The sequence below is a fragment of the Trifolium pratense genome, linkage group LG1, assembly GCF_020283565.1.
Source record: "Trifolium pratense cultivar HEN17-A07 linkage group LG1, ARS_RC_1.1, whole genome shotgun sequence".
NCBI classification, from domain to species: domain Eukaryota; kingdom Viridiplantae; phylum Streptophyta; class Magnoliopsida; order Fabales; family Fabaceae; genus Trifolium; species Trifolium pratense.
This window is the reverse complement of record NC_060059.1, coordinates 34,267,416-34,377,569: the sequence shown is the minus strand read 5'-3', so window position 1 is coordinate 34,377,569 and position 110,154 is coordinate 34,267,416. Positions and strand designations below refer to the sequence as shown.

Here is a 110,154-nt window from a genome sequence, read left to right as displayed (position 1 = left end):
AAATATATTTGATATAACTCTTCAACCCTTATAAATTATATCGAGCCAATAAGGGACTTGTTTATAGCCCAGAAGGCTAATTTTCAAGTGATGAATTAGTTTTCCCAATATTAGGGGGAGAAAATAAGCAGTTGAAATTGTGAACCAGAAGTTCCATTGAATCACTTGAAATAAATTATTATTATTTTTATCTCGTCTCGATCCTCTTACAAATTAGTATGAACCAGAAGTTCTAAAGATAATTCATTTGCATAATCTATGAAATTAATAAACAGCTGCTAATGCTCCAATCAAAATGGATGTCCTTGATGGGCAACCAAATGAAATTTAACCACCCTGAAGCGTGGTAAGCGAATCGGTTCCAAAGATGAAAATCATCAAATAAGAAAATGAGCTAAAAAGAAATATGACCAAGTGAGGATATGAATAATTGATTTTCCGAGTTCCAGAAGAACTTATCAGGTACCTGAAAGATATGAAAATAAAGAGATCTCAATAAATACGATGGAACTGAGATGAAGTCAACCTTGACAAGATTTTTGCATATAATAATAAAGCGATATATGTGACAAATGACAATGAGGATCATGAATCAAAGTCTATTAAAGATTATAGACAATAAAATTATTGACTAGATAGGTAGACGCGATTGAAACTATTAAACTAGCTTTGCAAAGCAAAAGGTTATTGGACCAACACTCCATACACCTGAAGATGAAAATAACTAGTACAAATTAGTTTTCGCGCGAAAATAAAATGATGATAAACGTCTACCATTAATTTTCAAGAGGCATATTCACCTGAAGTGAATTCAATACTTCTTTATAATTGATTAAGTTTTGTAGCACATGAAATGCTCGTTTTATTTGAAAGATGTGTTACAGCGTGTTTGAATGACTCGTTAGATAATGATTATGTGAAAATTCCCAAAAGGATTTAATTTTCGTGAGACACATATATCAAACTATTAGAAAGGTGACTTAATAAACATGAATAAGTCTCCTTATATACTCGAGCAATATATATGCATGTTGTATAATATTCTTGTTGAATATTTCCAAGTGAGAAATATGAAAATGACAATTTGTTCATTTTAAGAAAATATTTGGCAATGATTTTTTTTTATATCTATGTTGATGATAAAAAAAAAAAAAATCATCAAGAGACTCCTTAAGAGCTTGAAATATTGTCATTTCTTACAAAATAAGTATTTGAAGAATATTTTAGAGTTCGAGTAAATGATGAAGAACTAATTGGTCATGAAGTACCACATTTTAGTTCAATTAGGGCCAAATACATTATGGACCTATTATTTGTTGTCAATATATCATCAAGTATATATTTTGTTATTTTAGATATGCAGGTAATTTGTTTAATCCTCGTAAAGGTATAGATCACAAACAAACTATATGTTCACATGAAGAAGTACAATTACTCATGGAGATCTATGAAACAAACAACAATAACAATATCATGAAACAAAATTACGAGGAAAGTTGAGCACCATAGAAAATAAATCAAGAATGTGATTTGGTTGAAGTGTGTGATTCATCAGATACAAGAATTTGTGAGTTTTCTTCTAAAGGGTTCTTGCAACGATTCAACATGAAGATAATGTCGCATAAACTACATATTTGGAGAAGATTATATGATAAAGAAGATAAGACAGATCTTTCTACAAAGTCAACTTCAAGTAAAACTTTTGAGCAACTACTACAACTACATGAGATTATTTGAGTTTCTTCGTCTCATATATAATTGTCTTTATGAGGGGGAGATATAAATATGTTCTCCACTCTTTTTCCCTTAACCATGGTTTTGTCCCACTGGGTTTTCCTGGTAAGGTTTTTAATGAGGCAGTTCACATATAAATGATGATATGTACTCTTTTTTCCTTCACTAGGATTTTTTTTTTCTAATGGTTTTTTCTCTAGTATGGTTTTAACGAGGCATATCTTGAATGAACATTCAAGGGGGAGTGTTATGAATAATATGTAATGAATGTCCATTATTGTGTAGGTTTTCTTGTCCCCTAAATGTGTCCTATAAATAGGACCCCTTTGTTACAATGTAATGCACACCTTGAATAGAACAATACAAGAGTCTCTTCTCTCTTCTCTTTCTCTCCTTCATCTCTTCTTCTTTATTCTTGTTATTATCTGGGAATAGTTCATAACAAAAACTTTTTTTTTTGAAAAAAGACAAATAAAAAACTTTGGACATTGACACATCGTTCTCATGAACTTAACTAAGTTAACATTGCGATATATGATGACAGGAGTTTAAACGATTAAACTACTTTAAAAAAAACTTTTTTCCGCATGATTCTATTTAAAAAAAAAAAAAAAAACTTTGGCCATGAAAAATCATCATTTTCATAGCAGAATTTTTGTTTTAAAATAAAGTGAAAAAATGAGAAAATCGAGAATAAGACTGGAAAGGTCAATATGGAACACGCCAACACGTCTCTATTTTTTATCAACTGCAACACTTGTTTGTTTGTTCATCTTTTTCACTCCATAAATTTTCATTCTTTTTCACTTCCAAAACTTTTCCACTTTCATCAAATTCATCTTTTTCATATATTTGCTTGAACAAGAAGCAAAAGAATCGCCTTTGAGCTTGTTTTTTTGGGTTTCATGGGATATGAGCAAATCCAACAATTTCTTTCATAATCTCATAAAGCCCTTCAAATTTGGTTCAACCAGAGGTAAAAAACAAAACCCAATTCTTTGTTTTTTTTTGTTTTTTAATATATATTTTTTAATGATGTTGTGCTTGATTAGAGGGAAATAGTGAAGACGATATACAGAACATAGCTACACAAGAGCAGAGGACATTTTCCTATGAAACGTTGGTTGCTGCTACCAACAACTTTAATGTTCATAACAAACTTGGTGAGGGAGGCTTTGGACCTGTTTACAAGGTAAATATATAAAAATCAATGGACCTGTGTTTACATTAATGAAGTTTTTGTGTAAGATTACAAGGAAAAACTGATGATAGAAGATAGATATTGAATTTTCATATATGTTTGTTGAATATCTTAGAATTTGGGTCGAGCTTAAATCAACCATACCAATGTGTGAACTTATAGAATTTGACTCAACAAACACTAGGTTCTGTTTGGCAAAAAATAGCAGATAGTTGATAAGTTAGCTTATAGCGTGTGAACTTATAGCAAATACTAGCTTATAGCTTATAGTGGATATGGTAGCTAATTGAATTTGTAGTGTTTGATTAAAGTAGCGGTTGAACTAGCTTATAAAAATGAAATGACATAAAAAAGATATGTTTAATTAATATTTAATTTTTTTCAAGTAAGATGATTGGGGTAAAATTGAGAGAAAGAATGATAAGCTATAAGCTAATTGAATTAACTTATCAAAATAAGCTATAAGCTTGTGAGAAAAAAATGTTACCAAACGATTAATTTTTCTGTCATATGTCATATGAGTTTATAAGCTATAAGCTATAAACTCAAAATTTGGCATTGCCAAACTGAGCTTTAGATTTTGGATTTGGCCTAACTCAATCCTACAAAACCTACTTTCAAGCATATTCCATGTACAACTCTCAACCCACCCTTCATGCCTAGGATTCAACATTGACTCGAGGGGCCAATAGTGGACGGCCCAACGAAACTGGTACAACATCTAGTACTATCTTATAATTTTGGTTGGGTCTTACTCAATTCTATAAAACCAGATTTCAAGTCATATTGCATCCAATACAGGATTGTCAACAACTTGGAAAAGTGCCAACGATATTACGAAAGGTTCAACTGGCTCAAACAATCTTTTGAATCGTGATTAATTATAGTGGCACTTGCAACTCTTTACATATAGTTATTTTTAAGGAAAATCGTGAATAAGTAACAACCAAACTAAACCTGCTAGAGCTGCTATTATAATTGCAGACAGAAATTTGAAACTTTGATCCATAATTGTCTCTATTTTAGTTTTTATTTGTATCTTTTTTGGTTGAAGGGTAAATTGAATGATGGGAGAGAGATAGCAGTGAAGAAGTTATCACTTGGTTCAAATCAAGGGAAGACGCAGTTTGTTGCGGAGGCCAAGTTGCTGACACGCGTGCAACACCGTAATGTGGTGAATTTGTATGGTTATTGCATCCATGGCAGAGAGAAGCTTCTTGTGTATGAGTATATCTCTCATGAGAGCCTTGACAAGTTCCTATTCAGTGAGTCTTTCTTTTTCAATTCCTCCTGTTCTATTTTGTTGAACTCTATTATGTTGAATAAGATCACATACTACGTCAAAGCCATTAAAAAAAGCGTATAGATTTTAATAAAAAATCTATACAAGTACTATTTAAAATAAAAAATAAGGTACTATTTTAAAGCTAAACAAGTTATCCGGTGTGAACATTGAGATTACTTTTCCCTGGTTTTGAAATGCAAAATTCAATGAGATTACATATAGATATTTTCATGGATATTCTTTCTCGCAGAACTTTTCTATTTCATGTACGATGTATATATTTTGTAATCTTGTAAGCTAATTAACTGGTTGACTCAATATTGGGCTGACCACGAAGTGTGTGAACAGATATTTTTTCCATCACAGATTTCATTTTTGTCGACTAAATAGACCTTTTCCTACTTTAGTTGGTACCTCAGGGGATAGGTTTTTCTCGAGTCAGAGTGCTTTATTGAGTCCTTACAGCTAAAAAACCCACCCATCCTTATTTGGACATTTGGAGAGAAGATCTGTAGATTCTGTAAGAGAGTAGATCGTGGAGGGTAGTCGAATAACTAGAGGCAGAGAAAAACCTAGAAAAACTGTAAGAGAAACCATTAAAAAGACCTAGAGATTAATGAGTTGGATAAATATATGATATATGACAACACATTATAGTGTCGTTTGGTCCATGTAGCCGACCGTACTTAGTGAGATACAACTTGGCTGTTGTTGTTGTAGATGGTACACGAGCCTTTTATGTAAGTGCATCATTCATTGGTGCCGATTTGACAAAAACAAGGGAAAACAAATGTTTCTGCAAACTCAACTCATTTTGTTTTTTCATACTTTGTCAAAATGACGTTGATCAGACCACCATCTAAGCTGTAAGGCTGAGGATAACCGTAAACTCATACTTCCAAAAGGCTTTAATTCGACCATCATTAGAGTTTCGAGTAATTTTTAAGTAGTGGTCCACTGTGGATCGTGGGATCACATATGTAGAACCTGCCTTGATTATTAATTAGCTATTCCCTATGTGTTCTTTCTTAGCCGATATAAAACAATTTCCTACTGGAAACGGAAAAGGACTTTTTTCAAATTGACTTTGGCATTATATATTCTTGGTTTGTAGTTTGTGTCGATTACCTTTGCTCCAAATTCGCGTGTTTATCGATATATTCTTGGTTTGTAGCTTGTACCAGTATTAGAAACTGTGTCTGTCATTATTTTTATTTTTAACCTCAATTTTTTGAAATTTATTTTCTTTAAAAAAATTGTTTTATTAAAATCTAAATAAAAAAAGTTGAGACTTCCAATTTCTACACTTTTTTTTCTTTTCTATTTTCTTTTTTCATCAACTCTATTCCAAAAAGAATCTACTTTGTAATAGCACCCCACCACTTTGAAGGAAGAATCATAGAAACTAACTTCCACAAAACCAATTCTTCTAAACATGATTATGTGGAAATTGTCGCATGCAGGATCAAACAAGAAACATGAGCTAGATTGGAAACGCAGGTTTGACATAATCAATGGAGTGGCAAGAGGATTACTTTATCTTCATGAAGACTCTCACGACTGCATAATTCATCGTGACATAAAAGCAGCCAACATTTTACTTGATGAAAAATGGGTCCCTAAGATTGCTGACTTTGGCCTCGCTCGTCTCTTCCCTGGAGATGAAACTCATGTCAATACACGTGTGGCTGGAACACAGTAACTACTCTTTCTTCATTCAAATTTTCAACCAAATGCATTTATTTATATCCATTACACGTCAATGTCAATATCAATGTCAATGCATCTAAAAGACAACATGTGTTAATAGTCAACAACTTGTACCAAGTTTTCAATGGTGCATGTTTCAATCACAATCATGAAACATTAAATAAAATACACTTTGACATATTTGACCTGCTCTTAGGTATTGGCTGAAAGTTTTGAGAGACATTGGATCTTGACAACATACTTTGATAAATTGATATATTGGCAAAAAAGTATTTTTTCAGTAATCATGTTATTGATGGAAAATATTTATCACTTTTTTATCAATAACTTTGTCGAAGAACTTGACTAGTTTCCTTTACAATATATTGGATTTTGTTTGACAAAATTCATATGAAAATAAGTATTTAACGAGTTTTATACAAATAAAAATGTAACCCTTAAGAGTGCCTGATGCATGGATCTATGGTTGAATAATGATTATGAAGCTTGTGAAATATGCAGCGGATACATGGCTCCGGAGTACTTGATGCATGGACATCTATCTGTGAAGGCGGATGTGTACAGCTATGGAGTTTTGGTGTTGGAGTTGATCACCGGGCATCGAAACTCCTCCTCTAATTCATCCTTCAATGGAGACAATCTCCTGAATTGGGTAAATTTTTATTACTGTTTCATTTTTGACATCTTATTTCAATTCAGATATTTGGAAGCACAAACAAAGTAAAAACAAATTACAGTGAAAAGTAAAATAAGAAACAGAAAATAACCACTTAAGCACGTGACGTGCCTTATTCAAAGATGAATAAAATAGTAGTCTCTTTTTTCTGGCACCTTAAACACATGGTCATGAATTTGATATCTTATTTATACATATGAAAATTCGTCATCGAGAAAGACAACCTTAAATGTGCTCTAAATTTTTGAAGGGACTAGTCTCATAATTGCAAACAGAAGATACTCTAAAAAAAATGTGATCTCGATCAGATTCCTTGGTTCTTAATTTGTTTTCTATTGTTTTACAGGCATACAAGCTATACAAGAAAGGGAAGTGGGTAGAAATGGTGGACCCAACAGTAGTATCTTCTGTGACGGTAACAGAACAAGTGGAGACATGCATTCGAGTGAGTCTGCTATGCATGCAAGGCGATCCACAGATTCGTCCAACGATGGGGCGTGTGGTGTTAATGTTGTCAAAGAAACCACCAAGTCATATGGAAGAACCAACGAGACCAGGTGTACCTGGTTCCAGATACAGAAGAACAGTGCCTCGTAGTCGTACACTTTTCACTACTGATGACGAGAATGACTCATCTGCTTCACACATTGATTCAAGCAACTTTGACACTACTACTACCACCAATTCTAATTCTTCGGCAACAAGAACAAGTTCTGCTACTGCACAAGTAGACACGAAAGGGAAACGTCCAATGCTACATTGATGATATCATTCTTTTCTCTCGGTGGAGAGTTTTGAGGTTATATAGCATTCTTTTTGTACCATAGTTTTTTTTTTGTATGTTTAAGTTTGCATTAATTAAGGTTGTAAATGTTATTAGGAGTAGGTGAAGAATAATGGATTGAAATCATATGTTCCTTTCTTTTTTTATACAATGTTCCTTCTTTTGGTTGGAATACAAAAATATAAGGTTATCAAAGATTGAGGAACATGACACTAACATTAAGATACGATGGAGCTAGCGATATGTGTGGTGAGTGGAATAGATTACAGACATATGCATACTATATGTCTTGGCCATAAGCTGCAACTTGCTCTAATTGCAGCTGCTAAACCCGACGCGGGAGATGCGGGTACAGTCCACCCCAGAGGGGTTCAACCACCAAGACTACCTTCATAAAAAACGGCAGATCTGGAGGTAAGGTGGTGCGGAGTGCAAGGCGCCACTCATTGCACCACCGTCGGCGATTCTACATCTTGAATGGAAAAGGGTGAAGGCGGCGGCGGAGATGTTTGGTGTGACGGGGCAGTCAAATGCAGCTCCTTTCTTCCTTCCACGGTACACCGAACAAGGGTTTTAGAGGCTCTTTAAATAGGTAACAGGACATGCTTAAAAATTTAAAAAATTAAATAGTTTAAAACACACATTACCTGTTTGTTGATGCCAAATGAGTGTACAAACTCTTTATGAGTGATCAAATGTTGCTTTCATGCCTCAAAAACTTATAAATTTTTTTTTTTTTTTAAAAAAAAAACCTCAATTTTCGTAACAATGGAGATGGAGTAAGTGTGGGATAATGAAAGTACAGTTTCAGAATCTATGTTCCAAAACTAAGCAAGTTCAAAATTTAATTTCCTAAATTAAAAAATATTTTTAAAAAGAAGATATCACTTATATTTTAAGCTTGGTCCAAAAAGCAAGTTTTACCCTAATTTCATTTTCCCTCTCTTTGTCCATGTGGTCCTCTCACATATTCTTCTAATCTCAACCATTTAAACCGAATATATTTTGTCCATCCATTTTTAATTTATTATCTTCACCATTATTTGATTTTTACAACACATCAATATAAAACATATATAATAAAAATCTTTTATTATCTCTTTTTTTTACAACAAATATTATCTACTTCTCTTATATTCTAAGCTTATTCCGATAAGCTAACCTTAAACCTAATTATTTTCCCTCTCTTTTTATTACAGTTTTATATTTAAAAAATAATAATTTGCCTACCGTGGGAATCGAATCCGCATCCTTTGCTTACAATAAAATTTTTCAACCACTAGAGCATGTGCTTCAATCGTGATTTAAGTTAAAAATCCTAATAGGCAAAATTACACTGCAAGTTTTTTATCTTATTTTTTTGTAACATTTTGGTCTTTTATCTTTTTTTTAACACTTTGGTCTTTTATTTTTTTTTTGTAACATTTTGGTCCTTTATTATTTTTTATTTGTAACATTTAGGTCCCTTATTTTTCATAAATAAATAAGATAAGGACCAAAGTGTTACAAAAAAAGGACTAAAGTGTTACAAATAAAAAAGATAAAGGACCAAAGTGTTACAAATAAAAGATAAAGATAAATGATCAATATGTTACAAAAAAAAATAAAGGACCAAAGTGTTAAAAAAATAAGATAAAAGACCTGCAGTGTAATTTTGTCATCCTATATGTTAACCTAATCTTCTCTTATAAGTTATATATATTCTTATCTTATTCTGATACGCTAAATTTAAATCTAATCTTTTTCCTGCTCATTTTCCCTTTCTTTTTATTGCAGTTTTAAATTAAGAAAAAAATAAATTTGTCTACGGTGGGATTCAAATCCACATTATTTGCTTACAATAATTTTTTTTAAAATATCTTTTAATATTACAAGTTTTTTTATTACATATTAGGCTAATTAGACCTCTGCACCGCACAAGTCTAAATTCTAGTTATTTCGAAAGATACTTTACAAAATTATGCGTATTTGAAACCTACGTTTTGAAATACCTAAGAAAGAACCATTTTCATTTTTTTTTCCTTTCTAGATACATCCCAATTTTATCCGTATTTTCTATGATAAACAATCCAATCCGTAAACAATCAGACAAATAATTATGTTTTTAATTTTTTTGGTAATTTAATGATTATGTTTAAGTAGTTACTAAGTTTTTCTTTTATTTGTATGTTAAAATATGATTAATAATAATTTTTCTTTTTAGTAATTTTTTTTCCTATAATCAAATTTAAATTTTATTTTATAATTTGTGGAAACTCATTAATCACTTAAATTTTTTTTTTGTCAAGTAATATTATTTTTTTTCAAAGAACAATTATCAATTTTCGAGAGAATTCCAAATTCAAATCTTAACCAAAACAATTATCTATCATTCTCCAAAGATTGATCATTAATTCATTACTACAAGAAAAAAATCATTTTTAAAATTCATTAAAAAATTAATGTATCTAATCAATAATATAAATCATATACATTAATTTTTTGATGAATTAAATACTATTTTTGTAAAAAACAAACACAAACTCATCACTCTCTCTACCTACTACAGTGTCTTCTTCAAGAACAACAAGACTTGAAGAAACAAAAATGGCGAACACCACCACAATCTCCTTCACTCTCACAACACCAAAATCAACAACCACATTTCTCTCTTCTCTTCCCACTAAATCCAATCTCAATTTCAAACTCAACCCATTCACTTCCTCAACACATTTCAAATCCATTCCCAATTCTTCCATCCCCATTCTCAAATCCTTCCCCGACGACACCGTCATCACCACCACCACTCCCTCATACCGCAACCTCAAATCCCGTCTCCGTTCCGGCGAAACCCTCTACGGCATCTTCCTCCTCACCTTCTCTCCAACATTATCCGAAATCGCCGGTCTCGCCGGCTATGATTTCGTCGTCGTCGACATGGAACACGGCCACGGAAGCATCTCTGATGCTCTTCCATGTCTACACGCACTCGCCGCTTCACAAACCGCCGCAATAGTTCGTGTTCCAGAAACCACTGCTGCATGGGCTAAAAAGGCCCTAGATTTAGGTCCACAAGGGATCATGTTTCCGATGATAGAATCTGGGAAATCCGCAGCAAAAGCTGTTTCTTACTGCCGTTTTCCACCCGCCGGGCTTCGTGGCTCGGCCCATCCGATTGTTCGGGCTTCGAGCTATGGTATTGATGAAGGTTACTTGAATAATTACCTTGATGAGCTTTTGGTTATGGTTCAGGTTGAATCTGAAGAAGGAGTGAAGAATGTTGAAAAAATTGCAGCTGTTGATGGTGTTGACTGTGTGCAAATGGGACCGTTGGATTTGAGTGCTAGTATGGGGTATTTGTGGGATCCAGGGAATAAGAAAGTGAAAGAGACTTTGAGGGAAGCGGAGAGGAAGGTTTTGAAGAGGAAGAGTGAAAAAGATGATGTTTTTTTGTCTGGTTTTGCTTTGCCGTTTGATGGGCCGAAGGATCTTCGGTCGCGTGGTTATCATATGGTGTCGGGTGCTTCTGATGTTGGTTTGTTTAGGAATTCGGTTGTTGAGGATGTTTTGCGGTTTAAGGAGAGTTTGGTTGAGGATGGTTCGGATAGTGATAGGGAAGAATTGGGTAAAGATGCTGATGAGAAGTATTGGAGTGAATGAATGAGAGATTCTATTTTGTTCGGTGCCTTGTTTTATGTAAAATTATGTGATGCATTGTTGTTAGTTATGATATGCTTTTGATCTTCAATGAAAATAAATAACTCTTTGTGATCTGTTTTATGGTTTTATAGTCGAGGTTTCTAATTGCAGTTCCAATTATGTTATCATCTTTTGATATTGTTGAGAATTGCGGTCAAATGTTATTTCAATTGCTGAGATACAGGCGCATCTCCAAAACAATATGAAACAAGAAGAAATATGGCAGGCAATAGCTGATATTGAGACATGTTATGATATTTCTCATAATGTGTTACTTTAAAGTGATTGCTAGGGCATCTTCATGGATTTTTTTGCTGATGTGACTTACATTTTAACCTTTTCGCCCTTGATATTTATTTCTTCTTTTACATGAAAGTTGAAATATGGCCGGAATAGCTTATATTGAAATACATTGCTTTGTCCATGAGTATAATGAGGCCAATCCTAGAAGAAGCAATCAAATGGTGCTGCAACAGGGTGCCATTTCAAACCTGATTGATGAGACTATGCAGTCAATGTTTACTGATGCAGGCTGTTTCAACAATGGTCACACAGGATGAGGTTTAGTTTTGAAAAACCTGAAGCTATGGGAGTGAGATGGGCTCTCCAAACAGATATTGCGCAACATATTGATAATCTCATCATTTTCTCTGATGTCACGAATGTGAATTGCATTGCAAAGAGGACAGCTTTGGCATCCATAGAATTAATAGCTCAAGACCGCAGAGGTTTGTTAAGTAGTTTCTCTAATGTTTCTGTTAAGTTTGTCAGTACTAGTAGAGATTTAAATGTTGAAGCCCACAATGTAGCCTCTTTGGCAAAGGGCTGGTGTATGCTCCTTCTATTTCCAGTTTCTGTTCAGTTGTAACCCCTTTCTTTGGCTGTTTTCCAGCTTTGGTTGAATGAAATCATGTTTAACCTCAAACAAAAGAAATACATATATATCTCATAATTTGATAGGGCTATTATCTTCATGATTTTTTTTCTTTCTAATGTGACTTGCATTTTACTTTAGCTTATTCCAGTTTGGTTGCTTGGATCTTGAGAAAATACTATAACCTTATTGTCCTGTATTTGGAATTCTACTCTTCTGCTTGAGTTTATTTTAAGCTTTAACCAATTCAATTGTCATTTTGATCAACATAGATAAAGTTCAAGATTTGAAGAAAATCCTATTAGTAGTAGTTACTCTTAGAATTTGGCTTAGGGTCTAACTCATGTCAGAAAATCAGATTTGTAAGTGAGAGTTGCCTCCCACTTATAAGTTATAACCACTATGTTTTCACAGAGATGATTAATGTCTCTGGTCTATTACAAATTTGTGCAAGTTTAAACCATGTAATTGTAACATGAAAGAGCTTTGCTGCAGTGTCTTTTTTATGTGTATTATTAAACAATGGAAATGGAACTACCATATGTGATGGAACCGACTCATCTAAAGATCCTTTGCATGAGATAGGAGGTCCTATGACTAGGTCCAAGACTATGAGGATGAATCAAGCCTTACAAAGTCTAGTCATCAAGATCAAAGAAAAAGAAGATCGATATCCTTCGGAGGCTGAACCAACTTGGCTCAATTTCTTACAATTGGATGAAGATGCTTGAGCCCAACTTGAAGCCCAATTCACACCATGAGAAGCATCATTGGGCTGTTTTGTGGTCTAATAATATTGGACTAAATAAATAAACAATTAAGTCCAATTTTCTTTATTTTTATGGCAATTTTCGTTTTTGGTATTAGGAAGGTTTTTAGACGACCTTTAGCTTCCTTCTAGCCTCTCTAAATGCATCCTAGTGGTGCACCAAGTCATTATAGTGGCTAGTGGGAATTTATAAGCATGTTAGTGGGAATTTTCTAAGGTCTATGATGAATGTATGGTAGTGGACAATAAATCCTACTATGTAAGGATATGCTATAAATAGGACTATCATGTACTTCTCAAATCACAACTTGAAGTTTAATATAATTTGACAGTTTTCTTGTGAGAACTTTTCCTTTGTTCTTGAGATAAGAACTTTATAGTGTTGGTTCTACCGGCAGGTCGCGGTTAGGGTCGCACTTTCTTTGATAACTTTGGTTCTACCGGCAGGTCGCGGTTAGGGTCAAGTTCCTCTTTTCCTTGATAACTTTGGTTCTACCGGCAGGTCGCGGTTAGGGTCAAGTTCCTATTTTACCTGTTTTCAAGACGATCCTAAGCAGTCGCTTATCAATATGCTTCAACATTTTACACCATAGTTTGGGCGATTCTTATGCCATAATTTTGGTGTCAAGAAAAGCATATAAATTGCAAAACAAAGTAAACACATATGGTAAGAATCACTTGTACTTTTCTTTTTAGATAACAATAAGAAACAAAATATGCTTTCTTTTCGTGAAGGAAATGCTATGATAAGAGCTAAGAACATTACTTGATTTCTTTCGCATAATTGAATTCCACACATAACTAAATTGTGAGAGAGTGACTATACTTAATCAATTGATGGAGCAAGCATCTGATCTTTTTCTTTGGCCATGGTTTGCTTTTGTGTTGGACAAATTATTGGAATCCAATGAAGCTTTTTATCTGTTTATATATCATCCCAACTTTATTTTATCTTCTTCACCTGGTTCCTATAGTTCATTGTTCTGAATTTCTATAATATATATATAAACAACCACCCAGTTTAACCTAAACATTAGTAATTTCCTGTGCATATCAGCTGTCTAGGACTGCAGTTATCTTTCATTATAATCAGCTCAGCACCCATTATTACTCATTTCTCTTCAAGTGCTCCATCCGGTAAGATTTTCCTACATTCTTTATTTCTTTCTAAAAAAATCGATATAACATATTGCTCTGATGATAATTAGAGTTACTTTACTTCTCATGTTTTCTTATTTATATATTTATTTTCTACATGCTCACATATTGTTGTCAATTTCTTCAAGTATTAACCACTTTGGATCTTTACGTACAATTTATGTTCGTTAGCATTTTATTCTATTTTTATATATTGTAGATTGTGTAGTTGTGTTGATTAGCTTTGAATTTTATATTTTCATTCTTTTTTCCCCCTTTCCAAATACTGAGAAACTTTTTTTTTTTAAAAATTATAATTTTAGAAAAAAGGAAAGAAAAGGTTAAATTGAATACAATTTAAAGAACCATAAAATGTATTTTGCCTATACTAGCTATAGACACAAACTTATGTAAAAAGGAAAAAAAGTTAAATATGTTTTTCGTCCCTACACATATTGGGTTTTTTATTAGTCACTATAAACTTGTCATGCTTGCTTAAACTTTTTGCCCACCCTCATAACCGTGCCGACATTCGCTAGACGAGTATTTAGCTGATTTTGAGGTATCAGGGGGGTATTTGCTGATATCCACGAATATCAATTTTTTTCAAAAAAATGCTTGGCATAATTTTTTTATTTTTGTAATTATGTAGAATTTCGTCCTCCTTTGTTGACAGCACAAAAGTGTATTAATACATAATAATATTAATACACTACACTCTCACTTTGACAACAAAATTAAAAATCAAATAATAAACACAAATTAGGTTAGGGTTTCTTTTGTTAAAAAAAAAGGTTAGGATTTATTTCATGTGGGTGATTAATATTTTATATTACGTAGTATGATATTTTGTCAATTTTACTAATTTATTAACGGGTACAGTACAAATATCATTACCTCCACCTCTGTATCCATTAATTGACAGTTAGTTAAGATATCAGTTTATTTTATCTGAGGGTACGCGTCAAGCTACCCGCCCCATGGTGGATTTTAATTAACTGCGGGTAGGAATTATTTTGCCACCCACCCAGGTAACATGAGCAGGGCGAGCAAACTTAATCTTACAATGGGGGAGATGATTAGTACTTCTACCCATTATTTAATCTATTTATTTTACCATTTTATACCATACCATGACATTACTTCTACAAGTTTGCTGACATTTTGTTGATTCAATATAATATGATTATATATTTGTGTAGGACTTTTTTAGTAACAACAAATTAATATTATTGATAAATAGGGGTTCATGGCATACGTTAGGCCAATATATATGTTGAACAATCTACATAAAAAAACAATATGAAACCACCAGGACACAAACTTTATTAACAATATAAGCCACATTATTATTGTTTCAAGTTTTTCCAATAAAAATTAGAAATGATACCATCATTTTCAGCTATAGTTAACTGCTCCTTCCTTCTTCTCTCATTATTCTCTACTTTTCTTTAGCTTCTCCAAAACAACATATTTTACCATGCATACAATTTGCAGATCAGTTCCATACATACCTTATATCACCGTTTAACCATTCCCGCTGAATGTTGCTCTCCCTTACCATACAGGTGCAGACTCTAATCCCACCACCAGTCAAATACACTTTGCTCCACCAGTCAAATACAAACCATAGGATTTTCTCACCACTGTGCTATTGTGTAAGTTTTCTTACTTAACATATAACTAGCTAGTTACCAGTATTTTTATCTCCTCTGCCATTCTTTCACACACCGTTTTTTCTCGTTCTGAAACACAAACCTTATTGTTGACATTCAATATACCCAGATATGCAAGAATATTAAATTAACTAACATAATCCTCTCCTACATTATCTGTTGAATTGAAAATTATTATCACAAATGTCATATATGTCATTGTGATATGTTCAAATTAATGTATTTTTTCAATTTTATTTAACCTTACTCTTTAGCGTATTCCAATGAGATAACAAATTACTCGTATTTTAGATAAATGTAATTTGTTTATATAAAAGATCTATATGATGAAAACTTTTAATCAAAGAGTGAGTTTTATAATCTAGAAATCTAGTGAAAAGTAGTTGAATGGTGTAGATTAGGTTCTACTTTAATCATTTTGATTAGCTATACATTTTGTTAGAACCAATTCCTTTTAATTGTGTCTTGTTTGATATTATTTTACTTGCACAATGTGATAATTTAGGGACACCTCCACCATTTAAGGCAAAAAAAAAAATGGATTTTTGTACTGAACTGTCAAAAGGAGCTCTTTCGAAATTTGGAGAACTGGGAGTGGAGTATATCTTGAAGCAATTTAAATATATGATCCAACACAAAAAAATCATAGCCAATTTGGATAAAGAGCTCGAGACGTTAAAAGCTTTGAAACAAACTTTGCAAGGGTGGGTAGATGTAGAAAGCATGAAAGGAAACGAAATTCCACCTAACATGTCAAAATGGCTCTCCAACGAGGCAGAAATTGAGGCCGCATTACAAAATTTCTATGAAAACGAAGTTAAGAAGCACAAGAAATGCTTTTGGGGCCAATGTACAGATTTGACATTTAATTACTCACTAGGTAAGCAAGCCACTAAAAAAGCAGAAGATATTACAAGATTGAAGGAGGAAGGAAACAAACTTCCACTTATATCCTATCGTAAAGCTGCACCAGCACTTGGATCCACCTTCACAGAAGATTATAAGAGTTTGGAGTCCAGAAACAAAATTATAATAGGGTTCGTAGACAAGTTGAAGGATGATAAACTCAATCGGATAGGAATTTGTGGGATGGGTGGAGTGGGAAAAACCACACTTGTGAAAGAACTCATCAAAACTGTAGAACACAAGTTATTTGATAAGGTTGTGATGGCTGTAGTATCCCAAAGTCCTGATTATGAGAAGATCCAAAGACAAATCGCTGATGGTTTAGGTTTGGAGTTAAAGGGGCAGAGTGTAGTAGGAAGGGGCTGGGAAATACTTCAGAGGTTGAAGGAATTTGAAGATAAGAAGGCTAAGGTGCTAATAGTCTTAGATGATGTGTGGAAAGAGCTTAATTTTGAGTGGATAGGACTTTCTTCTCAAGACCATCAGAACTGTATAAAAATACTATTCACATCACGAGATGAAAAAGTGTGCCAAAAGAATAGAAGCCAAGAGAATGTACATGTCTCTGTGTTGCTAGAGGATGAAGCTTGGAGCCTATTTCGAGAAATGGCAGGAGATGTTGTAAACAAACCTGACATCAATCCAATAGCAAGAGAGGTTGCAAAGGAATGTGGTGGCTTGCCTCTTGCAATTGCGACAATTGCAAGAGCACTTGACAATGAAGAAAAGATTGCATGGGAGGTTGCCCTTCAACAACTGAGAGACTCTCAATCATCATCCTTCTCAGACATGCAGGAATGTGTATATTCACGCATTGAACTTAGCTTCAGTTTTTTGGGTAGTGTAGAACATAAGTCTTGCCTTTTCCTTTGTGGATTGTTTCCTGAGGACTTTGACATTCCTATTGAAAGTCTAGTGCGTCATGGGGTGGGCTTGGGGTTGTTTAAGGCAGCTGATAATGTTAGGAAAGCAAGAAATCATATAGATTATTTGGTCAAAAGTTTGAAAAAATGTTTCTTATTGCTTGACAGTGATCGTCCAGCGTGTGTAAAGATGCACGACGTTGTGGGTGACGTTGTCCTAAAAATTCATTTTAGAGAAGAACTTGGTATTTTGGTGCAGAGCAATACTGAATTGAATGAGGTGAAACAGAAACAAGAAAAATGCCTTAGATTGTCGCTTATTTTGAATGAGGAGATCGAGTTAGAAAGTGACCTAGAATGTCCAACACTAGAGATTTTACAAGTTCAATCACAAAGAAAAAATAGAGATAAGACATTATGGTCAGAGAACTTCATCTGTGGAATGACTAAACTCAAAGTTTTATATATTCAAAATGTGTGCATTCCAAAGACACCATCTCATTTTCACGCCTCGGTCAATCTTCACACATTGCAACTAGAAGGATGTGATGTTGGAGATATATCAATAATTGGTAAGGAGGTCATGAAACTACAAATCCTAAGCTTTGCCTACTCAAATATTGAAGAACTTCCGGCTGAAATTGGAAACCTGAGATTTCTCAAATTATTGGATTTAACAGGATGTGATTATCTTAATTTTATTTCTGCTAATGTCTTTGCAAGGCTATCACGGTTGGAAGAACTTTATTTTGGGATAAAAAATTTCCCTTGGTTGCTAAACAAAGAATTTCTCAAAGAGTTAAAAAATCTTTCTCCACAGTTGAAGGTTCTTGAGATCAAAGTAAGGAAAGTAGAAATATTTCCCAATGATCTTATTTTCAAAAACCTTGAAAAGTTTTGGGTTTATGTAGTATCTTATAATCCTTATAATCGCCATGGATATTTGGATTCAAATGTACTACAAATAAGAGATTTAGATTACAACTCTTTTAAGAGTAGTATGATGACCATGGAACTTGTCAAAAAATGTGAAATTCTCATATTAGAGAATGTGAAGAACTTGAAAAATGTCATTTCTGAATTAGATGACCGTGGACTCCAATGTGTGAAGGATTTAAGGCTTCATTCATGCTTCGACCTTGAGTGTGTCATAGATTGCAATATTCCTTTGATTCCTAATCACCATGAAACCGCAAAAACAGTGATCAAATTCTCAAATTTAAAGAAATTGGAGTTGAAGTTCCTCCCAAAGCTGATTGGCTTCAGCAATACACCAATTCATCATGTGAGTATATTATTTTTGGTGGTTATTATTCATGTTATCATTTTTTAATTAGCCATTCAAACTTGAACATGACATCTCATTTGATAAAAATATTAAAATGTTATTTTTAACTCCTCTTTTTTGCTCTCTATTATATGTCTAAATTTCAACTCATTTGTTTCATACCTTCATTAATAATAATTATGCATGTAAACATTTAAAAGAGTTCTAACACACATCTTATTACTTAATTTAATCTAAAATTTATAGATCAATTGCCATGTTTTGTTGGTTATTCTTAGATATTATATTCCATCATTTTTTTAACCAAGATATTATATTCCATCATTGAATTAGTTGATTCATACAATGCCAGGGTTTGAGTTCTACAACTAAATTAATTGATTCAACAAACATCAAGGATCCAGCTGGTCATAGACCCTCCTCATCAATTAATGCCATGTTGTTTTCATTTAATTGGATGGAACAATTCCCTGAATTGGAAACAATGTTGTTGCAAGGTTGTACTTCCATAGAGATGATATTTGACTTTGAAGGATGTTATCCGGAATCTAGCGACAATGAACTAAATTTCTCAGTGTTTCCTCAGCTAAGAAAACTTGAGATATTACATATCAATAATCTGTTGTATGTCTGGGGTAATGTTCCATGTTGCTTTCAAGGCTTTCATAATTTAAGATTTCTAACAATCTCAAACTGTGGCTCTTTAAAATATGTATTTACTTCTGCCATTGTTAGAGCAATGAAAAATCTTGAGATTTTGGATATAAGCTGTTGTGAAATGATTGAGAACATAGTGGTTTGGAGCAAGGATGATAAAGAGGATGAAAATGTGCCAACTATTGGGTTTGGTAAACTATATCATGTATCACTTTCAAAACTTCCAAAGCTTGTGAATATTTGTTCAGATTCTGTTGAGTTAGAATGTCAATCATTGAGGGAATTTAAGATTAGCGGTTGTCCTATGTTGGCGATATCTTTATTATCATCCCATATCCATGCAAATCAAGACAATCTCAATGTTACATCTCAAGATGATAATCTTGGCAGTTTCAAAGTAAATAACTCAAGCTCTTCTACTTCGGGACATGTAGGTTGTACTTCTTTTCTGCCGAAATTTATTCGTCAAAGAACCACAAATAAAAAAATTAATAAGGTATGAAATTTCATGGCATACACTTTTAACTGTTGTGCATGTAGTCTTTAATATTGAATTATAATTTTTAAAAAAAGAAAAAGAAAAAGAAAAGAAATTTTAAAAAATATGTTATTAATGATATTTTTTTATGTTGACAGGAAGCATCAATGACACAAGCACCAGAGGATCATATACCTTCCATTTTTGAAATGAAGACAAAGAAAGTAAAAACCGATATGCCTGCTCTAGAAGAAAAATTCAATTTCTTAGTATCACCACACTTGAAAACCATCACAATTGAAGAGTGTGACAAGTTAAAGACCATTACGGTTGGAAGAGAAAAGAGAGAAGAAATGATGAACATTTTTACTCAACTAGAGTCACTTCACTTGATATCGCTTCCAAATCTTGAGAGTTTTAACTTGTCTGGAACATATGACTCCTTCGATAAACAACAAGACAAGGTGAGTAATAATTTCATTGTCCACTATGTTTGGTATTTTTTTCTCTCAAACATATGGATGGAAAGTGGGATCAAGATCCTCTTGATTTCTCGTAAGAAATGGAGGGTTCCATTTGGAGAGAGATAGACACAAAGAGGATATTAGTGGATCCCTCCATTTTAATTAAGTGAATCTCTTAAATCTTTTTCGTTTATTTTAATCTAAGGGTCGTCATTTATTCCTACCATCTTTGAATAGTGAACTCTGTAATTAGTAATATTATTTTTCTTAATTTTGCAGGATGAATGTGTGGGAGATCACCAAAGGATAAGATGTCATCCATTTATGGATGAGCCCTTGTTTCCAAACTTAACTTCTTTGATTGTACTAGCTTGCAACAAAATTAGAATATTGTTCTCGCGTTCATCATTGGATAGTGTAGAAAATAATAAGTGAATACTGTTGTGTGTTATTCCTCAGCTCAAGCTGGTTTAAATAGGAAGAGTACAAACATAAAAGGAAATAATAGATAAGCTTAGAATCTCCTAGAAATAACAAACTAGGAAACTAAATATTTTCCAACACCCCCCCTCAAGTTGGTGCATAGATATCTATCATGCCCAACTTGCCGATCAAATGCTCAAAGGTGGGTCTTGCCAAGCTTTTGGTCAAGATATCTGCAGTTTGCTGACTCGAAGTTACAAAAGGTAGACATATGATTCCGGCATCTAACTTCTCTTTTATGAAATGTCGATCGATCTCAATATGCTTGGTTCTGTCATGTTGAACTGGGTTATGAGCTATGCTAATAGCGGCTTTAGTGTCAGAGTATAATTTCAATGGAAGCTCAATTTTCATCTTAAGCTCTTCTAGGACTCTGTGGATCCATAATCCTTCACAAATACCTTGAGCCATAGCTCTAAACTCAGCTTCTGCACTACTTCTTGCTACAACTCCTTGTTTCTTGCTCCTCCATGTCACAAGATTACCCCAAACATAGGTACAATATCCGGAGGTTGATCTTCTGTCAGTGACTGAACCTGCCCAATCAGCATCGGTAAAGATAGACACATTTCTTTCATTAGTCTTCTTAAAAAATAATCTCTTTCCAGGATTTGCTTTCAAATATCGCAGTATCCTATAGACTGCCTCAAGATGTTTCTCAAAAGGAGAATGCATAAACTGACTTACTACACTAACCGAGAAAGCAATGTCAGGTCTAGTGTGTGACAAATAAATCAGTTTCCCAACCAATCTCTGGTACCTTCCAGTATCAACAGGAACACTACCTTCTTCCCAAAGTTTTGCATTAGGATCCATGGGAGTATCTGCTGGTCGACATCCACTCATTCATGTTTCTTTCAATAAATCTAGAATGTATTTTTGCTGGGAAACTACAATACCATCTTTTGATCGAGCAACCTCCATACCAAGAAAATATCTCATGGATCCCAAGTCCTTGATTTCAAAGTCTAATGCTAATTTCTCTTTTACTCTTGCCATTTCAACGATATCATCTCCAGTAAGGACGATATCATCAACATAAACAATTAGGACAGCAATTTTTCCATCTTGGGAGAACTTTGTGAACAAGGTGTGGTCAGCTTGTCCTTGAATGTACCCTTGTTTCTTCATGGAATAAGTGAACTTTTCAAACCAAGCTCTAGGAGACTGCTTTAATCCATACAAAGACTTATTTAGTTTGCATACATTTGATCCAAACTTGTCTTCAAAGCCAGGAGGAATGTCCATATATACTTCTTCTTCTAAATCACCATTGAGAAAAGCATTCTTAACATCCAACTGATGTAGGGGCCAATCTAAGTTAGCAGCAACAGACAAGAGAATTCTGACAGTGTTCAATTTTGCAACAGGAGCAAAAGTCTCTGAGTAGTCTATATCATAGGTTTGAGTAAAACCCTTAGCCACCAATCGAGCCTTGTACCTTTCGATTGACCCATCTGAATTATACTTCATAGTAAACACCCATTTGCATCCAACCGTCTTCTTGCCATCCGGTAGTGTCATAACACTCCAGGTTTTGTTCTTTTCAATAGCTTTCATCTCCTCAAGTACAGCTTCCCTCCACTTTGGAACTTCTAGAGCAACCTGTACATTTTTTGGAATCTCTACACTAGACAATTTTGAGGTAAAGGCAGAAAAAGACGAAGACAAATTTGAATATGATATAAAATTGGACAATGGGTATTTAGTGCAAGATCTAACAGGTTTTCTAACAGCCACAGGATCATCGATATCAGGATACAAAATACGACTCTCAGAAACAGAGATAGACTTACCTTTTCTTTTTTTAGGAAGTTGATCATCCCCCGGTTCAGATTCATGACAGTGTTGAGATGTGGACTCATCACTTTCTTTGTGATTCTTTCTCACAAAAACCTTTCCTTTCCAAGTCTTGTTTCCTGCTTCAAACCTATTATCTTTATATGACTCATTATTTTGTGGCATTTCAATTAGATCATCATTATCATTGTTTTCAAGATTCTCATTGTTTTCTTCATGAGAAAATGTAGGCTCGGATTCACCAAGCTCACTACTCATAACAGGAGTAGGATTAGATAAAGAATCATGGCCATTTTTCGTTGGTGCAGAAGTATAAGTCTTAGAACTTTGTGATACCGGCAAAGATAAATTATTAAAAAAACTCATGTCCTCAGTTTGAAACGAGTTAAAAAAACTCATGTCCTCAGTTTGAGACGAATCTTCATTTAAATTTCCCCCTGAAGATGCGTGTCAAAAAAAGGTTTGTTTTCAAAGAATGTAACATCCATGGTGACAAACATTTTCTGGTTTTTTGGATCAAAACATTTATATCCCTTCTGGGTTGGAGAATACCCAACAAAAACACATTTTATAGCACGCGGTTCGAGTTTGCTAATATTCTTATGTTCATGAACAAATGCAGTGCAACCAAAGGTTTTTAAGGTCAAATCGTTTGAAACACGATCATTAGGAAAACATTCTTTGAAAATATGAATTGGAGTTTTAAAATTAAGAACTTTGGAGGGCACTCTGTTAATTAAGTATGCAGCAGTTAAAACTGCTTCACCCCACAAATAATTTGGTACTTTACTTGCGAAAAGTAAAGCTCTAGCCACCTCCAACAAGTGCCTATTTTTTCTTTCTGCAACTCCATTTTGTTGGGGAGTGTTAGGGCATGAACTTTGATGCACAATTCCATTTTCACGAAAAAAATCACTCAACATTGTGTTAAAATATTCTTTGCCGTTATCACTTCTAAATACTTGAATATTTGTTTGAAATTGATTTTGCACCATTTTAACAAAATCTTGTACGGCCTGACAAACGTCAGATTTCCCCTTTAACAAGTACACCCAACAAACTCTTGAGTGATCATCTATAAATGTGATAAACCATTTTTTATGAGAAAGTGTACTCGTTCGGTTAGGGCCCCAAACATCACTGTGAATAACAGAAAAATGTTTTGATGGTTTGTAGGGCTGTAATGGAAAATGAGAACGATGATGTTTTGCAAATTCACATGCTTCACATTTAAACAAAGATAAATCCTTATTACGAAATAACTCGGGAAATAAGTGTTTTAAATAAGGAAAACTAGGATGACCTAATCGTGAATGTCATAACATAACATCATCATTATTATTATTCAGAACTAAAAAAGATTCAAAGCATGAACTTATTGGTTTGGAAGGTAGTTGTGATTCAGGTTCAATGTCGAAGTAGTAGAGTCCTCCACTCTCCTTAGCACTACCAATCATCTTCCCCGAGTTCAAATCCTGAAAAACACAATGAGTACGAAAAAAATTAGTTTGACAATTTCTATCTTGGGCTAATTTACTGACAGACATGAGACTACAAGATAGATTTGGGACATGAAGAACATCTTTAAGGGTTAGACTTGGAGACAACACAACCGAACCTTTACCCGCAATGGCTGAAAAGGATCCATCCGCAATTTTTATTTTATGGTTACCTGCACATGGACTATAAGAAGAAAACAGAGTAGAATCACCTGTCATGTGATCACTTGCACCCGAATCTACTATCCAAGCACGACTGGGACTGACACTAAAAAGGGCAGAAGTACCTTTGGGGGCAACAGAGCCAGAAAGAGTGTTAGATTCAAGAATTTTGTACAGTCTGTCTAGTTGTTCCATCGTGAATGAAAGCTGAATTGATGAAGACTGATGCTCTTGATCAGAATTACTGGCTTGGAATGTATGACCCTCACCTCCACCTTTGTTCTTCTGATTTGAAGGTCGCGGAAGACCATGTAATTTCCAACATTGAAAGATAGTATGTCCCAAACGATGACAATATTTGCATTCACGACGGTATTTGAAAGTGGATGATCGTCGTCGAGAATAAAAAAACGTCATAATTAATAATCTTAGCCAAGTAGTACCGGAAGCAGCAAAGAAAAATTAACACCGGTAAACAGTACTCGCAAACAGTGCGCGCGAACAGTACCACTGTGAACAGTACCAGCGAATGAACAGTGCGTATGAACAGTACCACGGTGAACAGTGCCGCACACAAAATCAGTTGTCGTGGTCAGATTGTAAACACGACGGCGGCTAGGGTTTTGCGGAAGCGAGACCCCCAAAATCGGGAGCTCTCGATACCATGTAGAAAATAATAAGTGAATACTGTTGTGTGTTATTCCTCAGCTCAAGGCTGGTTTAAATAGGAAGAGTACAAACATAAAAGGAAATAATAGATAAGCTTAGAATCTCCTAGAAATAACAAACTAGGAAACTAAATATTTTCCAACACATTGTATAATTTGCCAAAATTGAGTCAAATATGGAAAATCGATATTACTGAGGTCATAAGCTTCCAGAAGCTAACAAATATATATGTTTCATGTTGCGACAATTTGAAGAGTTTGTTCTCCCATTCTATGACCAGAGGCCTTGTTCAACTTCAAAACCTAGTAGTTTCCCAATGTAAAACTATGGAGGCGATAATAAACAAGGAAGATGAATATATAGAAGGAGGCAACAAAGTCAAGACTTTATTTCCCAAATTGCAGGGGTTTACATTTGAATTTCTTCCTAACTTGGAATGTGTTTGTTCAGGAAATTATGACTATGATCTCCCATTGGGCACCATTGGAGAGGACAATGAAATCGATAATAATAAGATTCAGATTTCATTTCCAGAACTAAAGAAGTTGATGTTTTTTGATGTGCCAAAGCTCAAGTGTTTTTGTTCTAGAGCATATGACTACGACATCATGGTCTCGTCAACTGAAGAATGTCTAAATATGGGAACCTTTCCCCATGGAAATGTTATTGTAAACACACCCAACCTTCACAAAGTAGGCTGGAATGGGGATGATGTACACACATTTGGAGATCTTAATTTGACAATATATTATCTTCAAAATTCAGAGAAATTCATGGTACACACACGAGGTCTCCCAACTCGATCATTATTATATGAAACTACTCAATTTATTTTACATCACATGCTTGTATGTTGTGTGCAGATGGTGTTGGGAAAATTAGAGACATTTAGAGATATCAATGAAGAGCTTGTTAACTACATCAAAAGAGTAAAACGGCTAGTCATTAAAAACAATCACAAGCTATTGAATTTCATCCCATCAGACATGATGCACATATTCTCGCATCTGGAGGATCTCTTTATGGAAAATTGTGAGTGCTTAGAAGAGATATTTGAATCAAATCATGGCAGTATGCTGCACCAATCACAGCATATATGCTTATCTTCCCTTCCAAAATTGAAGCACATTTGGAAATATCATGGTCACAGTTCAGCCTTTCAGAAATTGGCTTTCATAACCATCAAGCAGTGCCATGATTTGAAAAATGTGTTTCCGAATGTTTCCATAGCCACAAGCCTTCCAGATTTGTCGGCGATTGAAGTGTATGAATGCGAGAAGATGGAGGAGATAATTGTGAATAATTTTAATCCTATTAATTGTGAACAAGCACAACCACAGAAGGCTAAGATCATATTCCCATCATTGTGGACAATTGATCTACAGAAGCTTCCCAACCTCAAATGTTTTTGTCGAAGCACTTTCTCTTCCTATGTTGAGCTGCCACGGTTGGAATATATGAAGATTGAAGAATGCCTAGAGATGAAGACCTTTTGGTACGATGGAATATTATACACACCAAGTAATCCTACAATTTCAATGGACAATACCAGATTTAACAATGTTGCAGATGTGAATGAGATCATACAACAATACAATAAATTGCAATGAAGGCAAGTGTTGGTGGTAAGTTTGAATTTCAGCGTTTCTATCTCTTCACTAACTGCATATTCTTTGTTCAGTCTTTTCTTTTCACAATTTTGCATTCCATGATTTCCTAATTATAAGGAACTAAGAAGGTGAAATTGGTTATTTCCATGTATTCTTGGAAACCCTGCACACTCGCACATTAAAAAAAATTATGCAGGTAACTTCTTTTAGTTTCAACGGATGGAAAAATTTATCAATCTTCAAAAAAGGTTTGCTAGATGAACCCTTCACTAATAATTGATATTTTCAAACCAGTGCCAAAGGTAATTATCACTACGTAGAATATATGTTTAATGAGTTAAAACACATTACCGATTTTACAGTAGCATTATGATGATTTTTACAATTTTGAGGTCCAAACTCAACACTGTCTTTTGAGGTGACACTATCTATTTAGTAGAAATTAACTAGAGTAAAATTAGCCTTCTCTGGTAGGTTTTCAATTCATGTAGTCTCCCCAGACTGTTGTGGCAAGTGCGAGGTGAGTTAAGTCCTACATTGCTTAGAAAAGTGGAGGTTGAACACTTTATAAGTGAGAGGACCCATAAACCTAACACCTTAAGGTTTTAGGTTAAAGTGTAGTGTCCAACTCACTTGTATAATTGTTCTTCAACCCAATGTGGAAGGAAGTAGTTTTTTATTGTTAGATATAACTGTCGGAAAAAACAATATAGAAAAATTAAGGAACACCATCACAAATCACAACATAAGAATATAACATTGAAAATTCCCAAATCGAAGAAAACCCATGATCGTTGTCTAATGACAATTGACAACAAGAGAATAACATTATGTGAAATTTTTTGCCTATCCCAAGAAAATGTTCTTTCTCTTTTGATACTTTTGGATTGTGATGAAAAGAAATAATAACTCAAATATATAAACAGACTCCAATTTCAATTATTTCTCAGGTTGTTCTTAGATAAGGGATGGTGTCATTTTTATTTGCAAGGGAACATGGTCTGCATCCTGATATTTTAAGCATGTGGTAAATTTCTAGATTTTATTTGTGACATTTTTATTTGCATTTGATCATATTTATGTTTGATACTTGAATAATTACACATCAAGCTTAGATTAGATATTAAAAGTAGTTGTATGGTTTTATGCAGATTGTTAATTCAAATCCAGATGCTATGTTTAAGATGGTTACAAAAATGAAAGTAAAAAATCTCTTTATTTAGCTGGAGTAACTATTGTGCAATATTCAAGGTAAATACAACTCTTAATTTATTTGTTTGTAAAAGAAGTAAAACAAGTATGGTTAAAACAATTTGTTTATACCATTTTTTTATACCATTTTTTTCCTATATATGCTTACATATGTCCCATGACTAATGTACTACAAACCTAAGCCTATCAATAAAATTAACAGGTGTGTAAAAGAAGTAAAACAAGTATGGTTAAAACAATTTGTACACCTTTTGGAGATATCGAATTGCACAAAAAAGATTTGTTGGTTTTCGATAATGCATATATAAATCTATCTGAAAGTTTAACGGAAATCAAATGCTTTTCAAACTCCATTAGTCTTGGATGAATGTGAAATTTTGAGTCTTGGATGAAGAGTAAACTGTCAAATACCCCCTGAAATTTTAAAATTCGTCAAATACCCCTCGAAATTTGAAAATAGACAAATACCCCCTGAAATTATAAAAAGTCAATCAAATTACCCCCTGACGTGGACTCTGACTGGTAGTGCCAGGGGGCAATTTGATTGACTATTTATAATTTCAGTAGGTAGTGATCACAATGCTTATTTCTTTTTTTCTTTGTTTACGATTCTTTCCCTAACCTTGTGCTTCCTTTAATGCAGAAAAAATGGCTTCCTCTGAAAAAACTAGAATATTTTTGGTGTACGTATGAGCAAGAAGACTTAAACAAACTCATGGTGCTTCTTAATTAGGCTAGTTTTGTGGTCCATTATGCATCATCATATTAAGGATAATGAAAATGCTGGATATATCCTTGTGGATTTTAGCTGAGACAACATAAGGATCTTGATGTAGTTGCTTCTGAATCCTAACCAAGATGTTAGCATTGAGAACCAAGATACTAGACCCAAATAATGCTTCTGGTTATGTGAAATTGTCATCTATTTCTTGTATTTTTGTTGTGCTTGCTTGATTGTGATGTGTTGTGTACTCCCTCCGGTCTTTAATATAAGAAAACTTCTACTTTTTAGATACATTGATGTATCTAGATCATATCATAGTCTAAATACATCAATGTTTCAATGTATTTAAAAAGTGAAAATTTTCTTATATTAAGGACAGGATGGAGTATTTACCTGGTGTGAGTTAGTATCACTCAAGGCTTTCATTAAAATAGATGGATAGTTGGAGTTGCTTGTGGAAACCATTCCTTATTGATTAAAATATGTGATTATTTATTCAACGGTAGTTAATTTTCTTTACTAGTACTTTGTATTTGAGAAAAAATTGTAAGAAAAATCCTTTAAAAATTTCATTTAAAACATATCGTATTTTAGAATAAATATTTGACGGAGTGACCAAAATTGTCAAATTTTAAAACAAAGGGACCAATTCAACAAAATCTTGACATTTTTAAAAAATAGGTTTAAATACAATTTTAGTCCCACTATTTTTAAATTTTAAAACTTTGATGTTCTATTTTAAAAATCAGCTTTTTTAAAACCTTTATTTTAATATTTATAACATAATAAAGGATGGGACATGTCATCAATAAATCCTAGTTAGCATATGCCTAATTATAAAAAATGGGACATGTCATCAACAAATCCAACTCGGGGACTATTTTAAAACTTTTGAGATTTTACGAGGACTAAAATCAAATTTTTTATTTTACATTAGCTAAATTCAAAACAAGTCATAATTGTAGGGATTGTTTTCATATTTAAACCTTAAATAAAAAGATTTTTTCTTTGTATTTTTAAAAATGATTTTTATGAAAACTTATTTAAAAATAGTAAGTTATTTCAAATTATTTTTTTATAATTTAAATGTAAATTGACAAAAAAAAATATTTTAGTTTAATAAAAATCACAATTTATTAAAAAAGTTATCTCTAAAAAATATTTTTATAAAAAAATATTTAAAATAGTTTTTCTTAGAGAGTTTTTTGAAATTTTATGAAAAAAATAAAATAAAACCCCCAAATACCTCTTTAAACCCTAATTTTTAACAAATCATTGAAATTGCTTGTTATTATTCCACTGCGCTCTCTATTTTCATGCTTCTTGGCGTTCTTCAACATCACTGCACTGTCAAAATTTGTTTCCTTTTTGTAAGGTAATTACGTATTTCATTTTCGTGGTTCTGCATTTTGTTTTGTGGGAATTTCATTTTATGCTCATTTGCGTTTTCTATATTCTTCATGAAGTTTATGTTGGTATTATTATAAGGATTTAGAAAAAAGATTATATTTTGACGCTAGAAAATTTTTGGGTCTTGTTTGTGTATTACTTTGGGGCTTGTTTGTTTGATTGATGTTAATGTGAGTTGTTTAGTATTGCTTAGTATATTGGGTCATTTTTTTTTTTTTGAACCTTCCTCCACTCCGTTGAAGCTTTTTGAGTTTCTTGTTAATTCTTATTGAGAATGTGGTTCTGCTCCTTTTGTGTTTGATTTGTTGATTGAAGCGTGTTTACAATCTAGAAAAATTGAAGCTTCGATTGAAATTGTTAGAATGTTACTCTCACGTGGGATTAGTCCTAAAGTTATGACATTGAATTCTTTGATTTCGAGGGTTTGTAGAAAATTTGGGGTGGATTTAGGGTATGAGGTTTATAGGGAGTTTTTTAGGTTAGATGAGGAAAACTGTGAAATTTTGAAAAGGGGTTAACCGGTGTCAGAAATGCATAGTAGAATATAATGGACTTTGGTGATGCATATAGTATTAACATGTGGATAGAATTAGAATACAATAATTAATTTTACACTGAAGACATAAAGTGATGCTTATTTTGGGATAGTTTTTGCTAATGTGACACTTATTGTGGGAGGGATGAAGTTTTATGTTGCTTTCTATGCGTTAGAATTAGAAGTTTAGAGTTATAATGTGGCTGGATAACCAGAGATGGGGAGATTCTTTTCTTAGGGCAACTGCAAAAATATGTTGGACATAATAGTTGGAGGAAAAAATCATATTTATTTTGAAGTCATGAAGTCAATGGGTTTGTAGTATAGTAGTTTCTTTCTATTTGGGGGGTTGTTGTATTTTGTTTTCATCTTCTTGAAACCAGAATTTGCTTGGAAGGTGACATTTAGTTGCGGCATTTTGCCATACCAGGTAGTAATGGCTTGTAGAATTTGGGAGCTGCTTTACAGGGGAAATCATTTTAGAACCAACAAATCTGCAGCTCTCTGTATGAACTCAATGCTTTATCACTCTTCACAAGATGTTTCCGACATGCAATGGTATCGGAGTGAGTTTCCAAAGATAATGAAGTTGACCCAATTGCTTGCAAATGTGGATACAATTAATGGACGACTTATTGATGTAAATAGTAATTCAACCATTTTTGATGATCAGCTTGAGAATGAAATGCGTACATTGAAGTCTCTTGTCCGAGAGTTTATTGCGTCTCCATTTGTTCAGCACAAAATGAGACGTGTTTTGGCCTCCACCACAAATACACAACATGATACATTTACCCCTTTCAGTAAAACAACCGAAAGAGAGTCTATGGTGATCGATTCTCTGACTAAGGTGAGCAATTTTCTAAATGTTTCTGCTCAACAGAGGAAGGTGGTTCGTTTCAAAGTATGCCCACAGGTTACGCAGCATCATATATGGACTGGTGCACTTAAAGAGAGGCTGAATAATTTTGCAGTTGATTTGGATTCTTTGGGTTCTCAGGGATTGAATGAAGGTACTATATTGGCTCGGCAAATTATTCATAGCTGCTTGAAATTTCTGACAGAAACTGCCAGTTTTTCTGACGCCGACTCATCTTCATGGATGAAGTTTTCACCTTCAAAAATTGTTAATTCTTCCGATACCCAGAAATGGGAAGATCTTCTTGCAATGTTCAATGACCTGATTAAATGCTGTAAAAGTGAAACAAGATTAAAGATGCATGTGGCTAAGGTTGAGGTCATGAAGGAGGGGCTTTTACACATCAAGGATATTACGATTGATAACAGTATTGCATACAAGGATGCTCGATATCTACAAATCCTAGTGCAGAAGAAGCTTTCTAAAACGTTAGGCCACTCATCTGGTTGCTTATTCACCCTGTTACAGTATTACCTCTATGGAAGAGTTACAGATATTGAAGTAGACTTGTGTGGTGGGATTTATAAAAATGGAAATGATAGCAGGTTTTGCTTGTCTATGGGAAGAATTTTGACTTCGGATAGTGAGAGAATGGTTGGACGTGGTGTGAAGCAGTTGGATCGAGCACTCGGGCTTTACAAGTTTGTATGGGAAACAGCTGGAATGAAAGGGAATTTGGACTTGCAAGGCCATTTGTGGTGTGTTGGAGCAGACGATAGAATGCTTAGATATAGAGGAAACATGTATTTCGTGCATGGCATTTGCCTTTGATCAGAGATTGCATTGCAATACCATTTTGTTTTATACTATGGATTGAATTAGTCATTAGTTAGCAGTGCCAATGAAACTCAAATTCAGGATGTATTCAGGTGCTTCATTTGATATTAATTTGTCTCACAGAATCAAATGTTTGCTGTCCAGGTTTTAGTAGAAACTTGGTATCAAATGTGGTAGGCTTAGACAAATAGAATAATGTGAAATTGGAAATAAGTATTTTGCTGGCAATAGAGGCAATAGACATTTATTTTGCTATTCTTATGTGATTTTTCTACTTCATTCCTTTGTGTATTCTCTTTTTGTGTTTACCTTTTCGCTCCTTGACTTAATAATATTATGCTTTTAAACTGATAGTGATTGCATGTCGAGACTATAACGTTATTAACCATGAATGTGTTCAGTTTTGGATTTTTTTTATTTAGTTTTTAATTTGGAGCATTTATCTGTATTATAAACAAGTGGCACAAAAAGCTTGAGTTTTATAATTAGGAATATATGGTGAATCCTGTATCCATAATATTCAGTATAGTGGACATTCCGCTATAGCATTTTTGGAGTTCGCTCCTACATATTGCTTATGGGGACCGAAAATGACAACTATGGTATTCATAATTTTGGTATTGACAGTGGCCATCACACTTACTTTTTCTTGGTTGGCTGCTCCATGTCACACGATCTAGGAGTGACGACTATGCTTGATACATAGTATTTTCCCTTTGTACAATTATTCATAAAGCTTCTATAAACTGGTGCAGTTGTAGGAATGGTGGGTTTATCTCTAGGAGAACAACATTTCATCCAAGGTGGCATTGCTCAGGATCTTCGTTGTGATGGTAGAAAGAGATTGACTTATCGACCAATCCATGTTGAAACTGGAGTCATTCCTCAGGTAATGATTTGATGACTTGGCACTTGCAAGGGTAACCCAATGATTTGACTGCAGCCAGCTGATAGTTTTAATTTGTACATTTGATGACCTTCATGATAGGCAAACGGTTCGGCCAGAATAAGAATTGGTGCTACAGAGGTCATTGCCAGTGTGAAGGTTTGTTAAAATGTTGAAACTGGTCTCTTATTTCATGACTCGTAACTTCCTTTTGTTCAATAGTACTTTTTTAAAAAAAATTCAAATTATTTCTTCTACTAATCATAATTAATATATTGGCTACACTACTGCAGGCTGAACTTGGAAAACCAAGCTTATCGCAACCCGACAAAGGGAAAGTCTTTATATATATTGATTGTAGTTCGACTGCAGAGCCAGCTTTTGAGGTATATTCTGTTTCCCATCTTCATCCTCTTTATCTAGTGAAGTCATCAAGCAAATATTCTGGTTTACTTCATATTATTCAAGTATCTTTAATAGGGGAAAATGAGTCTAGCTGAGTCAAACTTGGTTCAGCACGACTCATAAGAACTGGTTCAACTCGAAGCTCGACTCGAGTTCAACACATACATATTTTTTTTCATCAATAAGTGATAGACTCTAGTCAATCATAGTGTTTTCCAGTATTATCAAGAAGCGGTCATGCTAGTGCCATGATGGTACAGTGTCATTTATTTACAAAGCCTCATATTCTTCGTGTTATCCATTCAAATTCTTCACCCACTAAACTTCTCAACTGATTAGTCACCTTCTATTACCGCAAAACTTCTCTGACGTTTTTACATCTCCAGTGACCCTCTCCACAACCTTCCATTCTCTGGCAAAGTTCCTTCTTCAGTGAACAAACATTGTCTATGTTTTTCTATTCTCTTTTCTGGCAACCTTTCTTTTGTTCTCCTTGTTCATTTTTTTCATGTATTCTGGTTTTTCTCTCCATCCTGTACAATATTCTGCAGGTGGTTTTGGTACTTTTGTGTGCATTCTATTTTTTATATGGAAAATGCTAAACAGTGCCCCCGGGGCACCGGTTAAGGAAGCAAAAATTGTAATTTGGCATTGGAACTTGTGCGGTCACACCTATATGCCCATAGACCACAATATTTTCATGGCAAATTTTGCTCGTCACCGCGAGCAGTCATCCGCCACTAATAACAGCGGTGTTCTCATTATTGCTGTCTTATTTGTCATTCTTATTTTAAATACCTTTTTAATGCTTCAATATAATTAGTTTTATTTCGTGTTCTATATATTTGGTATGTATACAGGGTAGAGGGGGTGAGGAATTGTCAGCAGAACTGTCAACTGCTCTTCACTGCTGTCTCTTGGGTGCTAAAAGTGGAGCAGGTATACCTTCCTCCTAATGTGAAGATTGTGTTTACTCATACTTTCTTTCAACCTTCTTGCTTCATTTTAATTTTATATTGATTGTTGTTGAGCTGTACTCTTATTTCCCCCTCCAGGTGCTGGAATTGATCGCACTTCTCTTGTTGTCGAAGGAAAGATTTGTTGGGATCTTTATATTGATGGGCTTGTTGTCAGTTCAGATGGAAATTTGTTAGATGCTCTAGGTGCTGCGATCAAGGTATAACTTAAAATGAATAGAAAATTACATGTTATAAATGCTTCAAAAGATGATAGACGGTAATGGATTCCAGACCATAAAATGAATATATGAGAGACTGTCCTTTGATGGTGACGTCAATATTTCTTGCTTTCCAAATTTTCTTGTTCATTCGTTACTTATTCGCTGTTGATGTTAAAAACATGATGTTGGGTTGTTTCAAAGATGTGAACTAAGATCTTCCCCTCCTTTTTTTAAATAGCAGTTTTGTGGGTTTGAAGTTGTCCGAAAATTGTGGTCTTCTCTAATTGTTTCATTATGCTACAATTAAGAGTCCTAGTTGTTTTCTTTTTAAAATATCCCAAATGATCTTGTTATCAGCTAACTTCATTAATTTCCTCTTTGATTATATAAATAACTTATACGATAAACACTTATTCAATGAATGCTTAATTAAGTTGTTTACCCAAATACCACCTTAACTGGAAAGGCCCTAACAAATGATCCTTGTTATTCTTTTAGGCTGCTTTGAGCAATACCGGAATTCCAAGCGTCAAAGTTACGGCTGGTGCAGCAAGTGACGAGCAACCAGAAGTTGACATAAGTGATGAAGAGTTTCTACAGTTCGACACATCTGGAGTCCCTGTGATCATTACACTGACTAAGGTAACATACTCATGCGATCTCGTGTTTTCATATTGACAATATTTTTTGAATGTCATACAATCTCCATTTCCTAGGTTGGGAGGGAGTATATTGTTGACGCAACGCCTGAAGAGGAATCACAAATGAGCTCTGCAATTTCAATCTCTGTCAACAAGAAAGGGCACATATGTGGTATAACCAAACGAGGCGGTGCAGGGCTGGATCCAAGTGTCATTCTTGATATGGTCTCGGTGGCTCAGTATGTAAGCGGGAAGTTAATGAATAAATTGGATTCAGAAATAGCTTCTGCTGAAGCTGAAGATGAGTCATGACATAGAACTTAGTGATCACTAGGATTTGTTGTACACTAATTATTATTATTATATTATATTATTCAGTTCTTGACTTGGACAAAATTTTGCAATTTGGTAGCTCTTGTGAAATAGGTGTGGGGGATTTGGTAGGAAGGATTACTGTTCGATCTCCCGCAAATGCGATTGAGAGAGAACTAGAACCACTTGATGCTAGACTAACCCACAAACCAAATTAAGCAATCCGGTGGGCCGGATACTGATAGTGGAAACCAAAAAAATTAAATAGGTGTGCATTTCATCATTTTGTCTTTTGAGTAACTTAAGCTTTGATTTAGTTGTTTGATGCCATAAAGATTTTAAATTGTAGTTGCAACTTGCAAGTGATGCATTTTTGGTAGCCAGCAACTGAAATCTTATGATCTTGTATGGCATGCACATCTTGATGAAGTTAAGTATAGTTTTAAGGTTATATGGGCAATCTATTGAGAAAAATCCAAAATCCCACATAGAATAAATATAAAATTTGAAATGAGTTTATAAATTAGTGGCACGTTTCACTTTACAAGTTAATTTTATCTGTTTTATATCAAGGTGAATGTGTTAGAATTTCCATTGTAGTAATTTTTTAAAAGGGTCTTGTTAACATGTGCATATAGGGCACATGATAAGGTATCTTAATATAGAAATTTAACATTTAATAATACAAGACATTTAATGCTTGAAAAATTAAAATGCACAAATTCTAAGGTATAATTTTTATTTTTACTACCTTAATATGTGCCATATATCCACATGTTAACATATTGAGATCAAGTTACGGTTGATTAATCAGAGAATCAATTTGGGCGTGAGTTTCAATAAAATATTGAGAGCTATTTTGTCTAATTGTGGTGGTCTCGTCAACACGCAACAAAGACAAAAGGAAACTGACAGTGACAGGCTCCAGCCACAGCAACAAATGCATCAAAAGTTGCAGCAACTTTAATTTTTGACTCATCAAAACTACCAAATCAATCTAATCTAATCTAGTACACTTATTTCACGATTATATAGTTTTATAAAAAATAAAAAACAATTTAGGTGTATTTAATTAGTGATGTATATGTCTATAAAGTTTAGTTGATATGGACATTGTATATAAAATGTAGAAATCGGAGTTTAAATCTTCGACCTTTAAAAGTGAAATTTTGTTACTTGACAAAAAAAAAGTTACTCCCTCTGTCCCGGAACTTTGGTCCTTTTAGGATTTTAGTTTTTTCCCAAAATTTTAGTACTTTTAAGAAATCAAGAAACAACTACACATTTTTTTTTCTATTTATACTCTTACTAAATCAATTTTTTGTGAATAAATTATTAAACCAAATTAATGTTTACCAGGTGCTTTTTGATAAAAAAAAAAAAAAAACTGGCCCAGCTTGAAGGGCATTTGTCTGCAGAGCTGCCGTGTATGTATGGAAACAGATATCCTGCAGTTTATTTTGACACAGTTTTCACGCAATTTTGCATTACAGCCATCCGATCAAAAACCTGTGGTAGAGATTGTTTCATGTGATTTTTCAACTGTGTTAATCTGAACCGTCTGATCTATGATCAACGGTTCAGATTTAAAACTGTGTGAAAACTTTGTGAAAAACTACTGTAGAAAATCTACATCAGTGTATGTATAGCTCTTGCAAAAGCAAGTCAGCTAATACTCTTAGCATAATTAATGCAAGGTATTAAAAATATAATCAACATATGTGAATAAAATAATTAAAAAATAGGGGCAAATCCGTCCATAAAATTTAAAATTAACTATTTCTTAATTTTTGTGCCCAAGTCCAAAAGGATTAAAGTTCCAGGACTGAGGGAGAATGTACTAGTATCAAGTTTATAAAAATTAAATACATTAGTTATTTAATAAAATTAAAAACTCAAAAAAAAAAAACTCTAAGAGTGCGTTTGATTCGTAAAACAGGAAGGACTGGACAGAACAGTATATGATAGAACAAGATAATACAGGACAAGTCAAAACTGTACCGGAAAGATATAGGGCGATAATATTTTTATATTCGAAAATAAAATGAGTATTTTCGTATTTTTTATAGTTGTAATGTGGACAAAAAGTTGTACCGTGGTTCAGTGAGGGACAAAAAATCTTGTTTTTGTCATGTCCCTTATTATCTAATTTGTCCAGTCTCATAACCAGTTTCAAATCAAACAGAGTACAACAAAAGTTGTCCAGTCCAATACTCTGTTTTTTAGCAGATCAAACATATCCTAAAAAAAGTTGGGTCAAACAAGCCCATAAATCAGTTTTTTGAACTTGCCAGTTGCCACCCTTTAATTAATAGGAAAATGCTAAACAGTGCCCCGGGGCACTGTTTAAGGAACCAATTATAGTAATATCATATTGAAATTTGTACAGTCAACGCCTCAAAAGTCTAAAAAGTATTATTTTCAATTTTAAAATTTCCTTTTTTGGTTTCCTTAACCAGTGCCCAGGGGCACCGGTTAGGATGACCCTAATTAGTAACCAAAAAAGAGACCCTTTAATTAAATTAAAAATGATAGGAAAAAGAAAATAAAGACATCTACTATTAAAGTTGAAACATTAGTAAAACCCTTTGGAATTTTATTTCTTTGTTGCACTTTCTGTCATTCCATTATACTGTCCTCCATCCATTGTCCTCTGCTTCTTACTCACTCTCTCTCTTCTTTGAATCCAAAGAGTTTCCAATGCTTTGAACAGATTGGTGGCTACAGTGTTAACTCAACAAAGAAGAGAACAAAAAAGGGTTAGTTTTGTAGAGTAATGAGAGAGTGATAAGGCACAAACACAACACAACACATGGAAGAAGCAGAAAAAGAGTTAGAGAGAAGGAGCAAGTTTCTAAACAGTTTGATACAGAACAAGAAAAAATCCATAAAACAACCACAACAACAAGAACAAGAGAAAGAACAAGAGCAAGAACAGCATGATAATAATATTAAACTCAACAACATTCATGTCAGAGCTTGTGACATGTCTCTTGCTTTGCAGAAACATGCTTTCCAATGTGCACGTGACCATCTTGATTCTATGCCATCTAAGAAGGTTGACAGTAAACACTTGGCACTGGTCCTTAAGAAGGTCAGTCACACACTACTTTCTTTGAAATTTTTATTTTTTTTATAAAATCTGTTTCTGGGTTGTGATTTTTGTTGAATCCATGAATGTTGAAAATTGTTATGTCTTGGTTGGAACTTGGAACTGAACCAAACACACATATTAGCTCATATTAGCTCTTTGATTGTCTTGCTCAAGGTTTTATGAGCTAATTTGTGTGTTTAATATTGAGTTTGTCTAATATCGTTCTGCTTTATTAGAGCATGTTTGGATTGACTTATTTGAACCTATTTATTGGTATAATCACTTATGAGACTCTTTGAGAGAGGTTATAAAAACAACTTATGACATGTCCATAAGTTGTTTCCAACTTATTTCCATAAACTCTCCATGACAACTTATAGCTTATATCCCCGCAATTGCGATCGGGAGTGGGCTGAAACCACTTGATGCCAAAACTGACCCCCCAACTAGATTAGGCGGTCCAGTGGTAGTGAAAACCCAAAAAAAAAAAACTTATAGCTTATATGAAAACAGTTTGATTTTATTTTATATTTTGTTATAGAAATAGCTTATACATAAGCACTTATATGTATGAATGTTAATTAAGTTGTCTATCCAAACATGGCCATGAGTCTTTCTTGAGGTGATTTTTTTTCTTCATTTATGTATATATGCTTAGTATCACTATTACTTGAACTTACCATAGCAACTAATTGTTAGTTGGCGTAGACACATTTTTCCTATGCATGCAATTACTCCATTCATGTTCTTATGGTGTGCATAGAATATTGCTTCAGAACCTTAGTTACAAGTTTTTCAATTGTATGCTCTACTTTTATTTTTCATCCTCTTTAACCTGTCTTAAAATTAAAGTGATCAGATAAAAGCAGAACCTAGATTTTTACTGATCAAAAAAGAACTTAGATTTTTTGTTTGTTTGTACATTAGTATTACATGTTCAGTTTATAGTAATCATAGGACTGATAGGAGAATGAAAAAAAGAGCATCATGAGATGCAAAACCTGTGGAAAACCTACTTGTTTCAGTCACACATTAAATATTTGGTAATCATCCTCTATGAGTTTGGTAGAGTATCTTTGTGGTCCAATAAAAGTTACATCACTATTTTATTGTGATTATGACTCTCCATGTTTCCCAGCATGGAGTAATAAATAGGAAAAAATGTTTATTAGGTGTATATTGGTTGTAAAATCAATAAATAAGTGGCTTGGTATTTCACCTAAAAAACAAGTGGCATGGTATAGATTATTTTATTGGTTTTGTATAATATGCACAAGTGAGACAAATATTTTACCGTGCACAAACATGTTTTCACCATTGGATCTGTTAAGAAGTCTTACATCGGTTGTGAGATGGCCTGACCTGAACATATGTTTATAAGTGAGGACAATCCTCATCTTACAAGCTGGTTTTGTAAGGTTGAGTTAGACTCAGCTCTCAATTCTAAGATGGTATCAGAGTCTCCTCCACGATCCGATGGAAACAACTTATAGCTCTTCTGTTATACACGTAAACATTTATATGATAAGCGCTTATGCTATAAGCACTTAATTAAGTTGGTTATCCAAACATGGCTCTATGATAAAACTTATTTTCAGTGCTCATTTCTAAATGGAAAATGACTTTGGCTAACAATTGAAAGAAACTTATTGGTCTTACAGGAATTTGATTCTTCTTATGGACCAGCTTGGCACTGCATTGTGGGCACTAGTTTTGGTTCCTATGTTACACACTCTCTTGGTGGTTTTTTGTACTTTTCCATTGATAAGGTTCATGTCCTTCTCTTCAAGACAGTTGTTGCACCACTGGATCATTGATAACTTCCACAACTATAAGTTATGGCTTCTTGGAGAAATTAATTTCAAAACTTTAAACCATCTGATATGTAGAAATTGCAACATTTAAATCATCTAGCTTATATTTTGTGATGTATTTGATGCACTTAAATTTGGTTTGTTTTTTTTTTTTTGTCTGTGGGAGAGCATTTAAAAACACTTTAAATGCAAAGTTTATTGAGGCAAATCACATGATATACATTCATTCATATTGTTCAGCTTAGCACCAATTGGTTGTGTGACTTCAATGATTAATGAGTTTGATCTTAGATATTGTTATTTTTTACATCCATGTCATAGATATTAAGTATCTATCACCACGATTTTCTTAGATAAATAATGTGAGTTTTCTCCTCCGAACCAAATTTTCTACACATAAGATTCTATTTATCGCTACAAGAATGAAGTCGTTTATAAGTCTAATAATCAACCACGATATGTTTTGTAACTAGCCAACTTATTTCAACATGTAATAAATAGACTTTATGAGTGCCAACATAAGCTTTTTCTAGTAACATCAATACATCATGAGTCACAACTCAAAACTTCGGTAAACTATTTTCCAGTTTAGAAAAGACAACTTATACGATGGACATAAATCACTCAACTCCAACGAAGACTCATAGTACATGTCGAAAATAAAAGAACACGGTCCTTTTAATTTTGTCCTTACGAATAAAATAGTGACCTAATTGATACATCTGCATAGAAATGAAAGAAAAATGAATCATTAAGCTCAACTTATTTGTTTTCCTTTATTTTTGACTCATCATGTCACAACAATAAGAAGAAGGATGACTATAAGCTTCTACTTTCGAGAGGCGAGATTCCTAGTGATTTTTGAGTCTTGGTCCACTGTAGACCATTAATTTATCGAAAGCGGCCACTGACCCCCAATTTAGGAAGGGTTAAATTATGAAAATTATTACTTTTATTCAAAGGCTCACAAAGATGTAAGAAAAACAATTACTTACACACAGGAAATCCAAAAGGATGAAGACCATAAATAATTTCAATGGATTTCTGGTTACATTATGACAAGATAAAAAATAATAATCCTAATAAGGTAGTTACAACAATGATGTAAAATAATTCCTCTGGTTTGTACAAATAAATTCAATGGCCAACTCATGCTACAATTACAATTACCAATATTGACCAACCTCAGCCACCCTTGAAATCCTCCACAAGAGGAACACAAAATTGGGCATGCTACAATCTTCCAAAAGATAGTTGAAGAATGTGCTTTCATAAACTACATTCTAATGCTAATTAGGTAATTAATTAATGTGCCTAGTTTTACAAGACAACAAGTGCACTCAAAAGTAGTGCAAGAATCATATAGCTGGTGAAATATCCACCATTGTAGTATTGTGAAAATGAGCCTGAATCTGTTGAATTGATGGTAGGGGCTAGTGCTGTGCCATTTATGCTTGTGCCATTTTTACCACCACTGTTCACCACAAAGATGTAAAGAAAAATAAATCATATACATATTAGAAAGAACAAAACAAGAGTAAATCATAATTTTGGTCCTTAAATGTGTGAGGATGTGTCACTATAGTCCCTGAATGAATTTAAATTGCAAAAACATCTGTCATGGACTAAACTGACTAACAAAAGACACATTCGAGAACCAAACTAACTAACTAATGTAAAACATATTTGATGACCAAACTCATTAAAGAAAGACACGACCAGGGAGAATTGAGATCATACCTTCCTGGAAATATACAGGAACCATGACCTGTAAAAATGATAATAATACAATATATCAGTTGAACCAAAATGCTAAGGAACTTGAATATAAAATCTGTGAATGCAAGACACTCGCCGATTTATAATAGATGAGTCAACATAAAATAGCCAATATAGAGAAAAGCTGCAAATGTAAAACAATAGCTAAAATCGGCATAAGTAAATGCATAGGCTTGAGAGAATTGTTTCAAATTAAATGATATGCAACAAGATTGAAATCACAAGCAACTGGATTTGAAAAAACTGATCTAAATATATGTTCATGTAGACTGTAGATGTATGACTAATGAGTGCCAACAACATATAGGCTCCGTTTGGTAAAAAGTAGTAAATAGAGGATAAACTAGTTTATAGCAAATGAACTTATAGTAGATATAAGATAAGCTAATTGAGAGTGGATAAGATGAGAAGAAAAATGATACGTTATAAGCTCAAACTCTATAAGCTGGTAAAAAGGAAAAAAAAAACCTTTAAGCTTGCACTTTGGCTTTGCCAAGCAGAGTCGTGACATTTTTTCTAAGAAAAACAAATAGAAACAGAAAATGGCACGTGACATCTATATTTGTATCATATAGTTTTGAGAAACAATCTGATCAATAAGAATATTTGAAGACCACTATTTAAAAGTAAATTTTACTCAAACAATGTAAGTATCACAAGAAACATTGTTTGTTACTCCATCATGCATTAAATCTGGCTATTGTGTTTACTTCTGTGAGTGTTCAAAGTGCAAACATGCATTTACCATTATGTCTCTAGTTATGAGTTCCTAATGAAATATTTTCATACTTTTATAGTCAACTTCGCACGTAGATATTAATGAATATGCAAACATTTCTTACTTGGGTTTGTGGTGGTGACTGAGGCAACTCCTTTGAAGTCACAGCTCCCAGGAGATTTATCCATCTTCTGATAATAAGCATTAAAAGCATAAGTAGCATGTGCAACTACATTATCTGGTTCAGAACACGGTTGACCATGCAGCAAAGGCGAACAATCCACCTTCCCTGGTCCACAAGCCCAATCAAGTGCCGCCTGTATCATCTTACTATCAGCGCTACTCTTAGCGACACAAAAGGTTTGATTCGTTGTATCGTTTGCAAATAAAGTACCAGCCCCAGTCAAGTGTAGGGTATAAACCGGTGCTCCGTTCGCATAAAAAAGCCCCCAATTGCTCTCGGATGCCGGACCTGTTCTCAAGTCTTCATTATAAAGCTCATAAATATACGTACTAACTGTGATTCTAGGTTGTTTAGGAGTCCCCGTATTGTTCAAAACATGTCGGATGAGATTACTATTGTAGGTGTTCGCATTATCTGGAGTTGCGTCGGGCTCAGTCGAACCACCTTTAGAAGGCCATCCTGACTCGGTAACTAAAATAGGGATATTGGTAAACTTCAAATATGACATTGCAAAATAAGCAGCATCGATAATTGCATCGAAAACATTAGTATAATGCAGGAGAGTGTTACTGTCGACAGCTTCTTTATTTGGCGGTAAGGGACGGAATAGAGCATAATCTAGAGGGATTACATCATTGGATTGCATGTAATCATAATAAGGATATACATTGAGCATAAGATATGAACTGGTCGACTGCAAAAATTTAAGTAGAGGAGTCATGACCGGATCCCAAGTTCGATTGAAAAACGCTTGAGAAGGTGGGAAAGAGTCAAGTATGATGGAAGTAGAAAGTGGAGTAGATACTTTAATTTGATCATCAAGATTAGCCGCGACAAGTGCAGAATGAATGAACTGTAGCGCGGATACAAGGACAGGAGCTGCATTTGGGAGTGAAGTTAAGACTTCGGAACCAACAGCTATGGCAGTGATGTTGGTAGAAGGAACATGAGCTATGATATTACGAGCAACCCAATTTGCGGCAGTGGTATTGGACTGACCGATTCCGAGTATCTGGTCATTTGGAACAGAAACAATTACTTGGATTCCAGTCTTGGCAAGTGCAAGAAGCATGGATCTGTCGGCGTCATAGAGTCTCACATGTTGTATACTTTGAGCCTTGAGAAGAGCCACGGTTTCTGTTGGACTTGGCATGTTGGTTACATCTGTACCAATGTTGACACCAATATAGGCATCTGCAGACAACAAGAAGCGACAAGGAGTTTCAGTGATTAAATCGTCCAAGAAAATATGATACTAGTGAAATAAATATGGTGAATAACAAAGTTGTCAACCAGGGATCACAAAAAGTAGTAGTTTGTTCAAATTCCGCTATGCTGCACGCTATAGCAATTATTTGACAACACTTTGTACGAAGTCGTGTTTTGCAAAACAATAACGGTTTGTTCAAATTTTGCTATGCTATGTTATAGTGCTATAATGCAGCTATAGCCACTATTTGACAACACTGGAGATTAAGATATGAAAAGTAATGCAAATGCTGCAACCATCCAAAACAAATAGGAAATGAACGTTTAGATTTTCGATATATCTAACGGTCTACACCCGGGTGCACCATAAAACTGATTGTAGAGAATTTGCCACATTACACACGCAGCTTCTATAGGCATTATGAAGCAAGACGGGAAAACAAGAGTGCTCCTCTTGGAAGGGTACTATAAATTAAAAGGTCACTTGTTAACATTTTCCATTAAAATAATACAAAATGTCAAATTGCTAATCTTGCAAGCAAGTGACATAATCTTAGGGGCAAACAAATCAGCACAGACCATAATAACAGCCTGTATAGTAATAGTTAATACTCCCTCTAGTCCTTAATATAAGAAAAAACATACTTTTTAGATACACCGAGATACTCAATGTATCTAAAAAGTAAATTTTCTCTTATATTAAGGACCGGAGGTATGAGGTAGTAATTTTTCTCATGAACTGTGACAAAAATCAAGGTTAGTTTACCTATCATCCCATATGCATTCATAGTGTATTATCTTAGGACACTGATTTAGGTAAAGAAGTGTAATACACTTAAATTTTGGCTATTTGGTAGGTTAAGGTAATAAAATGCTACAAACTCACTTATTACTAGATTTGAGTAACATACACAATTGATTTTATTTCTCATCACATAAGGGTATTTTAGTCCCATCACATTTCTTTTATAAAAAAATGATGTTAAGTGCAATCTGCAAAAGAAATATCTAATGAGCTGTGAAGCAATAACATCCCAAAATCTCACTAAAAAAATGGAAGGACAGATCAAAGATTCTAGACAACATAAAAAAGAAACTATTTTATTACAAAAACCCTCTGTTTAAGCAAGGAAATAAATAATAAATTATTATTATCATTCCCTATCTTTCTGTTTCAGCATTGTCATCATGTTCTTGTTGTAGCAAGGTTGTACCTTTACACAGTCACCCTAAAATTCAATCATATTCATCATTTCTTCTCCTTAACACAAATTTATCAACTAATCAACTAATAATGAAATCAAATAATACCATATTCAATGAAAATTATGAAAAACAAGATTCAATATAATAATAAGAAAAACTAGAAATATGCCTCAAAAAAGAAAAAGAAAAACCAGAAACCAAAGAGTACTATGAAATATGCATTGAAATCAGAGAAATGAAATAGAAAATAAATAAATAAAAAATATGTATAAATAGAAAAAGAGTTACCTCCATGAAAAGAGAAGGAGAGAAGGTAAAAAAGAAGCAGTACAGCAAGAGCCATTAAAGCTTCTTCTTCTTCTTCTTCCTTCCTTAGGCACTATGTAAGTGGCTGTAGAAATCCAGAAGCAAATAGAGGAGGTGGTGGTGCTAAAAGAGTTGGAATTTTGGAGGGAGGGAAAAACAAAAAGAAAAGAGAAAAGAAAAGAAAGTTTGCAGCTTTTAAGAGAGAGAGTGATGGGAACTAGACAAAGGGAGGAGTAGGATTATTGTTGTTGTGAAGTGAAAGAGGTGAGGCTTTAACTAGTCCTTTTTGTGTCTGGTCAAAACTCAAAAAGGGTATGAATTTCTAAGTATAAAACTTCTTAGTTGATTCGGTGATGATTGATGTCGAATTTGGTAGGGAAAATTTTTGATCCCCGCAATTGTGAAGGGAGTTGAAACCACAAGAACTGACCCTAGATTAAATTAAACAGTTCAGTGGGCCGGATACTGGTCATAAAAATAAAAATATAATGCTAGTTTTTAAAAAAACAAAAACTCTAAATCCGTCTTTAAGGATACACTAATCTATAAAAAAAATTGTGTAAACTAACTTAACATAGAAAGTGATTGAAGCTAAACTTGATACGGAAGATCACGATTCGATCTCGCAACTGCGATCAGGAGAGAGCTGAACTCACTTAATGTCAGAACTGACTCCCAAACTATATGAACCAAATTAAACTGACACAAAAAAAAATTATAGAAAGAAAATACAAAAAAATTAAGAATTTAAGAAGAGGGCGCTCCAAAATATCAGTCTTTGCTACTAATACCAACCAATGTGGCTTTATATTTTGCTAGTATATTATAGATTTACTTATTTTATAAAGCTATCTTTACATATTTTTTATGCATATAGATAGATTATGAAATGAATTGAATCTGTGCGCGTGTCAGGAATCCAATAACGTCTGAGATTGAGAACAGGGCCTATAATTCATTTATATGGACAACATGTTCAGAAACCAAGCTTTACTCTATTAATGTTTGAACTTTGGACCACTATTGTCTACTTTCAAAATTTGACGCAACTGTGCATAATACTCTCCCTATACTAAAATGTTTATTTTTTTGTTTCGTAAAATTAATTGATTTTTATTGTTGTACACTGTCGGTATAAAAAAATTTTATAGATAAATTCAATGATGCGTTACTACGTCGTTTAATAAATGTGACAAATCATATGTTTTTAAATATCATACATGATGTGTTAGTATATTATTGGATGCATGTGTAAAGTAACTTTACACTGACGGTGCATATAAATTAAATTCAAATTAATTTAACGTTATGAAAATATGGATTAAATATATAAAATATTTTATAAATTTGAAAAATAATTTTTTTTGTAATAAAAATTAGAGGAAATAACCAATAATAAAATAGTTTAAATAGTAAGAATTTTGGTCTCTTTAAATATATGGTTAGATAATCAATTCTTGACTTAGAGCACCATTATCCCAAATCTTTAAGTGGGACTCATTTTATTCTTTATATTATTTCACACTTTTCAATTATTTAAACAACTCAATCACATTTCTCAAATATTCATAAGCTCACCGAAAATTTTTAAATGGGTCTCATTGAATCCCCATGTTTTTACTCATTTATATTTTACAATATATAAAAATGTATAATTGAAACAAAGTAAATCTTTGATGAATTAAAATTCTTCGATGAATTTGAAACAAAGTAAATCATAAAATAAAACGAAGTGGGATATCAAAAAATAAAATGAAGTTGTATATAATTTGACCAAGAATTACGGTGATTGAGGTTCATTATCAAATTAAATGTGCAAAAAAATAATTAAAAAGAGATAGAATAAATAGTTAAGACTAGATGTGAATGAAAAAATAAAATGAAGTGAGATATCTATTTATAAGAGGAATACATGATTCATAAAAATTTTAAATTTCAATTTTTAAAAAAAAAAAAAAATACTGTTATGCAATGGTCAAATTTGAGAAAGAACGATTTCATCAATGTGTAGTCCCCGTGGCCGGTAAAAAACGTATATGAACATAAGCACGCTTTTGAATAAAGAACGAGGCAAGGCATTGAAATATTGGGCTTGTTTGCAAAGTCACGTTTGTTGTCAGTTTGCACACGGTACATGTGGCACCGATAATGGTGCTCTTATGTTATGTGTATAAAGAAAATTCAGTTGAAAATGGAGAATCATCCTTATGTATCCCACAAATTTTTCAATGAAGATTAGTTATTGTTGGCGTAGCAAGAAGCAATTGGCTTGGTTCACAAGCACAGCTGCAGGCTTGGCAGGCTCAACAGCTGGTAAGCAGACAGGCGCGCGCGCAGGATTGCAGGCAAGGCTCAGCAGGCACACAGGCTTGACCTTGGGCAAACTAGCAGTTTTGCAGAAACTGCTATGTACAAGATGAACAAGTTTCTTGATGAAATTGATTAACAACTGAATATGAAAGAATAAGCAAAAGGAAAAGTTTTATTCATCCACAATAGGGGCCAAAAAGTTGAATTACAATTGATACACTAAGGTGTATTTATGCTTGTTACTTAAGCTACAAGTAACTACCTTTGGCCTAACTAATTCCTAACAACTTTTGGTAGTTAGACTAACCAACTAACTACCTAGGATCAAACAAAACAAACTTCAAGATGAATTAACCACTTTCTTAACACTCCTCCTTAATTCATGCTTGAATTGCAAACAACCAGTCCTAAGCTCCTCCTCAAAAACTCAAACCCGTCAAGCTTCACAGCCTTTGTAAAACCATCTGCAAGCTGTACTTCAGTTGGACAATACTGCACTTCAATCATTCCATTTGTCACTTGTTCCCTAATGAAATGAAATCTGGTAGCAATGTGCTTGCTCCTGCCATGTGAAATTGGATTTTTAGCAAGACTTATAGCAGACTTGTTATCAATCCTTAGGATTAGAGGCTTCACTGGTTCACACTTGATTTCTATCATCACTGAATTCAACCAAATTGCTTGACATGCTGCAAAGGTGCCTGCTATATACTCAGCTTCACAAGATGAGAGAGCAGTCACAGCTTGTTTCTTTGTACACCAAGAGATTGCAGCATTATTGAACTTGAAAACATACCCTGATGTGCTCCTCCTATCAGTTATGTCTCCACACCAATCACTATCAGAATACCCTATCAAAGTACTCCCTGCACTGTTTGTACCAATAGGGAATAGCAAGCCAATTTCCAAAGTACCTTTGAGATATCTGAGGATTCTCTTAGCAGCTATCATGTGTGACTTCCTTGGATCATGCATAAATCTGCTGATAACACTCACAGCATAGCATATATCAGGCCTACTGTTGCACACATACCTCAATGAGCCAACTATTTGTCTGAACACAGTTGGATCAACCTTCTCTTCATCTGAGCACTCATCAATTTTTGTATTTGTTTCTGATGGATTTGATAATGGATTGCAGCTTTCCATTTCAAATTTTTCAAGCAATTCACCAATATACTTCTGCTGGTGCATTACTATACCATCTCCTCTTCTCATAAATTCCATTCCTAGAAAGAATGAAAGTTCACCAAGATCAGACATTTCAAATTCACTTTTGAGCTTATCTTTCACTTTTGCAATTTCTGCAATTCTACTTCCAGTTATGAGCAAGTCATCAACATACAAGCAGATTATGACAATATCTTCATCTTTAGGGCAATGTACATATACACCAAACTCAGCAGCACACTTTTTAAACCCTATCTGAATCAGAAAGTCATCAATCCTTTTGTTCCATGCCCTAGGAGCCTGTTTCAAGCCATATAGTGCCTTATACAGCTTATACACCATTGGTTCTTTTCCTTTTATTTCAAAACCTGGAGGTTGTGACACATACACCTCCTCGTCAAGAGGACCATTCAGAAATATTGATTTCACATCCAGATGGTATAGGCTCCATTTGTTCTTACAGGCCAATGCTACAACCAACCTCACAGTCTCTATTCTAGCAACTGGTGCAAACACTTCATTGTAGTCAATTCCATGTTTCTGTAAGAATTCTCTAGCAACTAACCTTGCTTTATGCTTTGAAATTGTGCCATCAGGGTTCAATTTCACTTTGAACACCCATTTCACATCAATTTTCTTTTTCTTGTCTGGCAAGTCAACTAGCTTCCAAGTCTGATTTTTCTCAATTGACTTCAGCTCTTATTCCATTGCCCTCTTCCACACATTACTTTTCAAAGCATCTATGTAGTTCAATGGTTCAGAATCAGCTAGTAATGCAAAGTGAATGAGATCACCCTCATCATTCACTGCATTGTCTTGAGTAACTTCACAATCATTCAATCTAGCTGGTACACGTTTGGTTCTTTGAGTCCTTGCAATCATATGAATTCTATCATCATCATCACTTGATAAATTCATATTACCATCACTATCAGTACCTTGATTCTGAATAGTTTCAGCAGCAGGTTCACCTTCATCACCTCCATCAGATTCATCACTTGAACTTGGATAGATGAAAGTTGACTGCAATTCACTATTGTACACTGGTTCCTTCTCCCATTTCCATTTCTCTTCTTCATTCACAATTACATCTCTGCTAATGTGAACCTTCTGTGTAACTGGATTGTATAGCTTGTAGGCACCAGTTGGATGATATCCTATGAGTATCATTATTTCACTTTTATCCTCAAGTTTGGTTCTTCTAGCATCTGGTACATGTTTATAGCATAATGAGCCAAAAACCTTGAGGTGTTTCACACTTGGCTTCCTCCCACACCAAGCTTCCTCTGGCACAACTTTCAGTTTCTTAGTTGGACATTTGTTCAGAATGTAGGCTGCAGTAAGTACTGCTTCACCCCAGAACATGTGTGGCAAATTCTTCTGCTTAATCATGCTTCTTGCCATATCTAACAATGTTCTGTTTCTTCTTTCAGCTAGTCCATTGTGCTGTGGTGTGTATGGAGCAGTAACTTCATGTGTAATGCCTTGATTAGTACAGAAGTTCTCAAACTCTCTTAAGGTGTACTCTCCACCACCATTTGTTCTCAGAATCTTAATTGCTTTCTCACTTTCTTTTTCAATTAAGACTTTAAACTTCTTGAATACTTCTAAAGCTTCACTCTTTAGCTTCAAAGTGTATAACCAGATCATTCTGCTGTATTCATCAACAAATGTGATGAAATACTTGCTTCCCCCTAATGATGCAGCTTCAAATGGACCACAGATGTCACTATGAATAACTTGCAATACACCACTAGCTCTCTTAGGCATTTCAGCTACAAAAGGTTTTCTACTGTGTTTACTCTTCACACATATCTCACATATGGACTTCTTAGTTTTAAACTTAGGCAGGCCATACACCAATTCCTTAGAATTTAAATCACTGAGGCTTCTATAGTTCAAGTGTCCATACCTTTTGTGCCAAAGTGCTTCAACCTCATCAATCACTGTGGTAGACATGCACATCATATCTACACTTGAGATTCTACACTTGTAGGTTCTGTTGTTTGACAAGCTGCACATCAAGATCAAGTTCTTCATTTTGTCAAACAGCTTCAGTGCATTATCCTCCATACTTACAGAGAACCCTTTTTGCACCAATTGACCTAAACTGAGCAAATTGCAGTTCATACCAGGGACATATAACACTTCAGAGATGATCACTTTACCTCCCTTCTTACTTTTGATCACTATGTTACCAATACCTTCAGCAGCAAGTTTTCTCCCATCTGCTAGTTTTATACTAGACCTTTTGCTTGCATCAAAATTGGTTAACCATTCTCTATGTGGTGTCATATGATTTGAACATCCTGAATCAAGAAACCATTCTTCATTCTTCTCACATTCATCCCCTATAGTAGCCATCATCAAGACAGACTTGACATCACTTTCTTCTGCAACATTAGCCTCTTGTTGATCTTTCTTGTACCAACACTCATCTGCAAAATGGCCAAGCTTCTCACAATTGTAGCATTTCACCTTGCTTTTATCAAAGTTCTTCTTCTTGTTCTTACCTTTGGCAAAACCTCCTCCTTTAGAGGATTCAGCTTTGTCATCAGTTTTTGAACTCTGATCTTTAAGCCACTTTGGTTTATCTTTGCCTTTCTTTTTGTAGTTCTTGCCATTATCTTCTTTCTTGTTGGTTTGAGCTTGCAAGGCTTGTTGTTCTTTCTTTTCTGAACCTCTACTGAGAACTTTAATCTCATGTGCTTCCAAAGCACTTTGTAATTCTTCAATTTTCATAGTAGCTGTATCTTTCACATACTCTATAGCTATTACCACATTATCAAAGTTTGGAGTTAAGGATCTAAGCACTTTCTCTACTACCATTTCATCAGTGACAGTCTCTCCACAATTTTGCATTTGATGAACAAGTGCAAGAAGTTTTGAGAAGAAATCACTTACTTTTTGATCCTCTTCCATCACCATAGACTCATATTGCCTCCTAAAGGCCTGTAATTTCACCTTCTTGACCTTGGTTCCACCATCATGGTAACCCTCGAGTATATCCCAAGCTTCTTTGGACTTAGTTGATTTTGAAATCTTTTCAAAATGTTGTGCATCACAATTCTGCTGGATATAGAACAAAGCCTTGCAGTCTTTTTTCTTGTTTTCTTTGTAGGTATTTCTCTGATCATTGGTTGGATTTGCTCCCAACTCATCGTATCCATTCACCACTACCTCAAGACACTCTTGTGCTCCAAATAAGGACTTCATCACTGCACTCCATCTATCCCAATTCTTTCCATCAAGAATCAGAATGTTTGTACCAAAACCTTGGGTGTTCATCTTGAATTTTCAAGAAATCAATCTACACAGCTTCACTTTGTGTTTCTCCACTTGATTCCTTCACAATTCACTCTTGTCCTGTGATAGAACCAGACTCTTGATGCCAATTGTTGGCGCAGCAAGAAGCAATTGGCTTGGTTCACAAGCACAGCTGCAGACTTGGCAGGCTCAGCAGCTGGTAAGCAGACAGGCGCGCGCGCAGGATTGCAGGCAAGGCTCAGCAGGCACGCAGGCTTGACCTTGGGCAAACTAGCAGTTTTGCAGAAACTGCTATGTACAAGATGAACAAGTTTCTTGATGAAATTGATTAACAACTGAATATGAAAGAATAAGCAAAAGGAAAAGTTTTATTCATCCACAATAGGGGCCAAAAAGTTGAATTACAATTGATACACTAAGGTGTATTTATGCTTGTTACTTAAGCTACAAGTAACTACCTTTGGCCTAACTAATTCCTAACAACTTTTGGTAGTTAGACTAACCAACTAACTACCTAGGATCAAACAAAACAAACTTCAAGATGAATTAATCACTTTCTTAACAGTTATTGCTAATGACGAAGTTATATTAAAGTAGATGATAAGTTTTTTTTTTTATGTGAATATGAGTTTTTAGATTGAGAGAAGCACATGATATTTTTGTCTATGTATTTGAGGTTGAAATTTTTCTTAGTATGAAAATAAGATGCTATGAATAGTATGAAAATAAGATGCTTGCTTATGTGACAACTGAGTTAATAATGTGACACTATTTATGTGAATTTTCACTTAACGACTCATTTCCACTTTCTCACATTATTTCCATTTTTTTTAGAAGCCCATTTTTTTTAGATTGCAACGCCTTACTTCAGACTTCAAATTAGTCCTTGTAATTTTTGAATTTGCAGAATAGTCCCTAAATTTATTATACATCAATAAGTCTCATCCATTTGCTAACTTTAGCCGTTACTACTCTTGATTATATGCAATGTTAAACATTGATGTGAGAGTCCTTCCATGCGAGTTGCAAATTACATCGACTTGGAATCTTTAAAGACCGGATTAAAATTGTTGTGGCTTCATAGCTTACCTTTAATAGCTCGTTTGACGCGCAAAATATAATAAGGAACTGAATAAAATATGATAGGATAACGACAATATATACAATTATCATATTATCTGTTTGATGTATATATGATAAGAAATATGTTATCGTTGTTTACCATTTCATGCGTGAGCAATTTTTAGTTGGACACAACCCCAAATAAAATACATTTAGGCATACACACAAAAGGAATAAAAACAAATATTTAATAATTTAGTCACATCATCTAATATTAGTTAATCATTTTACATTTCATTTTTTTAAATTATGTACATGTGTCTAACATCTTTAATTTGGTGTTGTGCCCAGGCAAGTATTTCACCTCTTTACTTTGTTAGTTTTGCAACACCATGAACGTGAAAGCAAATTGGAAGACCAAAGTATAGTCAAAGAATTCGATTGTCTAAATCAAACACTAATTTTAGGCAAAATATGATACAATTATCTTATTCTATCTTTTATCCCGATTATTGAATCGAATAACCCTTAAAAATAAGTACTCAAAATACCTTAAAAGTTAAACTCTTGTTAGTGGTTTTTTGGTTTACAAACAGATCAAATTAACCAATAAAAAAAGAAAGTTTCAGATTACTATTTTAAAATTTTTATTAACTGATGTAGTTTGACTAGTTAAAAACATAAATGAAAAAACACCAATCTTGCCAACAAAAAAAAGAACGAGTGAAATACCAAATACTCCCTGAAATTTTAAAATTCGTTAAATATCTCATGAAATTTGGAAATAGGTAAATATCCCCCTCTCTAACTCTCTCCCCCCTCTCTATCTCTTTCTTTGCAGTTAACCGTCACGTCCTCAAAATAGATGGAGTAAACGGAACATGGGACAATTTGATTTACATTTACAATTTCAGCGGGATATTTGCTTGTTTTCAAATTTCATGGGTTATTTAACGAATTTTGAAATTTCAAAGGGTATTTGACATTTTACTTAAAAAAAAAACCAATAGAAATGTTATGAGTGAAATGGCAAATACTTCCTGATTTTAAAATTCGTCAAAAATCCCATGTAATTTGGAAATATGCAAATACCCCATGAAATTGTAAAGCGTCAATCAAATTGCCCCATGTTCCGTTTACTCCGTCTATTTTGATGATGTGACTGTTAACCGCATACGTGGCCCCTGTCAACGTGACACCACACCACATGAGAGAGATAATTGATCAAGATACACATCACAAGGGGGTACTTAACTAAAATTTGCAAAATCAAGGGGCTAATTTCAAAAATAGAGTTAGAGAGAGGGGGAGAAAAGTTAGTCAATTACCCCCCAGTGATGTGTATCCTGATCGATTACCCCTCTCATGTGATGTGGCGCCACGTTGACAGGTGCCACATATAACAACCACGTCATCAAAATAGACGGAGTAAATGAAGTAGGGGTTAATTTGATTGATGTTTTACAATTTCAAGGGTATTTGTCTATTTTCAAATTTCATGAGATATTTAACGAATTTTGAAATTCCAAGAGATATTTGGTATTTCACTCGAAATGTTATCAATTCGGATATTTTTTTACTAATATTTAGCTCAAACCGAACCACTCATATAAAACTTTAACCCGGCACTGACCCGACCCGGTCCACTGTATACTATTACCAACTTAACCTTCAACAATTTTCTTAACTTCTGCTACAACACTCCAAAGCTAAAACCGAGAAAAAACTCAGAACACAACACAGTGTTTATACACAAAAACCACTCGAAATTGAATGAAACCGTGAAAATGGATCAATCTCAAAACCAGAGATCACTTTCAACAACAACACCATCGCGTTCTGTTCAATTCCACCCAGCTCGTGTACCAATTCTCGATCTCTTCAACCTCTACTTAGGACTTGGTGTAAGTTTCTTTCTCTTCATTTTCTTTCCGCCCAATTTTCTTCTTCCTCATTTTTTTCCACATTTCTCCAGAGAAACAGTCGCAACAAACCCGATGACTCACTCCGTGAACCACCGTAAGTCCACTCACTGTCACAACTCTGTGATTTTATTTTTGTTACAGCGTTCAATTTTGTGAATCGATTATTTTGTTTTTGTAGTTTAGGGAATTTAATTAGGATTTTGTAATGTGATTTTGATTTTTGTGTATTTTAGCTTATTAATTTTGCTTGTGAATTTTGGATTTTTTGTTGTTATTATCAGGAACAAGACGCAGAAACGTGTGCACGCTATTAACAGAGAACTTCCCCCGCCGAATGAGCAATTCATTATTGATTTTGAGCAACTTCAGAGTCAGTTTCCTGTAAGTTTCAAATTCTTTGCTTTATCTTAAGTGATGTGCAGTACTACCGGCTCTAACGCAAGTGGTTGATTGGTGTGTTGAGTGTGTTAGTGTTGTAAACTTTGGGATACCAAGTTCGATTCCTACCGATAAAAGATAGATTTAAATATGATATTAGTCCTTGCAACTATCGTGTTTTTTGTCGTAGTTCCGGTAGGTGTTTTTGTTTGTTTGTTTGTTTGGGTTCACTCTGCAAATTCAAAAACTGTTGCTTTTAATCCATAAAGTCACCTTATTGGGTCATATGGCGCCACATGTTATGATTATATTGAACCACGTTTAACGTCAAGGACTAAAAGCAATAGTTTTTGAATTTACAGGGACTGCATCCAAACAAAATAACGCTATATTTGCAGGGACAAAAATCATAATTAAACCTAAAAAATAATCTTAATTGATGTGAAAACATGTCAAAGATATTATGTTTCTATTAGAGTGAATTACCGATTTAGTCCTTGAAATTGTAGTACTTAACTTAGTTTCTTAAATCATTAATATTTTAAAATTATTCTTGAAATTGTTGTTGTTGCTGACTATTGTATTTATTTATGGAAATGGTGCATATTATTTTCAGGACCATGAGCAATTGCGTTCTGTGACAGAAGCTATGCTTATACCGCTCGTCGTACAGTGTAGTGGTCATGGACCGCGATCAGACTTCCTTCTTTTTGCTTTACGGAGCTTGTGCGGTATTGGATGCATTAACTGGGATACCTTTCTTCCGTCCCTTCTTTCTTCAGTTTCTTCGGCAGAATTACCGGTTGGTCAAACGAGTCAAGCAGTGTCAACAGTCACCTCTTCTAGCTTATCACAGTCGGGAATGCTGCCTCCTCCAAGCACAGTTGCTAATTCTTCTAATTTTCAGTCTTCAAATCCCGCATCTCCATTGACTTCTGTCCATACAATTGGCTCCCCTGCACAGTCATCTATTGAGCCGCTGTCATGTGCAGCTTTATCTCCGGTAAAATCATCTGATAATTCATCGGCTGGACAACAGTCTAAAGTAAGAGGCAGCTTATCCGTTCGAAATAATGATATCAGTAACAGTTGCCTTCGCCAGCTATGTTGCAAGATTATTTTAACTGGTCTTGAGTTCAATTTAAAACCTGTGACATATGCTGAAATCTTCCACCATATGCTGAATTGGCTGGTGAACTGGGACCAGAGACAGCAAGCAGTTGACGAATCTGATATTCCAAAATCATGGAGACCTGACAAAACCGTAATTGCATGGCTACATAGTTGCTTGGATGTGATCTGGCTTTTAGTTGATGAGGGAAAATGCCGGGTTCCATTTTATGAATTATTACGTAGTGATTTGCAATTCATAGAGAATATACCGGATGATGAAGCATTATTTACACTTATCTTGGAGATCCATAGGAGACGAGATATGATGGCTATGCACATGCAAATGTTAGACCAGCATCTTCATTGCCCTACATTTGGGACTCATCGGATCCTGAATCAGACACCACCTATTTCAAGTGAAGCAACAACACACCTGCGACTATCACCGATCTCATATTTAAGTGTACTTGGAGAACCATTGAATGGAGAGGTGAAAAATCTCACTTCTCTTTTAAGAAACTTGATATTGATGAATGATACTGTACATGAATGCTCGGATACTATCATATTTTTCAGCAAACTAGATACTTACAATAATCTTTTTCTATCTCTTGTAAATAAAAATAAAAATAATGACTGTCTTAAAATCAACACTACATGTACTAAGATTTTTGCTATGAAAGTGAGGCAAAATGTTTAGCCAAGTAGCCACTAGATCAACTTATCCTTCATAGCACGTCAAATAAAAAGGTGACTTGAAAATTGTTTGAAGTAGGGAATGGTTTTCATAATTCTGATTTAGTTTGAGTTATTTATAGTTTATGCAGCTCATTTGATGTAGCTGTTTATAACTGTTTATAAAATGGATTGAGCAGTAAATCTAGTTACCCTGTTCGGTTCGGTTTTGGACATCAATAAGTTAAATATGATGGTCATGTTTTCATTTTCATTACATATATGTAGTGTGTTTTTGGCTTCTTCCAGATATACATTAGATAGAGTATGAATGACATGTCATTTTGTTAATATTTATTTCATTTTTTCCATTGAATGAATCTATCTATATGATTGATTCTAATGGAAAGTCCATCAATTTTCTCATATTTATCAACTTCTCCAATTTGATTGTCACCTATTATCTAAATTTTACAGTTTCTCCAATATACTGCAGTCATATTCTATTTTGTGGGAATGTATCTGTTTTATTTTGATCACAATTTTTCCCGAGTTGATAAATTAGTCTCTTAATATTGTCTGCAGGATATTACAATGTCTGTTCGGAAGGGAAGTTTGGACTGGGAGAGAGCTGTACGTTGCATCAGGCATGCTCTCCGTACTACTCCTTCACCTGATTGGTGGAGACGGATACTGGTGCTCGCTCCTTGCTACAGGCCTCCAACTCAGGGGCCTACTGCTGGTGGTGTTTTTTCTTCAGAGATGATCTGTGAGGCAACTATTGATAGAATTGTAGAACTATTGAAATTAACAAATTCAGGCAATGATCTCTCTCTCTCTCTCTCTCTCTCTCTCTCTCTCTCTCTCTCTCTCGGTGTGTGTGTGTGTGTGCGCGCGCGCGCGCACGTACTACTCGCAAAACCCATGTTATTATTATGTCGATAATATCATTACTAAACCAACTGCACACTGCCTTTGCTCTCAAATACTTGGTCAGCTAGACTATTTTCTTGGAATTTAGGTTCGTAATCTACCTAATGCCTCTCTGCTCCTCTCTCAAACCAAGTACAGCCTAAACCTCCTTACTATAGGAAGTATGCAAAATGTCAATGGCATTTCCTCACCAATGGTTAGCTCAGAGATATTGTCTAAATTTAGGTGTGATTATTTTGACAATCCATCTTTTTGGTGCTCCATTGTTGTAGCCTCTTCAATATTCAACAATAACTATCCTAGATATTTGTCTCTGACTACAATATATTTCAGTTTATCGCTACACTCGTGGTTTATAAATGTGAGGCTGTCATATGGATTGTCTGTTATTTGGAAGTGACAGTTTCTTGTGGTCTTCTCATTCAGCCAGTCACACCACAACAACCTATGGTTACAGCGTCCTATGATGCATACAGGGTCTCGAGCCCAGATCATTGTAGGTCCACCTTGGTGTTCTTTTGGGATCCATTCTTATGTCAAGATAGTTCAGAAAGAAAACATTAGTTACTCAATTTGCCACAAAATTTTAGTATTGATACCTAGTCAACATCACTGAAGAAGTAATGTGGATTCAAACACTGCTAAAAGAAATTCAAATTCCATTCACGATGCCTGTCATATACTGCGACAACCTCAACACTGTCTTCTTGTCACATAATCTTGTTCTGCATAGTGGTAGAAACATATGGAATTGGATCTATACAATGGAATTGCTATACAACGGATCTGAACTATTTTGGAAGTGAAACATTAAAGAGGTATAGGAAAGTAAAACATTAATTGTTTTTTTTGTCTCCAACATTGTCGACCATCACAACTATGAGAAGATCGCTGCCATGACTCTAATGTCTGTGAAACACGTGGAATTGGATCCATGCTTCCATGCCCTAAATCACACTTTCTCCCGAATCCAAATATATGTATTAGAGACACTATAAGTGCATCACAATTATAGTGAACCTCATCCAAAGTAGCATTACTTATTGTAACTTACTGTATCTAACCTGTCTAGTTAGTTACAGTACACCATACTTAATGTAGGCTGCCTATAGCATTGCAGGACCATGTAATTGACTTGATGAAGTTAGTTGCACATTGTTAAGGCTAGAATGAAAAGCTACAAGGCTATAAATAGACCTTGTGCATAATGTAAACTCAGAATTCAAAATATCGATTCAAAAGATTCTCTCTAAGATTGAATGAACTAGTGTTCATCTTCTATTAATGTGCTATTTTCATGCCTTCTATTATTTCATAGATACTGCATTGCAGTACCCCCAGATAGGATTTTCCTATGTCTTACTGACATCTCATTAACACATACATAGTTCTTCCATATCCTTTTTTTATTTTGGTGTATTTTTTCATACCAGTTTTGGACAATTTCTTATCTTCCCATCCCATTAGTAATTTTCACATTTTCTGCTTAATGAAATTTCTTCTGTTGAAAAAAGAAAAAGTTATGGTATAGTATAGATTCTTTTGGAGCATTTTGGCTAGGATAGAATTATCCATTTTTCATAGATATCTCTTTTCTCATATGCATGTTCTGTTCTACGATTGTGTTTATTACCTCTCTACGATTGGACAGCTACTTTGCACCATTGTGCTACTTTCTTTCGATCTTCCCTTTTCTTCTTTTTCTAGTTTGGAGAATGTTAGGCTAATAGAGAATTCCTTATCATCTCCTCCCTCTGATATGCCTTTTTTCCTTTTTGCTTTTATAATATAACTTTAATCTTAATGAAAATGATTGATTCTAGGAAAGTTTGTTTATCATATTTCAATAGCTAATTCCTTCTAAATTTTGCAGAGATAAATTGCTGGCAGGAATGGCTTGTCTTCTCTGATATTTTCTATTTTATTATGAAAAGTGGGTGCATTGATTTTGTCGATTTTGTGGACAAGCTGGTGTCACGTCTTACAGATGGTGATCATCGTATACTTAGGACAAATCACGTTACTTGGCTGCTTGCACAGATAATACGAATTGAGCTGGTCATGACTGCTTTGAATACAGATACTAGAAAGGTGGTTAATTTAATGTTAAACATTTTATTTTCACTTGCTTCAGTTGTGGACAAGTGAAATTAGTTATTCTTTCCAGTTTCCTTATGATGCAAAGAGATAATATTTTTGAGGTCTAACTTGAATATGAATATTTCTCTTATTGACAATGAAAGGTTTAGTGCAACTATTTATATACACGAGAGGTATAATCCAAATAGGAATGTAATCCTATCATAATTCTAAAGATTCTAACAAATCATATATATATTAAAATAAATATAAATATCACACTCAACTTAAAACGACTTCCAGGTACGAATAACACGTAAGTCAAGGATACAGATGGCAGAGGTGAAGCTGGACCAATACCAGTAACCTGTGCCTTAGAACCATTAGCAAGGGTGATGTTGTGAGGTATACTTTAGGAGGGAACGAGTTAGAGATAAGAGAGGGATTACCAACTACATGATCTGAAGCATCACAATCTTTTCCATGATCCTGCATATTGAGATAGGCAAACCGTAGAATTACAAAAATGAGCCAAGATGACTAAAGGTGAAAACTGTTGGACAGCCGTCAAAATACAAACACAAATAATTGACCGAAAACAACCGTAAACTGTTCAAACAGAAGCAAATAGACGTGCAGCCGCAGATATGCGCTGCAAGTGCAAAACACGATAACCGAGGGATTAAAACCAAAACAGCAGCAGCAGAGAGACTTTCAGAATGTCATCACCGAGATTGATACCAACAATTCTGGATAGAACTTCTCAAATGGGACCCACAGTGTGGAAGGGGTCCCAAACAAATCAAAAGAGCAGGACAAGTCTAGTGGTGAAAGTGGCGTGTCAAAGGGCCAGTGGATGGCGGCGCGTGAGTTGCACGTTCCAGAAAATGCTGATTATTGTGTACATGTGTGGCGTCGTGTGAACCAACCTTTGACAGCAGCGTCTGGCCGGTGGTAGATTGTCAGCGTCAGTTTTCAGTGGTGGCGCGCGTGTCATCGACTATTGCTCCGGTGATTGCTCTAGGTGCAACAGTAACCAGACCTAAAAATATTAGGGTTAGCCTTGACGACGGCTAACCCGAAAGACTTGGAGCTAGGATATCGGAACCTTGCTCTGGTACCAACTTGAATATGAATATTTCTCTCATTAACAATGAAAGGTTTAGTACATATATTTATATACATGAGAAATATAATCAAAATTGGAATGTAATCCTATCATAATTCTAAAGATACTATCAAATCATATATTAAAATAAATATAAATATCTCAACAGTCTAAAACATATTTTAGTAATAGTTCAATGATTTTACTGAATGAATGTTTTTCATACCCGGACTTTCTAGTTTTTCATCCATTTAATAAAATAATTTTGTGCTGGGACTGCCACTTAAGTTGGTTTATTATATTATTTTCATGAACTTATTCTTGCTAGTATTGAATGTATAATAATGGCCTAAGGCACTGCATTGCAGGTGGAAACAACCAGAAAAGTTTTATCATTTCATAGAGAAGACAGAAGTTCGGATCCTAATAGTCCTCAAAGTATCTTGCTTGATTATGTAAGCAGTTGTCAAAATTTACGTATATGGTCATTGAACACTTCAACCAGAGAATACCTGAATAATGAACAGCTTCAAAAAGGAAAGCAAATAGATGAATGGTGGAGACAAGCAAGCAAAGGTAGATTAAATATGATTATTTGATCATGGTTTAATGTATCACAATGTTTTTTTATTTTATTTTTATAACAAAACCATGGTGTTAAATCACAAGATAATGGTTTGTTGTTTGTTCAAGTTAAAGACGAGACATAAATGGTACTCAATAACTGTTTTCAATATACAATAAGACTATACATATTTATTTATATACAAGTCAAAAGAGGGAAATTTGGAAACGACTAAACGATCCAAGGAAACTATATCAAGGATAGCAAAGAAAAAGAATAGTTAATAATTATAATGTACACTCTCCTTCAACATGGAGCATATATATCACATGTATTGAAAGGGAAAAGCAAGAGAATACAAGTGGAATATGGTGAAAACAGTGTGTTCAAAGAGCATCACAAACATTCTATTATATAGCCAATTCTACAATTAAGGAATATGTACTATGGAATATGCTATGCTAAGAATAATCTAGGATACTCTGGAGTATATTTACACTCGTTAGCAAGTGCCTTTATTTATAATAAAAATGACACAGTTTATGTGTCACTGTTGGGACACATTTATGAACGTTGATACATTTTTTGTTTGTTTCATTTGTTCAACTTGCTTTCTTTTTAGACTTTGTGAATTAATAATTTCTAATGTGATTTTAAACAGTTAGACACATAATTTTTTTGGTTAAAAGTTAGACACATTATAATAAAATAAATTATGGTATATCATTTTTTAATTATGAATTTTTTTTATTGATTAAGTAATTGTAGAGTGTGTTTTGAAGTATTTTCCACATATTTATTTTGTTTTTAATGTGTATCTATATATATTTCTGAATCTGATAGGATCTCATAATCTGTGTTACAATCACACGATTTACCATCGTGCAACTCCCTCCTGATCCTACGTTGGATCTCGATTTCCACTATCTTGCTATCAATTGCATCACCTTACCAATATAATTGTCTTTATTAAGCAATGAATTTGTACCATTATATATACGAGGGAAACAGTTTGAATACCTCAGGATTGGGAGCAATATCAGTAATGGCCAACTATCTAAGGAAACTAAATCAAATAATAAAGTAAAGAATGCCTAATAAATATATGTACAATCAACATTTCCTTTCTGTTTGACTTCCTTTTTTGCTATTTTCTATTTTCATGATGTTGAAAGATTGAATCCCTCCTTTGTACTAATATCTTCTTTTACAGTTGAATATGATGATAAACCTGAAATAGTTGTGGCTTACTCTAGTTGCAGCTTAGTAGTAGACTAGTAATGTTTCTTTTCACAGTAAACACAAGTATAAGTATGGTCATCTAGTATCCTAATTCCTATAGATGACCTATTACTGCACATAAACACCTAGCTACTATAAATTGAAATGAAAACAGAATTTGAGATCAAACAGAATCTCTCTCTGAGTTCTATTATGGTATCAGTTTGCTAGTTCCGATCCATGGCAAATCTGCCACCACCACTGTCACCTCCTCCGGTTTCCGCCGCATCTGGCGCCGCCGGAAGTTCCCTTGTTCCTCCTCCTCTGCGATCTGCATCGTCAGAAGATTCCCATTGTCTCAAGTTCACACTCCAGATCTCAGATAAGCTGCATGATAAATACTTTCATCTATGGCGTCAACAAGTTGCGCCATATATCAATGCGCACAATCTCACCGAGTACGTTGTTTTCCCTCAAATTCCTCCTCAGTTCGTGGACGTTGAAGCTCGTCGCACTGGTTCGATCAATCCTGCATACACGATATGGCGGAATCGTGACCAGATGCTCATTTCTTGGCTTCAACCGACGCTTTCCATTGAAATTTTGTCGCTTGCTCTTGGAAGTGCTCATGCGTATGAGCTTTGGGATCGTCTCTTGAAGTACTTTCAGAAACAAACTCATGCTCGTGCGCGTTATCTCCGGGTTGAGCTTCGTGCGATCATGCTTCAGAACTCTTCGATCCAAGAGTATTTTCTTGAAATTCGACAAATCGTTGATGCCTTAGCTTCCATTGGTGATCCGATTCCGGTTAGTCTCCACATTGATGTCATTCTTGAGGGATTGCCCTCTGATTATGCACCGATTGTGTCTTGAGAGTAAATTCGACGTTATGGATCTAGACGAAGTTGAGGTTCTTCTCCTTGCTCATAAACTCCGTCTCTCCAAGTTTAAGCAAACTGTTGTAGATATGGCTTCTCTCAACTTAACTCACACTGTACCACCAGTCTCTACTCCAATGCAATCCACCTGTAAGCTCAGCAAAACCGGGTCCCCCTGCTCTAGATGATCCCTTCCATGTACAAATCAGTAGTGGGGGCACTTCAATATGCTACAATTACTAGACCTGAAATCTCTTATTCAGTGAACAAGGTGTGCCAGTTCATGTCTCACCCTCTTGAAGCTCACTGGCTTGCAGTCAAAAGGATTTTAAGGTACCTTAAAGGTACTCTTTGTCATGGACTTTACTTTTCTCCCACTACAATTAACAAAGCTCCTCCCCTAAGAGCCTTTTGTGATGCTGACTGGTCTTCAGATCCTGGTGACAGGAGCTGCCATTTATTTTGGTCCTAATTTGATCTCATGGTGGTCCAAAAGCCTGTTGTTGCTAGGTCCAGCACAAAAGCTGAATATAGGAGCCTAGCTCATGCTACAGCAGAATTATCATGGGTTCAAACCCTTCTTACTGAACTCCATCTCTCTTTTGAAGCTCCAGATGATCCCTTGTGACAATTAGTCAGCTGTCTTAATTGCTTACAATTCTATTCTTCACTCTAGGGCATTGGATATGGAGATTGATCTATTCTTTGTTAGAAAGAAGGTTGCTAAACATCCCTGGCACTGATAAATGGGCTAATGCACTCACCAAGCTTCTCCCTTCTTCCAGGTTCCTTGAGCTAAAGCTAAAGTTGACAAGCTCCCTTGAGTGTTTTTTTGTATTTTTTTGGGGGGGGGGGGGGGGGGGGGGGGGGGGGGGGGGTATCAGAGACACAGGATAGTTATCTTAGCTGACAAAGGAACTGACAGGTGTCAGTATCCTATAGATGCAACCTGCTACTATAAATGCAGGTGTTTCTCTCGCTTGTAACTAACTTGAATTGAAATGTAAACAGAATTTGAGATCAAACAGAATATGTCTCTCTATGAGTTCTATTAGTGTGTGTGTGTATGACTTGGTGTTTCTCCTTTCTCTCGTTAAATTTTTGTTAACCTTTTATGTTTTTCTTTTGCTACACTCTGCAGATCCATACATTTGTTCTATACCCTTCTCCATAATTTTTGGCAGTTTATTATTCTGCTATTATCCGATTTTGCCATTCTAATAAACCTTTGAATCTTCAGGAGATCGAATGATTGATTATATGAATATGGACGAACGCTCAATAGGGATGTTTTGGGTTGTGACCTACACAATGGCACAGCCTGCTTGTGAAACAGTAATGAGCTGGTTAAATTCTGCTGGAGTTACTGACTTGATACCAGCAACAAATCTTCAACCAGCCGAGAGATTAATGGGTACACGAGAAGTGAGCCCGTTGCCCATGTCATTGATATCGGGGTTTTCAATGAACCTATGTTTGAAGCTGTCTTATCAAATGGAGGATGCTCTGTTTTCTGGGCAGGTTTTGACTGGCTCCCCCCCCCCCGCTCTCTCTCTCTCTCATATGTTAGGGCTCATTTACCACCATGATTTGTTTGTTTCATACTGTCGTAGTAGTATGACTTTTACCATACTATCATTTAGACTTGAGAGAGGCCTTGTAATTACCATTTCAAGCAAATGATTTCATCTTCAAAGAATCGGAAATGAATAATTATAATGACCCTTCTTATCAATCAAAGGAACAGCTCTTTTGATATTTAGCTCATCTTTGTGTACAGGCTGTACCCAGCATTGCAATGGTTGAGTCATATACTAGATTGCTGCTTATCGCACCTCATTCACTATTCCGCTCACATTTCAATGTAATTTCATTTTCCCTTCAGTGATAACATTGTGTTACTTTTTTGTTTTATAGGTCAATATGTAAATAAAAATTCTTATCTTTATGTATCCATTTTCTGCTCAGCTGAAACTACTTTTGCTGTTATCTTTTGTTGAAATGTTAAACTGAATACTAAATGTGTGAAGTTTCATGGTTGAACTCCTACATCTAGTGAAAGTTAGCTGGCAGCTTCGGATTAATTTTTATATTATGGAAATTAGTTATATGGACAAATGAAATAATTGATATAGCTTGTTGATAGTCCATGTGAAATTATTAATGATTTGTTTTTGTGGAATACAGAAGAGACTACAAATCTTGTAAAATTACAATATAGAGTTGTTCTGTCTCTCTCACCTTATCTTGGTCACATCATTACCAAGTTCCTATCCTTTCCATGGTGGTTTCATCATTCATGAATCATTTTGATAAATTTTGTTTCCCATTCATTTTTCTCACATATTTAACTTAATATTTGTTTGTTTGCTGCTGATGTTATAATTACATATTTGGAAAAATGTCACTTGTAGCATTTGGTGCAAAAAAGTCCTTCTCTGTTGAGCAAGCCTGGCGCAACACTTTTGGTGCTTGAGATATTGAACTACCGACTACTTCCACTTTACAGGTGACTGGTTCTATATGGACCATAGTTTAAATTTATTTTGTAAAAAATAAGGATATGTTGCAATTTATGTCATCCATTTATCTTTTTCCCATGTTTTGTGCCCTTCAGTTCAGTCAGTGGTTTTAAAATTTAGGGTTAAATATGTTTTTGGTCCCTACAAAATAGTGATCTTCTAAGTTTAGTCCTTAATTAGTTTTTATTAAATATTTAGTCCCTGAAAAATTATCCTGCACTCAGTTTTGGTCTCTACTGTTAAGACAACATGTATTTTTAAATGATTTTTTCGCAGGTATGTTTCGAACATCATAAAAAGTTTCTCCAGAAAAAACAAGCTCAAAATTCGACTTCTAGGTCATGATTTTCGTTACCTTTATCTTGAACTTTTGCCATTTGAAAAATTCATATTTAATTCATATCATGTCAAAAAATTCTAAATTTTAGGAAATAAACTTTATATGATATTTTAAACATGCCTATAAAAAATCATTCAAAAATTTAAGATTTTAATGATAATTAAACAAATTTTAATGATAATCATTCAAAAATTAAGTAAGGACTAAACTTAGAAGGTCCCCATTTTATAGGGACAAAAAACATATTTAACCGTAAAAGTTAACACTACAAGATCCTTTACTATCCCATCTGGACCCTTTCACCCAATTGTAGATTTAGTTTTCAAAAGTAGACCTGAATTAGACTATATATTCTATACTTACATATCTTTTTTGTCCCTATGAATATACCACCTTTTGCTTATTCTATTTAAATTTTTTTGTTTGGTTTGAAATGTAAGAAAGTTTGCTTTTGGTCCTTGTTTGTTTTAGTCCCTGTAATGTTTTTTAATGTTAGAATTAGTCCTTATATGGTCCATATTACGGAGACTAAAATCAATATGATCCCCATCTTACACTTACAGGGACTAGAACAATTATGAACAAATAGTACATAGACTAAAATCAAAAGCAAATATTTCCCATGTTTTAGGGGCCAAAACCATTTTTTTACTGAGAATAAAAGCAAAAGCTGTGCATTTGCATGGACAAAAATGTTCAAATCTATATTTTTCCGGTAATTAGATATGCCAAATGCTATGATTCAAATATAAAAATATTAACTGTTCATTTTGTGTAGGTATCAGGGAAAGAGCAAAACCTTGATGTATGATGTTACAAAGATAATTACTGCTCTAAAAGGAAAACGGGGAGATCATAGAGTATTCAGATTAGCTGAAAATGTGTGCTTGAATCTTATATTCTCAATGAGAGATTTCTTCTTGGTTAAAAGGGACGGAAAGGTGGTATCAAAGCTGAAACTTTTGTTTTAATGTTATTCATTTGAGCTCATTCATCATCACGCTATATGCAAGACTGATGTTTTATTTTTTGTCTAAATATTTTTTAACTATTTGCAGGGCCCAACGGAATTTACTGAAACTTTGAACAGAGTGTGTGTTATAACACTTGCTATACTTATTAAGACTCGTGGGATTGCAGAGGCTGAGCACCTGCTTTATCTCCAAAGCATGTTGGAACAAATTCTGGCAATCGGCCAACATACATGGTCAGAAAAAACACTACGATACTTCCCGCCTGTTCTTCGTGAAGCACTGAGTGGTCTACCAGATAAAAGGAGTGTTGCAGTCCAAGCATGGCAGCAGGTTTGTTCTACAAGATGTATTTCTTATGTGCTGGCATGCCTTTAGTAAAGAACAGAGGCACATAACGCAGTCAAATTTTTATGACTCCATAAAATATTTTGAAAAAATAATTAAATGAAAAGGGGTTATTTATGACTCGTACAATATTCTTAGAATTTGGGTTTTAGGCCTAAATGAACTCCAAAATATAGATCAAGATTGCTCAAGCCTTATAAGGACTAATTTTTCAATATCTCCAGTCGATGTGGGATCTCAACCAACCACCTTATGGGTGATCCCATAACCATACCCCTTACGCATAGTAGACATCCAGTGTGTGGACAAATACACACCCCCACACGTCAAGGACTGGACATATGGAATGTGAAGTTTGCAGGGACAAAATGTCCATCCAGTTATTTTAATCCGTGATTAAATGTCCATCCAGTTTAGGGACAAAATAGCAGAAGAAAGAGGCAACCCTGTATTTTTCCATCCTGAAAGCTTCTAACCGTTTTGTTGGAAATTCCGCCTTCATTCCGGTCCGCCCCCATCTGCCTAATTGCGGCATTTGAGTTGCCTTCATTGCAGCCTCCAACACCTTCATTGTGGTGGGTGTGAAGGGGTGGATTTAGTCCCACATTGCTAAGAGCCTGTGTAGTGTTTATAAGCAAGTGACAGTCCTCACCTTACAAGCCGGTTTTGTAAGGTTGAGTTAGGCCCAATATAAAATCTGACATAGTATCAGAGTCTATCCTAGATCTATTGTTGGGCTTCCCGCATCGTCCACGCTTCAGGCTCATTGGGCCTAAGCGTGAGGGGGTGTGTTGGATATTCCGCCTTCATTGCGGTCGCCCCCATCTGCCTAATTGCGGCATTTGAGTTGCCTTCATTGCAGCCTCCAACACCTTCATTGTGTTGGGTGTGAAGGGGTGGATTTAGTCCCACATTGCTAAGAGATATGGCCTGTGTAGTGTTTATAAGCAAGTCCTCACCTTACAAGCCGGTTTTGTAAGGATGAGTTAGGCCCAATATAAAATCTGACACGTTTTTTCTCTGTGCTCCTTATTATAATTTATAACTATAGGGGATATTTAGTATTACCATCTCGTGTTCTCACACTAGTCATTGCTCCCCCATATCTTTGATTGGTTGATTATAAATAATCTTAATTGTTTCTTCTCCAGATCCTTCCACAAAACCTCTCTAGGTACCCACTCTTATGTCTTTTCCAAATTAACGAAACCATATAGCTCTTTTTAATTCTTCCAATATATCTATCAATCATTGCAGGAAGTATATATCTCTATCTCATAGTAACTCACAAGTTTATCCCTTTATAATCTTTGTAGTTTTACATGTTGTCCCTGGTCCCTAAAGATAAGGATTGAAGCACATCCTTTCCATTCATTTAGCATGCTTTTAGACCTTATAATCTAGTAGAACAGCCTTGCGAGCCATCTTTTGTCTCTCTCCCAACCATTCCATACCTCAATAGAATTATTCGATTAAATTGCCTTAAATTAACCATCCTCATGAGATCACCTAAAGCTACTGATTCAGATTCTGTTATTAAACCTGAGCCTTCTGAAGAGTCCGTGTCCCTTTAGCCGGTGGAGCTGGTTCTAACCTCTTCTTTCGCTTACAGCTTTAGGAATATCAAGATCATTCATTTCCCGTTACCTGCCAGCCATTAATTAGGAATTAGGAGTTCTGTCCAATTTTTCCTTACCTCAAATTCTTAGATTCGTCGCTATTAGGAGTAATTTTGATCTTCTTGTTAAGTGTCAACTCTATTTGAGTTCAAAGAATATTTGCGTTTTTCATCAAGAAGTTTACAAATATAGCTCTTCCATCTTACCTTAATATTGTTTTGTGGCTAGTAATATCTAATATGGTTCACAAGTGAGGTAGGTGTTGCACCGTTTGATTAATAAGTCCTACTATTGGATAAAGTAAGATATGATATGAGTTATTGATCCAATGGCGGAAAAAAAAACTTGTGCATGGTACAACATTATCTTACTTGTTTTGTAACTAATACTCCCCTCTCATTATTCTTGATGCATCACATGTAGTTCAAGTTTCTTGTTTGTCTTTCCTTATTTTTTAGCAAGTATGCAGATATTTTGTTCCCTTTCTATTTTTCCCCATATTTACACAGTTAATTTTTTATAACATACCGCCATTCATAAAAATAAAATTATAACATACCTTTTTAAGCTTAATCTTTTGTTCCTTGCTTCATCCCATCATTAAGATTTTTTATGCGTTGTTCCAAAGCCAATCCCACTTTGTGGGATAAGGCTTGGTTGTTGTTGTCCCAAGTCCCCCCTACTTCTCCTAGTTTCTCTTTGTTTACTTATGATATATCAATATATTAACAATTAACAATGATTCATAAATCTTGGTTAAGAGTTATAGAATCTGGTGAATGTGTGATTTTAATTTATTTTTTTTATATGTTGATATCATTTCTAAATATGCAAATTAATATTTGAGATACTTGTGCAGGCAGAAACAACTGTTATACACCAGTGCACCCAGCTTCTTTCACCTTCAGCAGATCCTAGTTATGTTACGACTTATCTCAGCCATAGTTTCCCTCAGCATAGACAGTATTTGTGTGCTGGTGCGTTGATATTAATGCATGGCCATGCAGAAAACATTAACAGTGGAAACCTGGTATTTGTCTTTAACAGCTATCTTTGTTTCTCCAAAAAAAAACTGCTATCTTTGTCATTTTGCTGGTATCTTTTAAAACTTCCTACTTTGAAATAAATTTACCTATGTAACAAAGAAGTTTTCCTTCATGCGCTTCGTTGATGCTTTATATTCTTTGTATAAAAATTTCCCTTTTCTTTTCTCTTTCAAAACTCTCCTAAGTCACTCAAAATGCTTAACCTGTTTTCCATATTTGTCTAGGCACGCGTACTGCGGGAATTTTCTCCTGAAGAAGTGACATCTAACATTTATACAATGGTTGATGTTATGCTTCATCATATGCAAATAGAGCTTCAGCAAGGACACCTGATACAGGTTAACAGCTGTGATGAGGCTTTTTATATTTCATTTCTGTAAATCTGTATCTTTATAGCATTTTTCATATGATTTTCCTTTGTAGGACCTTATGTTAAAAGCCTGTGCAAGCCTTGCCTTTTTTGTTTGGACAAATGAGTTACTTCCTTTGGATATCTTGCTTCTTGCACTTGCTGACCGTGATGATGATCCACATGCTTTGCGTATTGTGGTATGTACATATATATTCATCTCTACCCTAATCACGACCCCTCTTTCGATAAATAGAAAAATAAGTAAAGAATGAGATTGAAAATTTGAGAATAGTAAACTTGCTTATAGTTCTTGCTTATCTCTACCCCAGTTTTACGTAGTCAATTTTGTTTAACCTTTGCATCTTGCTTCGTCTATTCTTACATTCTCCATATAGTCGCATTGTTTAAGTCAGGTGCTTTCGAAGATAAATTTTGAACTATTTTAGAAGTTTCTCAAAAAACAATTCTTTTAATGAAGTTATTAGATTTTAGTTGTAAAATTTCACATTTTGGGTTTATTTTTACTCCTCTTCTTCACAAACCACGAGATTCAGTGCTATTTCCCCTCCCAAACTTAGAACACCCAGTACATTCATAGAAAGAAATATTCGTATTGTAAGAAATCACCAGTAGATTAAAAGTCATCAATTCCTTTGCATGTCTTGTGTAAATATATCAGGATCTAAACATGAAAGAAAGGCCAAGTAACCATATTTATTATAATTATAAATCAGGGGCTATTGAGCTTCTATATCTTTCGTATTCGGAGATTAATAATCTTTTGGATATATAACTGCAGATCAGTTTGCTTGATAGGCAAGAGCTTCAGCAGAGAGTAAAACTCTTTTGTATAACCCGTGGGCACCCTGAACATTGGCTTTACACAGGAATGTTCAAGCGGGTTGAGCTACAAAAGGCACTTGGAAATCATCTTTCGTGGAAGGATAGGTACATTCCATTGAAACAATGATTTGCGCCTTTCTTTTGCTGAGATTAAGCCTCTTTATTTGGCTCAGCGGTTGAGAAAATCTTTCTTGAAAATTGAAAACATTGAACTTTAAACCAAATTGTTGTGTATTATTTGGAAATTTGTGAATATTAATATTCTTCTTTTGGCTGAAACTATAAGAAAAGAATGAGACAAATAATAAGAGATTGATTAATAACAAAGCTAGAGAATTATTTCTTTCTAATATTTATCGGTGGTTTGTTCTTGTGTCTCACTTCAGAATTTTTAAATAGAAGACAAGCGAAGTTCAAAGTTATAAGATAAAACATCCCATTACAAAATAACACATGTTAGAATGATTGTAAATATGATCATTATCGTTATTTTATGTAACTACAGTGTTTACGGTATCTGTAAACGTGTGTATTTACGAGTCTATATTGAGGGAGATAGAATTTCAGAGAGAAAATGGTTGTATTTCTGAAAATTGGAACTAGAACTACAATTAACTTAATAAACGTTTCAGTTATAACTTTATATAGCTGACCTTAAACTGCACTCACTGATTTATGAGATTTAGGCCACTCCACAATGTGACTATTGATTATTCAACACACATACACTAGTTGTGCAAACGGAAAATAGGGAGATTCAAAATATATGATAATCCTTAAAGAACTCTGAAAATAGGTTGAATCTATTTTATTTAGTAATTTTTGAGAAAGCATTCCCAGTTGTTTTTAACGGGCAACAAAGTTGTTGTATACGTTTTAGCTATTAGTAGGTGCAATTCATGTTCATGCATTCAATATTTCTGCTTGCAACGAGATAAACGAACCTGCCTTATTCAACTTTTGATTTAGCAAGCTTTTGTATTTACCTTTTTTATTTAGTATTTAAGTGTTTATTTCATTGTTCTGTGACATTACTGTAAAGATTGCATGGACTGATGCTGACTGCTGCAAACTTTCCAGGAATCCCGTGTTCTTTGATGATATTGCAGCACGTTTGCTTCCAGTCATCCCCTTAATTATTTACAGACTTATTGAAAATGATGCAATGGATACAGCAGAAAGACTACTGGCCCTATATTCTCCATTGCTTGCTTATTACCCTCTAAGATTTACTTTTGTTCGTGATATACTTGCATATTTCTATGGTCATCTTCCTGGAAAACTCATTGTTCGAATACTCAATGTACTTGACATCAGTAAGGTAATAAACTTCATTTTATTTTGTCAGCAGTTCTGTGTTTCCTTAAAGTTGTTTAACTTAAAAATGGTATTACTCTGAACCATTATTGGGTTTTATTTCCTTCAGATTCCCTTTTCAGAGTCATTCCCACAGCAAATAAGTTCGTCAAATCCTGCCATGTGCCCTCCACTGGACTATTTTACGACTCTATTGTTGGGAATAGTAAATAATGTAATTCCTCCACTACATAACAATTCAAAATCTGGACCCATTGGAGATGCATCAAACAGTGCAATGCGTACTGCACAAAACAAGCCTCCAGCAGTATCTCAGTCTGGACCAGCAAATGCTTCTGAGGGCCAAAAGGCATTCTACCAAATTCAGGATCCTGGCACATATACTCAGCTGGTTCTTGAGACTGCTGTCGTTGAAATACTTTCCCTTCCTGTATCTGCCTCTCAGATAGTACAATCACTTGTTCAAATTGTTGTTAATATACAACCAACATTGATCCAGTCCAACGATTCTCTCCATGGCTCCTCAAATGGTATAGGACAAGGTTCAGTGTTACCAACATCACCTTCAGGGGGAAGCACAGATTCCTTAGGTGCAAGTAGATCAACTCCTTCAGCTTCCGGTGTAAATACCACTAACTTTGCTTCGCAAAGTGGTTATACAAGTCAACAACTGTCTTGCTTGTTGATTCAAGCTTGTGGCCTCCTTCTGTCTCAGCTTCCTTCTGATTTTCATGCACAACTTTACTTGGAGGCGACACGTATAATAAAAGAGAACTGGTGGCTTACAGATGTGAAAAGGTCACTCGCGGAAATTGACTCTGCTGTTGGCTATGCTTTGTTAGATCCAACATGGGCTGCACAGGACAATACCTCCACAGCCATCGGTATGGGTTGTCAAAAGCATTGTTTTCTGAAAAATTCTTTGCTTAAATTATACCATTAGAATTTGAGTTCTCTATATCACTTATCTGCCTTGATATTTCGAGCTTTGACTTATGTTTGACATATTTACCTAGTGTCTGACAAAAAGGATCCGTATTTGCATGTCGAATTTACATTCTCTATAATATGGCTCAGAATTTGTATGTATTTAGCAAAATATATTGTATGAGGTGTTTGGTGAAATACGGGAAGACAGAGCAGGGTAAAAATAATTGGACAATATAATATTTTAAAAATATGTTGATTTTCCAAAATGAAGTTTATGGCTAGTAAAGTGCTACCATCCAAAAGATAAGTTTTATGGAAGTAATTTCTTAATTTTTGCTTTAATGATATGAGAAAGTCTAGCATTAAAAGAAGATAGCACTGCTTTTTATTTTAAAAATCCTGTCATTGTTTCTATCATGTATGGGAGTACTTTAATCATTTTAGGTAGATGATTATCATTTGCTAAGTACTAAACTCTCAGCCAGCATCTGAATGGAATTGAAGTGTCATTACATTCATTTATGGTAACTAGGATATGTTTGCTTCCATTGAAGTTAGGTGAATTTCATTCTATTTTTAGTGATTAATTGTGCCTAAAAGGAATCCTGACCTTCTCTTATCACAGGGAATGTGGTTGCATTGCTTCATTCTTTCTTCAGTAACCTACCTCAAGAATGGCTTGAAGGGGCTAATGTTATCATCAAGCAACTTCGGCCAGTAACATCAGTTGCAATGTTGAGGATAGCATTCCGTATAATGGGCCCAGTCCTTCCAAAACTTGCCAATGCTCATACACTTTTCAGCAAGGTACAGAAAATTATGAATTCCAGTTTTAATACAACTTCATGTGTGTGTGTGTGTTCATCTCTTTATCCATTTGTCTTTGTGGATCAATACTTTGATGTTGAGAACAAAGCTATATGAAGCATCTCAATCCTCAATGCATGCCAGAGTATGAGAATGATTGAGGTCAAACAGATATAAGGGGACTTGTGTGTGTGTGTGTGTGGGGTATCAAGTGAGAGGAGTGTCTTGTTGTGAGAGATGAGAGGATTAAACAAACACTGTCCGATCTAAATGAACGGTTGTGATTAAAACCCTTTTCCAAAACATGCTGCGTTCCGGAAAAAGTGGCCTATTTGAAATGAAAGAAAGGGCGAGCATTCTTGTGTTTCAACCCCACTATCACTATACTTTGAATTGTTGCGGGGAACTGTGTACTTGCAGCCTCTACGATAAGCAAGTGAATGGGGCCGGCGTGTGGTGAACGGAACGGTTCATCAAGCCATTTCTCGCCTCAACCCCCTAAACTAAATAGGAAGCGCGCTGGCCCTTACCTTGTTATGTTTCCTTTATGCTCGATCGTCTCATTTATCCGATTCCACTACTTAGTCTATTTCCTTGGGTGGTTGTAATGGATAAAGATTGAGGCATCGCCATTATTTTTCTTTGTTCGGTGGATAGAATCATATGCCATACACACGAATGTTAAATCATTATATAATTTGTGCCTTTTTGTTTCCTTGTTAAAATTTATTTCTGGAAACTCCTTTTCAATAATTTTATTTCATGATCATTTGGTTTGTACCTTTAGATCGTTTCAAGGAGCATTATGATTAAGATTTCAAAAAAACGGTGAACTCCATACAGGAAGAGCATAGAGAAACGGGATGAAACATGCGTATTCAGAAATCTAAAGGGAAATTAGTAACCTGAAGGGCAACTTATTTTTCAGATTTTTCAAAATCAGAAAACCTAGAATTTAGGATTTATAAAGAACTTTCAATTGCATAAATTTTTTATTAATTCACAGAAATATGGCAGTAACAACTAACAAGAACAAGGATCACCTGACACAAAAAGAACCTGAATTGAGAAATCAGTTTCTAAAACAAAATCTTAGTGCAATGGCAAGGGAGAAGTGTCATAGACAGGAGAGCAGATCCTCTCATGTCCAAATTGGACTGCAGGGGGTGCAGTTTAATCCTCCACCATCCTTTTTTTTTTCATTTGAATGAACAGTAAACAACAAAAAAGAAATGGAAGGCTGAGATCCAACATGAGGGAATTTGGACATGAGAGGATCTCCTCTCCATAGACAGGAAGGAAGAGAGTGTCGATGCACAAATGAGATGCGGAACGTGCAGTTTAAAATTTTGCATCTGGACCTTTCATTTAGATCGGAGGGTGCTTATTTAATCCTCTCATCTCTCACAATAAGACACTCCTCTTACTTGATGCATCCCAGATCCCCTATATATATATATATTGTTGTGAATTGGGGAAAAGCTCCTTATAAGATTGGATAGAAATGATAGAAACTAAAGAAAGAAACTCTGGATTATGGGATAGCTGTCAGAATACGACCCTCAATCGGCCAATACCAACTTTCACAATTCTCAGATGCCCTCCCCAATACTGTTGTGCTTGTGCCTCCTCATTCCCAAATCATTTTTCCCTTCCCTCCATACTGTGTTTTGTATCACATTTTTACTTCTCATATCGTAACTATTGGGCCCTTCTCTTTTGACCCACGTTCCTTTCCTACTTTCCCCTCTCCCCTTGTATGCATGCTTAACATATTATCACTTGTTAGATTTGGAATTTCTATGATATCCACTTAAGAAAATTATATAAAATATAAAAATGAGACTCCACTGATAATTTATGAGATATGTGATCTCATTATACAATTTTACCAGCCCTATGAGTTGACTCGTTTCTGTTATTCACAGTTTATTTCTGTAGTCTTTTTTGTTTCTCAAATATTTAGCAATTCCCTCGAGGTTCTAGACAATTGAGGAACACCAAATATCATCATATATAAATAACAAGTTTTTTAATTTCTTAGTATTATTTTCAAATGCGTAAAAAAAAAGTAGTATTTTCAAAGGATATAACATGGTTACATCAGGATTTGTCAGGTCTTGTCCAAGTATGTCCTCCCCTTTTATCCATCCCTCAATGAATTATGTGGAATGTAAATTCCAGTATGCTAAAGCTGTTTTCACCGTTCAGTCCTAGTTGATTTATTTTCTAGCTCCTGTTTACCTTTATTCATAGCTCATTGTCTTCTTCTCTGTTGTCAATAGCGGGCGCGATTCTCCGCGTTACCGTCGCGTCAATTTTGGGGTTGTCCCCGTCGCGTCAATTTTCCGCTTTGACAACATAGGTCTTCTTTACTGTTCAGATCTTATTATGTATTTTTGCATTATTATTGGAAGTTGGAACTTTGATGTCTCATTAAATTTTTGGGTATTAACTGTTTTACTCTCATCTTCTGAAAAATGCCAGACTCTATCTATACTCTTAACCGTATTAGTGGATGTATTTGGAAAGAACTCCCAGACATCAATTGCCGTTGATGCATCAGAGATAGCAGATATTATTGACTTCCTGTAAGTGTGAACAAATATTGTTTGAATATGTCTTATCATTAGTTATAACAAGTTTTGAACAAATATTTAAGGCTAATTTAAGCTAAATCACTAATTTTTACCACTTGGTGTTCAGTCATCATGTCATTCACTATGAAGGGCAGGGAGGGCCTGTGCAGGCTAGCAGCAAACCGCGACCAGATATTTTGGCACTCCTTGGAAGGGCGGCAGAGAGTTTACGCCCAGAATTTCAACATCTGCTCTCACACTTGAATACTGATGTGAATTCTTCTGTTTACGCATCTTCCCATCCGAAGTTAGTCCCAAATCCAACTTAGGTGCGTGAATAAACTATTAACATATCAGCATCTTCTGTTTATCTCAGTCTTCCAAAAATATATACTCCAGTTGCTAATATGGTAGAACCTTGTTTTTTGTTTTGGTTTGAAATGTTTTAGAGAAGAAAGTTGAATAAACTCAAAATTTAAAGTAGTTATTTTGTGCGGAGTAGGTATTTAAAGGAGTAATGAAATTATTTAGAGTTTAAAAATGGTAAAGAGAAAGAAAACATAGTGATTCTTCATACATTTTCTGTAGTCATTTGTGTATGACAGGTGCATCACAGAATTTAGATATTGCAAGAGTCGTGAATTGTATATAAATTGATGTTGATGTATTATATACATTTTTCCGGAACTTTGTATCAGAAAAGCATATGTAATGTATACAATATCAGTTGAGCTTTGGCATTTCAACTGTGATTATGTCTTAGTTCTATTGGGAGTAACTGTGAGCATATGGAAATGCTGATTGAAACCTGTTTAGCTTGGTAGTTTTTCATACTGTTTATACCAGTACAAGATGGGAAATGGGAATGCTTTTGGTGCAGTTGCATTTTATATGGATGTAGTGATTTTTGTATGTTATGTTAATAACTTGTACATAAAATGGATCGAGAAATTTATGATAGTTCCACACAGAATCTGCACCGGTAAGTGGATCGAGAAATTTACATAAAATGATAATGAAAAATGTGACGTCACGTGCAACTTAATAATTCACTTTAAAAATAAAAAAACTTTTAAAATGAACTGTCCATTGTGACAAAGCTAATTTTCTTTACCAAACAAATTGAATATTCATTAAATTTTGGATCGAATTACATTTTTTATACAAATTTTTCTCAAAGATTTTCTTCAATCCGAATTTTCAAGGGTACAACTCTGCCCTTGTTTTTCTACTACAATGCAATTTCTCTTTGATATATCTTTGTTTGGAAATATGTGGAATAATATCAGATGTAAGTTTTATGAATTTTTATAGTTTTTTATTTTTATTTTTATTACAAGGCTAATCAAAACAAAAAAGAGAAAAATAAAAAGGGAACTATTCTCTAAGGAAGAAAATTTCAGCTGCGTATCAAAGAAATCTTTTGGGGGAGATGCATGAATCGTGAGATCGGAATTTGAAGAGGCTCAAAGCTTGGCTAAGAAATTCGCACAATTATTTCCCTCTTATGATCCCTTAACTTATTTTTCGGTTTTATTATGGTCCCCTAAATAGGTTTTTTTTTTTTTTTTTTTCTTTCTATATTGGTCTCTTAGTTATACTTCTATTAGTCATATAAGTCTTTACCTTTAATTTTATGAAAAAAAAGTGATTGGCTGAAAAGTAAACTTCACTAATTCATCTTCATTTGAATATATACTTCTTCATTAATTTTTGGAAAATTACGAAGAACACAAATAAGTTCTTCAATTTTTCATCCATTTATGCCTCTTAAAACATCTTACAATTATCAAATATCACGAGTCAAACCACTATGGATTCATAAATGATTTTGAGATTGAAAAAATGTTAATCATTACATTCCATCATCCCCATAGATCTCAGAGTAGAAAATACTTCAGACGTTAGCTTTTGATCTAACGAAATTGAACTCAGTATCTTGAGGTTATAAGGCTAACTTTATACCACTGAACTAACACTTCATGTGCAATTATTAGATTTTTTATTCCAATAAATGATTATTGAGCTTCTTTTATTGAATTAATTATCGAGATTTTATTAGTGGCGAATCATTCGAGAAAACATGAGTTTAAATTCCAGTTGGAATCATTCTTTGTTAAATTTTATTTACATTTCGTTCTAACTTTATATTATCAAGAGACTCCGTTTACTTGAGAATTCTCTAAAATAACACTCCTATAAAGCAATATATCATTGTTTTGGAAAAATTTAAAACAAAAGTGTTTATATTTAAATCGATCCAATTAAAAACGGTATACCAATACAAAACAATACAAAAAACAGTTTCATGCATCAATATACCAATTTCTTTTTTTTTAATGGCTAATAAGATATTATATAAAAAATGGAGAAATATACAACGAGTACAAGAAATACTCAGGTTTAAGAGAAGCACAAAGCAACTATACAATAGCCAAATACAAAATAAAAGAAAGAAAAAAGATATAGAGAAAAAAACATGCTAGGAAAAACCATCCAAACACCCAGAAGCACGAAAGTCGAAAACCAAACACCACCACAAAACGCTATAAGTTTCAACATAAGACGAGTTCCACCTCCCAATCATAGAAGGAGAGCGGCGCCAGACTTCTTACAAAGGAAACATATGATAGAAAAGATATTTTATGTTTATGATATCCCTGAATGAAGGTGGACATTGACAATATATTTGGTTAATTGTAGTTACATCACAAGTTTGATGATGAAGTAGTAACACTAATACTATTAGCATTACTATTACTACTAGGGGTGATCGTATCCGAACCAATCCAAAAGTAAAACCGCAAATCGAACCAAACCAAACCGAAAACCGCAAAAACCGCATTTGGTTTGGATGTATTTGGATGGCTTTCTTACTGAACCGCAAACCGCAAAACCGCAAACCGCAAACCGCAAAAACCGTAAAAACCGCGGATAACCGCAAAAACCGCATTAAGTTACTATTATATATTTATATTCCAATATCGTAAAAGAAAATATATTTATATTCCAATATACATGCCCAATTACCAAGTCAGTCGACCAAATTAATCGAACTTCAAGTTGTTTTTATTTTTTGTACTGAAATTTTATTTTGGTGTTGTAATGTTATTTTAAATAAACAAATTTTATCGGTACCGTGATGTTATTTTGAAAATTCAATTTTTTTATATATTTAAAATTATAAGTTACTATAATGTTATTTTGGATAAATAATTTTTGTTGGTGCTACAATGTTATTTTGGAACTTCAATTTTTTATTTTTTTTTATGCTTAAAATTGTTCGGTACAATCGTTATGTTTTAAACCGCACCAACCGAACCGATCCAAACCGCATTGGTTTGGTTTGGTTTGGTTTGGATGACTTTTTAAAAATCAACCGAACCAAACCGAACTGCATGCATTTTTATCTCGCGGTTAGGATGACTTTTATGCTCAAAACCGAACCAAACCGCACCGCGATCACCCCTAATTACTACTACCACCATAATTTGAAGGAAGCATAATATCTTTGAGTTGAGCCCATCTACCCAACCATTATCAAAGACTAGTTGTAAGTAAGGACACACATGTCTTTTTCTATGTCAAAGTCTTTATGAACTATTATTATTCCACATATAAAAACAAGGATTTCTTTCTCTACACTTAATTGGTGCTTAAATTGTCTTTCCATTTAGAACCATACAATACACCTATATAAGATTATTATATATCCCTATTCCATAAGGAAATGTGTATCTAAGGACAAAATTGTCTTTCATAGTGTCATAGTCTGTTCTTGACTTTCTCTTATAATTTGAAGAACTTGGTCACAACCCTAAATAAAAAGGAAAATATTTTTGACACACATAGAAATACATTTTTGGTCTAGTTTAGTGGTTTGAACTCATACACTATAAGTGTGGAGAAGTGAGGAATTCAGGATTCAAACTCCGGCTCCGATCCAATAATATCCCTGATAGCTATGTGTGTCAAAAATCAGTTATTTAGATTGTTATGCTATATATGAAATTATACCAATTTAGCTTGAAGTGTGGTTCCCTTCAACATGTCACTCACAATACTAACACTGATGATGCTCATGCTGCTAATAATCAACATTGGAATTGGTCAGAGTGATTCTTCCATTGGATGTGCCTTTAATCTCAATTGTACACATAACACCAAAATTCTTGAAATTTATTACCAATTGCAAAGAATAGATCTATCTGATCCTAGAAAATGTTTACCACAACTCATACTTGACAACAATTTTTCATTAATTGTTAAAAAAAACAATTTTTCATTAATTTATCCTTTTAAGCCTTATCTCACCAAAATTTCAGAAACTGTCAATATTAGTGTATTCAATTGTTCTTCAGTAGTAAAGCTCAGAAACAGCGATCAAATGTACCTTGATGCGCAAGATATCAAATCTTGTCCAATTTATGTTGCTTCTCCGGAATTTGAAAGTATTGTTGAATCTGATCTTGTATACTGCATCAAACTGTTTGACCGTGTTTCATCATTCAACGGCCTAGGCATGGCAATGGGGCGGGGCGGGGCGGGGCGGGGACGGATATTGCCCTCCCCAAACCCAAACCCATAAAGGTTCGGGTTTCCCCAAACCCATCCCAATTTCGACCGGAGATAAAATGTATAACCCCAAACTCATACCCAACGGGGATCGGGTATCCCCATCGGGGTTCGGGTATCCCGTTACGCATCTTTTCACATGAATTTGAATTGTATTTTTTTATCAAAAAAAAGAAGTTAAATGTCCAAAATTATTTTGTTTCAACAATATTTTTTTAAATAAAAAAAAAATAGAGAAAGTGGTTTGTTTAATACTCAAATTAAAAATAAATATAAAAATATGAATGTAATTTAAAAGATTGTTGAAGGGTTTCTAATGTAAAATAGGTAAAATCTAATTTTAGTATAAGCGGGGCGGGTTCGGGGACGGGTTCGGGGTGGGTATCAATGTGCCCATTACCCGCCCCAAACCCATCTTTTGAAATCGGGGAAAACCCAAACCCGAACCCAAATCCAGTCAACTCGGGTTTTCCCCGTCAAAACGGGTAGGGTTTGGGCGGATACCCACGGGTATGGGTTTTATTGCCATGCCTATTCAACGCTGAAATGATTCGAGTCAACAGACTCGTGTTGACATGGTCTGGAACAAATTTTGACATAGGATGCTTGAAATGTGAACACAAATTAAAGAAGTTTGCATTCCTTATTTTATCATCTGCCGGTGTAATAATCAGTTCAATTTTGCTAGTGCTTGTGCTCGGTGCTATTGTTCGAATTTATTACTATTTCAAGATGAAAAGTGAAGATGATGAAAGAATCCAAAACTTTTTGAAGGATTATAAGGCTTTAAAGCCAACTAGATTCTTCTATGCTGACATAAAGAGAATCACAAATAAGTTTAAGGATAAGTTGGGAGATTTTAGAATTCTAAATTATGGAGCCAAATTCTCGTTGCTGTAAAGATGATCAATAAATGGAGTCGGAACTATGGGTCAAATCCACCATCTCAATGTTGTCCGTTTGCTTGGATTTTTGTGCTGATGGATTTCATCGTGCTCTAGTCTATGATTTCTTCCCAAATGGTTCGTTGCAGAAATTCATTTTTCCTCCGAGAAACAAAGATAGTTTCCTTGGATGGGACAAGTTGCAGCAAATTGCTCTAGGCATAGCCAACGGAATTGAGTATCTTCACCAACGTTGTGATCAAGGAATTCTTCACTTTGCTATCAATCCACATAACATTTTGATAGATGATAGTTTCAACCCAAAAATTACAGATTTCGGTTTGGTTAAGATGTGTTCGAAAAATCAAAGTATTGTATCTATGACTGTGGCTAGAGGCACATTAGGATACATGGCACCTAAAGTCTTTTCTAGAACCTTTGGGAACGTCTCTTATAAGTCTGATATATATAGCTACGGTATGTTGCTATAATGCTATTGGAGATTGTTGGCAGAAGAAAGAATACAAATGCAACGACAAGTGAAGAAAATTTCCAAGTTATCCAGATTGGATCCACAATTTTCTCGAAGGAGGAGACATATAAATCCCTATAGATGAAGGAGATTTTAGAGTTGCAAAAAAATTGAGACATGTCTTCTTCGACATGTATATATCAACAAGACAAAGAAAACAATGAGACCCAATGTAAATCTCACTATAAATGATCACAAGAGATACTTGCCACACATTCTTCCTACTTCGATACCAATTTTAGAATCGGAAAATTTGACGGATAATTTGTTGAGAGACAATGTATATAGAACAACAGTTGATACACATGTTGTAGATGGAGTGCACTCCTATCGAGGTCTCAGGTTCGATTTTCTCTTGTGCCAATTTCGGTAGACTAATTCATACAAAGCAAAAACAAATGTGAGATTGGTCCTCTCGAATTAGTCGGACTTTGAGCTGGATACCTTGTTTTAAAAGAAAAGAGTTCTTGTTTTTTTCTTCCTATTAGATGTCTTAGTAATTTTATATAGTTGAACATAACATCAAATTTAGATAAATAAACTTATGTTTACATTACAAACATATTAATATAGTTGTTGTATCATTTGTTATTGAAATGATGACTATATAGTCATATTTAATTCATGAGAATGAGAGATAATCAATTGAGTGTGAATCATCTAAAATTCAAAAACGATTTTTTAATTTAAAATTAATAATATACTAATTTTATATTTTATGTAAATTTAAATAATATTCATAACAGTTAAATTTCTAAATTTTAAAGTAAATTCTCAAATATATATATATATATATATATATATATATATATATATATATATATATATATATATATATATATATATATATATAAAAGGGAAATTCTACAAGTTTATGAGCTAAATTTTCATTTTGATTCCACTTAAGCAAAATAAGTTAACGTAAGAATTAGATTCTGACCGGTGACCAAAAGGACCAAAACATAAGTTTTTTCTAGCCTTATTTGTATAGTTAGAGGAACAAAGAGTCTTATAGATGATGACATGAACTTGAGATGGATAAAAATTGCTTAAAGCATATGATCATTTATTTATTTGAAAATTAATTTGTTTAACAATGCAGGTATATGCAGTGTCGTAGGACTAATTGTAGGAATTATTTCCTTTGGTTGGATGATAGCGTTTTTATTCGAGTCGTTTTTTTTCCTTCCATGAAAAAAAACGACTTTAAACGAATGTAATCCCATGTTTTTGTTTTCTTTTTATGATTCGAGTTTTTCCATCAAACTCTTAACATTTTATGATAAACAGCTTTATGATTGGTCAATTACGCCATCTCTTCACATTTAGTTGTTTTATTTTAAAAATATACATAATTTAATTTATTATTCTGTTGCATTTTTTCATTCATAACCATTTATGTGTGTGAGTGCTCAAACACAGAGATAATAATTATGTTGAAATGAGACTAATTATCTTCAAAAAGACTTTTTCGGACTTTGATTAATTTCTCAATTACCACCATCATGTACATCAATTCCTATCTTCATATTAATAATCGGATTTGGATTATATGCAGTAATTGTGTCATGTAGTTATTATTCTGAACTGTTTGATTTATAATGGATGTATGAGATCGTTTATAGTTAATTTTAAGCATCATGCTAAACAGTGACTCCGAGGCACTTGTTAAACATACCAAAAAAGGAAAAATAAAATAAAATTAGTATTTAAAAAAAAAACTTTTGATACTTTTGAGATATTGAATGCACACATTTCGAGGCAGAATTTCTATTTTTAAATGTTTAACCACCCCGGGATACTGTTTAGCATTTTCCTAATTTTAATATTGTGTAACATGAACTGTCCAATCTAAAATCAACGATTGATATTTGAAACAGTGTTGAACTATATGGTAATGAGGTTAGTAAAGAGAATAATAGAGAGAAAAAGTTTACGTAAGGGATAAAATATTTACTTCGGTTAAGCTGAGGTTAGTAAAGTCAATGGTTTGCTTGGGTTCTTAAAGATCGAAGATCAAAGCATTGTGTTTAAGTCGTTTGGCCATAAGAAATATTTTATCCGCAATAGTAAGAGTAAGCTTGAAAAGAAGGGAAAGAAGAAGAAATATTCAAATAATTCACTCATTTCCCTTTAGAAAAGGTTTACTTTTGGATTCGGTTTTCAAGGATTTTCTACTTATATTATACGTGTCAGATATTTAATTTAAATATCTCTTACAATTTAAGATTCGAACTTTAATTCGTTATGTTGTAGAAGTTTAACCTCTTATGCTGAACCTAACCACACATGGATATGAATTTGAATTTAATATGTAAAAACTAGATATTAAATTTATAATTTTATTATATATATTATATTTTTAATAATATTCTTCTTGTGTAAGTATAACAAAAACATAAATGAGTAATATGACGTGCTACTTTCTTTGAGTCATATGATTTGTTTAATGAACAATGGAATGGAATATATAAAAGCCAAACATGATCACATGTCTTGAAAATGACCTTAGAAGGTTGTAAATGTAATAGTAACAATTAAAATATCACCTCAAAAGATGATTGGTTGAAGGCTTTGACACGAATGCAAGTCATGTCCATTAAATATTAATATTCTTCTTTCGTTGAAAACGTGACTGATGGTTACACACTTACACCATACCAATATGGTTGGTAGATATTTCTCCTTGCTATATTTTCTTCTACACATTGATTATGATTTCACTTTAAAATTAAATATCATTGTGGCGAAAAATTCCGAATAAATGGAATGTTCGGAATTTGAACCTCAACTTCTCTATATATAATGTGATGTTTCTGCCAACTGAGCTAAGTTCATGTGATAAATGTTTGAACATTTTAGTTTCTTGATTGAATTATGTGAAGAACCAAAACATAATTAGTAGCAATTATTTTCTATAAAGATCACCTTTGCCAACAATTCTCCTTGACACTCTCATCTCAAAAGGAGTATGGCTTATGTGTTCAAAAGAATTTGATAGAGATTATTTCTTTTATGGTAAATTATTTGGTGCAAGTCATTAAACAAACTTTGTAGCAAAAGTTTAGATCAAACCTTTTTTTGACCAACAAATATTATAGTTATTAAGCTATGTTAGTGAAGTGAACAATAATTCCTCTTAGATAACTCAAATATTGCATGACAAATTATATCTTAATACATTACAATAACCACAATACATTGATGTAAAAATCATCATTTTTCTACAAGATTAATATATATATTTCAAACTAAAACCATCAAAGCAACTTTCCCTTAATACAAAATTTGTATAACTAAACTTGCTTTGAATTCTCCACTTTAACTTCAACACATTGTCAAATTTAGTTACATAGTGGTCTATGCTAATGCTATATTGTTGGAAGCTAAGCTAGAATCCACCCATTTTTTAAGTAGTACAAGGTAAGTCCTTCCACCACAAAATAGTTTAAGGGAAAGACCTACCTCCTATGTATCAAACATAGTTTGTTTGATAGATACTTAAGAATCTCAGCATAAGTTTTAAATTTCATTATGGAAGAATAGAGTTATCTTCCTAAAATATATTAAGCTACATGTTGGATCAAAATGTTCTCCATCTGATGTTATCCTTGCTTCGCTGCAACCACTGAATTTGGCATTGGAGCATCCTCGGAATTTTTGTTGTTGAGGTTATATGGTGCTGCACTCATCACCCTGCATGGACAGAAACATTTAAGAATCTTAATGATCTTTCGCCTAATTTCCACCCGATTATACCACTTTAGAGGCAAACAAGCGGTCCTAGTACTACTAACAGGAAAAGTTAAAAAACCGTGAAAATGAACCTTATAATTCATATTGGTCTAATTCAACCATACAAACCAGATTGTAAGGTGAGAGACGTCTACCACTTATAAAGACTTTTGCAGGCCATATCACATCTGATGTGGGACCTCAATAGTCAATACATCTCTCTTACACCCAGGATTGGACATCTGGAGCATGACCCTAGTGGTCCGATAACGCGTGACTCAAAGGATTTTGAATGGGCTCTTAGACCATCATATAATTTGTGTTCGCCTAACACAACCCCAAAAAACAGACTTGTCAGGTTAAGGGATGCCTCTCAATTATAAAGATTTTTTAGGTCATTTCAGATCTAATGTAGAACTCTCAACAATTTAAAGACGATAACTTGTTGAATGAAAAAGGTTAGTTCTAACCTCTCCTTGCGCTTCTCCAAAAATCGAGCCAATGATGCTTTGCGGGCCTGCGGTATAGCTGCATAAAATATTATATGCCAGTTCAGTTCCATTAAACAAGAATATGGAACTCATATAGTGAATAGTTGTGCCAGAGAGAAGATAAGAGTATAGCTAGGAAAAATTCATTTTAGAAATATTTTAACATTTTTAAAATTTCTTAAAATGCTAAATCTCTTTTCAAAAAGTTGTAAAAGAAAAGGTGAGGAAAGTATTCAATCTATAGTTGAATTGAAAATAATAATAGGAAACATGTGAAGAAAACGGGACCTCTGTTGTTACATACCTGACGAAAACATGGTGGTTGCATTGACTACTTTTGGAGTCTCCACTTTGCTAGCAGAGGTCGTAGGAGTAGGACCTCTAGATGTTTTAGCAGCTAGAAATTCATCACTGCTACTTGAGCCACTCCCTGATTGTGGACCGGTGTGTGAAGAAACAGATAAAGGACTAGAAATACCGGAGGAGGGTGGTATATTTACAGGTGGACTCATAGGCACACCATCATCACCCGATGCGAACTTTGAACTAGGTGCCTGAACTTCAGGTTGAACCAAGTTTGAAGCTGCAGATATGCCACTTCCAGCCAACAACATGATGGCTTTTGCCTGAATAAAATTGGTTAAACTTATGCTTAACTTCTGTCAGAATAAAAAAGACCATGTTTGGATAAGCAGCTTAATTAAGCGCTTCTTATCATATAAGTGGTTATGTATAAGTTATTTCTGCAACAAAACATGAAAATAAATTCAAAATGTTTTTATATAAACTATCCTGGAGATTATGGAAATAAACTGAAAACAACTTATGAAACGAGTTCGACAACTTATGGACATGTCAGAAGCTGTTTCTATAAGCTCCCCCAAACAGTCTCACAAGTGTTTAGGCCGGTAGATAAACTCAAAACGCCAATCCAAACAGGGTTTTTATTTTCTACTAATTATGGATTAGTTGAATATATACGAGAGAAAAATACCTTCTCAGGAGTGATATCATTGAAGACGTTCACAGTACCGGCATAGAACATGGTAAGTTGAGAAGCAGATGCAGATGGTTTCACACTGTCAAAGAATCATATATAAATTAGAGACAAACAAGTAAGTTGCATTCAAACCATTTCTCCGGAAAGAGAAAAAAAGTTCAAGCATAAAACTAAAATTACCATGGTTCAGTCAAACCAGCAACAGTACCACCGATTGGAAGAACTGGATGAGGTTTTGTAACAGATAATCCCCCAAGTAGAGGCTGCTTCACATTAGGGCCATTCATGTTCTGACCAAAAGTTGCAAAATGATTCTTTAGGAACGAATGTCCCGCGGAAACTGAAAACATCTTTGCATCATGAGGACGATTCATATAATTCACATCATGTTGTACATGATACGGATTTGCGGAAAAATGAAAGCCACCTTGTCCATCATGTTTGAAAGATTTCTAAATAGTAAGAACAAACAATGCAAGGAAGTGAAAAAAGACGTCAGATTATACTTATTGAATGGACAAACATGATATGTTGCAAAACATCCTAAAATTATGTTCGGATCTGAAAATCAACTTCATAAGCAGATTGAGCTGAAAATTAAAATACCGATCTGAACACGCTCTACAATGTTGTCTTATTCCTAAGTTCACAGTTTTGAAAAAATAAACAAAAATTGAGAGAAAGGGTATAGTATAATCAAACCTCTATGAAACCAGAAGATATCATTTTAGCCTTATCTTCTTCATAAACATTAAAAGGCATCATATATGGATGAGCCGAGACTTTGTTCATGAACGGCCATTTTACTGCTGAAACTTTTGTAAAACCTACACATATCCACAAAGAAACCATCAAGCTAAAGTAAAACATATGCATATCATATTAACCAAATGATTGGACTTAAGTGATTAATGAGCTTCAGTTGATGTCAAATTGATCGGGAGTACCCTATTTCGAACCCTAACTAGAACAATCTTTAGTCATGATTTACTTACCTTCCAACCGAACTTCAAATTACCAGAGTCCTTCTCCTCGGAAACCGGAGCGTTAAAACCAAAAAATATTCATATATCAAACTACACCACTTAAGAATCAATTTGGTACACTACTACATCCTTCAATATGTGGAAAAAAGTAATTCAATTCATGGATGAATTTTCAATTATATGTTAAATTTCACCTTCTAAATATTCTCTATGTATTATATCTTTGTTGTGAGGTTTTCAAATTTCAAACATAAATCAACAAAACATGTAAAGAACTGCAAAATAATTATTTATTCAAAATTACAAACTTGATACATAAAAAGAACACAAATTTGAGCTCAAAAACATAAAAAGAGCACAAACAAAAAAAGTTAAATAGCTAAAAGAATCATAGTTGAATGAAGAAAAAGCATACCTGAGTCTTTGGAGCCTTCATTGTTAATCTCATGCTTTGTCGTAGGTAATGATTCTTTTGAGGATAGACCCATGAAATCTCTTTCCATTTTCTGTGAGAAAAATTGAAGAAACCCAGAAACTAATCAAAACCCAGTTACAATTTGAACTCAAAAGTCCCTTTTTTTTTTTCAAAAAAAACAAATGGAAATCAAAGCAAAAACAACCCTTCTTCTTCAATTGGCCAACAACGTAAGAAATAATAATAACAAGTTTGTTTGTTCCTATCCTACTACAAAGTACAAGAAGGAGGAAACCACAAAGGTAGGGTAGGTTGTCTGATAGCGACTACAACACTTTTTTTTTTTTTTTTTTAATTGTATGAATTAAGGTGTATCTTTTTTTTTAAAAAAAATCCACCGGACACAAGTTAAGCATACTAGTAATATGGAAATTTTGTCTCGAAACTTGTGCATTTAACATATTAAAAACATAAAAAGTTATCTTTTGACTTTTGAGCATTAACTTTATCTTTTATTTTCCTTTTTTAGTATACTTAATAGGCAAATGCTAAATAGTGTCTCAGAGGCACTTGTTAAGGATTCAAATTTAGAAAGTTTTACTTGGAAATAGTGTAGTCAATATAACAAAAGTCTATATTTTGATGTTTTCCATGCACAACTTTTATTTTATTTCTTTTTTTGGTTCCTTAACTAGTGCCCCAAGGGCACCGGTTAGCAAGACCCAACTTAATAAGTGACCCGGGAAACTGTTTAGCATGATTTTTTTTTGGCTTAATTGATAAAATGGTCCCTTAAAGACATTTTTGGTTTCAGATTGGTCCCTTAAAGAAAAAAATGTCCAAATAGGTCCCTTAAAGAAAAAAAAGTCCGAATAGGTCCCTTAAAGACATATTCGTTAATCAGTTTGGTCCCTAAAAAGATGTCTAAATAGGACCAAACTGATTAACGGATATGTCTTTAAGGGACCTATTCGGACTTTTTTTTCTTTATGGGACCTATTTGGACCTTTTTTTCTTTAAGGGACCAATATGAAACCAAAAATGTCTTTAAGGGACCATTTTACTAATTAAGCTTTTTTTTTTTACCATAAAATTGGTATGAAGTTTTCGATGCCGATGACTAATCTACGTCGGAGAATTTGTGGGGCATACAAATTGAGTTCTCCTCTCCCATTCAAATTCTTTTCTTTAAATATGAAATTTTAATTGAACTTCTGACCACATGCTTAAGGGTACTACAAATTAATCTATGAATTTTTTTTTTGGGTACCCAATTCATGGGTGAATTAAGGTGTATTTGATCAAGTAAAAAATAAAAAATTTAAGAGATCATTAAAATGTTATGCTCACAGGGACACATAAATGGTTATTTTTCTATAATACATAAATAAAATTTAATAAATGAGTTAAAGTTCCAAAAGTATAAGATTTTAATTTAACGAAAGTACTATTTAACGATTTTGATTTATTTATTTAAAAATAATAAAAAATTATGTGATTCAAAATTTAACATTTATTTTTTTTTTTACAATGTTCACAATGAGAATCGAACCTAAGACCTCATACATACTACCCAAATCATTCACCATTAGACAAAGTCTAGTGGCTTAACATCTATTTTTTATTGTATCAAATAAGTTTCTTTACGATATCAATGAAGTATTTGTCTTTCAAAAAAATATCAATGAAGTATTTAATATTTTTTATTATATGCTAAATTAATTTTTTTTTAAAAAATTCTTCAATTTATCCTTTATTATACTATTTTGTAAATCAACTCATAATTTTTCTTTTTTATAATATGGTCAAATTGACTTATATTTTAGTACGGAAGGAGTAGTAATTTGATGTATATTTTTAACAAATACTTTCTTCGTCCCATATTATAAGTAAAAATAAAGTTTACACGCTTATTAAGAAAAATTGAATATGATAATTTGAAGTATGACTTTTTATTGGTTATTGATTATAGGGAAAAGAAGATAGAGAGTAAATTAAATGCAATTTAAATTAAATTTCATGAGAATAAGTAAAAGTAAATTTTTTTTTTACGCAAAATAAAAGTAAATCTTGAAAATAATAAAAATGAATTGCTTCTGCTTATAATTTAGGATAAGAAAAAGTAATTTTTTTCTTCTTATAATATAATATGGGACGGAGGAAGTACAATACTAGTTAGCGTGCTTTTTATTTTTTATTTGTATGATTGGTTTATTTAATACTAACTTATTTTTGGAAGAGTTTAATTGTTGTGCACCGTCGGTGTAAATATTTTTTACACATACATCCAATGACGCGTTGCCACATTATTTAATGAATATGACATGTCATGTGTTTTTAATTACCATACATGATATATCAGTATATTATTAGACGCATGTGCAAAATAACTTTACACACCGACAGGACATATATTTTTGGAAGTGGTGATTGGATTGTAGGGTTGAGTTATCCATTGTGGATGTGTGTGTGCCATCGAATATTGAGATGAAGGACTTAAAAACCACGTGCATGCTACCCTACCATATTCATATTCATCCACTTGTTTATGTGACTTGAAGACAACACGTTTCACTGTGAAAACTATATGCACGTGTATATGCTTTTGTGCAATTGCCTCTTATTTTGTGATGTTTTAATTATAGAAAATCTAGCTATTAATTAATCTAAACAAAGAAATATAACTAAACTACTTTTCTATTTTTCTATAAAAACATTGGATTGGTATGTGGAGTTCATGGTTCGTTTGATTCTATGAAAAGAAAGTGTGAGAAAAAAAAATTACGTAAATCAATGTATAAATTTAGACTAACTTTAGTTCAAATTCATGCATTGGTTTGCGTAATTTTCTTTTCTTCCACATTCTTTCTATAGAATCAAACGGATCCTTAAAGTTTTATACTAATTTAAATGAATGAATTAGTTGGAATCCACCACGTTTTCTTTTTTCTACAGTGTTTCTCTTTCTCATGTTTTTAATTAATAAAAATAGAATATGGATTGCAATTTATCATTGGTCCTTTTGATTACAAATATACCCAAATCACCTTTCAACTGTGCTTCAAAGATTATAGTGTCCATCACTATTCATCTATGTGACTAATGTGTATGGTCTCATTCCTACATATAATTGGAGGAATGTTCTTGTAATTTTAGAGGAACAGTTTGGTATCAAATTTATAAAAGTGGCTAGAAATTTAACGGTGGTTTTCAATCATATTTTTTGATATATTCCATTTTTTTTAAAGTCGGAAAAGGGAAAAATGGTTAACATGAGTTTGTTTTTTAAAAAAGTAAAGTCAACGGACATATAAAAACAGGTGTTATTGCGGCTACACTTCTCGATTTGTCAGGTATACTGCGAAGAATGACATGAATCGGTAGGAAATACCATTTCGACACAATATGAAGCGGGGTGGGCATCAGATTAGCAGATATATAATTGTCGGATGCTCCAAAACATTTGACACGCAACAATTTGGATTATGGAATAGGCGGAATGAAGTAAACACATCTATTGACGACTTGGTGGAAGAGGTTCAAACGGATGTTAATTTGTTCCGAAAGAAGTTAGAGAATACTTATTGTACGAGTGAATAGTTAATTTAATTGATTGTATGTTTCGCTAGCTTTTGAATTTTGAGTTGTATTTAAAGAAGAATTCTATTAAATTTTTAAAAATAAGTTACATAAAATTTTAAAAATACAAACCCGATTGATTTGAACCAAACAAACTCGATTTTCATCGGTTCAATTCAGATTTCATAAAAAATATATTATAAAAAATCGAATATTTTTAGTTATTAACTCGTAGTATTTATTTTCCCTCAACCTGGAAAAAAGTAGTCCATGTGATTCAGTGATAGAGGTTGGTGGGTGGTTTAAAAGTGACACACAAAGACCATAATAATTAAATAAACGAAAAAGGATTATAGGATTGATGAAAAAAAAAATAATACTTGTTAAGTTTTTGTGAAGTTGACCGCACAAGTTCTAATACCATATATTACTATATTTGTATCCTTATTATTTAGCATTTTCCATAATTAAATGATATTTGTGTTCACTTAAAGCTTTCTTATTGAAACTCGGAATAGGATTTCATGCCATTACTGCAGGATGCAGTAACTGATTTCAACTATCCGATTTAAAATCGATGATTGAGATTGATTTAATCAGAAAAGAATTTAATTTATATGCACCGTCAGTGTAAAGTTATTTTGCACATTCGTCCAATAATATAACGACACATCATGTATGGTAATTAAAAACACATGATGTGTTACATTCATTAAGTGATGTGGCAACGCGTCATTGGATGTATGTGTAAAAAACTTTTACACCGACAGTGCACAACAATTAAACTCATAAGAAGAAAAACTGTGTGAAACATCATATTCATTCGATCTTAAATAGATAAGATTTAAAACTCTGCGAGAGAGAATCTAGTCCTTGAAGCTGTATAGCACAACTAGTCTAACCTAAACACATGGAATTGAAATCTATGACAGAACAAAAAGACAAAAAGAAACCTAATTTACATGGCCTAGAAAGAAAAAAGAAATGAAACCCAAATTCAACAAAATGTGGTAGGGAGCAAAATAAATGCTCAATAAGTAGGAGAGCAGGCACAAACAATTACAAGAAGAAAGGGACATATTGTACAGAGGGTAGGGACATGTCAAATTATCGTTGAAATGCATGCCACACAAATACTACAAATTTGTTCCGAATCACTTCCACTGTCGTAAAATAAATTAGACACTTGCTTCTTTTTTCTTTTCTTTTTCAATGAGTTGGAAATTGAAGGCAAAACCTATAGCGTGCTACCTGAATCTTTCATCACTAGATTAAACTTAATGGTTTAGATATTTGCTCTGTTTAGGAAGATAAATAAGCTAGGTTATAAGTTATAACTATTTTTTGAGAGCTTGGTATCAGGTCATAGGACTGAGTTATAAGTTATAACGTTAAAAGCTTTATTTGGTAAAAAATTTCAAAAAAGAGTTCTAACTTATTTTATTAGCTTATAACTTATTTTTCAAGCGCTATTTCAAATAGTTTATGAACTTATAGTTTATCACTTTTCCTTTCAATTTTACCTATATCATCTTACTTGAAAAAAATTAAATATTAATTAAACATATATTTTTTTTATGTCATTTCATATTTATAAGCTAGTCTAAACTCTAATTTTTCCAAACACTACAAATTCAACCGGTTAGCTTATTTGCTATAAGCTATATCGACTACTTCATATTTGTTAATGTACAACTTTAATCATTAATATTTTTAATTGTGAATTGGTTAAAATTATATACAAATTTAATATTTTAAAAATACTCATCGAAACAAATTTAACATCTTATATGCTAGTATTTATTTTTTATTTATTTGTAAAAAAATACGCTCAAAACTAGAAATATAAATAGTATATCTGATCAAACTAAATCATTTAAAATGAGACGGAGGGAGCATGAATTATTCTAAAAAAACAAAAAATTGTCTTATAAACTACTTTACAAAAGCTTTATTGTTTATCGTATCATACTTTTTGCTTTTTTTTTTCTTCCAATTCTTTTAATTTATATTTCTCATGTTATCAATAAAAAATAATTTTACAAACTTACTCATAATTTATATTTCTGATACAAAATTGATTACATATGTTAATTTATGTGAAATTGTCAAAATGACTTATAATTTAAGACCAAAAATTTTGTTAGGCTCCCAAATGACCAAGTGCTCTTATTAATTGCACACAATTTTGTTAGGAACCTCATTGCATTGGATCTCTGTCACTATTCACACCAACCTTTCATACATAAGAAACTACTATGTGGTTACTTGCACAACTCAGAAACCATTATTTTGTGTTTTCACACCAACCTTTCCTAATCAAAGAAACTTACTGATAATATAATGTTTGGCAGGAAGCAATTGTTTCATTTGAGAAGGAAATTTAATGAGTTTGAAGCAACTTCATTAGTTTTGGGGAGATTTTCTTTTGCCGTCCTGCCTACTTTTCGTGCGCTCTATACATTTTCATTATTATCTTTTTGCTATTTAAGTAGAATGTTATAAAAATAAGAAATTTTGTAAATGTCATCAGATAGCGGACGTTATAAAGTTAGAGTGTCGAAACAACTTCTATTTTTTTACTTTCTAGAATCTAATTTTGTATAAAGAATGTGTCAAATATTGAAAGTGTCGAAACAAGACATCTTCATATTAGAATTTTCATAATTTAAAATTAATGATACATAATTTTGTTCAAGTTGTTTTGTGAGCGTATGTGGAAAATGAGGTAACATTCATTAAGCTTGGTAGATAATTCTAACCATTTAAGATAATACTAATGTATATTATTGTTCTCAATTGAACTAAAATATGCTTGAAGAAGTGATAACTCATTAGCTCATTGTATAGTAAAGTATATGCTCTTTGTAATCCATATGAGGTGTGGTTAGAAGAAATCTCCTATTTTTTGGGCTCTTCCATTGTTTTTGATTTGGGCCATATTGGGCTCTAATATTTTAATATATACATCGTAACACATATTAGTTAATTAAATTTACATAAACATTGTCTTCATCGACATAATTCAATTGGTAAGGATATTGCATGTAATATGCAGGGGCAGTTATAGTTTGAACTCATAAAAGTGGTACCCCTTTCTTTACTTTAAACAGTTTACACATGTAGGAAGCAAACAACGGGAAGAACTAGAGAGGTTGTAGATGCTCGTGAAGGAACGTAAGTTGAAGCAAACAAGAATCGGTCAATGAGTATGAAGACTTGGAAATTCTTTTGAAAAGGTGGCTAACACTAGCTAATATATGCCTATCCACTACTATTATGGTGGTCATCATCGCTATGACATGCACTGTGGCATGTTCTATGGTGCATAGCCTATGCAGCTGGTCAACTACAGATCGATAGTGAGATTCTGATGCTATGCAGTTACGGATGCCAAACACACACCTACATACCTACCTAAAGAGCCTACGTTCGCTTGTTGCTAATACAAGCACAACCTAACTTGCACGAGATTCAACAATCTAAACTACAGGTAGTCCCAAGGGGACAACATCCTCATATAATAGTTAGCAGACTAAACTAGAGGTAGTCACGAGATTCAACAACCACGTTCAATTTTTAGGTGAAACAATTTTTTGGCAGACTTTACTTACCTCACGACCAAACTCCAGATTACAAGGGTCCCGTTCCCGTAAACACCAGAGTGTTAATTAATGCAAAAAAAATAAAAATAAAAATTATTTATTTCAATATGATATTCCACAACATGATAAATAGATACATTTAACAAATAAATTTCAAACAATGAAATTATACAAATGAATTACAAACCATGAAATTATAAACAAATTGAGATGCTGTGTAAATTATGTGTATGAGCATATATTCTATAAATTAAACATTTGTATATTATTATATAATAAACTTCTGTTTTTTGCATTGTCCATATAGATCTACTATTATCATCCAAATTAGGATGAACTAATTCTTTTTGTATGTTCCTTTTTCAGCACTTCAAATAAGCTTCCATCATAAACACCTCGAATTGTTTCTTTTTGTAGTAAACCATTCTTATCTTTGGCAAGTTTGTAAAGAACATTCCATTCAACCGAGCTCCCAATCCTGCTTATATGACCATCCCATGGTTGCAACATATTAATTGTTATTATTTATTTTTTGATATATAGGGAAAATACATTTAATTAATGCTAAGGCCGAATTTATTTTCCCCTTAGATTAGTCGGTCCTAAGGCTGGATATTAAGTTTTAAAAAAAAAAATATAAAGAAATCAACAACTAACCTTCCTTTCAAATCTTTAGGCTCTCTGTTTGACTTAATCAACTCCTTTAGCTCATCATATGTCAAAGCATTGGGATGTGTATGTGCATGTTTGGTAAAAATTTCTTCAAATTTTGATGCAACAAACCTAAGAAATATAATTATTTTTTTAGGGATTGTTTAAGAAAAAAAAAAACTCAAGTTTTAATAATTAGATGATGACTAGAATTGAAGAAAAAAATTATATAGAAAATTAATTGATTTTATAAATATCAACCTTCCTTCAGAATCATAAGCTCCAGTGTCACTGCCATGTTTGCCAAGTTGGATATTCTTAACTTCAATTGGAAAAAGTGGAGATGGGAATTTTCCCTACACAAGAACCATATATATGGTAGCTAGCATAAGTGCTCACATAATTTTTATATTATTAAAAGCTTAAAGAAAAACTTTTATTATATAACACATGTAAATCCTTTAACTAACCTATATTTCTTATTGCAATGACATTATTAGACAAATTATTATTAATTAAAGTAATATTAACGACCGTACAACTATTTTTAAGAGTATTAATTGAACTCCATCTTTTGAGATAGAGCTATCAAAAAGTGATTATTATGAATTATGAACTAGTGCGGTTTTTAGGAAAGTGTAGGGGTGAGAGGAGTAGCAGTTCTCTCATATTTAAATGGGAAGTTTTTGTAACCCATTCTTGTTACCAAGTTGGGCCACCTCGATACTGCCAGATACTTGATGGTTTCTCTCCCAACCCCCTCAATTCTTTTCTACTCCCTGAATTTCCGTTTTTGTCATTGGGGCGTACTGCGGTTTATACGAACCGAAATAATATGACATGCTGATAAATTTCGGTAACCACTTACCGAAATCTGGGACATTTCGGTTCGCAGGTACCGAAACAATTATTTCGGTAAACTGCTACCGAAAATGGCCTAATTCCAGCGACCAACGTACCGAAATCTATCACATTTCGGTTCGCAGGTACCGAACAAGTTGACGTTCATTTTCTGTGTACCGAAAACGCTAATGTTCGGTTCGCAGTTACCGAAATGGTCTAATATTTGGCTTCGGTGAATATAAACTGAAGTTTTTTGGCAAAAACATTTCAAACCGCAAGGGGCAAAATTGAATTTTTGGGGGGTATAAAAGAAATGAGGGGGTCGGGAGAGAAAACATCCAGATACTTAAGTAGTACTCCTCCGTCTCAAATTGTCACTTTAGGAATAAAATTTTGTTTCAAAATAATTGTCATTCTCACTTTTCAATGTAATACTTTTCAATTGTACCCCTAATAATTACTATATGCATTATTCCCAAGGAAACATACCTAATATGTGTGAAAATATTATTTCTCCTCCGTCTCAAATTGTCACTTTAGGAATAAAATTTTGTTTCAAAATAATTGTCATTCTCACTTTTCAATGTAATACTTTTCAATTGTACCCCTAATAATTACTATATGCATTATTCCCAAGGAAACATACCTAATATGTGTGAAAATATTATTTCTTTTAACAACATCATTACATTTCTTAATATGTGTGAAACAATCTTAAAGGACAATCTTTTTTAGACGGAGGGAGTAAATTTTACAAAAATGAGAAATTTTTGAAATTTTTTGTAAATGTCGTTCACTACTTTAGTAGCAGACGTTATAAAAAGTAAATCTGGTAAGATGTCGTTTGGGTGTATCCGCTATCTAAGTAGCATATAAAAATATTTTGATAAATTTATAGGACGCGCGAAAAAATAGATAAGATGACAAAAAAAAATCTTTCATCTTTTATCATTATCAAACTTTTTGAGTTAACATTTTTTATAGATTTGACATCTATAAAGACTTTTTTTTATGAAGAAAAAAATATATAATATTGGCTTTAAAATGTGGAGTTTGCAATATATATATATATAGTATTTACTATTTAGTGAAAGTAGTACTATAACTTTAACAATATTCTTTACCAATATAGCAAAAATATCATATATATCTTGTGGCAATTACTTGTCACCGACTCAAAATCTAGATCATCCTCATTCGTGGCATTTGCACATCCTTTCACTTCACACTTCAAATATCTTTTTTATATCATTAAATCATCTTTATCTTTATTCGAAAGTCATATATATGTAGATGTTGTACCCAAAAAAAGTTATATTGTACCAAAAAAAGTCATATATAGATGATGACATATTACTTAAAAATGTTATTTTCTATTAATACACTCATTACTAAATTTAGAAACATATATGTAAAGCATATAGTACCAAATAAAGAAAAAATGAAACTAACACAATAGTATAGCATTGCAATTGCAGTTTGATATGTGTACAATCTCATCGTAATCGCAATAACTATAATGATATTTTGACCTACAACAACCGCATCTGCGACTGCAATATAAAACCATGATTGTAAGTGATAAAAAGATTTACTTACAGGGCGAGTAGACTGACTGAGGGCCACATTGATGAAAACAGCAGCTGCAGTTGATAACATCCTACCACTCCCAATTTCACGCATTGCTGTTGTTAATTAATCATGAAAAATTGTTAACACTACAATTAAATTGGATCTTTATTTATTTTACAAACTTGAATTAAGTGTTATTCCAATGTATTGTGTTTAGTGTTCTTCAATCACATTATAACAAGTGTTTGTACTCAATTGAGGTGTTTTCGGTATCAATGAGATTCGGTTAAAGATGAATCATTTGAAAAAAAATCGAGTTTAAATTCTAACTGAAACAATTATTGAATAAATTTTCTTGTAACACATGTTTTTGGTGTTAGCCTAATTCGCGAAGAAAAATGGCTTGAACTATTTCAAAATTCGGTTGAAATTCATTAAAATTCAACAAAAAAATTATTCTACTTAGATATTGATTCAGATACACTATGAATTAGATCTTAAACAAAGTTTATTAATCATTTGAATCTAATTATTTAGTTACGAAAAAGTAATTAATTAAAAGTATTTATGTAAAGAAAAAAAAAACCTTGATAAGTCTCCCATGGATAAATAACACCATCTTGATTCAAGTCAAAAAAAGCAGCATGTTTCTGAAGAACATTTTCATTAACTGGAATGGGTTTCTTCTCCTCAACACCACCAACAAATCCTACAAGTGAATTGAAATTTAAAAATATATGAAAGAATTAACAAAATAGAACAATTGAAATTAATTAAAGAACAAAATTTTTGTAACATATATAATACCTTCCTCTATGTTTTTGCTTTGTGCAGAAGAGTTAGGAGAAGATGACATATTGATTTATAAAATGCTTAAGCAAACAGAAAGGAATTTTAGAAGAAGTGTTTTTTTAGTGTATTTAGCTTAAATGATTTATAAGTTTTGATTTTTGGTTTTGTATTTTTGTGTTTATATATATAGGTGTTGGAAAGCGTAGCGTGTAGGATTGTGTGACTTTGTTGTTAACTTTGTTGTGCTTCATCTTATCATTCTGTTTTGATTCTGTTACATATGATGAAAATAATAATAATGATATTTTTATCTATCGAAATGTGTTGGGTTTTAAGTGTGAGTAGTTAAGTCACACATTGATTATGAATGAAAAATGTTGGATTTATAACACAGACGACTCATTAACTTAATGTCTTGAGACGTGGCGTTTCTATCTCTTATGATTTTGGACTGCCATTTAACTCGATATTTCTCTTAGCTCCCTCGGACTTCCCTAGTATCCTAGGATGTGGGGGTGATAGTGGATCATGATATTGGATCAACTATAGGATATGAGAACTCACACTTGGGAGAGATTGTTGGATTTCAAGTGTGAGTGGTTAAGTTCTACATTGACTGTATATGAGAAGAATGTTAGATTTACAAGAGATGTGACTAATTAACTTAATGTCTTAAGGTTTTGGGTTGAGATATGGTGTCTCAATCTCTTGTGATCCTGAAACATTTGACCTGATATTTCTCACGAGTTCCCTCGAACTTCCCAACAATATGTAATTGAATGATTTTGTTATTTCCATCATCAAAATATTGATACCGTACGACATTGCTAGTAGTGAAATTTTCACTCCAACCAAATGAATTTAATAAGCAATTTAGGACTTCAATTAGATCTTAAATGTATTGTTACTTGTTAGTTAAGATATTTACCATATCCAAAGTTCTATTGTTTTGGTGTTTTTTGATATTCTAAAATCTAAACTATTTTGAAGTGTAAATTTATGCGAAAAAGTAAATTGCATTGAATGTAAATGGTGAGATTCATACTTCAATTGAGTATTTCAACCACTAAGTAGTAATTGCGTGTCTTTAAAAAAAAAAAAAGAAGTAATTGTGCATTTTGTGTGTGTTAACATGCATATGTTTTTATTTAAAGCAATATTTTCTCTTTTAAAAATGAATTCCCTGAACTTATATAAAGTCTCTTATTTATAGAGAAATTGGGAGAACTACATAACTGTCTCCAATCTTACATTTATGTCACCAGGGGCGTAGCTAGGTAGAGCTGAGGGGGTTCAACTGAACCCCCTGAACTTAATAAAATTATGTATATATCTTGTATATTTTGCACTTTGAATCCCCTAAAATTTTACCTTTGAACCCACCAAAGAAAAGAAGAAAACACAAGAGAAAAAAAATAGAGAGAAGTGAGAAGATGCAGGCCAAAAATTAAAACAAAAGAAAACAGAAACTGGGAAGAACTAACGCAAAAAAAGAACAGAAACTGCGGCAAGGAAGATGGTGCTGCTATTTAGGTTTTGTTTAAGCCAATTTGGGCTTTTTACTATATATGTCCAGCTTTTTATTTGTGCGTTCATTTTTGGGCTCTTTACTATGTGGCCAGGGTATTTTATATTTTTTTTATAAGAAAAAATTGAATTATAAGGAGTACAAGGGGTACTCAACCCTTACAATTCTTATAGCAACCATTACATGCTAATAATGCATTTTAATGGATCCTTATACCAATCCGAAAAAACACAAGAAGACTTACTAGCTATTTTACCTATAAACCAAAACCATGAAATATAAATAATCTTGTCTTCTAAGGCTTTCCAATTAATAGCTTCTTCTCTAAAAACCACATTGTTACGCGCACGCCATATACACCAAGTGGTGGCCAACCAAATAACACGACGAGCTTTTTCATATTTCTTATTTTTCAATAAAGCTCCAAAAGAGGAAAAATGTTTCCACCCGTCATTAAAAGAGATGAAATCCACATTCTTCCATTTAAAAATCCGCTTCCACAACTTTTGAGAAAAAGAGCAATTAAAGAGCACATGAGATAATTCCTCTTGTTCTTCAAAACAAAAAATGCAACATTGCTCATGCGGATTAACAAGGATAGATTTTATTGCCAAGGCCATTCGAGTTGGAAGTCTTGATAATAATAACCTCCATCCAAAAATGCTTATTTTGGATGAAACATCATTTAACCATAATTGTTGTAAAGCTTTCACTACATTTTCATCAATAGTCACAATAACTTCGCGAGAGTGAAGGAACTCGTAAGTCGAATTCACCGAAAAAATACCTGATTGAGTAAGCCCCCATCGTTTGCTATTTGCGTCATTGCTCACATTAGTCCTGAACCACGCATCATTCTCAATACCCCCAATCTTCATAATATCACGCCACCACAAAGATTGACCTTTGACATTGCTAAGATTAGAGTGCAAAAAATTATCAGCCAAGCTCTCATATCTATGCTCTAATAGTTTGGTCCATAAGGTATTATGATCACACAAACCTCTCCACTTCCATTTACAAAGTAAAGCTTGATTGAAATAATTTAGATTCTTTATACCCAAACCACCTTTATCTTTTGGGAGGCAAATTGTGTCCCAACTAACCCAACAAATCTTCTTAATATCAGAACATCCTCCCCAAAGAAAAACAAAGTTTAAATTTTTAAGGGTCGAATTTTTTTCTTAAAACTATCATATATTTCCGGTAGCAAACATAAAAGGACAATATGGCATCCAAAAAATATATTTTGTTTTTTATTTTTTTGGCTCTAATGCTCTAAATTATTTTTTTTTAAAAAAATTATACTCCCTTTAGTCACTAATATAAGCAAAAAACCACTTTTAAGGTTCATTGAAAAATTGATGTAACAGATCCTTAATATATGTCAGTTACATCAGTTTTCCCATAAACCTAAAATGTATTTTTTGCTTACAATAATAACCGAAAGTAGAATAATTATATAGTTAACTAACACTTTTTTTTGACTATTTTCCATTTTTATTTTTTTAAACTATATGTTAATTTAAGCCATTTTCAATAAAATTTTCTCATTCAAAAAAATAATTGCTAACTAGAATATAAGAGACATTTTGAAGCAATTTTTTTTTGTTTGAAGTAAAATAGTCTAAACCCCTGCTTCAGGTTCCTGGATACGCCACTGTATGTCACATGTATCATTAATATATCTTCGAAAAACGCTTGCTCTAATCTTCTTGAATATTTGAATTTCAGAATTTTTGGCCAAAAATTAATTATTTTCCGCTAAGATGTGTCGAAATATTTCTTCGAACTTGTCTTTTCAAAATATCAATATATGCATTTTTCGGAAACCTAATTTTTAGGTATAACACATACGTGTTTATCTCTGTCTTTTCTACATTTTATTTTATACATATATATAAAAAATACGCAAAAACAATTACTTGACCATATTTGATGTTAGCTCTTTAAATGTGGAAACATATTTCTCATGATTGAGTTGAAACAAAATACAAATACCATACCACATATACGTTTAGACATGATCACATGAACTAAGCTAATTAAGCACTTGTTTTTGTTTGTTTATGCTGAAAGCTACTACACTTGGTACATAAACAAATCAAAAACAAAACTTCAAAGGTTGTGATGAATCCGTAAGGTTTTGTCAAAAATATTTTGTGTTGTTAATCATTACTCTGTTATCAAAGGGTACACACTCTATTTTTCATGGGAGAAATAAAGAGTACACTCTTCAATTAAAACATAAATTATTTTCTATTTTCTATTTTAAACTTTAATTTTTTTTATTTTTTTTTTGCTTCGTTTGGGATCGATTTTTTTTAATATCTTTTTATAGATATAAAGTTTTTACCCCATTTTTTAGTAATTAATCTCTATAAGAGAAACGTGTGAATACACTATAAATTATCCCCTTTTAAAACCGAATTTTCGGCATATTCAAGAGTCATAGATCAAACTTGTGATCACTTACACAGAGTTTAATGAGAAGTGCAAAATACATAAATGATAAAATAATGGGATTGTGCTTGTAGCCACTTCATAAGCACATGCAGAATTGCTTGTTTTTGGATCAACTTGAGTCTATAATTTGGTACAGCACCAAATCTTTTGATATCTCCCCTAAAATTAGAAAGGTATAATATTTGTTAGGTGACAGCTTTGATAGCTTAACGTTACTCAATAATCAATCATTTAAAGAAGAAAAAAAAAAGATAATAGGAGAAAAAGAAATCCTGCAAAGTTTTGTTCCACCGAGCTTTCCTCTTAATTAAGCATTGTTAATTAGCATAGATAGGATTTCAACACATGATATAATCCCCAAACAAATGAGAAATAATTGGATCCATTGAGTCCTCATTAGCAATCATTTAGTAATCCACTTCTTCAACACACAAATGACCCAACTAAGCCATTTATGAGAAGATCTTTTCTCTCTAGGTCTCCCATGTATCTTTTATATTTTCAAATATTCTAATTTTGTCCTTGATAAAAATTTTGGTTCGCAGAAACCAAAGTTTTTTCTAGTGAAAATTCGGTTAATAGAAATCGAATTTTTTTTTTCAAGGCAAAAAAAATTCGGTTCGTAGCAACCGAAATTTTTATTGAAGGGCAAAAAAGTAAAATCCAGGGGAGGAAAAAGAACCATGGGAGCCTAAAGAGAAAACATCTTATCAGAAAACCTCATTTTGAGCATGATCTATCTGAGATGGTCCTAATCAATTCTATCATGGACCTTATTGATATCTAGTTTGAGGGCATTTCACATATGTAAACATAAAATACAAAAGGTGAGCTACTCTATGAAGCAACACAAGAGAAACTCCAAGAATATTTTAAAGAGATTAAAGTAAAATACAATGTTTGCACTAGAATCTATCTCCATATATTTTTCCTCATAAGTGTCTCCTTTTATAATCTATCATTCCTTGACCTAATGGATCTTCTCTAATATTTGGATGTCCAGACCCAATAAGCTATGACTCTGATATCTATATGGAGCTCGTCCGTATAGAATACGTGGAGTTGGGGCAGCTCACGTCATTCGTCCATGTAGATCACGTGAAGCTGAAGTACGCGTAGCTCATGTCACTATATATGTTCTTTCGTACAAGATGTGTGGCAGGTCGAGACGAGTTCCAAATGATTGTGCGTAGTTGAACTAAGGATGGAGCTCAACATGTCGTGAATGACCACGCTGAGCTTGTCGTGACAAAGGTTTAGCTCAACATAACCTAGATGATGAAGGTGAGCTAGACATGCTGAAGGTGGAGCTCATGGTTGAGTTGAGCTACACATGTTGAGGATGGTTATGTTGAAGGTGGAGCTCATGGTTGAGTTGAGCTAGACTTGCTTAAGGTGGAGCTCATGGTCGAGTTAAACCAAGCATGTTGAGGTGGAGCTCATGGTTGAGTTGAGCCAGACATGCTGAGGTTGAGCTCATGGTGCCCTGGTCAAGTGTAATGGAACATATATGGTATGGTCCTGTATACCGTTCCAAGGGCAAAATCACTCTTCTTGCCACAAGTTTTAGATTTTATGAAATGCACTAATTCAATAAGCAGTATCCAAAATGGATTTATCAAGAATGCATGAAAGCCAATTGATTCTCCAAAATGCACTTATTAAGTAAATTTTTTTGAAGTTTTTTTTGTTAACTTTCTGGTTCCCAGATAAATGGGCTCCGGTAATTAAAAGTTTCACAACGAAGTAATTATTTCCATCAAGATTCGAATTCAGATTCTTCTAAACAATTCATCCTAAAAAAATATTATTAACCATTTGAGTCTAATATTTTAGTTATCAAACTTTTAAACTTGTTGACAAGAACCTTTGCTATTAGTTTATAAATCAAATTGTAGAGAGCAATAATCGTCAATTTTTCATAGCAACTTGTTCATCACCGTTAGAAATCAAAGCAATGTTGAAATAAAGAGTGGCAAGCATATATTTCCTCATTTTTATATGCCTATTGTTACACTTTAACATACTAATGGAATTATAAATAAAATAATTGTTAGTATTTTATAAATATAGCTTTTTTTTTTGGGAAAAGCAAAAGATTTTATTAAAATTAATCTAAGCACAAGGATGTTGGGATTGATTGCAATGTAAGTCCCACATTGCTAATGAAGAAAAAAAAGGTCAAAGAAATTATATTGAAGAAGTCTCACATCGCTTAGAATGGTGAAGCAATGATGGAATCAAGGCTATATAATGGACCTAAGTTCTTTGTTTATAATCACACCAAGTAGTAACACTTGTAAACATTTTAAGTTTATATTTATGTCTTTTTCTTTTTCTCTTATGCTCTTGTTCAAGAGTATTTGAGATGTAGTCCAAATATTTAGGAGGGTGTATTGGATTGAGATTTCATGGGATTTTAAAAGACTTTTTTATGACAAAAAAATCTTGAGGTATTCAATCAAGACTTTTACAAAAGTTAAATAAATCTTGTGGTATTCAATTAAGACAAACATGATTTTTTTTTCAGGGCAATAAAATCCGTTGGTATTCAATTGAGATTTGGTACTACATTTAAAATGTCTACTGGTATTCAAAAGTCTACCGATTTTGATGGATTCTTCTATGGAATGGATTTTGAGAGACTTTTTAGTTGAAAATACACTTGATAGACTTTTTCAACAATCTCACCAAAAGCCTTGAGACTTTTTTGAAATCTCCAAGACTTTTTATTTTCATCATCACTGTATCAAATTTTTTTTTCTTTATTTTTTCATAGTTCATCATCACTGCACTCCTTCTTCTTTTCTTTGTTCACTTGTTCAAGAATCTCACCAAAAGACTTCAGACTTTTTCAAACTCTCCAAGATTTTTTACTTTCATCATCATTATATCAGTTCTTCTTCTTCTTCTTCTTCTTCTATCAAATATGTTTTTTTGCAAAAAAATATTTTAACAAATTCTACATCTTTTTTACAAACTTTTGATTCAATACAACTTTTTACGGCAAATTTTTTTTCGTTACCTTCATCTGCTTCTTTTCCCATCAATGGTGATAATGGTTTTTATTTGTGATTAGAAACATATACGTGAAAAAAATGTAAGGCTTTTTTTTTGTTTAAAAATTTGGATTCCCAAAAAAATATAATTTCTTTTATTAAAATTTATTGATTCTTTTAAAATTTGCCTAATATACAAAAGTTTCTTAATATATAAAATATTATGAAATCTTGATTGTAAAAAGTTTTTTGAAAAAAATCTCTCAAAATCCATTCAAATCATGTGTTAAAAATCTTGATTGTAAAAAAGTCTCTGTAAAAAAGTCTTTAAAATCTCACAAAATCAATATAGTCCAACAAAATCTCATAAAATCATCAAGACTTTTTTTGCCAAAATTGTCTCATGAAATCCCAATCCAATACACCCCCCTTACTTTGGAGAGTGTGGGTGTAGTGGGGCATGGGGTGATTGAGAGTGAAGTCTATGTGTTGTAACAATTTTCACATAGTGTTTATTCTCTGGTTGTCGGTTTTGACAACGACCGTGGTTTTTTCTCCGATTTGGAGTTTCCACGTTATATTCTTGTGTTGTTGATTGCGTTCTTCTATTTTCTCTATGCCGGTTTTTTCCAAACAAAGGAGTGCTAGAACACTAAAAAAGAGAAGTCATCACTCATCATCCATTCCTATTAACAATATCCACACCTATACCTATACTTGCTGCAATACGAACTAGAAAAAGAAATCAACAATACAAAGATTGAACTTCCAAACAAATAATAATATATGCTATCCTTTCAAAAAGTAAGCAACTTCCATACAAAAACAAATCACATATGCAGCTTAGATATTATGCAGACGAACCAGTCGCTCCAAAGACGAAGACAAAGTGCAACCTCCTTAAACATTGCTACTTAGGATCTCGCATCCAGCTACTAGATGAATTCGGGCAAATAGAGACGAAGCTGCATACGACCCGAACTCAGCGAGCAAGGACCTTATGAGATACAACCAAGAGCAACAAAAAAGCAGGATGACAACACGCAGTTCTTCGGCAATGAAACAGACAAGACCTGTCTTAGAATAGAGTATTGAGCCTAACTCATCCTTACAGCTTGTAAGGTGAGGATTGCCTCTTGCTTATAAACATCCATTCAGGCCATCTCGCAACCGATGTGAGACTCTTAACATACTCCCTCACGCCCAGCACTATTGGGCTTGGTGCGTGGATATAAACGGTGGGTGGCCCGATAGCGGAAACCTGATAACAGGTGGCCCAACGGATCGTGGAGAGGCTCTGATACCATCTTAGAATTGAGAGTTGGCCAAACTCATCCTTACAAAACCGGCTTGTAAGGTGAGGATTGCCTCTTACTTATAAACTCTTGTCTGGGCCATCTCACAGCCGATGTGGGACTTCTTAACACCC

At 33.6% G+C, this 110,154-nt stretch overlaps 11 protein-coding genes and 1 pseudogene across 12 annotated transcripts; 9 read left to right on the top strand and 3 right to left on the bottom strand.

The window, feature by feature from the left end:
• Positions 1-2,386: 2,386 nt before the first annotated feature.
• Positions 2,387-7,564, top strand: LOC123898412 (putative receptor-like protein kinase At4g00960). The gene is made up of 6 exons (XM_045949361.1): positions 2,387-2,710; positions 2,787-2,926; positions 3,990-4,200; positions 5,684-5,918; positions 6,432-6,582; positions 6,953-7,564. The coding sequence occupies exons 1-6, from the start codon at positions 2,647-2,649 to the stop codon at positions 7,367-7,369; spliced, it is 1,218 nt and encodes a 405-aa protein (XP_045805317.1). The 5' UTR covers positions 2,387-2,646; the 3' UTR covers positions 7,370-7,564.
• A 2,323-nt stretch (positions 7,565-9,887) lies between these two features.
• Positions 9,888-11,140, top strand: LOC123913834 (2-keto-3-deoxy-L-rhamnonate aldolase). The gene has a single exon (XM_045964712.1). The coding sequence runs from the start codon at positions 9,977-9,979 to the stop codon at positions 11,027-11,029; it is 1,053 nt and encodes a 350-aa protein (XP_045820668.1). The 5' UTR covers positions 9,888-9,976; the 3' UTR covers positions 11,030-11,140.
• Positions 11,141-13,259: 2,119 nt separating this feature from the next.
• Positions 13,260-21,411, top strand: LOC123913811 (probable disease resistance protein At4g27220). The gene is made up of 6 exons (XM_045964676.1): positions 13,260-13,848; positions 15,417-15,506; positions 16,030-18,578; positions 18,934-19,734; positions 19,875-20,180; positions 20,460-21,411. The coding sequence occupies exons 3-6, from the start codon at positions 16,062-16,064 to the stop codon at positions 20,613-20,615; spliced, it is 3,780 nt and encodes a 1,259-aa protein (XP_045820632.1). The 5' UTR covers positions 13,260-13,848; positions 15,417-15,506; positions 16,030-16,061; the 3' UTR covers positions 20,616-21,411.
• A 3,242-nt stretch (positions 21,412-24,653) lies between these two features.
• Positions 24,654-27,654, top strand: LOC123892964. Its single transcript, XM_045942878.1, has 3 exons — positions 24,654-24,715; positions 24,963-27,430; positions 27,555-27,654. The coding sequence occupies exons 1-2, from the start codon at positions 24,654-24,656 to the stop codon at positions 26,401-26,403; spliced, it is 1,503 nt and encodes a 500-aa protein (XP_045798834.1). The 3' UTR covers positions 26,404-27,430; positions 27,555-27,654.
• Positions 27,655-29,622: 1,968 nt separating this feature from the next.
• LOC123913826 (exosome complex component RRP42-like) lies at positions 29,623-35,488 on the top strand. Its single transcript, XM_045964702.1, has 9 exons — positions 29,623-29,714; positions 30,715-32,072; positions 32,736-32,869; positions 32,969-33,025; positions 33,160-33,252; positions 34,132-34,210; positions 34,327-34,448; positions 34,950-35,093; positions 35,168-35,488. Exons 2-9 carry the CDS (start codon positions 32,045-32,047, stop codon positions 35,402-35,404), a joined length of 894 nt encoding a protein of 297 aa, XP_045820658.1. The 5' UTR covers positions 29,623-29,714; positions 30,715-32,044; the 3' UTR covers positions 35,405-35,488.
• LOC123913818 lies at positions 30,721-31,974 on the top strand. The gene has a single exon (XM_045964691.1). The coding sequence runs from the start codon at positions 30,721-30,723 to the stop codon at positions 31,972-31,974; it is 1,254 nt and encodes a 417-aa protein (XP_045820647.1).
• Positions 35,489-37,973: 2,485 nt separating the features above from the next.
• On the top strand, positions 37,974-40,602 carry LOC123881529 (dynein light chain 2, cytoplasmic). Its single transcript, XM_045930240.1, has 2 exons — positions 37,974-38,498; positions 40,160-40,602. The coding sequence occupies exons 1-2, from the start codon at positions 38,217-38,219 to the stop codon at positions 40,313-40,315; spliced, it is 438 nt and encodes a 145-aa protein (XP_045786196.1). The 5' UTR covers positions 37,974-38,216; the 3' UTR covers positions 40,316-40,602.
• A 798-nt stretch (positions 40,603-41,400) lies between these two features.
• Positions 41,401-46,041, bottom strand: LOC123902334 (glucan endo-1,3-beta-glucosidase 3). Its single transcript, XM_045952023.1, has 4 exons — positions 45,697-46,041; positions 42,934-44,187; positions 42,053-42,080; positions 41,401-41,786 (listed from the first exon to the last, which is right to left on the bottom strand). Exons 1-4 carry the CDS (start codon positions 45,749-45,751, stop codon positions 41,633-41,635), a joined length of 1,491 nt encoding a protein of 496 aa, XP_045807979.1. The 5' UTR covers positions 45,752-46,041; the 3' UTR covers positions 41,401-41,632.
• A 9,173-nt stretch (positions 46,042-55,214) lies between these two features.
• On the top strand, positions 55,215-78,818 carry LOC123885860 (mediator of RNA polymerase II transcription subunit 23). The gene is made up of 21 exons (XM_045935202.1): positions 55,215-55,427; positions 55,499-55,542; positions 55,730-55,829; positions 56,443-57,429; positions 58,200-58,434; positions 60,421-60,638; positions 62,103-62,310; positions 65,639-65,919; positions 66,179-66,262; positions 66,813-66,907; positions 68,039-68,201; positions 68,319-68,564; positions 71,058-71,228; positions 71,469-71,582; positions 71,668-71,793; positions 72,396-72,544; positions 73,520-73,760; positions 73,866-74,640; positions 75,312-75,493; positions 77,981-78,084; positions 78,200-78,818. Exons 1-21 carry the CDS (start codon positions 55,311-55,313, stop codon positions 78,399-78,401), a joined length of 4,842 nt encoding a protein of 1,613 aa, XP_045791158.1. The 5' UTR covers positions 55,215-55,310; the 3' UTR covers positions 78,402-78,818.
• Positions 78,819-81,549: 2,731 nt separating this feature from the next.
• Positions 81,550-84,623, top strand: LOC123893058 (annotated as a pseudogene).
• A 2,710-nt stretch (positions 84,624-87,333) lies between these two features.
• On the bottom strand, positions 87,334-91,115 carry LOC123909927 (protein TIFY 6B-like). 2 transcript variants are annotated; one of them, XM_045960867.1, is made up of 8 exons: positions 90,896-91,025; positions 90,691-90,781; positions 89,992-90,116; positions 89,470-89,741; positions 89,284-89,368; positions 88,594-88,915; positions 88,269-88,326; positions 87,334-87,759 (listed from the first exon to the last, which is right to left on the bottom strand). In XM_045960867.1, the coding sequence occupies exons 2-8, from the start codon at positions 90,776-90,778 to the stop codon at positions 87,669-87,671; spliced, it is 1,041 nt and encodes a 346-aa protein (XP_045816823.1). In that variant the 5' UTR covers positions 90,779-90,781; positions 90,896-91,025; the 3' UTR covers positions 87,334-87,668. The 2 variants fall into 2 exon arrangements, with proteins under 2 accessions (XP_045816823.1, XP_045816832.1); XM_045960876.1 differs by having other exon boundaries at positions 90,691-91,115.
• A 6,998-nt stretch (positions 91,116-98,113) lies between these two features.
• Positions 98,114-102,014, bottom strand: LOC123922618 (probable peroxygenase 5). Its single transcript, XM_045975318.1, has 6 exons — positions 101,748-102,014; positions 101,527-101,649; positions 100,968-101,053; positions 98,787-98,881; positions 98,532-98,657; positions 98,114-98,352 (listed from the first exon to the last, which is right to left on the bottom strand). The coding sequence occupies exons 1-6, from the start codon at positions 101,794-101,796 to the stop codon at positions 98,202-98,204; spliced, it is 630 nt and encodes a 209-aa protein (XP_045831274.1). The 5' UTR covers positions 101,797-102,014; the 3' UTR covers positions 98,114-98,201.
• Positions 102,015-110,154: the final 8,140 nt, after the last annotated feature.

What these genes read in the sequence shown, in the direction of transcription:
- LOC123898412 (XM_045949361.1), top strand. Translation starts at nt 2,647, where the DNA reads ATGAGCAAATCCAACAATTTCTTTCATAATCTCATAAAGCCCTTCAAA. An exon ending in GCTTTGGACCTGTTTACAAG is followed by an intron (nt 2,927 to 3,989) that starts GTAAATATATAA and finishes TTTTGGTTGAAG; the next exon opens with GGTAAATTGAATGATGGGAG. An exon ending in CCTTGACAAGTTCCTATTCA is followed by an intron (nt 4,201 to 5,683) that starts GTGAGTCTTTCT and finishes TGTCGCATGCAG; the next exon opens with GATCAAACAAGAAACATGAG.
- LOC123913834 (XM_045964712.1), top strand. Translation starts at nt 9,977, where the DNA reads ATGGCGAACACCACCACAATCTCCTTCACTCTCACAACACCAAAATCA.
- LOC123913811 (XM_045964676.1), top strand. Translation starts at nt 16,062, where the DNA reads ATGGATTTTTGTACTGAACTGTCAAAAGGAGCTCTTTCGAAATTTGGA. An exon ending in GCAATACACCAATTCATCAT is followed by an intron (nt 18,579 to 18,933) that starts GTGAGTATATTA and finishes ATACAATGCCAG; the next exon opens with GGTTTGAGTTCTACAACTAA. An exon ending in TCGATAAACAACAAGACAAG is followed by an intron (nt 20,181 to 20,459) that starts GTGAGTAATAAT and finishes TTAATTTTGCAG; the next exon opens with GATGAATGTGTGGGAGATCA.
- LOC123892964 (XM_045942878.1), top strand. Translation starts at nt 24,654, where the DNA reads ATGAACAGTGCGTATGAACAGTACCACGGTGAACAGTGCCGCACACAA. An exon ending in ACACAAAATCAGTTGTCGTG is followed by an intron (nt 24,716 to 24,962) that starts GTCAGATTGTAA and finishes GCCAAAATTGAG; the next exon opens with TCAAATATGGAAAATCGATA.
- LOC123913818 (XM_045964691.1), top strand. Translation starts at nt 30,721, where the DNA reads ATGGCTTGTAGAATTTGGGAGCTGCTTTACAGGGGAAATCATTTTAGA.
- LOC123913826 (XM_045964702.1), top strand. Translation starts at nt 32,045, where the DNA reads ATGAAACTCAAATTCAGGATGTATTCAG. An exon ending in AAACTGGAGTCATTCCTCAG is followed by an intron (nt 32,870 to 32,968) that starts GTAATGATTTGA and finishes CCTTCATGATAG; the next exon opens with GCAAACGGTTCGGCCAGAAT. An exon ending in GGGTGCTAAAAGTGGAGCAG is followed by an intron (nt 34,211 to 34,326) that starts GTATACCTTCCT and finishes TTCCCCCTCCAG; the next exon opens with GTGCTGGAATTGATCGCACT.
- LOC123881529 (XM_045930240.1), top strand. Translation starts at nt 38,217, where the DNA reads ATGGAAGAAGCAGAAAAAGAGTTAGAGAGAAGGAGCAAGTTTCTAAAC. An exon ending in TGGCACTGGTCCTTAAGAAG is followed by an intron (nt 38,499 to 40,159) that starts GTCAGTCACACA and finishes TTGGTCTTACAG; the next exon opens with GAATTTGATTCTTCTTATGG.
- LOC123902334 (XM_045952023.1), bottom strand. Translation starts at nt 45,751, where the DNA reads ATGGCTCTTGCTGTACTGCTTCTTTTTTACCTTCTCTCCTTCTCTTTT. An exon ending in CTCCTTCTCTTTTCATGGAG is followed by an intron (nt 44,188 to 45,696) that starts GTAACTCTTTTT and finishes TGTTGTCTGCAG; the next exon opens with ATGCCTATATTGGTGTCAAC. An exon ending in TCCTGTATATTTCCAGGAAG is followed by an intron (nt 41,787 to 42,052) that starts GTATGATCTCAA and finishes TGTGGTGAACAG; the next exon opens with TGGTGGTAAAAATGGCACAA.
- LOC123885860 (XM_045935202.1), top strand. Translation starts at nt 55,311, where the DNA reads ATGGATCAATCTCAAAACCAGAGATCACTTTCAACAACAACACCATCG. An exon ending in ATGCTCTGTTTTCTGGGCAG is followed by an intron (nt 65,920 to 66,178) that starts GTTTTGACTGGC and finishes CTTTGTGTACAG; the next exon opens with GCTGTACCCAGCATTGCAAT. An exon ending in CATCTTTCGTGGAAGGATAG is followed by an intron (nt 72,545 to 73,519) that starts GTACATTCCATT and finishes CAAACTTTCCAG; the next exon opens with GAATCCCGTGTTCTTTGATG.
- LOC123909927 (XM_045960876.1), bottom strand. Translation starts at nt 90,778, where the DNA reads ATGGAAAGAGATTTCATGGGTCTATCCTCAAAAGAATCATTACCTACG. An exon ending in TATCTTCTGGTTTCATAGAG is followed by an intron (nt 89,742 to 89,991) that starts GTTTGATTATAC and finishes CTTACTATTTAG; the next exon opens with AAATCTTTCAAACATGATGG. An exon ending in GCTGGTTTGACTGAACCATG is followed by an intron (nt 89,369 to 89,469) that starts GTAATTTTAGTT and finishes ATTCTTTGACAG; the next exon opens with TGTGAAACCATCTGCATCTG.
- LOC123922618 (XM_045975318.1), bottom strand. Translation starts at nt 101,796, where the DNA reads ATGTCATCTTCTCCTAACTCTTCTGCACAAAGCAAAAACATAGAGGAA. An exon ending in AAGCAAAAACATAGAGGAAG is followed by an intron (nt 101,650 to 101,747) that starts GTATTATATATG and finishes ATTCACTTGTAG; the next exon opens with GATTTGTTGGTGGTGTTGAG. An exon ending in TCCATGGGAGACTTATCAAG is followed by an intron (nt 101,054 to 101,526) that starts GTTTTTTTTTTC and finishes AATTAACAACAG; the next exon opens with CAATGCGTGAAATTGGGAGT.